The sequence below is a fragment of the Rhododendron vialii genome, chromosome 9a, assembly GCF_030253575.1.
Source record: "Rhododendron vialii isolate Sample 1 chromosome 9a, ASM3025357v1".
NCBI lineage: Eukaryota > Viridiplantae > Streptophyta > Magnoliopsida > Ericales > Ericaceae > Rhododendron > Rhododendron vialii.
The window spans coordinates 37,462,854-37,601,563 of NC_080565.1; the positions used below are offsets into that span (position 1 = coordinate 37,462,854).

The 138,710-nt window shown below is 38.1% G+C and overlaps 17 protein-coding genes across 41 annotated transcripts in view; 6 read left to right on the plus strand and 11 right to left on the minus strand.

The window, feature by feature from the left end:
• Positions 1-827: 827 nt before the first annotated feature.
• Positions 828-10,531, minus strand: LOC131300933 (alpha-soluble NSF attachment protein-like). Of its 2 annotated transcripts, none has more exons than XM_058326992.1 (13): positions 10,120-10,531; positions 8,149-8,198; positions 7,961-8,033; positions 6,909-6,988; positions 6,563-6,737; positions 4,902-4,951; positions 4,724-4,796; positions 3,681-3,760; positions 3,356-3,507; positions 2,399-2,558; positions 2,236-2,283; positions 1,875-1,964; positions 828-1,223 (listed from the first exon to the last, which is right to left on the minus strand). In XM_058326992.1, exons 1-13 carry the CDS (start codon positions 10,520-10,522, stop codon positions 1,143-1,145), a joined length of 1,515 nt encoding a protein of 504 aa, XP_058182975.1. In that variant the 5' UTR covers positions 10,523-10,531; the 3' UTR covers positions 828-1,142. The 2 variants fall into 2 exon arrangements, with proteins under 2 accessions (XP_058182975.1, XP_058182976.1); XM_058326993.1 differs by having other exon boundaries at positions 1,015-1,223; positions 1,804-1,964.
• A 17,007-nt stretch (positions 10,532-27,538) lies between these two features.
• LOC131300949 (alpha-soluble NSF attachment protein-like) lies at positions 27,539-30,740 on the minus strand. Of its 2 annotated transcripts, XR_009191113.1 has the most exons (4): positions 30,411-30,740; positions 29,270-29,319; positions 29,104-29,162; positions 27,539-28,015 (listed from the first exon to the last, which is right to left on the minus strand). XR_009191113.1 is itself a non-coding variant. In XM_058327015.1 (3 exons), the coding sequence occupies exons 1-3, from the start codon at positions 30,640-30,642 to the stop codon at positions 29,151-29,153; spliced, it is 294 nt and encodes a 97-aa protein (XP_058182998.1). In that variant the 5' UTR covers positions 30,643-30,697; the 3' UTR covers positions 28,509-29,150. The 2 variants fall into 2 exon arrangements, 1 of the variants encoding a protein (XP_058182998.1); XM_058327015.1 differs by lacking the exon at positions 27,539-28,015 and having other exon boundaries at positions 28,509-29,162; positions 30,411-30,697.
• Positions 30,741-31,687: 947 nt separating this feature from the next.
• Positions 31,688-35,774, plus strand: LOC131300936 (amino acid transporter AVT6C-like). Of its 2 annotated transcripts, none has more exons than XM_058326997.1 (5): positions 31,688-32,155; positions 34,051-34,203; positions 34,437-34,640; positions 34,776-35,274; positions 35,369-35,774. In XM_058326997.1, the coding sequence occupies exons 1-5, from the start codon at positions 31,771-31,773 to the stop codon at positions 35,490-35,492; spliced, it is 1,365 nt and encodes a 454-aa protein (XP_058182980.1). In that variant the 5' UTR covers positions 31,688-31,770; the 3' UTR covers positions 35,493-35,774. The 2 variants fall into 2 exon arrangements, with proteins under 2 accessions (XP_058182980.1, XP_058182981.1); XM_058326998.1 differs by having other exon boundaries at positions 31,692-32,155; positions 34,809-35,274.
• Positions 35,775-35,924: 150 nt separating this feature from the next.
• Positions 35,925-39,586, minus strand: LOC131300944 (uncharacterized). Its single transcript, XM_058327011.1, has 6 exons — positions 39,447-39,586; positions 39,252-39,318; positions 38,129-38,236; positions 37,953-38,051; positions 36,803-36,928; positions 35,925-36,181 (listed from the first exon to the last, which is right to left on the minus strand). The coding sequence occupies exons 1-6, from the start codon at positions 39,474-39,476 to the stop codon at positions 36,045-36,047; spliced, it is 567 nt and encodes a 188-aa protein (XP_058182994.1). The 5' UTR covers positions 39,477-39,586; the 3' UTR covers positions 35,925-36,044.
• A 1,248-nt stretch (positions 39,587-40,834) lies between these two features.
• LOC131300938 (amino acid transporter AVT6C-like) lies at positions 40,835-44,409 on the minus strand. The gene is made up of 5 exons (XM_058327001.1): positions 43,961-44,409; positions 43,040-43,192; positions 42,251-42,451; positions 41,365-41,830; positions 40,835-41,093 (listed from the first exon to the last, which is right to left on the minus strand). The coding sequence occupies exons 1-5, from the start codon at positions 44,346-44,348 to the stop codon at positions 40,970-40,972; spliced, it is 1,332 nt and encodes a 443-aa protein (XP_058182984.1). The 5' UTR covers positions 44,349-44,409; the 3' UTR covers positions 40,835-40,969.
• A 599-nt stretch (positions 44,410-45,008) lies between these two features.
• On the minus strand, positions 45,009-45,866 carry LOC131299867 (uncharacterized). The gene has a single exon (XM_058325440.1). The coding sequence runs from the start codon at positions 45,864-45,866 to the stop codon at positions 45,009-45,011; it is 858 nt and encodes a 285-aa protein (XP_058181423.1).
• A 670-nt stretch (positions 45,867-46,536) lies between these two features.
• On the minus strand, positions 46,537-52,316 carry LOC131300941 (ribosome biogenesis protein NOP53). Of its 2 annotated transcripts, XM_058327004.1 has the most exons (13): positions 52,246-52,316; positions 52,019-52,202; positions 50,279-50,451; positions 50,136-50,184; positions 50,018-50,043; positions 49,719-49,799; positions 49,521-49,631; positions 49,290-49,381; positions 48,611-48,730; positions 48,409-48,531; positions 47,999-48,065; positions 47,819-47,898; positions 46,537-46,987 (listed from the first exon to the last, which is right to left on the minus strand). In XM_058327004.1, exons 2-13 carry the CDS (start codon positions 52,185-52,187, stop codon positions 46,981-46,983), a joined length of 1,098 nt encoding a protein of 365 aa, XP_058182987.1. In that variant the 5' UTR covers positions 52,188-52,202; positions 52,246-52,316; the 3' UTR covers positions 46,537-46,980. The 2 variants fall into 2 exon arrangements, with proteins under 2 accessions (XP_058182987.1, XP_058182988.1); XM_058327005.1 differs by having other exon boundaries at positions 50,136-50,181; positions 52,019-52,308.
• A 3,545-nt stretch (positions 52,317-55,861) lies between these two features.
• On the plus strand, positions 55,862-59,941 carry LOC131300942 (uncharacterized). 2 transcript variants are annotated; one of them, XM_058327008.1, is made up of 4 exons: positions 55,862-56,400; positions 57,575-57,986; positions 58,880-58,952; positions 59,453-59,941. In XM_058327008.1, the coding sequence occupies exons 1-4, from the start codon at positions 56,076-56,078 to the stop codon at positions 59,639-59,641; spliced, it is 999 nt and encodes a 332-aa protein (XP_058182991.1). In that variant the 5' UTR covers positions 55,862-56,075; the 3' UTR covers positions 59,642-59,941. The 2 variants fall into 2 exon arrangements, with proteins under 2 accessions (XP_058182991.1, XP_058182989.1); XM_058327006.1 differs by having other exon boundaries at positions 55,864-56,400; positions 59,450-59,941.
• An 18,017-nt stretch (positions 59,942-77,958) lies between these two features.
• On the plus strand, positions 77,959-80,613 carry LOC131300943 (high mobility group B protein 7). Of its 2 annotated transcripts, none has more exons than XM_058327010.1 (6): positions 77,959-78,313; positions 78,402-78,557; positions 79,417-79,504; positions 79,623-79,705; positions 79,927-79,971; positions 80,091-80,613. In XM_058327010.1, exons 1-6 carry the CDS (start codon positions 78,237-78,239, stop codon positions 80,143-80,145), a joined length of 504 nt encoding a protein of 167 aa, XP_058182993.1. In that variant the 5' UTR covers positions 77,959-78,236; the 3' UTR covers positions 80,146-80,613. The 2 variants fall into 2 exon arrangements, with proteins under 2 accessions (XP_058182993.1, XP_058182992.1); XM_058327009.1 differs by having other exon boundaries at positions 77,961-78,313; positions 79,623-79,709.
• A 2,556-nt stretch (positions 80,614-83,169) lies between these two features.
• LOC131300940 (5-amino-6-(5-phospho-D-ribitylamino)uracil phosphatase, chloroplastic) lies at positions 83,170-90,705 on the plus strand. The gene is made up of 11 exons (XM_058327003.1): positions 83,170-83,402; positions 83,498-83,629; positions 84,337-84,405; positions 84,965-85,069; positions 85,604-85,658; positions 86,486-86,559; positions 88,279-88,362; positions 88,468-88,608; positions 89,169-89,234; positions 89,536-89,645; positions 90,271-90,705. The coding sequence occupies exons 1-11, from the start codon at positions 83,289-83,291 to the stop codon at positions 90,437-90,439; spliced, it is 1,119 nt and encodes a 372-aa protein (XP_058182986.1). The 5' UTR covers positions 83,170-83,288; the 3' UTR covers positions 90,440-90,705.
• A 1,670-nt stretch (positions 90,706-92,375) lies between these two features.
• Positions 92,376-97,760, plus strand: LOC131300939 (uroporphyrinogen decarboxylase). Its single transcript, XM_058327002.1, has 6 exons — positions 92,376-92,707; positions 94,802-94,923; positions 95,311-95,421; positions 95,668-95,856; positions 96,558-96,683; positions 97,105-97,760. Exons 1-6 carry the CDS (start codon positions 92,593-92,595, stop codon positions 97,618-97,620), a joined length of 1,179 nt encoding a protein of 392 aa, XP_058182985.1. The 5' UTR covers positions 92,376-92,592; the 3' UTR covers positions 97,621-97,760.
• Positions 97,761-100,605: 2,845 nt separating this feature from the next.
• LOC131300937 (CBL-interacting protein kinase 18-like) lies at positions 100,606-104,306 on the plus strand. The gene is made up of 2 exons (XM_058327000.1): positions 100,606-100,861; positions 102,430-104,306. The coding sequence occupies exon 2, from the start codon at positions 102,768-102,770 to the stop codon at positions 104,100-104,102; it is 1,335 nt and encodes a 444-aa protein (XP_058182983.1). The 5' UTR covers positions 100,606-100,861; positions 102,430-102,767; the 3' UTR covers positions 104,103-104,306.
• A 6,232-nt stretch (positions 104,307-110,538) lies between these two features.
• LOC131300931 (adenine/guanine permease AZG1-like) lies at positions 110,539-115,838 on the minus strand. The gene is made up of 2 exons (XM_058326989.1): positions 114,992-115,838; positions 110,539-111,846 (listed from the first exon to the last, which is right to left on the minus strand). The coding sequence occupies exons 1-2, from the start codon at positions 115,685-115,687 to the stop codon at positions 110,776-110,778; spliced, it is 1,767 nt and encodes a 588-aa protein (XP_058182972.1). The 5' UTR covers positions 115,688-115,838; the 3' UTR covers positions 110,539-110,775.
• Positions 115,839-118,054: 2,216 nt separating this feature from the next.
• Positions 118,055-124,487, minus strand: LOC131300934 (uncharacterized). 3 transcript variants are annotated; one of them, XM_058326994.1, is made up of 13 exons: positions 124,231-124,480; positions 123,962-124,126; positions 123,275-123,373; positions 123,040-123,174; positions 122,862-122,930; positions 122,700-122,796; positions 122,451-122,553; positions 122,058-122,268; positions 121,124-121,237; positions 120,008-120,139; positions 119,102-119,182; positions 118,717-118,833; positions 118,055-118,520 (listed from the first exon to the last, which is right to left on the minus strand). In XM_058326994.1, the coding sequence occupies exons 1-13, from the start codon at positions 124,327-124,329 to the stop codon at positions 118,437-118,439; spliced, it is 1,506 nt and encodes a 501-aa protein (XP_058182977.1). In that variant the 5' UTR covers positions 124,330-124,480; the 3' UTR covers positions 118,055-118,436. The 3 variants fall into 3 exon arrangements, with proteins under 3 accessions (XP_058182977.1, XP_058182978.1, XP_058182979.1); XM_058326995.1 differs by lacking the exon at positions 121,124-121,237 and having other exon boundaries at positions 124,231-124,487; XM_058326996.1 differs by lacking the exon at positions 124,231-124,480 and having other exon boundaries at positions 123,032-123,174; positions 123,962-124,102.
• Positions 124,488-124,807: 320 nt separating this feature from the next.
• Positions 124,808-132,199, minus strand: LOC131300930 (mini-chromosome maintenance complex-binding protein). Its single transcript, XM_058326988.1, has 14 exons — positions 131,474-132,199; positions 130,086-130,199; positions 129,854-129,961; positions 129,421-129,552; positions 129,113-129,157; positions 128,348-128,464; positions 128,070-128,231; positions 127,147-127,221; positions 126,893-127,006; positions 126,479-126,681; positions 126,222-126,357; positions 125,743-125,970; positions 125,584-125,651; positions 124,808-125,257 (listed from the first exon to the last, which is right to left on the minus strand). The coding sequence occupies exons 1-14, from the start codon at positions 131,642-131,644 to the stop codon at positions 125,143-125,145; spliced, it is 1,788 nt and encodes a 595-aa protein (XP_058182971.1). The 5' UTR covers positions 131,645-132,199; the 3' UTR covers positions 124,808-125,142.
• Positions 132,200-132,751: 552 nt separating this feature from the next.
• On the minus strand, positions 132,752-134,593 carry LOC131300945 (uncharacterized). The gene is made up of 3 exons (XM_058327012.1): positions 134,087-134,593; positions 133,921-133,984; positions 132,752-133,067 (listed from the first exon to the last, which is right to left on the minus strand). The coding sequence occupies exons 1-3, from the start codon at positions 134,390-134,392 to the stop codon at positions 132,898-132,900; spliced, it is 540 nt and encodes a 179-aa protein (XP_058182995.1). The 5' UTR covers positions 134,393-134,593; the 3' UTR covers positions 132,752-132,897.
• Positions 134,594-136,887: 2,294 nt separating this feature from the next.
• Positions 136,888-138,710, minus strand: part of LOC131300927 (potassium transporter 2) — an 8,389-nt gene continuing 6,566 nt past the window's right edge. For all 17 annotated transcript variants that reach the window (XM_058326987.1, XM_058326982.1, XM_058326980.1 and 14 more), the window contains 2 exons: positions 138,622-138,710; positions 136,888-138,139 (listed from right to left, as the gene is read on the minus strand). The exon at positions 138,622-138,710 is cut by the window's right edge and continues 166 nt beyond it. In XM_058326987.1, the coding sequence (XP_058182970.1) occupies positions 137,025-138,139; positions 138,622-138,710 (1,204 nt within the window). In that variant the 3' untranslated portion in view covers positions 136,888-137,024. The remainder of the gene's footprint in view (positions 138,140-138,621) is intronic.

Here is a 138,710-nt window from a genome sequence, read left to right on the forward strand (position 1 = left end):
TCAACGATTCTCCCCCAACCTATGAAAGTTGCAGGCTCAACTTGGTTAAGGTTTTTATGGTTGTTTTTTTTTAGGTAGCTAAGCTAATACTCCTAGTATTGCCCATCTCAGATTACTCACCCAAAAAACATCTCTCATGACTTGGCCATGTTTCCTTGACAAAGTCCCAAGTCATTGTTTTGACAACGTGTCTTAGCAGCTGTATTCCTGCAACTTGCCAACTCTCTAGCCAAACTAATAATTTGCCAAGTGTCTGGGGAAATTATTCAGTTCATGAGGTGTAAGGTTTATGTTACGGATCCAGCTTTCTCTGTAGTTCAATTGCAAAGAACTCTATGTAGTCTTATCTCGACCATTCATTTCAGTAATTTAATGGCTCAAATTTTGAAAAGACTCTTCTTGGGAAGAGTAGTTTCTTCCCGGAAAGAAACTTTCAACGAAATCTAACCTTTAAAAACATTTTTGGATGGATGAGATGACACCAAACTACTCTCTGCAGACCAATACAGACTTCAGAGAAGCATATTTCTTATACATAGAGTTGTACGCACACAACTTTAGAACACGATTACAGACACAACTTAGTCCGAAACCGTTGGATGCATGTGAACTCATGTGCATCAAACTGTCCCAGACACAATTGTATCCGGAGTTGTATTTTAAAGTTACGAATTCAATTATTTATTATTGCTCTTTCTTATATTATCCAGATTCTGCACTCCATAATCACCCATAATGTCAATAGGGTCAAAGTCATGTTTGCAAGATTCTTAATAAATAGCCGGACTCTTGTAACTTGCCAAATTACAGATTACTTCAAATAGAAGAAACAAGGAGCTAGGCTGCGATTCTCCAAACACCATAAAATCTCACAGATATCCCTAACAAAAAAATACCGTCAGATTAAAACATTGATCCAAGATAACTAGTAGAACCAACAGGTTTTAGGACGGGGACTTCCTTCGACATCTTCCGCATTTAACGTAAAGAAAACCACCACTCGATCACAGTTACACATATCGCTCAGATTAACACCAAGTTTAGTTAGTACACACACGAAACAAACAGTTTGGATAAACTAAGTAGCAGAGTCAGTAGAGAAATGCAAATGAGATAACAAGCTGAAGTTTGCAAATAGAGTTTTAAGATAGATGGCTGTCCCATAGCTCTTTTGCATTCAGTGCTTCTTTCACTCGCGACAGAAGGGTTGTCCTCCAAGCATCCTGTTGTGTAAAACATGTGGAAACAAACTAATAAGTAGTTGCTATGTTTCTGACTACATGATATGTAGTAGTATCTAAACTTAAGCGAAATGAGCAGGCAGTTAATCATGTCAGCTGCCATTTCAATTTGTGAAGGATCAGGTGGCTTAAACCAAACGAAACGAAACTGAGCCTTAAGTGTAATGGAAATGACAACCAAGACCGACCATCTCCAGCCTTCAAACTTTCTCTGAAATTTGAGAAAAAGTTAAAAGTAAAAGCATCATTTCATATGAAGGACTTTAGGGGCCAAACTTAAGTTAAGCTTAATTAAATTAGAGTAAAAGCTTCACTAAAGGCATTGGTGTGTAAGTTTGGAAGACATCAAATGGGCTACAAAATTTTTGAGTGAAGATTTGAGTAAAATCAATTTTGATATGGTATTGATTAGTGGCTGTCCTCCAAAATTGATTTCATTTACTATGAAGTCTACAGCAATAAAATAAAATAAAATGCGACTCCAATTCAATTTGGCAAAGCTAAATCCATGACCAGAAAGTGGTTCAAGAGAGGCAGTATAAACGAAGCAGGCAAAAACTACCCGGAAAATGGCACAAAGCAGGAAGACTCCATTTTTTGATAGTGTTAAATGTAGCGAGAAATGCAATTTACCGGTTGGGTCATGAATCTCGTGCGATCGAATTCCTTTACAGCATCAGTGAACTTTGCGAGATCTTTCTGATCTACTGCATCAGCCAAGTCCTGCAATAGGAGATGCAAAATTTCTCCTGTAAGCTAAACTTCTGTTATCACAACAAGATGGAGTTTGTAAATAGAACTATCAAATACAACCTAAGAAAAGAGGCAGCTTCGGTCTAGGGTGATCATCGGAAGTCGTCAATTATGAAAGAACCAATAAGTCAAGGAGTTCACAAGATTATGTGAAATGCATTTTGTAACTCTACTCTAGGGAGTGGAAGCTATAAGAGAAATCAGAAGCAAAACGAATGATGGTTTTACAAGCTACACATACCGCCAGCAATTTGTACTCTCGTGTTCCAGAAAAAGTTGGATCCAGATCCTGCATGTGCTTGAATGTTCGTACAATAATACAAGCAATAGTGTAGAAACCAAATAAAAAGTAAAAAAATTCACAAGTAAAAATTACAACGGGCTCAACAAGAGCCATATTAAACCTGGTAGCGATCCAATGCTTTGTTAATTGCAAAAACATCCCCTTTGCCCATACAGAGTTGGCAAATGCCAGCGTGAAGAAGAAGTTCTTTAGCTTCATACTTCTGATTATCGCTCAACTGCCGTGCCATATCTTCGTAAATCTCGATTGATTTCTGGTAGCTGTAAAAATGTTGTGACTTGTGATAATATAACATCCCTACCAAGACACGTTACAGTTCTCTCTTGAGAATGTCAACATATTACCTTGTTATAAAGAAATGATAAATACTTAGGAGGTAAATAAGGTTCAAGCTGCTGATATCAGGCTTCATTTCCATTGTCACCCAATCTTAATTTTGGTTTCATAATCATTTACAAACCAATGAGACATGTATACACGGGAGTACACTTTTTTTTTTTGAACGGCAAAAGAGAATCTATCAATCTTTGAAGGAAGTACAAAGATTAAAATGATAAGAAGCAATAGGCATCACGACGATAAGGAAGCATCCCAACAACGTTGGCACCCAACCTATCGACAATCACATGAGTACAAATTTGATAAGAGTAAACTAAGACATTGATGTTGATATTATTTATTGCTCAAAGCAAAATATTTATCCCAGATTGAGCTATTGTTCATTGCAAACCAATTAAAAAAACCAGCATGAGCTATCAAAGTGTATCCAGAAGTATGTAGAATAATGTGCAAAGTTTCTGCAGGTAAATGCGTGCGAATATTTCCTCTAACAAATTGAGTAAATTGTTGCGGGGGGTTGTAAGATCTATATAAGTCAAGTCGACAACGAAATACCCATAACAATGGAATTAGCTAGCTGCAGTTAATTCCTATGCAGAGTTAAGGGAGATCAAAACAGATACAAGAGATGTACCCTGGACCGCAATTCACAAGATGTAGATATGAAAAAGTATGTAGCCTCATAAGATGTACATATTCAGTTTGTGGACAAGCTTACTCTTCAAGTTGAGCAGCAAATTCTGCAATTTTCCCCCTGCACTCTTTCAAAGATCTTGTATTTTCTTCGCTATGGAAAAGATCAGCTGCTCTTTCATAGTAAACAATGGCCTGGTCGAAGTTCTGTTCGGCCTCATATAGTTTAGCAATTTCCTGCACAAGAAGAAAAGGGTTCCAACTCATCGTAATTTATATTTTCACGTCCATCGAATGCCTACTATGAATAAACTTCAGCAACAGGAAAATAGAATAGATGACTATGGTTATATTACTATTTATGGCTCAGGAAACACCATTTCTTACTGACAAATTAAAAGAGCTTGTACCTGGTATTTTACTGCAGATTCATGAAGCCATCCAACCCCCAGAAACCTATTAACAGCTTGCTCTAGACAAGATATGGACTCTGAAAAGCAGACAATATACGAATACCAACAACATTATTGATATTTAATTATGACTGAACAAGCAAGATACATAAACCTTGTTTGAAAAAGTCGAACATCAATTACCGAAACCCTTGATACTGGTTCTCTGGTGCTGAAGTATAGGTTACGTACGAATCAAAATGAAAACTAATTTTCATAGAGTTCATTCAGTGCGTAGCGAGAACTCAAGTTTCTCCGACCTTAAACAGAAGTCCACTTTCAGTAAAATTTTCTTTCTAAACTATTTGGTGATGGTGTGTTGTGAAATGCACTTGATTGTCGGTCCTTGTATATCGAATTATGATGTGATAAAGCAAAGCCTTAAATTTATCTCTTGTTAGCACGGCTGAATGTAAAGAGTGTCCAAATATAATCAGAAATGAAATTTCGTAAAAAAATTCCTCATGAATTGGATTTGTTTCTGTTAAACTCACGCAATGTTAAACTAAGAGCATTCTATAGAAGTCAAAATTTTTAAAAGTCAATAAAACAAGTGAGAGTGCATGCTTATTTCCAGTTTCTTTATAGAGAGAAAAAAAACCTACTATTGCCTACAAAGAGTGAGTTTAAATCCAAGCTGAGTTACGAGAATGGCAGATAAATCGAAAAGGAACCAAAACAATACGTACTCAAACAATAAATAACCTACAATACTGTACAAGAAACCAAAGAAGAAGGTTGCTATTTAGCTTGTCACCCTGATGCACTATCCTTGGCATTTCTATAAACTGGAATCACGGCACTTGCAAACCAACAAATTTGTTTTGAGTTCCACGTATTAAGGGTGAGCCAATCAAGTTTCATTCCTTTTTTAGCTGCATATATAGCTGATATATAAGTGGCAACAGAGCATTGGTTCAACTGTTTTAAGTCAAATTTTCTTGAAAATCAGGGTATTATATCAATTAATCAGCACAGAGAGAAGCCATGGTTCTACAAACCTTTACAATTTATCTTCTTATAGCAATTAGCAGCATCAACATAAGCACTACCAGCTTCGTATTTCATATCCATCTATAACATAGTTAGGAGTGTCCTGTAAGCTTATTGCAAGATAATACCTGCAAAATTAACACTGGAGATAATATGCTCTATAACCTCTAATATGAAGAAACTTACCTTTACGTAAAAGTTTGCTAACTTTACGTACGCTGATCCCGCTTGGTCCCCTGAGAATTCATTACTCATAAGAGATAAATAATTGCATATACTGACATGTAAGGACCATAAGGTCGAATCATATAGAAACCCTAGCTTGATTCTTTAATACTGATCCTTCAAATTAATGAAATAATAGGAAATCGTCGTATCAAATATAAAAGACAAATAGAAAAACAAAGCTTCTCAAGAATTAGTATTCAGGGCTCGTGACGAGTGAATAGTTAAAATCTGCATTTTGTTCATCAAAATGCAAGTGATGACTGATGAGTACACTTTTCACCACCACTAATGGTATACCAGAGTACTCGTCAACTTATTTATTTTTAATAACCCAGATACTTGGGTCACTTTACCACACTTAGACTAATCCTGGGTGAACAATCACACCATTCACTAACGGATCTAATTAAAAGCTAGAGCAAACCCTATATGGACTGCTCCTAAAGGAACTTAAAGGACCCGAGAAGTTTTGAAGCTAAGACCTTAGGAGTGGCCACACCCCAAAGTCCCGGTCCAATTGCAAGCAGGATTTAGATTGGAAGGTGTTTCTGTTTAATTGGGAGTTCAATTGTACTCTTATTTATTTCCGTTAAAATAGGATGACAAAAGTTAAGTTAAGTCAGGCTTTGTCCTGATGCACAGAGCATCAGAACTAGGGATGGCAATTTCTCCATATCCAATGGATACAAGCCCTGCCCCGCCCATATAGAGGCGGGGTTTATCCTCCAATGTATCCAATGGATACAAGCCCTGCCCCGCCCTCATAGAGGCGGGGTTTATCCAAAATTTTCCCCAATAGTAGCGGGTATGGTAAGATTGACAGAAAAACCGCTCCGGTATGGAGCAAATATGATTCTGCAATTCTCACCCCGAATACCCGTCCCGTACCCACCCCGAACCCGATTACACATACTAAATATACTATTCTATATATGTATATATACATAGGGACATTTGTATAAATATTGAGTATAGTCATATATGTGTATAATTACCTCCTTAATTAGCAAATCTTATCGCAATTGGAGTGGAGTGTATTTGGTGCCTCCCTTATACTCCCATGCACGTGGGCAGGGTTCAATTCTTGTAAGCATCTATCCCCCTCCCCAAGTTCCCAAGGATAGAGTAGATTAGGCCTTGAATGACAAAAAATAATTAACAAATCTTATCAATTACTACCTACTACAAACTACTTAGGCCCCGTTCCGCTAAGGTTCTTATTTTTAAGTACTCACTCTATTCTTTTTTAATTGTCCAGCTTCGTACCTCCAACTTATTAAGGAGACGTTGTCATTATACCTTCCACATCAACTTTTACCTCCACTTCTCTAACTTACCCTATATAGAGATATATTTATTACACTTTTACTCACCGACTTTTTAAAATGGAATCTACTTTTAAGGGCAAAATGGAATGGAGTACGTATTTCTCGCTTTACGATACAGGTCATTCTCTCACAATACATCACTATTAATTCAATACATCTCCATTAATTCATAAAATAACCCCCAACAAAAAGCAGGAAAAAAATTCTGCTTTATGCTACCACACGATCGAGAAAACAAGTAGAACGACAGAACCGATAAAGGAAAGGATATGTGTATATAGGAAGAGTTACATGATTTGGCAAGTTTGAAGGCAATTGCAGCTTTATTGAACAGTCCAGCAGTTTCCCCCCTACACTCTTTCAAAGAAATAGTCGCTTCTTCGCTATGGAAAAGATCAGCTGCTCTTTCATAGTAAACAATGGCCTGGTCGAAGTTCTGTTCAGCCTCATATAATTTAGCAATTTCCTGCACAAGAAGAAAAGGGTTCCAACTCATCGTAATTTATATTTTCACGTCTATAGTATGCCTACTATGAATAAACATCAGCAACAGGAGAATAGAATAGATGACTATGGTTATTACTGTTTATATCTCAGAAAACACCATTTCTTACTGACAAATTAATAGAGATTGTACCTTGTAATTTACTGCAGATATCAGAAGCTGTCCAACCCCCAGAAACATATTAACAGCTTGCTCTAGACACGATATGGACTCTGAAAAGCAGACAATATACGAATACCAACAACATTATTGATATTTAATTATGACTGAACAAGCGAGATACATAAACCATGTTTGAAAAAGTCGAACATCAATTACTGAAACCTTTTGATACTGGCTCTCTGGTGCTGAAGTATAGGTTACTTACGAATCAAAATGAAAACTACTTTTGATAGAGTTCATTCAGTGTGTAGTGAGAACTCAAGTTTCTCCGACCTTAAACAGAAGTCCACTTTCAGTAAATTTTTCTTTCTAGACTGTTTGGTGATTGTGCATTATGAAATGCACTTGATTGTCGGACCTTGTCTATCTAATTATGATGTGATAAAGCAAAGCCTTAAATTTCTCTCTTGTTAGCAAGGCTGAATGTAAAGAGTGTCCAAATATAAATCAGAAATGAAATTTTGTAAACAAATTCCTCATGAATTGGATTTGTTTCTGTTAAACTAACGCAATGTAAACTAAGAGCATTCTATAGAAGTCAAAAGTTTTAAAAGTCAATAAAACAAGTGAGAGTGTATGCTTATTTCCAGTTTCTTTATAGAGAGAAAAAACCTACTATTGCCTATGAAGAGTGAGTTTAAAGCCAATCTGAGTTACAAGAATGGCAGATAAATTGGAAAGGAACCAAAACAATACGTACTCAAAACAATAAATAACCTACAATACTGTACAAGAAACCAAAGAAGAAGGTTGCTATTTAGCTTGTCACCCCGATTCACTATCCTTGGCATGCATTTCTATAAACTGGAATCACAGCACTTGCAAACCAGCAAATTAATCTGTTTCGAAATTTGTTTCGAGTTCCACGTATTAAGGATGCACCAATCAAGTTTCATTCCTTTTTTTAGCTACATAGCTGATATATAAGTGGCAATATAGCATTGGTTTTAGGTCAAATTTTCTTGAAAATTAAGGTATTATATCAATTAATCAACACAGAGAGAAGCAATGATTCTACAAACCTTTACAATTTGTCTTCTTATAGCAATTAGCAGCATCGACATAAGCAAGACCAGCTTCATATTTCATATCCATCTATAACGTTACGTAGTTAGGAGTGTCATATAAGCTTATAGCAAGATAATACCTGCAAAATTAACACTGAAGATCATAAAATGTTCTATAACCTCTATTATATGAAGAAACTTACCTTTAGACGACAGTTTGCTAACTTCATGTACGCTGATCCCGCTTGGTCCCCTGAGAATTCATTACTCGTAAGAGATAAATGATTGCATATACCGACACATAAGGACCATAAAGTTGAATCATATAGAAACCCTAGCTTGATTCTTTATTACTGATCCTTCAAAGTATGGGAATAATAGGAAATCGTCGTATCAAATATAAAAGACAAACAGAAAAACAAAGGTTCTCAAGAATTAGTATTCAGGACTCGGGCGAGTGAATAGTTAAAATCTGAATTTTGATAAACAAAATGTAAGTGATGACTGATCAGTACACTTTTCACCACCACTAATGTTATACCAGATTACTCGTCAAATTATTATTTTTTAATAACCCAGATAATTGGGTCAGTTTACAACACTTAGACTAATCCTGGGTGACCAATCACACCATTCACTAAGGGGTCTATTTAAAAGCAAGAGCAAACCCCATATGGATTGCTCCTAAAGGAACTTAAAGGACAGTTTTGAAGCTAAGACCTTAGGAGTGGCCAAACCCCCAAGTCCCGGCCCAACCTCTGGGATTACTCATCAACTTCATTCACAAAAGCTGAAACCAAATCCACCAATTGCAAGCAGGATTTAGATTGGAAGGTGTCTCTGTTTAATTGGGAGTTCAATTGTACTTATTTATTTCCGTGAAAATAAGATGACAAAAGTTAAGTCTTAAGTCAGGCTTTGTCCTGATGCTCGTAGGGATGGCAATTTCCCCATTTCCAATGGATACCAACTCCGCCCCGCCCCACCCATTTGGAGGCTGGGTTTACCCAAATTTTTTCCCAATAGTAGCAGGTATGGTAAGATTTAAAGAAAAACCGCCTCGGGGTATGGAGCAAGTACGATTCCGTAATTCCCACCCCGAATACCCGTACCCACCCCGAACCTGATTACACATACTATACTATATATGTATATATACATAGGAACATGCGTATAAATATTGAGTATAGTCATATATGTGTATAATTACTCCTTAATTAGCAAATCTTGTCAATTATTACCTCCTACAGAGTCACAGACTACTTAGGCTCCATTCCGCTGAGATTCTAATTTTTTTAAGTACTACTAAGAGCATTTCCAATCCATCTCTATTCCTCCAAAATAGAGAATGAATGTGACACATTGAAGGAAGATTTTGTAATTTATTTCCTTTTTTCTTCACTTTTTGTACTTTTTGGGAGAATTTTTAAGGGACCCATCGTCCTTTTTAGAGTTTTGGAGAAATTTTATACTCCAAATTTGCTTTTGGTTCTCTATTTTTAGAGGACCAAATTTACGGTGGGTCCCTTAAAGATTCTCCCAAAAAATACAAAAAGTGAAGAAAAAATGAAATAAATTACAAAATCTCCCCTCAATGTGTCACATCCATCTTCTATTTTGGAGAAATAGAGATGGATTGGAGATGCTCTAAGTGTGTGTTTCCACTAACAAAAAAAAAATACTAAAAACTTAACGCATTTTACCATTACGTTTACACTAAAAAAATTTTTTTAGCATTTTAGTATCTCGTTTCCACTAATAAAAAAGTTATGAACAAAAACATTTTTTGTTGCGGTAACTCTACTCACAAACTCATCAACAACTATTCACTACCGGAAACAACTTCAATTTCTCCATAACTTATTCATTACCGAAAACACCTAACAATTTCTCTAACACAAATAAAAATCTACAAATTTTTCGCTACCGAAACACCCCCTAATTTCACATTTTACAAAATATGTCGTTCTCTCACAATATATCACCATAAATTCAATACATCACAGATTCACAATTAATTCAGAAAATACTCCAACCCCCAACAAAAAGCGGGAAAAAAAAATCCTCCTTTATACCGCACGATCGAGAAAATAAGTCGACCAACAGAACCGATAAAGGAAAGGAAATCCGAAGGAATAACCGATAAACGAAAGGAAATGTGCAGGAATAGTTACATGATTTGGCAAGTTTGAAGGCAATGGCAGCTTTATAGAACAGACCAGCCGCGACTTCGTACTTGGAGCTGAAGGGGCCCAGGGTGAAGAAATTGTACAGGGCCCAGTGGCTCAGGCTCCCCTCGGCTTTCTTCTCCCAATCTTCTCCCCTCTTCCTATGCTCCGCCATCGTTCCGGCGGGTGCCTCCGTTCGCGGCGGAGACGATGGGAGAAGCATCCGTACCGTTATGTATACTGCGTATATTATGAGAGCGCTAGAGAGTATGGCTAGCAGCATGGTTTCTCTTCGTCTTTGAGTTCTTGGCTTTGAAGGATGAGCACGGATTCGAAGGCCCTGTAAACTGTAAAGTAGTGCCACTTCTTCTATAGTACAGTAGCTCTGCGAGCGAGGGGAGCCTGTCATGTCCAGTTTGATTTATGCATTCTTTGCTTTACTTTTTTAAAAGTATTTTTTAAAAGATTCTTTCTTCTTTTAATTAATTAGGCCGCTGATTTTGTTACTTTTTTTTTTGTTAACGCCAATTTTATGAAAGTATATTTTTGATGCAAAAATACACTTGCAGAGGAATAGCGTTAACAAAAAAATAAGTGGCAAAATTATTTTCCTGTAATTATTTCTTTCTTTATCTTTTTTTCATTTATTATTACACTTACTATTCTGATAATTTTTTTTTCAAAAATCAATCCAAACAAAGCATTAATAACCAGTCTCATCCAATTTTTTTTTTTTTTTGCTCTGTTTGGTTTTTGTTTTGAAATTTTTTTTGAAAAATAGTAGAGGTAATAAGTGGAGAGAGATAAATAGAGAAATATTGAAAGTAAGGAAAATCTAGGAGGAATTTTTTGAAAAATTCTTTTTGAAAAGGGAAAAGAACAAGGCATTTGTTACTTCAGAATATTGTCTGGTCCAGTTTGGCTACCCACGATAAAAATCGAAATCGTTCAATTTGTAAAAATTGTCCAGACTTTCGAGCGGAAAAGACTCGTATTTGTTGGTTAACGATGGATGTTTGATCGGAACACATTTATCTTTGAAAAAATGGGTGCAATAAAGTGTGATAAGTGCACTTATGAAAGGACAAATGTGTTCCGATGAGACGTCGATCGGTAAACATAGGACTCCATTTTTTGCATGGTCAAAGGTCTTGACTATCTCTTTAAAATGAACGATTTCGATTTTTATTGTAAACCTGAAACGAGGCCCACAAAAGCCAAACTGGACGGAACATGCTCCCGTGAGGAAGTGCCTCATTTTCTATCCCAAAAGCCTGTTTATGAACGTACAGGGGTTTTTTTCGAGGGCTGCTATTTCCCCCTGACCCACACCCCCGGCCCCACCTCCCTTTCTCGGAATTACCCCGCCCCCTCCCAAATATTAAAAGTAAAGAGAATCTAAGAGGAATTTTTTGAAAAATTCTTTTTGAAAATGGAAAAGAACAAAGCATTTGTTACTTCAGAATATTGTCTAGTCCAGTTTGGCTACCCACGATAAAAATCGAAATCGTTTGGCTACCCACGATAAAAATCGAAATCGTTCAATTTGTAAAAATTGTCCAGACTTTCGAGCGGAAAAGACTCGTATTTGTTGGTTAACGATGGATGTTTGATCGGAACACATTTATCTTTGAAAAAATGGGTGCAATAAAGTGTGATAAGTGCACCTATGAAAGGACAAATGTGTTCCGATGAGACGTCGATCGGTAAACATAGGATCCCATTTTTTGCATGGTCAAAGGTCTTGACTATCTCTATAAAATGAACGATTTCGATTTTTATTGTAAACCTGAAACAAGGCCCACAAAAGCCAAACTGGACGGAACATGCTCCCATGAGGAAGTGCCTCATTTTCTATCCCAAAAGCCTGTTTATGAACGTACAGGGGTTTTTTTTGAGGGCTGCTATTGCCCCCTGACACGCCCCCGGCCCCACCTCTCTTTCCCGGAATTAACCACACCCCCCCCCCCCCCCCTCCCCCCTTTTCTTTCTTTCTTTCTTTATAGTTTCCTTCTTTCTTTTTTTACCTTTTCTTTTCAGTTTGTTTTTTTTTTCATTTTATTTCTTTTTATTTCTTTCTAGTTTGAATTTTTTTTTTCTTTAATGACAGGTTCAAGTCAAATTTTAGGCTTTGTAAAGTAATTGAGAAAAAAAAAGTGTTTCAATTGATCATGTTTATACGACTGTTTTATTTTTCTTTTTTTGTCCTTTATAGATTAAAAAATATAGTTACGAAAATAAGTGTTTCAATTTTTAATCCGTTTGAACCAGTGCAAAGATGTTATTTTTCTGATCATTTCATCCTAAATGATCGTAATAAATTTTTGGCTCCAAAGCCTTTCAATGAACACCCTAACCCTAAAAGAGTCTTGAAACTAAATAATGAGTTTTAGGGTGCTCGTTGAAAGGCCGTGAAGCAAAAAATTCATTAAGATTACAATTAGTGTTCGGGAACTAATTACGAATGTATTTTGCAAACGACTTACTAATTCAGAATACAAATGCTATATTTAGGATAACTTTTTTTTAACTATAGTACAATTTAATAAATTTATTAACCATTATTTAGCATAGATCATCTTAACTGATTCAGTAGTATGTTGCTTCAAATCACGTTTCTACTCCATAAAATTGCAAATGGCTGGTTTCTATTTTTTTTTAAACTAAAACGGAAACGTTTTAGGGGTTTCGTCGGGGCTACTGTGCCAATAGGGACAGCAGAGCCCTCAGGTCCCCTACTTTTTAATTTATTTTTTTATTTAATTACTTATATCTTATTTATTTAATTTCTATAAATACACCCTTTGTATATTTAAAAATATAATTCAAGAATTAAGTGCTTTAATTTTCAATTCAGTTAAATCAAAGCAAAGATCGTTTTTCTTTTATTATTTTATTTTAAATGGTCATAATGAATTTTTTGGTTTAAGGCCTTTCAACAAACACCGTAAGACTCATTATTTAGTTTCAAGACTCTCTTAGGGTGTCCATTGAAAGGCCTTGAAGCCAAAAATTTATTACAACCATTTAGGATGAAATGATTAGAAAAATAACATCTTTGCACTGGTTCAAACGAATTGAAATTTGAAACACTTATTTTCGTAACTATATTTTTTAATCTATAAAGGACAAAAAAAGAAAAATAAAACAGTCGTATAAATATGATCAATTGAAACATTTTTTTTCTCTTAATTATTTTACAAAGCTAGAATTAGACTTGAACCAATTATTAAAGAGAAAAAAAAATTCAAACCGAAAAAAAAGAAAAGGAAATAAAATGAAAAAAAAAACCAAACTGAAAAGAAAAGGGAAAAAAGAAGAAGAAGGAACCGTAAGGAAAGAAAGAAAGAAAAGGGAAAGAGAGAGAGGCGAGGTAATTTGGGAAAAGAGAGGTGGGGCCGGGGGTGTGTCGGGAGGGGGGGATTAGCAAATTTTTTTTTTTTTTACAGGGGTTTGTTTCTTCCCCACCAAGTTACTCTAGGCCCTGGGGTGGGGGTAGGTAGCTGATAGCTGAGGAAAGCCTTTCCCGCCGGTCATTTGGTTTATTTTTTTATTTTTATTCAAATTTTTTTTACATTTGTTAATTTTTCGTCGATTTTTTGAGAATTATTGATTTATCATGACAAGAGGAATTTAAAAAATAAAAAATTACAATCAAAATCTAAATTTTTTTGAATAAAGATGAAAATAAGCCAATTTTTTATATTTATGTACTCCGTGGAGGATTTCAAATTGTTTTTAGATGGTATTCGATCCGTTGATAAAGCTATAATTTGTTTTGGTGTTTATCATTCAACTTCGTGCTGGATGATTTACGTTTCCCCCTCCCCCGGTTGAGTTTGAGCATTTATGCTCCTCAACCTTCCCCCTTTCGAATTTAATAAAACTTCCTTTTGCCGAGCAAAAAAAATAAAATACAGGCATTATGTATATCGACGTGGAAAAAGTCGGATCAATTAAATAAATATAGGTATTTTCTAATTTTATTAATTATATGTATCAATCAGAGTTCTAAACAAAAAATAATGCCGGAAATTTGTATTTCTTTCACAACTCTTTGCTCAAAACTTCAATTGAGGTAATTTAAATTGGGTTACAACTTTTATGTTTATCAAATTTGCTAATTTTAATATTTAAAGGTTTGAAATATATTTTAGTGTTAAACATATATGTATATTAATCCTATATTTTCAATATGGGATTAATTTTTCCATATGAAAATGTCTTTAGTGACGAAATTTTTCGTCACCGATTTCTTATATTAGCACTGGAAAATTTCGTCACCAATAGGTTGTAACGACCCGGATCCTCAAGCACCACAATATTAAAAAGACCATAATCTGTCTTTTATTCCAAAAACTATATAATTTACAACTATCGATCTCTATAGTACATTAACAACAACCCATTCTCGCAGCAACTCGAACAAGCCCGCACCACCGGCACCTGACCCGCTAACCAACCTGCAAGCTGGAGTCCAAAGGACCCCAAGAGTGTGTGAAACATAATAACGTGTACAATATCAATGCTAAAATATCTGCACAGCACCAACCACCACGTATAACTGATAAGCACCCGAGAATGTAATGCAGGGTGCGCTAGTATTTAGTTTTAGTTAAATTTAGTTACTTATTAGTTATTATTAACGTTGTTTGCTCGTATAGTGTCTAGTCCTATTTTGTAGGTAAATCGCCAAAAAGGGAGCTTTCGTTGCACTAGACAAGGTTTTGCCCGAGCAGAAGTTGACTTGCCAAGGCGGAACCTGTCATCGCCCGAGCCGAAGCAGATTTGCCCGAGCAGAAGCCCGATGGCCAGAGCAGAAGTTGAAGTTGCCAAGGCAGGGGCAGAGTTGCCCGAGCAGAACCCATCATTGCCCGAGCAAGAGGAAGGCGGCCAAGGCAATGACCCACTATTGGCCTCGGCAGCGATGTAAACTTTTACATCCCATCGATGCCGAGCCCCTTAGTGGCAAATACCCCTTAACCACTTCGGCAGCGATGGGACAAATCATCTTCCATCGATGCCGAACCCCATAGTAGAGCATTCTAAGGCCGTTGCCATCGATGCCGAGGGGCTTAAGAGCGGATTTTCTGAGCATCTTGGGAATATTCCAGGCGCGGACCTTCGGAGTATAAAAGCCTTTGTCATTATTTTGTACAAAGAAGTAGACTTAGATTTGCTTACCTAATTTTAGATCTAGAATTAGATTCAATTTGCATTTTGAATTGTTCTTGCTGTTCTTCATTTTTCCAGCACTTATATTTTAATTTTCTGCCCTTAGTTGTTAATTTTTGTTATTGTTGCCTTAATTAAAGTTGTTTATTTTCTCCCGATCTATCTTAGTCTCTAGTTTAATTCAAGTCTTGTTATTTCATTATGGTAGCTAGATTTTTGCTTGCTCCTATCTCTCTAGATATGGGTGAGTAGTTTCAAGGGTTAGGTCATGGGATGATTAGCATCTCATGGCCCGGGCGAAAATTGCATTTTACACCCAATAAAGCTTCAAACTTTGATTTGAAAATTGATGTGGGGTTCGGGTTTGTTTGATAAATCACCGAGGTGTTAACCTCTTTGATCTTGTGTAGGTGGGAGCGTCGACTACCCACCACATAAGATGCTTAGAGCTCTTTCGCACGAGGTATTTGTCAAATGAATTCTAGAGCTAGCTTGGTTCTCAAATCATTCGATTTTCCGACTTGAGAACTTTAATCAAGTATCTTAAATTGTGTAATTGGGTGAAGAGTGTAGTTTAGCTCGAGTCTTGGGTGTTAATAATTCCTAGACCTAGCCTATCTTTTCCCTAGTTAATTCGCTTTAATTTAGCCCTTTTATTTCCACCTTTCAAAGTAAAACAAAGTTGGCCGTCTAAAGGCCGAAAGCCCTTACTTGCATCTACAAATCCGACCAAGCCATATAATATTTCCCTTGGGTACGATCCCGGATTTCCGGTTTATTATGCTTCAACCGACGTGTTAAGCCCTACGCTTGGGGTATTATTCCGCATTATTATTATCATCGGAGCGAACGAAGCAATAACACCAACCACAAATATAACACAATCCACATAAATGAAACCACATATCCGGTCCTCCTCAGTATATGACGGGTGACGTACCACCTCACTAGCCTCACCACAGCCCATTGGCCAACATGTCTTTTGGCATAGCTTATTAGCCTAGTCACCCCGCCACATACCAAACAGTTCCACGACATACAGTCACCGCACATAACACAACCAACAAGAACCCAACATTAATATTGTACAAGAAACATGTATCTCACACTCATCCAAATTGTCTTGCCATTAGATATAATCCCACCATGAAACTCATAAAAATAGAGTACCCACTGCCTCACGACTCTTTCTCCAGCCCTTTAGTTTATTTTCTTTCAGTAACCATTCTAATCTATATGAAGCCAAAGACTAGGGGTACCAACTCATGACTCATCACTGCCTAAACTTGACAGTTGACACATCCTCAACACATGCACACATGCACGTGTACTACATCTAGAAAGTATATAAATATATAGTAAAAGTTAATTTAATTGTACGACATAAACAATAATACTTGAAAAGAATCAATTTTCTTTTTTTTATATATACGGGGTATTACATAGGTCATCTTTGGTGATGAAATTTAATTTTGTCCCCAATGGATTACTTTTGGTGAGAAATTTTTGTTGTCACCTATCTCCTGCTTACCTTGATTAATTACATCACTATTAATGACGAAATCGAAAATGGTGATGAGTAATTATCAAAATGGTGATGAAATATTTCATTGTCAAAAAACGAAGAAAATCGTCACAAGGTGATTTTTCCGCGACAAAATATTTCGTTGTCAAAAAACACTATAGGAGAGAAAAAATAGATTTCGTCACCAGGTGAAAAATCCTCGACAACATTAGTCAACAATTTTTTTTTGTCACCCATATTTTTTGTGACAAAAAATAAATACAATTTGTGATGATTTTCATTCATCTCCAAAGACCTAATTGGTGAGAGACTCCCTCCGTGTCAATTCTGTGTCTTCTCCTCCACATCTCTTTTGTCTATCTTTCGTTTCCGATTGTATTTCTGTTTCCACTCTGTAGCCCTTTGGGCAGTTTTGGACGATTAAAAAAAAAAAAAAATATATATATATATATATATATATATATATATATATATATATATTCGCAAAATACATCAGCCTAAAGAAAAAAGGGCGCCCGAAAAAAAAAAGAGAGGTGAAAACCATTGTGGAGCTGCCAATTGAAGTGATGCACTTTATTCCTTGGAGTTTCTAGAACCACTCATCTCTCTCGGTTATCAATAAGTTTTATCTCTATGTTCTTTTGAACTTAACTTACATCTGGAAAGTTTTGTTTTTATTTGAATTTTTTTTTTCGCATTTGTTAGTTTTATGCCAATTTTTTGTGAGTTATTGATTCGTCTCAACAAGAATAATCGGAAAAATAATTTTTTTTTTACTTTTACCCAAGTATTTTCAGAAATAACCTCTCTTTTTTTGAAGTAGAATGACATTTTTTTTTCCTAAAAAATTATTATTTCTCTATGCATCTTTCTTCACTTATTAACTAAAAAATCTCCTCAAAATCTTTACCAAAAAACCTCCTCTTGTTTGCCCGTTTTGGATTGAAGTGTCCCCTTGCAACATTTACCAAAAACCCTCGTGTTTTGGTCCATTTGGTTTGAAGTTTTCACTTGAAAACTTTGATTTATCATATCACTAGTGCTTGTCCGTACCTACGGCACTACCTACCCTGATTGGATTACCCTTTGAATATTGATAGTGGCTCAAATTGCTAAAAATTAACTTGGTACAAAGAAATCTGTTATCAAAATTGTATTTTTCAATTTCCATGGATAAGGCGTTAACACAGTACAAAACCACCAAATACAACCAAAGAACTCAGCTTCAATATTCCATATTCGTGACTTCCCCCTTCATACTACTACTCTATTTGCTACAAAGCTAACCCGGCATTAAACACAACTACACTATTTGCTCCAGCACTCTTTAAAACGTTCAAAAGAAAATACTAATCTCCAGGTGAACACAAAAATGGACACCAAAACAAACAACAACAAAGCAATCCTGAGAAGAGGATCGAAATAGATACCGGCAATATGTCGCTCGACCTCTTATTTGATTGGGTATTCTTCTAAGAGATGAACGCAAAGCGACAGTTAGGATAAAAGAATTTTCACTGAAACACAAAAGCCTAGAAATTCGGAAAAAACAAACTCATAGAGATGGAAACCTACAAAAACTAAAGCCAACAGAATCTCTGTTCTCTAACTCTCTTTTTTCCCACTTTCTCTAACTATGAATTGGGACAGAGTATGAAAGTGGTGGCTAGGCCGTAGGCACGGACAATCGAAGTGGGTAATGCCGTAGACCATACAAAGACACACCATTGGATGAAACTAAAATGAATATGCATTGTTTCAACAAAGCACTAATCAAATCTCTCTATTGCATAATAAAAGCATCCGTATCAGACTTTCTACATTTTGGACCAATTTATATCTTAAAAAGTCACTTTATTACTTTAGTTACCTATTTTTAAAATGTCTATTGCATCAGTCTCTCTATATTAAAAGTATCTCATTAAAAATATTATTTTTTTATTTTTTAAAAAAAGGCACGAAACAAACCCACCGAAAGAAAGAACTTTAGAAGTGCAGGAAAAATATTTAAAAAGGTGAGAGAGAGCTTTCGAAGTGCAAGAAAAACATTAGAAAAGTGAATAGCAAGTGATCAGTGCCTCTTTACTTTTAAAGAGTTACTGTAGCTTTTTACATTATTGAGTGCACCAAGTGAGAGAGAGCTTTCGAAGTGCAGGAGGTTTTCCAAGTTTTTTCTCTCCACTTTAGCCTAAAGGGGTCTTTTGAGGAGCTTGATAAGAGCTTGATACGGATGCTCTAAGTTGCAGGTCGCAATAAAAACATGATCCAAAAGAATGTAATGAACGAATTAACTTCTTGTACACCCAAGAATAATTGGTTCTTTTGTTTATCTTCTCCAAAGAAGAATGGATTGTTCTTTTGCACTTCGCTCCCAGTTGAATTGCAGTTGCATTTATTTTTCTTAGAGGTTACAGTTGTCAATGCATAGCACTCCTAACAATTCAAGTCATCATAGTGATGCTCAAGAGCTGTACATACATATGAAAATGAGCTGTTTTCAGCTGTTTATGCAAAGGTCTCTCTTAACACGACACATAAGACTTCTCAGGTCATACATACCACCGTCCGAAAGGATAACTTTGAAGAGTGGATCTTTTCAGCTGTTTATGCAAGCCCAAACCCTAGAACTAGAGAAATCCTTTGGGAAGAGCTGGGCCAACATGCAGTCAATAACCACCAACCCTGGCTCTTAGCAGGGGATTTCAATGATACTACTACTCTTGGGGAAAGCAAAAGCTCTGCCGTTGATACGAGCTCTAGCCAAAGAAGAAAATTTGCTGAGAATATCAACAGATGCAAGCTAGTCGACATGGGGTTTGAGGGTGCAAAGTACACATGGACAAATGGCCGACTAGGACTGGCGAATGTTCAAAAAAGGCTGGACAGGGCCCTCACCAATGAAGAATGGAGAGACATCTTTCCAGAAGGTATGGTCCAAGTCTTACCTCGAACTTATTCTGATCACGCCCCCCTTTTAATTCATGTACTAGGGAAAAATCCTAGGAATCAAATTAGGAGACCTTTCCGTTTTGAAGCTGCTTGGATTATGGATAGCTCCTTTGAAAATATTGTTAATGCCAACTGGAGAGGTTCGAACCTCGTAGATCACATTGATAACTTCACTAATGCTGCGAAAGATTGGAATAAGAATGTGTTTGGTAATATCTTTAGGAAAAAACGTTGGATTCAAGGGAGACTCAAGGGGGTCCTTAAAGCCCAAGAGACTAACTTTGCGCATAACCTCCAATTATTAGAAGTAGACCTTAGGAAGGATTTCAATGATATTCTCCTCCAAGAGGAAGTCCTGTGGTTCCAAAAGTCCAGGAGCAAATGGATTACTCTGGGAGAAAAAAACACCAGATATTTCCATCTCTCAACTATCATTAAAAGGAGAAGGTCTAAAATAACCATGCTCAAGGATGATTCTAATAACTGGATTGATAGTCCAGATGTCATTAAAGCTCATGTCCAACAGTTCTTTATTAATCTGTTCCAAAACCAAAGTCAAACCCAAGGCTGTAGTCAAGTTTATCATACTCACCCCATTTTCTCTAGGGAAGATAATGATAATCTCTGCCTGCCTTTATCTGATGCTGAGATCTGGAATAGTGTTAAGAGTATTAATGCCTATAAATCTCCTGGACCTGATGGCATTCAAGCCATTTTTTATCACAAATTTTGGCACATTGTTGGACCAGAAGTCAGAAAGTTTGTTCGTAATTGTTTCCTATCTAGCTCCATTCCTGAGGATATGAATAAAACTTTTATAGCTTTGATTCCTAAAAATGAAAATCCTGATAGTATAAAAATGTTTAGACCTATCAGTCTTTGCAATGTTGCCTACAAAGTTGTCACAAAAATTATTGTAGCTAGATTGAGACCTCTTTTGACCAAAATCATCAGCCCTTTCCAGAGTAGCTTCATACCTAGAAGAACTACCAATGATAACATTATAATCACCCAGGAGGTTTTGCACACCCTCCGTGGAAAGAAAGGAAAAAAAGGTGGCATGATTTTCAAAATTGACTTGGAGAAAGCTTATGACAAAGTCTCTTGGAAATTTCTGTTTGATACATTAAATTACTTTCAGTTAAATGCGAGCTGGATTACCCTGATAATGAACTGTGTTTCCAGTGTTAAGACCTCTGTTCTCTGGAATGGGGAACCTTTATCAGAATTCAAACCCAGTCGTGGCCTAAGGCAAGGAGATCCTCTATCTCCCTACCTCTTTGTTATGTGCATGGAACGTTTATCTATTCTCATAAATAACAAAAAAGAGGAAGGAAATTGGAAAGGAATCAAGGTGTCTAGAAATTCTACACCCTTAACTCACTTATTTTTTGTTGATGATTTAATTCTTTTTGGTCAAGACAACATGAATACTGTGAAAGCCATGATGGAAGTCTTAAATGAATTTTGTATGATGTCTGGTCAGACTATTAGCTTGGAGAAATCTAAAATCTTTGTTTCCCCTAATGTCCAAAGGAACAAGGCTAGGAGAATAAGTGACTTTTGTGGCATTAAACTCACAAATGATCTGGGAAAATATCTTGGAGTTCCTCTACTGCATAAGAGAGTGTCTAAACAGGATTTTAATCATATCATTGATAAGGTTCAGAATAGGTTGGCTGGATGGGTGTCTAACACACTTATGATAGCTGGACGAAGTACTCTTATTCGACATGTTTCTTCTACTATCCCCAGTTACACTATGCAAACCATGCATTTACCTTCCTCTGTTTGTGATAGACTGGACAGGATAAACAGGAACTTTTTATGGGGAGACACCCCTGGTGGTAAAAAAATGCACCTTATCAAATGGGATAAAGTGTGTAAGAGTAAAGAAGGTGGTGGTCTGGGGCTTAAAAAAGCCAAAGATCAAAACTTGGCCTTTCTTACCAAGCTGCCCTGGAAAGTTTCCAATGAGGAGGAGGCGGGACTTTGGGTCTCTATACTTAGAGATAAGTACTTGAGTAACCAATCCATTTCCTCTTGGCCCAGGAGGAGGCCTGCTTCTCATCTCTGGAAAAGCATATTGGATACTAAACAGGTCATTGATAAGGGAGTGAAATGGATCATTGGCGATGGCAAAACTGTGAACATCTGGCATGATTGGTGGTGCGGGGATAAACCTCTGGCCTTGTCCCACCCTGGTACCCATACCAACTCTTCTCAGAAGGTTGAATGTCTGATTATGGATGGGCATTGGGACTTGGGTGAGATAGCTCAGTTTCTGGATACCAATACCATGGAGACCATTAATACTATTCCCCTCCCTATTTACACCCAAGGGCCTGACCATCCCAGTTGGGTGGGATCTGGAAATGGAAAATTTTCTATATCAGCTGCTTATGAACTTATTAACAACAGTGAATCAGATTTGAAGGGTTGGAAATGGTTCTGGAAGCTCAAAATGCCTGAAAAACTTAAGACCTTTATCTGGCTTATTCTTCATAACAGCCTTCCAACCAATCACCTACGGGCTAGAAGAGGGATTGAAACCTCTGAATTATGTCCTAGATGTATTACATGCTCTGAAAACATTTCTCACTTGTTCAGGGAATGCGTCAAAGCAAAAGAGCTTTGGAGTAACATTCCCTCGAGCCACCTAATGAGAGGGAACTTGGAGACTCCCATCCACGAATGGATATCTCTTAATCTGAGATGCAACATGATTCTTGAGAATGGTTATGATATTCCATGGCACATTGTGTTTATTACTGCTCTATGGCAAATTTGGAAGGACAGAAACAAAAAGAGTTTTGATAACATTGAGATACCAATCTGCATTAGCGCCAGGAATATCATGGTTTATTCTCGGGAAATTGTGGAAGCATTCAAGTCCCCCCTCATTATGGGCTCTCAGCAAGCATGTCTAATATCTTGGGTGAATCCAATTGCAGGTAACATCAAACTCAACACGGACGGCTGCTGGTACGAAATGAATGGACGAGGAGGCTTTGGTGGATTGTTCAGAGATCACAAGGGCGACTGGATTATGGGATTTTACGGAAGGAGGAACTTTTCATCAAGCCTGGAAGCCGAGATTTGGAGCATCTACAAAGGACTAAAGATCATTCTGGAAAGGAAACTCAAGAACGTGGCAATTGAATCTGATTCTCTCACGGCCGTCAATCTGATTAAGGAAGGGAACCCAAGCAATCACCCGCAAAGTGTGCTCATCAACGAAGCCCACTTCATCATGGCCAAGACCAACACGCCAATCGAGCACACTTATCGATCAGCAAATCAATGTGCAGACCATCTCGCAAGAATGGGGGTCGAACAGACAGACGAACTCGTTTTAGTTATGGACATGCCCATCTCCATGAGAGAATTTTTTCTTAGAGATAGCCTGAATATCAGGCAGGTGTTAGATTAACAATAGGTACTTTGTTTAGGTTATCGTCCTTATGACTTTGTATGTATCCCTAATGTGGTACTCTCTTTCGTAGTCTATTTTGATATTCCGCTTGACCTAAAAAAAAAAAAAAAAAGAAAATGAGCTTTCTTTTTCCAGAAAGTTAACAACTCATATTATGGGGAACTAATTGACAAATTACAATGTCTAAAATTAGGGAACCGAAAATGGGACAATTTTTAGTCAGACAAAATACAATGCAACATAGTAACAATTAATTTTAGGTGCTAATCTACCCTCTAGCCATTTAGATAGCGTTTTCTACGGGATTCGCCTCAAATATATGTAGCTTCCGTCTCTGGAATAGATAAAAACCCAATAACTAACACGAAAATTTACTCTATGAATCCCCTAAAACTAAAAAGTCCCCCCTCTTCCTTTTCACGGGCATGCCGAAGTCGACAGAAGGAATTGCTGTGTTGAAGCTCTCAAAGTAAAAAGAAATAGACACCAAAAAAAACTCCCAAAAAATCCCAATAGACATAGCTTAAAAAAATAGACACCAAAAACTCCCAAAAATTTCCAATAGACCTAGCTTCCACACGGCTTTAAAAAATCCCAAATGGTTTCTTCGTTAGACCCAATACCTTTTCTTTCACGGAGGTTTTTTGGCCCAGCTTTGATTCGATCAGCTTCGGACGGGACTTGATTTCGTCGCTGGAACTCGAAAGATTCGAAAGATTTCGCCGGAATTCTTGGCTTCCGACGGGATTTGTTGACTCGGTGGGGACTTGATTTTGTCGCTGGAACTCGAAAGATTTCGCCGGAATTCTTGGCGCAGCTTCCGACGGGATTTGTAGACTCGGTGGGGACTCGAAAGATGACACCAATGAGAGCGGGAGAGAGAGATTAGGGGGGGGTGGGGTGGTTGTGAGAAACCCAAACGACAGGAGCTGGGTTTTCTTGAGAGAGTTGGAGACGACAGAAGCTGATACCAATGGGTAAAAAGCTGTTATGGCATTTTCGTAAAATATTTAGAAAATTGTGGGCACTTTGTTAAGAGAGTTGGAGAGAGCGCAAATAAGCCCTTGGATCAAATCAATCTCAGCCATTGTGACAACTTATCCCCATACTGTTGTGTTTTATTATATAGGTAGATTAGCATGTCACTCCATGGTTAGATTTTGAGGGAGGTTTTGGGGATAATAAGTCTGAGAGTAATAATTGGGAAGAAAATTTATTAGAACCATAATGAGAGAGCGGGTGGTTCTGGAAAACCAAATCGAACAAAGCAAAGTCCGAATTGAACATTCTGATTCTACCAACTTGAAAATTTATCTCTAACCAACAAACACCCTTATTTTTTTAATCTTTGTAATTTTCGGATTTGGAGATTAATAAAATTCTTTTACTTTAAAAAAAAAACAAAAAACAAACAAGTACTGTAAGATTAAAACGTTGATCCAACCAAAGTAATAGAAGCAAGAGATTTTACTTGTGGGAATTTCCTTCAACATCTTGAGCTGTGCTATGTGCATGCTGCGCACAGCTTGCTGTGCAAGAATCATTTCTGCAACATCTTCCACATTGTAGATTATTTATGAACCTCGGGTTAGCAAAAGAAAATCTCGCAACTCTTCAAATACATTCACACAAATTCATTAACACCCGAGTTAAGTACACACGAATTAAAACAGTCTGGATAAACCATGGAAAACAATCATTTTCACGGAAAAACGCTAACTTAAAAAAATAGATTCCGAAAAATAAATAAATAAATAAATAATTCTAATTTTTCTACAAATTCTTCATCTAAAAACACACGCAAAAAAAAATCCCACGCGTCAACGGAGCATACTGTTCTTCTTAGGACGCCTCAAACTCTTTCAACGGATCAAGCCGGAAATTGTAGCCCAACTTGAGGGCCACCAGTCCTGGACTTGAAAACTGTTGCTTCATAAACCCGGCCCAGTCCATCCGTCCCCCGTTTGCAACCTGATTTAAGCGGCGGTCGTGCCGTCACACACGCCGTTGAGACCGGTAGAAGCAGCGCAACGTGAGGTCACCGGCCCTGGACTTGGAAACCGTTGCTCTGTAAACGGGATTCAAGGAGCCATGGTCGACAGAGCCCTCCTCCGACGCGGACAATGCGATGTCGAATTCGGTTACGCCCCACTCAAATCGAAGCTCGGCTTCACGGACCAGGACCGCGTCCAACCGGAGATTATTCCCCTTTTCGACTCCTTCGGCATTGCTTTTAGTATTATGTTCGTTCACGGCAAACTTAGCCATGTCCAGGATTTCGCTGTGTCCGTTGGGATCCTTGATGGTGGCCGAAAGAGATTCAAAGGTATATAAGGATTGTGAATTTGAGAAACAGATACCTTTGTCGTCCATATCATCAGTGATTCGTATAGCGAAATCCCGCTTCTGATGGATTTGGTTGTTGGTTTTGTTGCTGATTGAGGTTAAAACTAACCCGGTTTTCCGGTGATGTCTTGCAGCGGCAGCGGCGATACCTCTGTTGAGAAGAATCCGGAGGACCATTTAGAAGGGATTTGGTTCCTTAGAAATCCAAAACAGTAGAAGCAAAACCCTAGTTGTTTATTCTTCCGAATGCGTCCATTTGTTTACTCTTGTTTATATACCCCTCTCTTTGGGACTTGGAAGTTTCGGTGGCCCCTAAACCCGAAAAAATCTTTAAAAAAAATTGTGGTGTCTGGCCATCGCACACCGTGAGGGGCCCATTCTAGGTCCCGCGCGGATAATGTGAGCCGTTCAATAATTTAAAAAAAGAAAACCAAGTGGACACTGCTGAACATCAGCTCAATTCAATATGTGTAGGTGCTCGGATCAAGCTTCTCATCTTTGAAAAATCGAAAAAAATGGAAATATTGGTTTTCTGGTGTACAGAAAGATGAGAAGTTTGATCCGAGCACCTATACATATCGGACCAATCTGATGCTCCGCGATGCCCACTCAGTTTTTTTTTATATTAATGAATGGCTCGGATCATCCGTGCGGGCCCGAAGTAGACCCCACATAGCATGCGGTGGCTGTAGACTTTCTGAAATCTTTAATACGACTGTCATTTGTAACATCTCACATAATGTGGGCCCTATATATGTGTAGGTCTCATACCATACGAGAGAGACGTTACATATAACCGTTGCTTTGAAAATTTTCTCAACCCTAAACCCCGCCCACTAGGCACTACTTCAGAATTGAATTTTAATTCCCTATGGTTATAACCTCAATCACATAATACGCGTGTGAGTGCAGGTGTAAAAGTGCGAGCGTAAAAGCGTCTTTCATAATTTCACTAAATAACTAGAATCCGAAAGTGCAATAATTTAAAGCATGAAAATAGAGCGAGAATTGAGTGCCGAAGCGATGGCCATTACGAAGGATTATTAAGGTTGTAACTACTTACCGAGTTTGGTTTTGTTTTCGATCCTCTGTCTGTTTTTTCAAAATCTCGTCAAATTTCTTATAATCATTTTTGTCCTTTTTTAGATTGCAACAATGCTTTCCAGTTTGTGCATAAGAATTTATCCGAGTTTCAGCAATACTAGGGATACATTTAATTTTGCACCCATTTCATACTCTCTTAGAGCATCAGCGCCTTCCTCGTTAAACACCTTTTTTTGTTACGGTCTTGCTATTGTCAGCCCACTGGACTAACAATAAACACATTAGAAGACAAGAAAAACACGTATTTCTGTGTACTTTTTATACCTTTTAATACACATTCACACACTCACTATTGTCGGCTCATTGGGCTGATTTTAGAATTTTCCTTTTAGTTAAAGTAACGAGCAAATGTCCGAAATCGGTGCGGCATCAGACTCGATTGAGGCTTGCTACTAATTACAATTGCTATAGTCACTCTTTGTTTGAAACGAGCTCCTGTTCACTTGCTACCTATTTCTTTAATGTTTTACTTTTTTATTTGAAATTTCTCTGCGTATCATGAGCTGCCACAATACCGATGCCTAGAGCTTACAAAGTCAGTTGGAATGATTTTCAGATAAAAATACAATATTATTTTATTGAGATAATTTTTGGATAAATAGTTTGATGTAGTTGACATTCTAAAAGTGGCTAGCTAAAGTAATAAAGTGAAGTTTTTAAAGTGTAATTTGGTCCAAAATTTGAAAAAACCTGTGCAGATGCTCTAATACAGATTAAGGTGGAATCCAAACACCTACGGAGTACAATTAATAAAAGTTTTCTCCATGACTACGTGTAGAGATGTAAGAATGGACGTACATTTGAATGTGTCCCTACCTAAAAGTTTTAAGAGATTACCCAAAGTGATTTGTTTTGAACGGCAAAGAAAGATAAAATTAATCAAATTATAATGATTAAAAGGACAAAAAGGATAAAATATCATAACGAACGAAATACATCACAAGTGACATCAAATCTGTCCGCTAATCGCATGTTGTTAAATGCCCTAATGGCACACACATTAAATGAAAAGAAAACAGCAGCACACAACCATAAAAGCCCCTCAATGAGAAACCATGTCTTGTCAAGATAGTTGTCTTATCTGCCTCCCCAGTGGAGGCGTGAGTTCGAGCCCCACGGGAGCGCGACTGGTGTCCAGGACTATGAATAGCCTCTGGACCTCTTATGTGCTAACTTACTAATTAACTACTAACTCCCTAGATCCCATTGAGGTATAAAAATGACCAAAAAAAAAAAATTAAAAGCCCTTCAATATCAGTCTTGACCACCACATCCCGCCGCCCCAAAGCCGCCGAGCAATCCAACCACCACAAAACGACACCACCCAGCGGATAGATTAACCGCTTGCTCTAGACAAGATATGGACTCTGAAAAGCATTAACGTCCAAAACAATAGTAAGTAACCACATCAAGTTATATTATGCTATAAAAGAACCGTATAGCTAATTATGACTGAACAAGCAAGATGCACAGTTTGTTCAATAAAATTGAAAATCAATAACCGCAAATTTACATACTGTTTCTCTAGTACTGAAATGAATCTTGGTTAAAATGAAAACTCCTTTTCAAAAGAGTGCATTCAGTGTTAGTGATAAGTCAAGCTTCTCTAATAAAATACAAGCGCACTTTCTGTTAATTTTCATGATGAAGTGATCGCTCATGGTGCAATCATCAGATGCACTTGATATGTGATAAAGCAAGCCTAACTTTTATCTCTTTCCAAATTCCAGCATGAGTCAATGTATTAAAGCACCGACTTATAAATTACCACTGAAGTCTTGCCAAAAATCCAATTTAAACAACTAATTATGGGCCACCTATTTGAAGTCACAAATTTGAAAAAGACAATAAATCGGTCAATTTGGCTGGGCTAGTGCTCAATAAGAGTGATTTCTTTATAAATTCAGCACGAGTCGTGACAAATAGTAGAACAATTGTACAGGAATACAAAGAAGATGCACTTGGAATATAAATAACCTATGATGTTCCCGTCTCCGAGATGGTTTTTCCATTTAGCTTGTTCCCGTACAGTACTACCTTTGGCAGTTCTATAAACTAGAATCAAGCCACTCTGATAAGAAACTCATTAAGTTCCAAGTTATAAAGGTACACAAATCAAGTGGCCATAGATGGACAGTCCTTTTAAAAATGTTGTGGACTTGGCTAAATACAAAGCATGTGCAGACCACTCCTACTTCAAAGGAATATGAGCACATGCATGCGCTCAATTTATAAACACTTTTCCCTGAAATTGAACCTCGAACGCTTCATTTGCTCGTATACTATTGTCAAGAAGTTCATTCTTAATACCAATGCTGTTGCAGTTCTAGAACTCCAGTTTTATTATGCTTTCATCCCTTTTTAGCTGCACAACACACATATATGTGGCAAATGGAGATTTGCGTTAAAAAGAGCGGGATTAATCATCGAAGAGAGAAGTCAACACAATGTATACCTTTAGAATTTGTCTTCTTGTAACAATTGGCAGCATTAGCATAAGCACTAGCAGTCCATCTATAAATGTAAGTGACAGGGTCATGTAAGCTTATAGCAAGAAAGTATCTGCAAAATTAACCGTACAAACATAACAATCTATATCCTCTACAAGAGGAAGCACTTACCTTTAAATGACAGTTTGCTAACTTGATATAGGTTGATCCTGCTTGGTCCCCTGAGAATTCATTATTCATGAGAGAGTATTAATTGCATATACTGACATGGAATATTGACTGAACTCCTTAACCCTAGCCTACTTCTTTTCCTTCAAGTATCAAAATGATTGGATATCTTTCTATTCAATAAACAAAAAACAAAAAAAACAAACAAAAAAACAAACATATGGCTCCCGAAGCACTAGTGTTTATGGTGACTCATGGCACAAGGGTAAGAATCAAAGTCAAGATATTTCATTACATTACAATCCTCACCTTGTAACTGATTTTATACAACTCTGGTTGCCTTATCATTTGAAATTCAGTCACAATAAGCTCCTTCAAATCTATTTTCCTGATGACTAAATAAAAGACAGAATGCATGTATGATCGTAGAATCCAGTGCATGTACCAAAATACAGGTGAATGAACAAATTATTTATTTCCCCCAATAATGTTATTCCAAATTTTAGTTCCAATTTTACTCCTTAACCTCCTCGATAAAAGTTTGAAACAAGTCAAACAACAGCCAATACACACACTACCATCTAGCGCTAAATCAGAAAATCATTATAATCAAACTCAATTGATTCCAAGCTTTCCATGAGAAATGAACTGAAAATATGCACCGAGTCCTAACCTTAGTCACATAACCCTTCGCTAGAACCCTCCCCTCGCGCTCTCATTCCTTACTCGCCCTCCCGTGAATTTCCGTAGTTTGGAATGTTTTCAAAAGACGCTTTCACACTCGCATTCGCGCAATGCGCATTATGGGGCTTAGGTCCTAACTCGAATTCGACTCCACAAGCGACACAACATTCTTCTTTATTACAATCGCATCGAGAAAAGGAAACCGAATACGAAAACAAAATCAGAATTGAATAGAACTCTAAAATCGCAATCGACCTATCTAAACCCTCCGATTGTTACTTTTAATGCCAATTCTACCTTTTGATATGTAAATTCTTACACGACCGTTCCGATCTAAACCTAATCGCCTGATTTTAAAAAAAAAAAAAAAAAACCTCCGACTCAATTCAAACTACGCAGATTCTGCATACGAAATGTGGATCGAGGAAATGATTATTAAAAGAATAAGATCGATGGTTACATGATTTGGCGAGCTTGAAGGAATTGGCGGCTTTATCGAACAAATCGGCGGCGTCTTCGTATTTGGAGCTGAAGAGGCCCCAACCGCTGAGCTTCTTCTCGGCTTTCTTCTCGCAATCTTCTGCTCTCGCAATCTGATCCGACATCGTTTCGGCGTGTGGCTCTGTTTGCTGTGGAGATGGTGGTTGAGGATTTGTATGTATATATATATATATATATATATATATATACATATATATATATATAGAGAGAGAGAGAGAGAGAGAGAGAGAGAGAGAGAGAGAGATTTGGTGCAAAAAGAAATGCAAAAAGTTGAAAGTGGTGATGACGCGGATCCAAGAGAGTCTCCAGATTTCGAGAAAAATGATGGCCAGGTACATATTTTGATAATTAATACACTCTAACGATATTTTCAGTATTAATAAATATTTGTAATTTGTTTTTGGAAGCAGATATTAATTATCAAACTATCATGGGCTTTTGTTTTCCCCCAGATTTCTACGAAGTAAATTGGATCTGGGTTTACTTTTCATGGGTTGAAATCCAGTTTCTTTGACTTATCAAAACCCAGCCCATTAAGGAAGCCTAGTCTACTAGTCTTATGGGGGGGATTTCACATTTTGCCCCTTGAAGTTAAAGCCTCCCGAGGATTGGGCCTTATTTGAGAGCCTAATTATTTTTACATTTTGGATTATAAGTTATTAATTGTGGATTGTGGCCATAATAGATTATGAATTTGGTAAAGTGTTTGAAACATATGTGCCGAATAGATTTTGCAACGGGGTAGTGTATGAAAAAATAATACTCAAAATAGATTATGTATTTGAAAAGATAATCCAAAATAAGAATGGAAAAGCTCCTACGGAGCCGATTTTCAATCTGTCTTTAAAGTTTAGTTTTGAGAATTATATCACAATATTATCCCATATGTCAAAATACTCTTTTCGAATGTCGTACATTTTTTACGCATTATCCTCACAAAAATGGGTTGGGGGCGACCTAACTACTTTTAGTGGACCGTCCTAGATATTCCAGCTAGAGGTCAGGATCCTATGTGCCGAAAAGTTTTTGACCGCTGTATTGTGCGAATCTCTTTTTTTTTTTATTTAAATTCAACGGTCGAAAAACTGATCAGCACATAAACTTTCGAGACAAAAAGATTAGACCCACTAGATTTGCAATCATACATAAATGAATTTAATTGGTGTACTTCATCGTCCAATCCCATCATGTGATGTGGCATAGTACAATGAAACGAATCCTTACACATTCACACACAAGAAACAGACAATAAAACGTTCCCCGCAAAACATGCACGACAAATCTGAAACGAAAATCACTCAACTTCTAAATAAAACAGGATGAAGTCCGAAAACCCAGATGCCCAATCGGCCGCTCCGCTCCTGCCCGAGCTCCTGTCGCCGGAAACCCAATGTCCCCGTGGCGGCGCGTCGGTTTCAGGCGCGGTGTTCAACGTCTCCACCAGCATGATAGGCGCCGGAATCATGTCGATCCCGGCGACCTTCAAGGTGCTGGGCGTAATCCCGGGCTTCATTCTGATACTGATCGTGGCTTTATCGGTGGAGATAACGGTGGAGTTCCTTTTGCGGTACACGAATTCCGGTAAAGCGGTTACTTACGGCGGTCTCATGGCGGAGTCGTTTGGGAAAATCGGGTCGGTTGCGCTTCAAGTTTGCGTGATGGTAACGAACCTTGGGGCGATGATTATTTACTTGATTATAATCGGTAAGGTCTACATGCAACTGGGTTTTTTTTCTAGTTTCGGTGTTTGGTTTATTGATTTTTCACTTTCTAATTGTTGTTTCTTTGAACCAAGTCACTTGATGCGCTCAGTGCACTTGCGCAATTGTGTTATTTGTCTTTTCAAAACATCATCAACTACCGAAGTAGTAATTCGCAAGGATTGAGAGAGTGAGCGCAAAATGAAGATTGAGAGCACGAGCGTTGAGTCGTGTTGAATGAGTATGTGACTGACTAAGGTTGGAACTGTGAACTTGAAACATCGGACCATTTTTGGGTTGTCGCGAAAACAAAGAGAAGTGCAGCACTGTGTGAATTTTTTGGTTTCCATTTGAGACTTGTTGAGTTAGTTGGATAAGTGAAATTACTACCTTCATCAAAAAAATAAAAAATAAAAATTGAGACTTGTTGGCCCACGTTCTTGAACTTTAATTAGTTTTCCTTTCAAATTAGTCCAAAAATGTATGGACATATTTGCAGAAATATTGTTTTCAACCTGTTTAATTCATAATTAAACAACTATACCATAACTATCTTATTAAATTCTTTTGGCAAATGAACAAATGGAAACTTTATTATGAGCTTTGTGAAGTCTGATTCAAGTCTTGGTTTACCACTTTGCTGACTATGTCAGTATTGGATTTCTCGGTCTGGTCCCAAGGGCAATGTCTCGGAACTCTAGACAGGGGCATTTTGTTAATTAGTAATGTAACGATCATAAATTCGATGTAGGCAACAACCAGTTTAAATTGTGCTCTCTGTTCATTTGATTAAATTCGTGTGAGCCATAGATGTACACAGTTATTTCATTCGATTAAATTCGTGTGAGCTGTAGATGTACACAGTTAAAGAAAAATCTGTCGCTTTTTGTGTTCTTTCTTGATACTGTGCATGTTTTGGGTCAAATCCGCAATGTTTTGGGTCAAATCCGCAACAAAATTTACTTCATTTCCAATATAATTCTTCTGATTCACTTTTGCCTGCGATTTACTTCAAAAAAAGAAAAAAAAACTCTTATACCACTCGTTGGAGCCTAGCTGGTTCTGTTTTGTGTTTGGTATGATAATTGGCCATTTGACTTGCCAGTTGCCAGGTTGGAATTTGTGGTTGGTTTGTGATGGGGTCCTATCAGGAATTTGTTGTCCCTCATCCCCATTTACTTAGATAGAACGGTGCACAATCTTGTCCACATGTAGTGTCGGTTTGCAATGGAAATAACTTGTCTGGATTAGCTGTCCTGATCCCCCATTTGCTTAGATTCTGGGGTACACCTCCTTGGCAATATCTGAATTGAGATGACAAGTGAAAATCCAGATAGGCCTATTCTGTTTTTTGTCAAAACACTATAATGGACTGGGGGTATATGGTTAGTGCCTTTGTGGGTGTATTGGTAGAGATGATTCCAAGAGTTTTAAAGCCATCATACTCCTACATTCTTAGATTCGAATCCTCCCAAGTGCTATCTTTAACTGGTCCCCTGCTAGTCGACAGTGGGACTAGAGCCCCAGGATTAATCAGGATGGGCGTAAGCTATCATGAACTCCTGAGTTATATTAAAAAAAAGGCAGGCCATAATACTTGCGTAGTCCAATGTATTCTACATGTTTGCAACAAGGCCATGTTTGGTTGATCTGATTACGGCGATAAGATATGTACCTGGAGTTGCATAGCAAGACCAAATTCTAGGCCCATAAAATTTCAGCAGTTGAACTCACTAATTGTTTATTACACGTGCATTTGATCAATGAGGCAACTTGTCACCCCTTGCTCCATTTGGTTTGTTCATGATTGAATAAAGACAGAAGGAAATGATTATGACCTAATTAATGACCTGGTGCATGAATCCTAACAACTTTATTTCTGTTCATGTATTTTGCTAGGGGATGTCCTCTCTGGAAATCAATCTGAAGGAACATTGCATTTGGGGGTTCTACAAGAATGGTTTGGCATCCACTGGTGGAACTCCCGCGCTTGCGCACTCCTTTTCGTCATGCTCTTCATTCTGCTTCCATTCCTCTTATTACGCAGCATAGGTTAGTAGAGTCAATTAGTAACCTCACGCGTGGTTGTTATAACAATTGCATCAGCTTAGTTAAGCTGTCAATATCGCCTATGTTACTTGTTTAGTCAGCATGAAAAGAACTGAAAGAAAATGTCAATTTTTGATGAGGTTATCTTCTGATCCTCAAGGCAGAAATCATGCTCTCTTAAAAAAAAGTTGTACTTTTCGCATTATGACCACTCCATTACTGGGTGCTTACTGCAGAATCCCTCAAGCATGCTTCAGCTTTGTCCATCCTCCTAGCAGTGTTGTTTGTTGCCATATGTTCCGCAATGGCAATTCATGCGATGTGGGAGGGCAAAACGGAAAGATTAAGACTAGTGCCAGACTTTGCCAATGGAGTATCCTTCTTTGATCTTTTCACTACCATCCCAGTATTTGCCACTAGCTTCGGATGCCATGTAAATAGTAAGACTCTACCTTTTGGTTGATACCGTCTTACACTCTAAATCTATCTACTATTTGTTGAAGTAATTGTGCTTCTAGTTTCAATCTGATCACTAAATTTGAAAAGGTGCATAAAGTCCGTTGGTGATTGTACAGTAATTGGCATCGGGTGCTTTTTAAATGCTGCAGTTCATCCAGTGAGAGCAGAACTTAATAGACCTTCTGAAATGAGCTCAGCCGTCCGGATTTCTCTGGTACTCTGCGTGGTCATCTACTTTGCTGTTGGTTTCTTCGGATACCTTCTATTTGGCGACTCAATCATGGCCGATATGCTAGTCAACTTCGATCAAAGTTCTGATTCAGTAATCGGTTCATTACTCAATGACACTGTTCGGTTGAGCTATGCAATCCACCTGATGATGGTTTTCCCTGTCATGAACTTCTCCCTCAGAGCCAATGTGGATGAACTGTTCTTCCCAAGGAAACCTATTTTGGCCACAGACACCTTCAGATTTATATCTATTACAAGCATTCTCCTGGCATTCATATACGTGGTGGCAGTAGCTATCCCCAACATATGGTATTTCTTTCAGTTTATGGGAACCACCACAGTCATGTGCCTCATGTTTATTTTCCCAAGCGCAATTATTTTAAGGTACTAGCTCAAATTTCTCTCTTTGATTCAGTATTACAGTACTTCGATTACCTAAATTACACCTTTTTTAACGGCTTCGTGAAATTTCCGACAGAGATGTTCATGGTATATCTAGAAGGAGGGATAAGATTGTGGCTGTTTCGGTTATCATATTAGCTGTCGGGACAAGCTTGACTGCAATTTCCTCCAATGTGTACAGTTATATGAGCAAGAAGTGAGTGGTTTTTTTTCCCTTTCCCTCCTGTTCCTTGGCAAGCAACCTCAAGCCAGCATCTGACCAAAACAGTGATGATATTTTACATTGTAGCCTCTTCTTGTAAATTTGTAAGATGTATTTTCTTCTTTTTGAGCTGTTATTACATGCGTTCTGTATTGAAGGTATCAATTTACCTCATCAACACTGCCTCTTTAATTTGGAGGTACCCATTGAACTGGAGTTTGGCCTATTTAACTTTTTCTCAAAGCCAATTGGTATAAATGTTTCGTGAACATTTTTTAAATGTGTGTCATTGTTATGAGATCACACGAGGAGAATCAAAAAAATATTGAAATATATAGACTGATGTTGAAAAAATTCAGTTGAGACAATCCTAAACTTCATTTTTTAAAAACTTCAGATCGAAATTTCAGATTAGATCAACTCCGTAGACTATCCGTAAATTTAATTTCACATTGAAACAAAAAGTTACAATACACCTTCCATCCACACAACAGGGGGGCTTTGGATTTGACCAAAGTTAGATCAAGTCTACTTCTATGACATCTCAAAATTAATCAAATCTCAAATTCTGGAATCTCTTCAGCAAGCTCAACTTATATTTCTCAATTTCTGCATCCTCGGTGGAATCTGGGGTATCCCTAATAACTGAGATCGCTCCAGCACGCTGTAGGAATCCAGCTGCTTCATCTGAAAAAAGAGAGGACCAATATCAGTATATCACCCTATCTTCCCAGCAAAAAAATAAGCTCCAGAGAGACTCCTCCAGCACAAGTTTGCTAGTGTGATGGATTTTCATAAGATGAAATGGAACGAAAGGAACAAATTGTCCAGTTTGGGACCGTATTCGATAGTTATTCACTCTGGGGAGACATGTGAGGGTGTTGTTTGTCAAAACTTAGATTATGGTGAAGCAGGTTATTAAAAAAGCAGAATCCAAAAGCATCAAAATGGTAACTTCTCAAAAATCGGCTTTTTAAGCAAGGTTTAAAGCTGTTTTTGGTGTAGAAGCAGAAGTTGTAACAAACACATTGACACAACTTTCCATACAGGTAAAAGCAGAAGATTCCCCCCAAAAAGCTTTGAAAAACACCCTCCATAGCTTCCATCACTCCTCCAAGAGTTGGCTTGTTTCGGAAATTCAACACCGTGCATAGGACCTCCAAAAGAAGCTATACTCACGAAGCACTAACTGTTCCATATTTCGCACATGAAAGGGGAGGACTCAATTTAAAGCGTTGAAACTATGTTCCAGAACTGGTTTGAACTTCATCAAAATAGAGAAACCAGCAACCAAGAGCAAAGGCTCACCTGAAGGCGAGAGGGCGACAAGAGCCTTCAAAGCTTCTTTCCGTGTTTGGTCATCTTTAGCAGCCCCTAGCATATTCAGAAGCTCTTCAGCCCCACCCATCTCCACTATCTTCTTTCTTCTTTCATCTGTGAATCAGAACAATACAAACTGCATATTAAGATCTAGAGAGAAAACAGTCCATAAACTTCACTCTTTTGCAATGCCCCCAATTTACTTGGCTACGGCTCCATAGGTTAAGTTTGAAAACCAGGAGAGAGAGAGAGAGAGAGAGAGAGAGAGAGAGAGAGATCCAAAAGTTGGAGAAAAGACAACAGCAGAGACAGTTACATAGACAAAAAATAACTTCTTAAAACATTTCTGGGTCATCTGCAAAGCACTTTGTTAACCACAGTGAGAGAGATCCAAAAGTTGGAGAAAAGACAACAGCAGAGACAGTTACATAGACAAAAAATAACTTCTTAAAACATTTCTGGGTCATCTGCAAAGCACTTTGTTTACCACAGTGAGAGAGATCCAAAAGTTGGAGAAAAGACAACAGCAGAGACAGTTACATAGACAAAAAATAACTTCTTAAAACATTTCTGGGTCATCTGCAAAGCACTTTGTTTACCACAGTGAGAGAGATCCAAAAGTTGGAGAAAAGACAACAGCAGAGACAGTTACATAGACAAAAAATAACTTCTTAAAACATTTCTGGGTCATCTGCAAAGCACTTTGTTTACCACAGTGTGAGAATTCATTTTATTTAACATTGTTCAAACAACTATCAAAAACTCGCATTCAGAGTAGTGAGAAAAGTGAATGCAAGGAATCTCATGGACCAACAACCTAGCTGGGTCTCTTTAGTCTTCAAATCTCCTTTTTTTGGGTAGGTTCTCCAAACCACTAGTTTATCTAAGTGCATAACATCCTTTCAACAACAACATAATGAACGGAAAGGAAATAGACAAAAACATATACAGTTTCCACAAGGGAGGAAAAATAGCTCAAGGTGTGCCTGGCTTTATTTTCCTGTCATGAACTTGAAGTAGAGGTGAAGATAATGGCATTACCAAGTGCTTTGTTACAAAACCATATAGATGAAGTTAACCACAATGTGCAATAATCATAAGTATTACTCACTTGAGGAGAAACAAAAGGGAGACTTACCATCTATTGCAAAACGGGACAATCTAGATGCTCCCATTCTTTTAAACAAGGGATCCTTGACATGCAAAAGTGAGACAGATTGTTGTAACAAAGTATCTCCTGTAAAGTCAGTTTTACAGAGCTATTATCAAGTGATGTAAGCAGTGATACCAACGACATAAAACCAGGAGGCATACCCATGTACGGAAAGAAATTGTAAGCCACAGCTGTTGCAGTTCCAACAAATATCAGTTTCAAGAACCATCCTATTTTCCTATCAGCCTCCTCTTCAAGGGTGCGTTCATCTAAAAACCATTTAGCAAACAGAAAAGTTGTTATTAGGCATTTGTATTAAAGAATGAGTACCTTATTTTTGAGGAGTGATGTAGCCACGAAACGTAGGACGTGAAAATCATTTATTTGAAAAATAAAACTACTTTGTATCGGATATTTTCACCATCTAAAGTATTTTCCTGGAGCAATCCTTGTCCGCCGGTTGGTGCCAATGACAACCTTAAACCGCTTGGCTATTTTGAATGAGGTACTTCTTGTAGGAAAGAGTCAGAGCCATGGGCTAAAACTTAGACATGTTTGGTATTTTGTTCATAGTTTCAGCTACTTTGTCTAGGGAAAGAGTTTGACATTTAGCTCAAAACTTAAAGCACGCTGATATTGATTTCTCATACATGGATGTCTGGGTCTTGTAACTGGTGAATTAAGCATGAGAATGAGAGAGTCTTATACTAGGTAAAGGTATTGCTTAACCAACTGTCCCTCTCCCTTTTAACATTGAACTGACGATTTCACTACCCATTTTGCTTTGAACTATCTCCTCTCTCTTTTTCCTCACCTTAATGCCCTTTCACTGGTTTATGTTCATATTTGTGCCATTCCCATTCCCTGATCTCTTCATAGTTTCTTCAAACATATATGCCTCCGCGTTTACTAAACAGATGTTCAAACAATCTGCTCTTTTCTCAAGTCTACAATTTGTTTCCAGTGGACTATAACTTTGTAATGTAAAGTAAAAGAAAACAGAGAAAATGCAACAAATTTAGCTCCCGCAGAGGGGAGCCCAAACAAGCCCTTAAGATGAAATACCACCCTACGTCACAGAATCTTCAATAGGGCGTCTCGCTCCAGCTCTCAATCCTGATCTCCCAAACTTCAGTACTACAATATTTTAAAAAAAAAACGCTTTCACGTTCACGCTTGCGCATTGTAGGACTCGGGTACCGCCGCAACATTACCAACTGTGAATTACAAAACGGACAAAAGGGTAGATAAATACAGTAATTATCAAAAGAGTAAATCACTAACCTTTCCCAAGGGGTGTTGAAGAGAAATTGCGAGATTGCACATTCCCAATTTTTCTTCTGCACAAATACTGGACATTGCCAACAATTAAGAATAATAATCAGACGAATCTAATCACACAAGCCGTTAACAGAGGAGATTAGGGGTAAAACGAAATCGGGCAGAAGAAAATGATAAGAAGCGAAGAACTCTCCATACGGAGCTCAACCGGGCGGCTAACGTGCGCATGGTGCGATGAGAGGAAGAGTTTCGAGCTCTGGCCAGCGCCCAGTAGGATTTGCTATGGTTTGCTGCTGTTCTGCAAAGGTTTGTTCTTTCCTTCTCCGTCGGAGGAGACAAATACAGAGTTGGGCCTGGGCCTGGGCCTGGGCCTGGGCCTGTGCATGGGCTAGGCCCGCTACGAGGCCTGGTTTTTCTGGAGATCGTGAGGCCCCATTCCGCTAAGAGAAATGAGTACTTATTTTTTGAATTAAATATAATATATTGTAAGAGAATGACCTGTCTCGTAAAGCGGTTCCGTTAAGAGAAATAAGTACTTATTTTCTTAATTAAAGGCGATGTATAGTGAGAGAATAACCTTTCTTACTATAGTTAAAACTAAGAACTTTAGTGGAACGGAGCTCTTGTACAGACTTAGTTCACATGTGCACGCATGTGAGCGGGAGCAAAATTGTAAAAGTATTTTTTAAAAATATCTCAAATTACTAAAACTTCGAGCGAAGGGGTGAAAGTGGAAAGTCTTATGGGAGGATTATGTGACTTGAGTACGAGAGAGTGATTATTTAGTGCTCCAAAACACCTCTACGTGGTAGAGGCTTCTACCATCACACATTCAAATGAGATTTCACAAGTGACTTAGTCATAGCGGCACCGTGATAAACTTGTGGCGATGGAAGCTTGATGTGATGCCCCAAAAGTACTGAATAATTTTTCTTTTTTAAGTACGGACTACTAACTATTATTCCATTCTGTTTCTTGTTCTTTTCCTTTCGAGTTTTTGTGTCACAGTCCAACAATTTTTTTCCCTAATTTTTTATCAAATTATTTTGTTTTTCGATTTTTTTTTAAAAAGAGATAAATTAGATAAACATAAAAATATATACTGAACCTGAAAAAGTTCATGATAGACAAAATTACGCAAGACAATTCTTTTTATGTTACATATATATTTGTGTTTTGTCATGGACATTCTTTTTTATTATTATTTCAGCTTCTCAAATGCACAACATTCACGACAACTGAAATATGGCCAAACCGAATCCGGTCTGATTTGTTGAACAGGAATTTGATTCTTAGTAGTCCTAAATGTGTGGATTAAGAACTAGCTTGGGCTGTCAAGCATTGCAAGATTAAGGGCTTCAGTTCTGTTGTGCGCAAGTTGTCTCTTGCTGCAGCTCTCTATCACATTTGGCTCGAGAGGAATGCTCGGATCTTCTTTCAGAAATGCAGCAGTCCGGAGCTGGTTGTGAAATCCATTGTTTCTACGGTTAGAGATAGGGTTTCATCTTGAGGTTTTTGTTGTTGTTGTGTTTTGTGAACTTCGTTTAATTTTTTAAAACTTTCTTTTGTCACGTATTAAAAGAATCTTGACGATCATAATCCCGAGCAAACCCATCAAGAAAGGTAGCAATGTTACAAGTTACAGTGTCTTGGCCAGACGCAGGTTTAGGGAGACTACTACCCCTAGATGTAAAATGAACTGACCAAGAAAAAAGAAACAATCACTTCTTGCTAACTGAACTGTACACATTATAGGAAATAGCGATCAAGCTCGTCCCGACGGCCAATATGATTACCAAAACCGCCAAGATCTTGTCCATCCTTGTCGATATACCATGAACGTCTCTGTCAAAATTTCAGTAAGGCGTTACAAGGGATAATCAAGAGTGTGTTTGGAACTTGAGGAAAGAGAAGAGAATAGAAAGGAAAGAAAGGAAATTTAGGGCATCTTTATATCTGGTTCCTAATATGGGAAGGTAAAGAAGATAATGGTACCCAACAGAAATCAGATAGAAAGTCGTTTCCCTCCTATTCTCTTTCCTTTCTTTCCCTTCTACGAGTTCTGAACAAAGCCTTAGCTTACACAGAACCAAAGTGAGAGAAGTTTAAGCTGTACCTTAGAATTATCGCGCTTGGGAATATGAACATGAGGCACATTACTGTGGTGGTTCCCATAAACTGAAAGAAATACCATATGTTGGGAATAACTATCGCCACTAAGTATACGAATGCAAGAAGAACACAGGTAAGAGATACAAATCTGAAGGTGTCTGTGGCCAAAACAGGTTTCCTTGGGAAGAAAAGTTCGTCTACGTTGACTCTGAGGGAGAAGTTCACGACAGGGAAAACCATCATCAGGTGGATTGCATAGCTCAACCGAACAGTGTCATTGAGTAACGAACCGATTGCTGAATCGGAATTTTGATCGAAGTTGACTAGCATATCCGCCATGATTGAGTCGCCAAACAGAAGGTATCCGAAGAAGCCAACAGCAAAGTAGATGACCACGCACAGTACTAGAGAAATCCTGACTGCTGAACTCATATCAGAAGGCCTAGCAAGCTCTGCTCTCACCGGATGAACTGCACACATGTGTAAATTACTCACAATGTGTAAGAAACTCTACACACACACACACACACACACATATTATAGCTCATTGAATAAAACAACCACAATAAGAAAGCACGAGATAGTACATACAGATGTATGTATCTGGCAAAATGACTGCATCCAATTCTCTAGTTCTTAACAGTTTTAACTGTATCTTTGAATGAAGAAGAGTACAATACTGGCTGCTAGGTTAGCCAGATTATAATTTATACGTGCTTGGGTTTATGTCAACCATTTTCCATAATACTGATCAGGTGAACATGTCGGCCTTAAGTTCAGTATTATTCAGGGCTAACAAAACCAAACACTGTTTACGTACAAAAGGAAACTGTAGAAATCAATGCGGCTTTCCCCTTTTTTTTTGGCAGCCGAAACCATATGATGCTTACCACTTATATGGCATGCAAAGCCAGTGGCAAATACTGGAAGAGTAGTGAAAAGATCAAATAAGGACACTCTGGCAAAGTCTGGTACCAATCTTAATCTTTGTGTTTTCCCCTCCCACATTGCATGAATTGCCATGGCCGAGCATATGGCGACAAACATAACAGCTAAGAGAATGGAAACTCCTGAAGCATGTTTTAGGGATTCTGCAATAACCAAGCAGTAAAAGAGTTATCAAAATGGGGGAAAGCAACACATTTTTTAAATGGAAACAAACAGGCTTCAAAATAGTAATAAAAAAAGATACAAAATAAAAACCAAAACTTGTTTGGTGAACAAGATTCACAAGATTTTCTTGGAGAATTTTATTAGAAAAACAAAACCAACTTTTCTATAGGGAAAAAAAAAAAAAAAGATTACTTAAAACTTTTCAAAACTATATCGCTCAAGAAAGATTGTTGTATGAAAAACTGGAAATTCAAATGATAACCGAACAGGACTGTAGTTTTTGAGGGAGCAGACTCCCCATTGCCATATCCTTTCTTCATATTAACCACTTAACAAATCACAAACTTTTCGTTAACTTGCATAAACGGGCTGCCATGAGGTTATAAGAACAAAACGTCAATAAATTCACATTTCAATATTGTTATACACACAAATCACAACTAAAAATGTAGCTTTTCATTGGTTCAAGATGTCAAAGGTTTACAAAAGCATAAAAGATATTGACATCACAACGTAGAAGAAGTAATTAATTTGGAACCATGTACACACTTATTGACTCAACTAACCTATGCTACGTAATAAGAGGAATGGAAGCATAATGAAGAGCACGACGAAAAGGAGTGCACATGCGCGTGAGTTCCACCATTGGATGCCAAACCATCCTTGTAGAACCCCCAAATGCAATGTTCCTTCAGATTGATTTCCAGAAAGGACATCCCCTAGCAAACAATATCAAAGAAAATGACTGTCAGTATGTCATACACCACATTCCAATTAGATTATTATCATTTGCTGCCCTGGAAAACCTGTCTTCACTCAACCAAACATATCTAATGGGGCAGGGGTGGCAAGTTGAATGATTCATCACATGAAAAGGTATGTCAAATCAGTGAGTTCAACTACTGAAATCTATGGATGTTCAAACTGTGGATTGGAGCAGGGTACTCTTCAAGCAAATGCCTAGATTTTGGTCTTGCTAGGCAACTCAAGTTATGTATCTAATGATGCAAATCACGTCATTCAGCAGCATGAAGAACAGGAAAATCTCAAACTCGTGACTATAAAACAGATAGCAAAATCAAAGAAGCAATTATCACTTCATTAAAAGTTACTTTCTCATTTGCCACTACAATTCCGTCTCACGTACATGATCCAAACACAGCCTCAGTGTCTAACATGACATATCAGTAGTGGTAACAGGTATTATTGTCAGTCTTAGCCCTTAGGTGACTTTAACTCATAAAACAAAAGTTACTGATTAACACATTTTGGGTTCCGTGTGAGGTCTCACCACTGTATTGATAGAATGTCCTCATTTGTCACGTAGTTGAGCATATTCTACCAATACAATAGTGACACATCAAATGGTACGGGTACCCAAAATATGGTACTCATACATTGTAAGGGTACTATAGTATTGCTCAAAACCCATAATTGGAAAGCGAAAAATCCAATACCCAAGAAACCAAGTTGCATTTACACCTTACCAATTATAATCAAGTAAATGATGAGCGCACCAAGGTTGGTTACCATCACACAAACTTGAAGCGCAACCGACCCAAATTTCCCAAACGACTCCGCCATGAGACCGCCGTAAGTAACCGATTTACCGGAATTCGTGTAACGCAAGAGGAACTCCACCGTCACCTCCACCGATAAAGCCACAATCAGTATCAGGATGAAGCCAGGGATTACGCCCAGCACCTTAAACGTGGCCGGAATCGACATGATTCCGGCGCCGACCATGCTTGTGGAGACGTTGAATACGGCGCCGGAAATTGAGGTGAGGCATCGTGGAGATGGGCTTTCCGGTGAGTGGAATTTGGGTAGAAGCGGTGCGGTGGCTCCGGCGGAGTCTGGGTTTTCAGGTCTCATCCTTTTCTGTTGGAGATTTCTGTGTTTGTTTTTGTTTTGTTGGTTTTGTCCACCGATTTTTCCGGCAAAAATTTTATACTCTGTCGGTGGGGTCCAACTTCCAAGACTCTATAGCGAGTATAGAAAAGCAAAAATCTCTCGAAGCAATTTTATAGGATATACAGGGAAAAAAAAAATCGTAGATGTCCTGAAAAGATAAACAAATGGTTCAAATTCACTTCGATGTATGAATTTTATATATCAGAGTGAATCTCAATCGTTAATTTAATTTTTTTAGATATTTTTGAGTAAATTTTTTTTGGATCGCTACATTTTCGAGATCTCTTTGATCCAAATCTCATGTCGTAACAAAAATTTGAGGTCAATATTAGCAAAATCAAATTCAACGACAAATTTTGATAATGTCATTTTTGGTGTCAGACTTGCATCGAACTTGGCAATTGCTAATCTTGTTTAATTCAACGGTTTGAATTTCAGATTGTGCAGAAATTATATACCAAACCAGCCCAACGATATTGCTATTTTGCAGATTCATAACACTTTTACAAGCCAAGAAATGAATTTTTTTTTTTTTTTTTGTGATCCGCAAAACACGCCTTAAGGGCTTTCAATAACATCCTTTTCCAAAACTGGTACAAGAGAAGTGAGAGGATTAACAATCTAATTACATGGAAGAGAGTTTCTTGAAGCTAAAAAAGCAACTTTATGTGCCATTCTGTTTGCGACCCTTCGAACCCACTTGAAAAGAAGATTTCCTTCCTTTGCAAAATGTCTAATGTCCATCACCAAAGTTTTGACATCCCAAGGAGGCACTAATTCCGACACACTTAGATGGATTGCCTGCTGGCTATCGGACTCCACCTCCACTTCCTTTAGGTCCAAACTGATCAGCATCTCGCAGGCAGCTCTAATGGCATGGAGCTCCCCTCCGAGACTGGTCCTAACATGAACCGACTTTGCAAGGCCATCCACAATCTTTCCTTTCCAATTTCGAAGCACAACAGCAGCGATACTCCTAAGCCCGGAGGCAGGAATGGCTGCGTCACAATTTGCTTTAAATCTGCCCTTGTCCGGAGCCCTCCAGGTGGATAAATCCTCCTGATTAGGTGGGTTATCCATCTGGACTTTAGGAATCTCAAAAGCTTTTAAAAACTCCATCTCAGCATGGAGAAATGATGTTATTGTATGCTGTGGGTTAACCTTCGTTTTGTTAAAGACAAAATCATTCCTTGACTTCCATATGTTCCACGCTATTAGAGCCACTCTGCCCATGAGATTAATTACCTCCTTTACTGTCAAGTTTTCCATCATATCAGCTACCCATTTGATCACAGAGCCATTACCACCCAAATCCCCCAGCGGTTTAATGTTGCACCCAAACCATACCATTTTGGCCCATGGACACAAAAAAAACAAATGTTCCGTAGTTTCTACTTCCTTCTCGCAGATGGGACACAGATTGTCTACTGAACATCTCCTCTTGAACAGATTGCCAAGAAATGACTTTGGTGATGCCATTTTTGGCACCAATAAATGGACTTACTTCAATACGGTAATACCTATAGCACACAATATAAGCACAATTTAATGGGGTACAAAAATTGAAAAAAAATAGTCCATGATATTGGAAACTACTTGTAATTAGGATGAAATTCTGTGACTTTTACTACTGGAATTTTAATTCATTGTTTGCATCGAGACTTATCTCTATATATAGATTTAAGGACTTCAGAACATATTCAAATTTTTTTTGGCAATCATTCGTGTAGCTATAATAATTTAGTCAATTTTATTCAGCTCTAACAGGAGGCAAGGTCCTCTGTTCCAAAAACCCATGTGTCTATGTGCCGAGAGATTTCTGGCCGTTGAATTTATTACATAAAAACATTACACAATCTAACAACCGAAAAACCGCTCAACACACAGGCACAAAGTTTTTGGAATAGCAGAGATCGGACCCTATAACTGCAATGTGCAACAAAATACAAATCGCCTTATCACAAGTGTGGTATTGATTGGTGTAGGGCCATATGGGAAGCAGTTGGAGGTGTCAAGCCGATCCATTATGTGGACATGCGGGGTTATGTTAAGACAGTGAGACAAAATAAGTTATTAATCGCCTTATCACAACTTGGGACTTGGACCCCATTATTACTTTACAACCATACTCGTCTACACAGTGGCGTAGTTTTTCTGTCCCAAAGAAGCAATAATGTCATTCCCATTCATCTTCGGGCCATAAAAAATGTCAAGTTTCCTCGAGATTTTACACACAGCAGAAAATAAGATAGAAAGATCAGAGTAATAAGTGTAGAGTAAAACTATAGGAAACCGTGCCGGGAAAGAGGGGGTGGTTATGGAAACCCGAGTGAGCAAAGCCACATTACAAGCTAAAATATGTGGATTATCCGTTACCCACCTCTCAGATTTGGCAAAATTGCAATATCAAGACGACTGAAAATAATTAACCAAAAAGAAATACAACTCTTCAGCATCAGGAGCAAGCTCATGTTTAAACTGAGCAGCTATTCAGGTCTCAAACTTCTACTACTGTTGTGCTTGAAGCAAAACCCTGAATCAGGTCACCGACGGGTAAGGAAGTCCAGGCGATTTCTGGATCTGGATCCACGTCCTACTTCCTGGCAAAGTATACACCCATGATAAGCCACTACTGACCCAGGTAAATCCACACAACTTTGCGCTTGCATGCAAGTGACATAGTAGTAAATTGTTCAGTCGTATTTGCTTTTGTTTTTACTTTGTCGGCGTGACAGGGATTTTAATGACTCTTAAACAAGGACATACAAACCATTGCAACCATATAGCAAGTAGCAACTGAAACAAACGTTAATCTTACACAATAATACATACCGTGACTTACACAAAAATAATACATACTGACACTTACACAAACACACAAATGTGTGGGGCTCACACTCACTACGCCGTCAGTGTGTTTGGTCCCGCACATTTATGTAAGTGCTTGTGCTAAATAATGCATAGAACGGATAATGAAATATTGGAAAGTGCTGACTAGGAACTCTGAGTAGGTGAGTGCCAACAGTGCTCTCTATTAAAAAAATGGCAAAGAACTATATTTTTGAAGGGTGGAGGAGAATTCTTGTTACAGGGTGGAAGGAAATCTACCAAGAGAATCAAGAGGATAGTATTGGTCATCCGCGCATAGATGAATCAGAATCCCTTAGGACAATCTTTCATAACCGATAATAAACTATTTGTTTTATTTATTTTGGGAAAAACACATCCTATCAAAATGATTCTTTTGAAGTATATGGTAGTGTTTGGGTGCTTCTAGCTGTCCAAAATGCAACGACAGCCCCGCAGTAATAAGATGCACAACTTGATGACTCAAATTTCATACTCAATCAACTCACCCCCAAACAACTTTCTATATGATAGACAAACATCCAAATAGTAGCTTTTTTCTTATATAGGAAAACTCAACAAACCTGCCACTCTTAGCGGATGGAACGACCAATCCTCTTTTCTCCAAGCTCTTAAAACGATCCCTAGCGAGGGTAGAACAACCCTTCATGCAAAAAATAACCATATCAGTAATGAAATTTAGACTAAAAACCAAACTTGGTTGTTGCTCAGAGAATAAATCAGGAATGAACGAAAAGGAAAACCTTCAGCTTCCGGAGGGAACCCGTAATTTCTTCAGATAGTAGGACCTGAACAGGAGCAGGCTCGAATCTGAAAAGTATGGACACTAGTCAACCGTCGATCCAATTATGTATCCTAGTAGAAACTGGCAAATCCATACTGAAACAAAAACTAAAGACGGTTCTTGTCCTTCCCAAATACTTTCATCCACTCCACTCAAACATGGTCTTTACCAAAAGTTTTGGTTCAGTATGTGGAATTAAAATGTGAAGTTAAAAGTTAATGTCATTCAAAAGAAGGGACTAGACCACCATATAAAAACAGAAAACAAAATGAGTAAGTAACACGTGTAATTAGTTTTCTAGCATTCATAAATCATTCACACAACGGCTTTTGGTGAGTTAATGTATCTTAGTTTAGAAAAGTGCCATACTTGTGTCTTCCCAAGCGTGGTGGACGGGATTTCAATCTTTCTTGTTTGGCAACTATGCGACGGAGATGTCTTCTCTGCTTCTCTTCATCATCTTTGGCAATTTCTTGGATTATATCTGGCAAACTGTAGTCACATGAATAAACATCAGTAGAAACATTACTTGTGCGCGAAAGTAATTGTAGAGACAATGAAGACGGCCTACGAGTCAATTTCCTTGGAGAATTGCTCCACTTTCTTTGCTTCTGCTTCTGTTCTCAGTTTTTCCTTGCGTCTGGCTCTTTTGTTCAGCTCAACTCGTGTAACCTTCTTGGTTATCGAGGGCCTGCAGATTGTACCGTTCAATAACTATTAATCTGAAATCTCCCATGCAAAGAATTCAAGAAAATTGAAACACCATAGCAGCCTGCCTTAGGAAAGAGAATTAAGCCAATATCCTGGTCTGGCACAGGTAAACCTTTGCAACTTATACATGGCTGATTGCCTTGGGCAATTGTTTGAGTAGTCAAACTCAATATTTTTATTTTTTATTTTTGATAACTCAAGTGTCCAGGCCAGTCAAACTCAATATCATTGATCACAATTGTACATCAATGTAACTAAAACATCCGGGTCCTTCTATATGTGTCTGACGTCATTAAACATAACTACGAAGCAGAGCTTCTCATTCCACTAAAAAAATATCTTTCACCATGTAAAAATACAAATAAAAGTGCGAAAAAGGCACACCCAATTGATTTTCGGACTCCATAATCACACTAAAAGGTTCCCAATAACCCATGAGAGAATCAAATCTCAAGATGCAAGTTCAATATGATAAATAATCAAGTGGAAGATTAATAAGAAACTTATTGAATGGCAGTAAAACATGAAAAGTTGCAGACCTTTTCTCATGTACATTATCTCCGTTTTCATCTTTGTTTTCAATGTTTTGCTGATCATCATCACTCCCATTGTCCGCCTCAAGAAAATATGCCTGACATAGTTTTTCTCAAAACTTATGTACTTTGGATCGAATTATACACCACAGTACTAAGTTATGCTTATATATAATCTGGATAGAATGGTATACCAAAGTAAATCCAAGCTGAACTTTATGTAAATGAGATACTCACATCTTCCTCGTCAACAACTTCACCAGGAACCATAAATGGAATTGGCTGAGGACCCAACTCATGCCGATAAATTTTCTGCATTTCATCTGCAACAGCACAAGCTAACGAATCCTGGATAGACCAAAGAATGAATATAATGTACAGTTGAATCACACCAAAAAAAAAAAAAAACAAGTTATCATGTCTCCAAGTGGTAACCTGATGACTCTCAAATGCAGGATTGAATGAGCATCCAGGAGGCTCAACTTCTACAGCAGGGATGATTGAAGGCTTGGATTTCTGTCATAAATGGTCAATATCATAAGTTACACCGTAGCAACCAGAGGGGGAAAAAGCCAAAAGAAGCACAACCCGCAAAACAAAATGCCATATTAAAAACCATGGAGCGTTGCCTCAGTATCTATTTGGAAAAGAACCTGGGGAAAACTATAAATAAAATAAAGAGACAGTTCCTTGACTACTACCGCCACATAATAACTTAAGTACTATGGCTTTACCTTTTTAAATTTTCCAGTGTGTTCACCTGCAAAAATGACAAGGACACAGTATTCAACGAGTGACATCTCATTATGAAAGCTGGATTGAACATAATAACTGCAACAAATGAGGAGAAACCTTCATCACCCCATATGTCAACCATGCCAGAATCTGAGACACCATCCTCCTGAGAGATTCCAAAACAAAATATAACATCAGCACAATACTATTGGATCCATATCTATGTTCGCTTGCAAACAAGTCCTCAAACCTTTTCTCACCTTGAGAAGACCTTGAACTGCATCTTTTGCTGCCGGAGCTTCTTTACGACTTTTCTTAGATTTCTTCTGTGTTGAAGATGGTACTGGTTTAACAAAGGAGTTCCTTTGTAACAAACTGTCACAGCGGAGTACTTTTTCTCTGTGCTTTTCAATCTTCCGCTTGACCGAAAGATCTGAATCACAATAAAAAGAAAAGTTAAGAGTCTACCATTTCTCAAGAGAATAATTGACTCAGACAGAGTGGGACAAAATCTTAAAGGGAACCCAATGTGCACTTCTATTTCCTAAAATAATTTTATAAATAGGCTTGGTCAGCTCGCAGCTGCCAAAGCCATGTTGTCATCAGCACATTGTGGGCCAAAGCCTGTCCACAACGAATGACTGACATTTGGAAGATGATCCAGTTGAGTGTATGTTTATCACATAGGGAAGCCAATTCAACTGTCGCTGAACATGGCCAAATGAGCGCTTGGGAATGACAATCTGTAGTCAAAATTAAAAAGTTCATCTGGCAATGAAGAATGCATACCCACACTAAATTTTCCAAAAACTCATCCTATCTTCCAATTGTTTTCAAACCTAAACAAGAGTTTTCCTTCACAGTAGAACCTTAACTTGCTTGGCAGCCACATTCTCCCATCTCACACCTAAACTTTCATCAAATGACTACCTTATCGAGAAGTCTGCATGAGTCAACATATATGCTCATAAGGGTTTCGATGGAATCTTTAGACTCGTTGGTTATTTTGGCGCTCAGTATTCTTTTTGGGTTCCAGACCTTATTTCATAGACACCAACTTTCGTTAAAATCCATCGACAATACATTTGATCACCAAAGCGGCAGCTTCTCACCAATATAATAAACTTCTATAACAAATAAGCTACTTTCATCAAACTAGTTGGAGTGTAGATAAACCCACTTAATGAGAAAGATAAGGGCATCAAAGGATATGTGACACCCGGTGTCTTCAGTGATAGTTTTTAGGATTTTACATCAAAGAAAACAATTCATAGTCGTTTATCAGCTCACAGCCTCATACCCAAGTGCATTAACCTAAAGAATGAATCAACAATGCAACTCTCTTCAAGCAAGTACATTACCATTCAAGCAACACACTACTGGGCTACTTCAACTATGCATAAAACCGAACTCGAATTTGCAACCGACTACCAAAATTCCAACCCAAATCAAGAAAATCATGATCACGCTTAGAGGTGTCAAACAGGCCGAGCTGACACGGGCACAGCGCGACACGATTAAATGTGGCAAGGCATGGCATGGGCACGGTTTTAGGAGGGGTGGACCGGGCACGGCACGGTTTTAGACCGGCATGGCATGGGAGTGGGCAGGGCGGGAGTGGGCAGGGCGGGAGTGGGCCGGGCACGGTTCTAGACCAGCATGACAGGGCAAGGGCACGGGCACGGGCACGACTTAACAAATACTACTTAAGTTGTTAGTTGTCCACAATTTTTTCATTTTTTTTTGTTCCTGCGAAACTCGGTGGGAGAGGGGCGCAAGTCACAGAAGCACAGTTGGCACGATCGCATGGCCCGTTTGACACCTCTATTCACGCTTAAAACACCTTCCGTCGATTAACAAGGAATACACGATAACAACATCTTCAGTTGAGCTTAGTGCCCCCAAATTGGCAGCTCAGTTTTTTTGAATTATTTGCATTTTCTAACCAACCAATGGGGGAATAATAGAGCTTGAGAAATGAGAAAGAGGAATAGCAGTACCACTCGATTTGTCGACGTAGAAAAGGGATTCGCTGGGGAGTTCGGTGAGGGGGCCACCGGAGAGGGCGTCTTTGGTGGACTTCTCGAAGTAGTCGTCTATGTCCTCTGTGCTTATGTTAGCCCTCCACGCCTTCTTCCCTTTCCTCGAGCCCTTAGCCTTCTTCCCCATCTCTCTCTCTCTCTCTCTCTCTCTCTCTCTCTCTCTCTCTCTCTCTCTCTCTCTCTCTCTCCGCCCAGTTATTTGTTCGTTTGTTTGAGGCTACTGCCGCCAAAGAAGAGGCGCAAAGAGAACCCTAACGAAGGACGTTCGTTCGGTTTTTCCGTGTCTCTTTGCTTGTTGTTCAAATTACGGTAAGCACCTCAACTATGAATATTTTCCACTTCGTCCCCTCTCTTTTTGACAACTTTTTGGCAATTTGGGTCTTTTTCGTTGTTTCATTATTTTCATATTAATTTTTAAAAACTTTGATCTATATTTTTTTATATATTTTCAATTCCTCTTACCCTGAACGATGTGATTTAAAAATCATAGCACAATCTATAAAAATTAAGTGAAAACAACAAAAGAAGACAGTATCATAAAGTCTCCAAAAAATTAGGCTGAAAAGAGCCTTAAGCCAAGACTAGATGATCCCATATTTGGTAGTCACACAAACCCGAATTACTAAATTTCAAGGACTAAATAGTAGTACCTTTGTAGCCGTACTATATTTTATCGGCATCCCCAAGCCTTCTCCATAATTATTTCCCCTCCCCAATTACTCCATTGTTCCTCCCCACCTTCAAAGCAGGGTATTAAAATGGATTTTCAAGGGCAAACAAAGTAGTTAATTGTTACTACGTTTTGAATGATGCTATGGCGTCCTCGGTCATTTTGAAAACATCGTAATTTTTTACATAACTTCACCATTATGAGCATAACTAAAATCCATTACACCTCGGTCATTTTGAAAACATCGTAATTTTTGACAAAACTTCACCATTATGAGCATAACTAAAATCCATTACAAGCATAACAAAATCCAGATAAGGAATATCCAAAAAATCAACCAAGACATAACCAAACCTAACTAAGGCATAACAAATAAGTTATGCCTTGTTATGGTTTCGTTATGCTTGTAATGGGTTTTGATTATACTAATAATGATTTTGTTATGTCAAAAGTTACGGTGTCCCCAAAATGGCCGAAAACACCGAAGTCATTCCTGTTTTATTATCAATTCACCTAGTTTTATTCACCCCTTGTACAAACTACCAACTGAACAATTATAAAATACTACTGATATTCTCTACATAATTAATCTTCCCTTTTACAATATGCTCCTCCTATCTGCGTTTCTCATTTAATCCCAACAAAAAGCTAATCCGGCTTTGCAAATGGGACTAATGTGCAATGACTTGTCTCGTTCAGATTCCTCGTTTACTCTATTGCTTAATAAAACTCAAAATAAGCAAACTTGTTTTTTTTTAGTCCGTGGCGTATTTGTTTCTTACTGATTGTGTTAGCTAGCTTGGAGTAATTAATAAGCAGACACGCAATCTCTTTACATTGAAACTCAGTAGGATAGTACCATTTACAAACATGAACAGTACTACTGCACTGACTGCTACAAAAAATGCAAAAGTAGAGTATTTATAAGGACTGGGAAAACATAGGTTAATTTTTGCTCTGCTCCATGGTGAAACGTAATGGTAATTATCCCCCAAAGCTCATCATCGAAACTCAAATGAGTCCGTGCGGGTTAATTACGTTTTTCTCCCTGTTTGCCACCGTGCTTCTTCTCATAGTAATGGAAAACCGCCGCGCCGGACAACACCGCCAGTGTCAATGCCTGTGCATGCATCCTGTGGGGAAGGAAACCAATCTGCTATTTGTTAAATAAACAAATATGCTAAGTTAGTAATTAAAGAAAGAGAAAATGCAAGTTTATGTACGTACCTTGCATGAATGAGCCTAAGACTTGGTTTAAGGGGAGCATTTCCTCTTGAATAGGCCAGCGATGCTCCGATACCCGATGCCCAGAGTGTTCCTACATAAAAGACCCAATAATGTCATCGTAATATATTGAAATCATTACAGTATCATTTTATTCATCTGGTACTCGTTACATAAGAGACTTTCACGTTATTAACAGCTTAGAGAAGATTAGCACTGACCAATGCTAGTAAGCTTATGCTCTGAAACCCAAGATTGCAAGGACTCCATTTTTTTCTGTACTACTTGGGAAGAAGAAGATTGAAAAGAGTGCTGCAAGTGGAAGGCAATTGGAGGAGAGGTGAATATATAGGAGGAGGAGAGTTGAATGGTGGTATTTGGACGTTGGGGACATGCTTTTCGTTTTGTTTGGTGAGCTAAGCCCATTGGTTTTGATCTCTTTTTATTTTTCTCGGACCACTGAAAGTCTGATTGAAACTGATGTATTGGAGGTGAAAGTGAAAACCAGTGGCTTCTCTTTGCCTGTTTTTATGCACACTCCTGTCAGCCTCTCCTCTTTACTCCTATTTTGTTTGTTTTTTTTTTTTGAAAAGAAATGCCACTTCAGGTGCTTTATACCTAAAATATTGAAAGTGAGGAGATTTGGGTGTTCACCTAATTCAAGTGCTTTCAATATATCTTTCACTTTCTCACATCTCGAATTCAATATATACTATCTTATTTTACTTTCGGTACATTGGAAGGTACATCCGCAGCGGATGGTACTTGACCACTTGGAAGATGCAAACACATTTATTATTGTCCATGATCATACTTGACTAAGGGATCGTTCGGGTAAGTAAGTCACTTCGCTTATTTTTTAGGTAGTGATAATGCCAAAATTGTTTTTGCTAATGCCAAAACTCCCGTGCATAAAAGTCTTGTACATTGCAAATGGTACAAGTCTTTTGTTCACTAGAGTTTTGGTACTAACAAAAACGATTTTGGCATTATCATTTCCCTATTTTTTTGTCCTTATTCAAAAAAATTTCGTATTTGTTAGTTTTTTGGGGATTATTGTTTTTTCATGACAAGAGGAATCTAAAAAGTAAAAAATTACGATCGAAATTCATTTTTTTTAATAAAGACGAAAAAATTGGCTTATTGGCTTATTTTTGTCTTTATTCAAAAAAATTAGGTTTCGATTGTAATTTTTTACTTTTTAAATTTCTTTCGTTATGATGATGCAATAATTTCTAAAAAAATTGACGAAAAACTAACAAATGGGAAAAAAATTTGTATAAGGACAAAAAAATAAGTCACTTGACTTATTTAGCAAAGCGACGGCCCCTAAGGGTGAGTTCAGACTCAATTCTTACGAAATTGAGGTATAATTTTTACATTACATTTTTCATTTTCAAAGAAATAAATAAAAAAGTATAAAAAATATAGGAAAATTTTGAAAAATTCAAATAAATAATGGGAAAAAAAAAGTTTCTAAAAAGCTTCTCTAAACTCACCTTTAATCCTAGAAATTTGCTAAAACATGGTTCGCGACCACGTTTAGGGAGAGCAATTGTCCAGTAGACTAGTTTCAACTTTATTACTACTCCTCCCGTCCCGTAAAATTATTCAATCCCCTACGAAATTATGTGTAATTTTCAAGCTTAAAAATAAAGTGTTTTGTCGGAATAATTTTTTGTGTAATATGGATCTTATTTGATAGATTTTAATGAGATTTTTTAAACGGTGCAAGAAAATCAAAAAATTATTTTAGTAAATACATTATTTTTAAATTAAATTTTTTTACATAATTTCGTAGGAGACTAATTTTATGAGACGGATGGAGTACTTTTCAGGCCAGTGGGCCAAACCAGGTATTGAATGGGCTTATCGGAGTACATCGATTGGGCTTTTTCATTGTTTTCCCCCCGAGTCCAGACCTCTCTCGAGCAAGAACCGATCTCGAATTTTCTCTCGATCTCGCGTCTCTCTCTCTCTCTCTCTCTCTCTCTCTCTCTAGCTTTTCAATTGCTGCAAATTTTGCCGCCATAGAAACTAAATTCTTCCACAGCACACCTCTCTCCCTCCCCATTGGGTATATATATACGGCTTGAAAAGAGTGTTCTGACATGGGAAGCAATGGAAGCTGAATCAGAGAGAAGCGGCCAACTGACCTCATCAAACAGAAGAAGAAAACCCTTGTCCGACAGTACCAACGTCGTGATTCCCACCTCCTCCGTCCTTCGCAAGCTCTCTTCCTCCCTCGCCGCCCCACCCCCGTTCCCGAACCCAGTTCAGAAACCAAAACCCAATCCAAATGCCAATTCGAAACCCTACAGTTCCTCCAAAACCAAACCGGACACTAACCCCTCCAAATCTGACACCAGCATCGGATCATCCAGTTACAACCCCAATTCTGCCCAAATTGCCAAAACCCCCACTCGCGCTTCCGTTGCCGATTCCGGTAATCTCTCTCTCTCTCTCTAAACATATACTGTACAATTTTAACGGTTACCTGCTAGTTGTCTGAAACGTTATATAATTAGTTAGAATTGGAGATTCACGAGTGTTGCTTTGGCTTGAATTCGTTTCACGCTTTGGAGTAGTGGAGGGTTTTGGAGCAACCATTGGTACCCATTATCACTACACGGGTGTTACTTGAAATGAAATTCGTGTTGCTTATTTTGAAATAGGGAAGAATTGTCGAGAAATCTATGGTACACACTGCTGTAGCCTGTACCATGAGAAAGTCATGAGGTTGGGTGGGGAATGGTCCAGACGTAACTCATATAATGCGAGGGCGGGTGTGGGTGTGCGAGTGCAAAAATGTCTTTCAAAACCTCCTGAAGCGTCTTGCAAAAAAAAAAGAGTTCGTGAGCGCGAGGATTGAGAGCGCGAGCGCAAACCATTTTAAAGGATTATGTGGCTAAGGTCCAGACCATTTTAGTGGAATTTTGATGGGTGTACATTAGTAAAAATCTTAGTTACTGGAGTCTGTGGTTATGCGATGATTATTACGAATTTTGGATTGGTGAGAGAAGTTATGGGGGTTTTGTGGAGGATGTGGTATGATCTTTTGTTGAATTATCTGCGAACCGTTGTGGTGGGGGCATTTGTTGTGTACTTTTCACAGCGGGTTTTGTAGCTGAAAATGGTGTGCACTTAGTGATTTTGTGCTGATTATCAACGTATATCTTACTGCAATGTAGCCGTTGGTAACAGAGCGATTGACAAGTTTGGTTAAATGCTGTAAAAGTGCAAATTGCTAAAGTAGAGGAGTAGAATACAATGTCTGCCAGTTGATATATGATGTTAATCTTTTTGTTTCTGACACATTGAAGATGTTTCAGTTGTTAATCATGGTGGTTAGTGAGCTAGGTTATGACTTATAACCTCACAAGTAGTTTGACTTTGATTCAGTAGTTAAAAGTTAGGTATCCCACATGTACAGTCAGTTAGATAGGGATGATTGTGTATAAGATAGAGATTAGTCTTTGAAATCAGCAGCAAGAGAATGAAATACGTATCCTTAGCTCCTTCCTCTCTCATTGTTGAGTTTCCCTCGCTGTTACAAATTGTAGTTTTCAACAAAAAAAGGGCAAGGGACTGATGTTAGTGGTATGTTTTGTTTTCCGAAGGCAACAAAAGTGAAGAGGTATTTGAGTCCATCAAAGTTTACAAACGAAGAGAGACTGCGGATAAAACGAAGGACAAGGGAAAGGCAGTGGATGGGCCTCTTACTTACTCCTCTGTCAGGAAAACAAAGGATAGTGAGAATTCAGATGCCATGCCTTTTTCCCCTCTACTGCAGAAAACAAAGGATAAAAGGAAGGAAGTTGCTGTGCCTTTCGATTGTTCTTTGGTGGATAAAAGAAGGGATAAAGGGAAAGCAATTGCTGTGTCTTTCTCCCATCTTGGAAAATCGAAGGATAATGGGAAGGCTGTTTCTGTGCCTATTGCTTTCCCTTCTTTGGTGAATACAAGGAATAAAAGCAAGGCTTTTGACATGCCTTTTAGTTGTCCTCCCCTGCCGAGGACCAAGAAGATATGGTAACTCTCTCTCTCTCTCTCTCTCTCTCTCTCTCTCTCCACGTGTGGAACTCTGGCCCTAGTATGATATTCTTATTGTTTGGCTTATTGTTTGGCTTATTGTTATGGGTTATATTTGTGAATTTTTGTTTCATACGAGGATAAGGGACGACGTAATATGACATGTTGTAGAGTTGTTCTCCACTCTTGGATTTCTCATTCTACATTTTGATAAAATAGGGTTGTTTGATTTCATGATGCTTTGTGATGTAAAAATAAGGTTGTTTGATTTGATGATGCTTTGTGATGTTTACCTTTCGGATTCAGCTAAACTTTCCAAGTTGAGCTAGCTATCTTATCAGGTTGAATGCAATCTTCAGATCTTCACAAATGAACCAGCAATGGTACTGGATTTTATTAGGAGGTTTGCAAAACAGTTACATGGTTTTATTGACGAGTAGTCCCTTTTGCTGCAATGCCTGAGCACATTATCGGTTTCTGCTACAGTTTATCAGTTGAAGGCTTAAGACCTTGTTACTTTTTAATGTTTTGAAGTGCTGTGGTCAAAAGACCGCTGCGTTGTTTCTTCATTTCAGTTTCTTTTAAGAACCTTCACTCTTACTTTCATCAAGTCTAATGTTGTGTAATCACTTCCAGAAGGCCGAAAGATTGTATGATTGTTTGTATTCTAAACTGTTGGAAACAGAGAATAAAGATCTTTAAGCTTGAAGTCTTATTCCCTCTGCCCACACTAGTTTGAAGTGGTCAAATGATGCATGAATGTTGATTTTTTTTGTTTTGTTTTGTTCTGGTTTATATGTGGCTTGCTTTTTCTGGGTTGTGTGTAAATAATTAAGATCTTACCGTGTAAATGCATCTGATGCTCTCTTGTATGTTCCTCCTCTTCCAAATAGGACTGAATTCAATGGAGTTGGAGATGTTGGTCTATCCAAATCGCGCACAGTTCCTCCTCCAAATAATAAGAAGGTTTGCTAAATTGTCTAGTCGCATTATATTTTTTTCTATTTTGATCTGTTCTGCGTTTATTTGTTCGGTTTGATTTATTCCTCGCTCATTCTCTCTTTTCTTCCCCCGTTCCTTTGCTTTCTAATCTTCATTTCTCTATTCTAAAAGTGTTGTGTGTGATATATAATTCTGTGTTCTGACCCATGATATTCAGTCTATATCAGAGGACTGCACTGGCACTTTTTTTTTTTAAAGTATCTGGATTGTTTTGTGTCACAATGGCATGCTTCCTAGACGGCAGGCTTAGCATTTTAACTGGTTAGAAAGCTCAAGCGTCAAGAAACTTTAAAATTGAGTAATTTGTCTGTTGAGAAACTGATTTTGGAATGCTGGAAATGGCCAATGTGATACTACTTATAATTTCTGCTGTTGTTTGTGGTTCCTTTGCCCAATCCTGCCTCGGTAGTTTTCTGTTTGGGTTTCTCTTATTGTCCTGCAATGTGTTTTTTTCCCCTCAGAAGAGGCGCTGCTTATTGGAAGAGCGAGATGTTTCAACACATGACTTGCCGCAAGAATTCGTTGAGCTACAGAGAGCTTACTTTAAAGACGTCGATGATTTTGAACTGGCAGAAGAGGAGGTATCAGAGAGTGAGTTGGATCACGAAAGCGAGAAAAAGTGTTACAATCACGATGAAGTCGGGGCGCCCTAACCGATTACTGAAAGACTTTCTCTGTATAGCTTCAAGCTTACGTTTACATATTCTCCACCTGCCACCAGCCATAGCAATGTACGTTGTCTGTCATTCTTTTCCCAAGTTTCTGTTTTGAGCCTCAGGTAACGTAATAAATTGATCTTTCTTAGATAACAGTGTCGCCACGTGCCAGCCGTAGGATCTAACTTTACTTGCTAGTTTTTTTACGGACCGAACTACTACAAATGCAAATATGAATGATGTATTACAGTTCTTTGTATTGACACTGGAAGTTGCAGATTGCCATGTGCTTTGTCATGAGTTTGTTGTAATTAGGTTTCTAAACAAGTACTCCGCAGTACTTCTATTAATTCCAGATGACTCACAAGAATATGGTACCTTCAATAGAGATTTACTATCAGAGACTTTTTTCCCCTGCCCAATAAATTTGAAATAAGGTTGTGGTCCGAAATAGTAATGAGACACATGTTCTTTAACTAATTCCCGTGGTACTGGTTTGGTGGTCAATGCTTGGGGGTTTTGCTTCCATTGTAGGTTTGAATCTCTGAAGTGCTATCAATTCTTATGAGACCAATACATACGGAGCTCTATCTTGGCTTTAATCTGGCCTTTCACTGGGGAACCGTGAAATTGGTCCCCGGAGATTAGTCGGTGCACGTATATTGATCCCGACACACTAATCCGTGATTGATCACTAGATAGATCCAGTCAACTTAATGAATGCTTGCGGATCAAAAAATAAAAATTTGAATGTTTCTTCTCCAATATAGGAGCCAAGAGCTCAATCCCAAGTACTCGAATTGGGTTTATAAATTCGTGATCCATCGTGTGGGCACGAGTAGAGTGAAATCTAAGTATGATTAGCAAATGATTTGGACCGATCGAGGAGCTCTAATCTTCATGTGCATTGATAAGCACACCTTCCTCTTGAACTTAATTACTGTTGAATAAGACCTACCTTGCATAATTGTGTGCTTAAGTTAGATTTAGGCTCCGTTCTGCTAAGAAAATAAGTACTTAAAAAATAAAAACCTTAGCAGAATAAGACCTTAGTTGACCATTTATGGCCAATTTAAAGTGCCAATGAAATCTTCCAAAAAAAAAGAAGTCCCAATGAAATGTTGTATTTTTGACCTACCTAGAATTGATTTCTAGGTAGAGGATACGAACTCGATTTGGAGCATGTAGAATTGAGTTGTTCATGCATACCCACAAAAATTAAAGAACAGGATATGGTCTAGAAATTTAAGTGGACAAGACTCACTTATGATAAATGGCCTATGCTCCATATCTATTACTCTATGTTGCGCCGATGCGGATATAAACACGGCGGGAATATGGACATAGATACGGAACACAACAATTTTAAAATAATGAGGATAGCGACCAGCAAGGGGCACGCTAATTATTTTGTAGAATAAGTCTTTAAGTTATGAAAAACTTACGTTATAACAATTACATTATTTAAATAAGATGGCTCATATCAATAGCATTATCAACCGATGATGTATGCCTATACGTACCCATACACATAAAATTCATATTAAACTTTAATTTTGGTCTAACACTCTAGAGGTTATGAATATTTTACAACGAAAATCTTTCAAAATTTATAAAAATTATCCTGCCGTTTCCCCATAGGTGTATTGTGTTTGTGTCCCCGGCGTGTTCCACCATGCAAAATATCGTAATGTAATAGACACGTCACGTGACTTGTCCAATATGTGTTCGTAGAGTGTTCAACACGAATATGATAGTGTCTAGGACTGTCAGTACTTCATAGCTATTAGTACTAAATATTTTCTGTACACAAAATTACACACTGAAGGGGTGTCAAGTCATACATTATAGGTGTGTATTGTATGATTTTGTTTAAGAATATCACGGAGAAGTTTGAGGGAGACAAGTAAGATGCCAAAACATTAAGCAACGTTGACCTTAGACCAAATTCAATCCCTTATCAAAGTGACATATATACAGATCATATAAAATTATAAACTGACTGTGAGAGAGAGAGAGAGAGAGAGAGAGAGAGAGAGAGAGAGAGAGAGAGAGAGAGAGAGAGAAGTTCATGGTAATGTAGCTGCTGCTGCTGCTTTTTTTTCTTTTTATTAGGTTACAAGTAGTTAGCTTCTTTTTTCTGCGTTCTTATAAATTTATAAGTTTGAAATTTATTTTGATATTTGTTATTTTTTGTAGCTTTTTGTTTAGTTTTTCATTGTAATTTTTGGAGTTAATCTCGTCTCAATGAGACAGAATCGGAAGAGTATAAACATATGGATGTTGAAAAAAAAATTCATATAAGACGGCACTTTAGATAAATAAGATAGTTGTTTGATACTTTTTCGTGTTTAGTAAACTTTTTTTTGCCTACGGTCACAATTTTGTATGTTTTAGATTTCTCTCGTCGAGACGGATGATTAATCCAGAAAATTTCACCCGAATCTAACAAAAATTTAGAAAAGACGAACAAAACGAAGAATATAAGTTTACAAGAATGAGAATTGTCGACTATGCACTAGATTCCTCTGGCCTCCCGCTCAGGTTGCAATAGTAATTTGGGATCAAAGCTGACGCAGTAAATATTCAAAATAATTTCAATCACTGGATTATAACTTCTGGAGAAACATAAGTGAAATTATTCTCAGAATCCCCAATTCTATTAATTTATGCCACTTCCACAGCCAATTAAAGTTCAAAAACTCTAGGAGCACACTTTCAAAACATAACTCCGAAACATATATGTAAATCCACGTGCATCTAACGGTTCTGGATACAGTTGTGTTCGGAGTTCTGTTTTAGGGTATGTTTGTAACATTGCTCGTTATAGTTCTTGACTTATGGGTATTTCCTACTCAGTTCATCTCCTAATTGAGGACAAGAAATTAAATCAAACAAAAAGAATATATGATTTGAATGTAAAAAGAAGTATACATGCTAACCAACAATATCTAGATAGATATAGGGTTTCTGTCTAAACTAAAGACAGTTATTACAGTACTATTTAACAACCTCCCAATAATTCCAAATAATCTAGCAGTGACCTTATTTCACTTGATATATTCATCCTCTATAAGAGTAAATTGATGACATTTATGCTAAAAACAGGCCTAGACTTTTAACCAAAGTAGGGTATATTTTCATTTGAGATGGTGCTATAGTCGTCACTGGCAGTCGATACCGGGGTGTAAAAAAAAGAAGATGAAGTGAGTAGAAGAGGAGGATGGGGAGGCAGTGGCGGCGATGACGGTTGAAGTACCGTTGGTGGTGCAGAAACTGAAACATTAACACCAGATTTGGAAGAAAGTAAATTAGCTACTAAATAAGAATGGGGAGGAACTAATATACTAGGAGTATGATGATGGCTTTCCCTGCAGTACTTGGAATATTTGATTATCTCAGCCCTGACTGAATCAAGTTCAGCTTGTAAAGAGCGAACTTGTTGTTGCAAGGCTGAAATTGCTCCCATGCACCCGTACACTGGGTCTCTAAGCCTCACATTGGCTTCATAAACAAGACTATTTGCAGCATCGGCTCTTCGGCTCTCCGGTACCTTCTGGTTTAAGAAAAAAAAAGCAATGAACAAATTATTTACATGCAATGATTTAGCAGTACTACTGTCAGTTTTTGAAAGGCTAACGATACGATCGACTAACGGGAAAGTAACTAGCCATAAAAGGCTCCGTAAGATCTAGTCGAATAAATGAAACAGATAGATAAAGGTTAAATATAAGGAATTAGTTAGGGTCTTTTTACCATCAACAACTTGGAAACATTGCTTGCACCAAAGACTTTGTGAACAGAAGCAAACTTGTGAGGTTCATGAGGGGAGAAATATGGAGAAAATGGGCATTCTTGGGCACACCTTCTCCTCAGGAGCTTACATGCTGCACAAGGGGTGACAGTATTTAGGGTTCCTGCTGGGGTCTCCACCATATAATTGTTATAGTATCTTCTTCCTACCATTTGTTGATGATGACGATGACAAAAAGAAGAAGAGGATGCATCTGAATAATCTCTCCTGATGATATTCTTCTTCCCTATCTCAGCATATTTCTCCCTGCAGCCAAGAACCACATGAGCATGGAAAATCTCTTTCTCTTATAATCGTAATATGGAATCTCTCAGGGAAATAATCACCGAAAATAAGTTTCTGAAGAACCGAGTCTGAATGATCAAGACTTCATGAGAGAGAGAGAGAGAGAGAGAGAGAGAGAGAGAGAGAGAGAGAGAGAGATCTGTGACTTACCTTTCTTTGGACATTCATGCTATCAGTGTGTGGAGCTGGAGGTTGCGAGAGAGAGAGAGAGAGAGAGAGAGAGAGAGAGAGAGAGAGAGGAGTATGGGGGGTTAGTGAGCACTGAGCAGTGCTTAAAAGGCAAGGGTTATACAGAACAGAAAGAGGTGGTCCGGTGTTAATAAAAAGAAAACAGAGACAAAAGGATATAATTATGAGTAGTGAAAGCGAAATGAGAGAAAGGGTACTTAATTTGTTTATGTTTTATTTGTTCGAGAAAGAATTGTGTGTATTGTTTTTTTCTTTTTATAAATCAGGTATCCTAATCAGTCTATGCGCACATTACTTAATTCAAATGATTAATTTCATCGTTCATTAACAAGGGCTCAATTAAAACCGTAGGATGTTTGATCCCTACTGTCTTCCCACCGGCACTCTCCCACCACACCACAAACACCGCATGAAATTAACTATCATCCCAACCATAAAATGACAGTGCGTAATCGTTCCACCGAAAAAAACTATTTTGTGCTTCTCTCTCTTACATGATCGTACTTCAAAATTCTGTTCTAAAAGTCGATAGGCGCTAATCGAGCGGAATAGAGCCACCTAATACCTAGGCAGGGAGTAGTCGGCCTAGGCGGCCGGCCTGCTTCAAAGTGTACAGACCTCGCAAACACTTTCGTGAGAGACAGGGACATTGCTCCAACAGAACGGAACAATCTCTTTTGTTTTTTTTGCTGATGCTATATTTGGGGCTGTGGCTGGTCACAACTGCCTCACTGGTGTAAGAGAATTGACTTCAAAAAGTGAGTAGTAGTATTTACAGTTTGCCTTTGCAGAGCGAAGCCCCCAGTACTACGTACACTACTACTGTGCGGAAGGGAACAGGGGTGGAGGAGAGGGCGAAACACTAGAAATAGAGAGAGAGCCTGCAGCCATAAATATGCCCAGCCATAAATATGCCCGCAACGGAAGCGTAACAATAGAATGAACACACATACAAGAGAACACATAATATTACGTGGTTCGGCCCCAATTAATGTCTACTTGACGGAGCCAGAATTAATTTAGATCGAGAGTGGCCGACAATTAAGAAAGTATTTTTATTCAGAAAATATGCAAAGCATATATATCGTGTAGCTTTTGCAATACATTATTATATTGTATATGACATTGTTTTGTTTTTCGGCCGACAATTGCAACGCTCATGCATGTGTGATTCATCCATGAAGAAAATTGAGAAAATTTTACATGACAATGTAGCATAATTTTAATTTTTTTGACAAGATCAAATCAAAACTATTATATTTTCAGGGATATTCATATACTAAGTATGTAAATACTAATCATATTATATATACTATTAATAAAATTCTAAAATTGGGGGTGCCCGGGCCCCTACACACCTCTGCCACTGACTCTATGGGAGAGAGAAATTCCCTAAAAAATACGTAGAAGATTACAATGTGAGATGAAAAATCACCCTCGAGCTCCTAACACATGGCTCACACTCGCACAATATTTTCACTTTACTCCCACATCTCTATTTTTTCCTCACATGTACTATCCTCTCCTCTCCTCCCACCTCACATCCGGTGTACCCCGTACGTAGCCCCAAAGAGACTGCCCTCTCCTTTTAACTCACACGGCACACAACAGAAACCCACTGCAACATATATAGAGAGGAGTTGCCGGCCACAGCTTGGACTCAAAATCCCTGTGCACGATCTTCAATAAATTTTCTCTATCTACTTATTACACTTTAAAACCTCTCTCAAAATTCAAACCGAACAAGCCGACTTCCTCCGAAGAAGATTCTGGAGAGCAATAAAATTAATGCTTTTGGACTTTGGGAATACACAACCCAAAGCCATTTACATTCGCCCAACCATTCACATCTCCAGCCAACTAATTCCATTAAATTCTCTCTCTTTTCTTCACGAGCATTATTATCGCATGGGCAAAACCGACCTAAACAGAACTTTTGGAAACGGAGAAAGAGTACTCCATCAGCTTTAATTTCTCTCTGTTGCACGCCACCAATGCTTTTGTCACCCTTTTGGTATCACAACTTACAGTACCCGAACTTAATTATGCAGAGTAAAAAGAAGGAAAAGCCTGAAACGATATCAAAATGTAATTAGTACTTGTGGGTCGCACGTAAGTGCATTGACAATCGCGTAAGCTCGTTCGAACACTTGAGTTATCAAAAAAGTAAGTGCGTGCATTGATAAATAATCAGCGTCTCTAGTATACGTTCGAACTATCGTTGGAGTCAAATGAAGAATGAGGTGGCTAATATAGCTGCACAAATGCTTACGGTGTCTGTTCGTGAAATATTGTCAAAATCCTCTACAACAAAAGGGAATTATCCTCTCCTTTTGTTGATAACGGCGGTTCGGGTCAGCTACCACCTCTACTAGTTTCGGGGCCTAAAGTTAATAACCGGACAAAATTATCCATGTAATAACATTGTAATCCTCTTTATCGATCCTTTATCTAGAAACTTTCATTTGCTAAAACCAGGTTAGTTTCTTGTCAATATCAGGAACCCATCCTCACTAAAATGCCAGTATCTACGACCGAGTTCCAGATGTCTTTTTCAGAATTAATATCACCGTCACATTTTAATAAACTGTTAATTATAACTTTAATTATGTGAGCAATTGGAAGTGTGGTTAATTAGCCTTTGATTAGCAAAGTGTTTGCTAAACTTGATGTGTTAACAAAATGCTTCTGCCACATGATTAATTAATCTTGATTCATCATCACATTGTCACCGGAACTGATCAATGAAAAAGATAGGGCACCCTCCCCCACAAGTTCAACAACTTTTGATAGATTATATGTCTAAGCAAGTGACAAGTGCTAGCATAAGCTGAATTTAAAGACATCTCACCCACAATGCATATATATATATATATATATATATATATATATATATATATATATATATATATATATATATATATCCCCCACAATGTTTCCCTCATTTGGAAACATTGTACTGCAAGAATGTTGTAAAACAATTATTATTGATGTGATCGAGATTATACAACTATTAATTGATATGAGATTAAATTACTACTACACGATGGGTCCTACAAGATAAACAATTCATATTATAACAATAAACGCATGGTGGGGTACACAATGGGCGGTAGCGGAAAACTCATTGTTTCCTCCGCCGGCGGAAAGAATTTAACACCTCTCTGCTGCATCATCAGAATGAGAGAGATTGGTCATATAATAGAGAAGTGAGAAAGTAGCGTCTCTACAAACAAACAAAATGAGACTATAGGTAAAAAGCTGTCGCTAAAAATTTTTAGCGACACACTTTTAGTGACAACTTTTTTATCACTATCGCTCATTTTTTTTTAGTGCGTATAAGAAAGGAAGCATGAGAATAAATAGCAAAGGGATTCTTGTGTAATTAATACTCTATTTTAACACACTTCCATATAAAAAAAAAAATCCGTACTATTTTACATGAATTAAAAAAACTCATCGATATCTAGCAACTTATGGGGAAAAAATTCAAATTTTCTTGACAAAAGTCATAATCTACAAGTTCTCGTTTTGTAGACCAAACGTTCTTTTGAGACAGATGATAGTACAATTTAAAGAATACATCATAGCTTTTTATTTCGGACCGGGTATCATGGATCCCACTCCTAAAATGCTTAAAATAATTTGATCTTTGTAAGGTATGATCTACCCAGCAAGATTTTATGAAACAAACGGATTGCCTCTAAAGTGGGAAAAGTGTTGGGCCAACAAAGCAGGATTCAACGTCTGTAAAGGTGGAAGTCCACTAAATTTTTCTGTCTTTAAACTAATGACAATAGTCAAGTTGTTTTCGCTAAATGATATTTTAACCGATGTATGTGAGAATAATGACCTGTATAGAAATCCGTAAAAATAGGAATTTAGTCTATTTAGTTTAGTGAAAACACTCCCAATTTTTCCATATTACAGTCAAAACAAAAATGTTCCCTAACATTTGGATAGCATCTAAATGGATTGAAACCACCAGTACCCAATCATGGGCTCGGCGTATACGTTATTGGAGCCTCACATTCTCGCCTAGGCCTAATATTGGGCCCAGTGGGCGCCTATAGCCCAAATGCTGATGAGACCGCCTAGGCCTAATATTTGGTCTAAGTGGGAGCCTATAGCCCAAATGCTAATGAGACTCAAACATGTGGGTCTTGTTCGGTTTGGGGTCTTAAAATCCCTGGATGTGGTCGTCCAATATTTGGATTATATACCTTACCCTTCACATCTATAACTGCATTCCCATCGCATGGAAAATATGAAAAAGCAATGCGACCAAGGCCGGCTGAACCCCAAGGCCTAAGAGGCCTGGGCCTTGGGCATCCAAAAAATTCCAATTTTTAAGGGCACTCTAATATTTTTACTATTTGAATTTAAGTAGAACTCTTTTTAAGCCTAATAGAATGAAGAAAAAAAAGCCCAATTATAGATAATGAGTTAGCCCAATTCACCATCTCATAAGCCCAAGTGCCCAATCCACTAAATCCCCAAAATTATTTCTCCCAAACCACCGAATAACACCTCTCAAAAATCATTTCCCCCCAAACCCACCCCAAAAACTTGATGATCTTGTATTTTGTGTTCATATGTAATGATTAGTAGAATTTTATATTGGTTTGGTTTTCTCGTATTGTGATTGTTACTGTAAAAATTATTAAGTATTAACTCTTTAAGGGCACTTTTTTTTTTATTAGGTCTTGAGCACTAAAAACTCTTGGACCGGCCTTGAATGCGATATACACAATTCACCAACCGCACCTCGCTCATGTATGTGTGTGGATCCATGCTTACATGAGAGAGAGGAGGGGTGTAGTTTTTTTTTTTGCTCGGCAAGGAGGGAGGGTTGTAGTTGGAGTACTGTACCTATCATTTTCCAATATGCAAGAATTGTGGATCTGCATTTAAAGATGCACGTTAAGGAAATTTTCCACCTTCCAAGCCAAAAAACTACCACCATATCTGAGAACCTCGAGCAAAAATTAACAGAGAAGTTATTCTCAATGCCCCTGGATATTTTTTCGACATAATAGTCTCGAAAAACGCACATTTGTGCGCAAGAAATCTAGCGCGACACAAGATGTCGGAATTTTGTGTCATATCTTGAAATTTTGTAGACGAGATTGGTAGAAATTTTGTACCCTGGTATGATAAGTCTCGGATCTTTGCCAAGCAATCGACGGCTTAGATTTGTCGACACCTCGCTTGGCACGGGATGCTCGGCAACATCCCGGATCCATCTTAGATGGGCATTTTCTGTTCCTTGCAAGTTCGATAATGAGACCGTGCAATTAATTGCTAGTGAATGATTTGCATTCCCAACAACCAATGAAAGAACCTCCACGCTACGGCAATTTAATTTCCAACTTCCAAAGTATATTCTAGACAAAAGCGGGCCCTAAACAATTAATGAATACCAAAATAATGAACACAATGAATGAAGTAGTAGGGTTTTGATGCAGCTCAATTGAGAGGATTGTGCTGCATGACCAAATATAGAACGTATACCACACCGCTTCCTCCATCGTTCTCAATTTCACCGTCCAAAAGTGTATTGAACCGTCCGGAAAGAATGCCGAGACGGACGGTAAGATTAACCGCTGTGGTAAAGTAGAGCGGTGGGCGTAGCACCACTGGACCAAGTAATGGATCCCATTAACTTTTTTAAAAACTCAAGTGTACTAATGAATCCTACCATTTGATACACGAAATTGACTAAATCATTTATTTTGGTCATCTTATCTATATAACAAGAATCTTGATTACCGTATAAACAACGGTACGAATTTTCTCTTAAGAGTTGGGAGTAATTCACCCCGACATATCGATTCGAAAGAGTACAATGTGGTCCGCTAGGACTAGTTCTGGGATCGCCACTCGGTACCAGCAACCAAGAAGCCAATTATAAACTCTAAGTTTGGGAGCTATTGGTATGAAACACGAATGTGTTATGTAAATCTGTATTGTACGTACTCACATGAAAGCATTCATAAGAAAATTATCCAATAAACAAGATTGGATCGCATTCGCATAAAATCATCAAAACTCTAACACCACATTTTGTAATTCCCATAGTCAATTTTGCAGCCAAAGCCAAACACAAATCAACTTCACACCCCTAAACTGGATCCAAGATGCCCACATGATGTACAAAAAAAACCCAACATCATAGAGATAATAGGGGAACTATTTTTTTTGAAACGGAATAGGAGAACTTTTAAGCCACACCATGATTTACATCACCCGGAATCCTCTGTTCCTAAAATTCCGTTCCTCCTTCAATAATGTATTCCGAGTCACAATATGGTGACTCGGGATTACAGGGACAGGGAACAGAGATTCCGGAACAAAGGATTATGACAGGTTTTAAAAAGGGTACTTCACGTTTACTTTCGACCGCCTACTCGAAAATTGTCTAAAAAACCCATGCCCACCACCAAGGCAAGAAGTAGAGGTTGGAGATCCAGCACCAGCAGCCGCCTCATGATCATCATGGCCGTCAATCCCGAAACGGTCAGTCGATCTCGACCGGGACAACCAGCCGCGCCGATGAATAAAAGAATTCATCGGAGCGGATGCCGACGAGAAAGAGCGCGACGATGACGATATCGAAGGCGACGGATAGGACGGCGACACATGGCTCTTCTTGGAGGACTTCCTGTGGAAAATGGTGAGGAGGAAATTTGGCTTTGAACCCTTTTGAGTTGGTTTGGTTTTGGGAGTACTGTTGAAAGATGGTGGAGGAGTGAGAGGAGGGAGAGAGGAGTGAGACAATGGGTGTTTAGGGGTACCTGGTTTTGTTTCCCATGTGAAGGGCACTGAACCGCAGGACTTTCCATAGTAGAGGACCCTGAAGGAGGATTCAGCCTTGGAGTTCTTTTCCTTTGACAATAGCCTAGAAGAAGAGAACTTGTCATCTTGGTTGATTTGGAGCATTTTTTTCTTCTGGGTCTCTAGCCCAAGTGGGTGTTTTGGAATGTTGGTATACATTGTTTAAGGTTATATATACACTATACAAAAACATGAAATTATTCAATAGTCCTGAAGCACTGCCACGGAGTGCTTCGGATGGTTTCACGACTTGATATTCTCGTGGGGTCCACGACTAATTTTATATGCCCCAAGTAAATATGTGGTTCTGAGATGGTTCAGAACACCAAGTGGCGGTGATCCCGGACTACTAAATAATCACTCAACAATCCGTATATGTATATATATATATATAGTTACATAGAACATGTAGGTGGGCATGATTATTCATATAATTAGTCAAAAGTTGCTATAGAGGTAATTAATATAAGATTAGGATCTACAGAATTATGGGATGTGTTCAGAGAATGAGATTAGGTTATGCCCATTTGATTAAACTTTCACATTGATAACTTGGTTTCAGGTTTGTTGTATAGAGTAATACTGTAAAGATATATTTTTTGGAATTGACTTCATGTAATGAGACGAACATTTATTATAGGTCAATAATACCCATTTGTTTGACTTGATCATATCTTTTGGGAGAGGAACATGACAACGTGAATCGCACTCGGGCATCACGTTTGGTAAAAATGAAATTTGTATTATTTTTATTTTTTTCCACGGATGAAATTTGTATTTATAGGATCTGATTTCGCCCTCAATCGTAAAATAGATTATTCATCACTAAAAGTGAAGTGAAATCCTAGCAATAAACATTCTAAGGTGAAAGTGAAATCCTAACCATACATTCTTATGCCAAGTAGTATCTTTTTATTTCTTCTTATTTGTGAATTTTTACTAGAAATCGCGTCTATTACATCGAATTAGTTATTTGTCTCGATGAGAGAAGTCTACCACTAAAAGAAGACAATTTTTCTTTTTTGGAAAAGATAGTTTTCATTTGTCTTTTATTTTTATTTTTTGAAATTCGTCTCTGTTTTGATATCTCATATGACAAAAGATTTAAACAAATTCACCAAGAACCAAGAATACTCACTACTTTTTAAGAATAAATAATTTAATCTAAATCGTATTTTATAAAATTACAATGTGCAAAAATAGATTTCACGCATCATGTAAAATGATGCTTTATTAATCAAGTCAATCTCCTTGCTCATTTTATTTAATGCCCAAAGTTATCAATGACTCCCCAATCCCCACTGAAAAAATGTTGTCGCAAAAAAAAAAAGAAATAAATAAATTTAAGATAAATGCTACTAGTAGGATTGTAGCTATCTCTATAGCAGGATTGTAGTTATCTCTACTGTCTTTTTTTCTTTTTTTTCAAGGTAGGCCATTTGGTGATTCGATTGGATTTGGATTGCATAAATCCGAACGATCTAGATTATTTATACCGACTATCAGAGTGGGTGTTGTAAATTGTAATGCACCCCTGCACTATACGTGTAGTGCGGCCAATCCGGTCATTCATCTCGGCAATGGACGATTTGGATTTTCATCCGAATAATGGACGGCTAGGATTTGTAGGAGTTCGGATCAAATCTAAGCCGTCCGTGCCGAGATGGACGGTCAGATTTTCCACACAACACGGTGTAGTGCGGCGAGTGCACTACAGCCCCTCCAGTTCCGCTAACTTAAATCACTATGCCCTTTCTCGTTCGGTTGTTGACAGACCATCCACGCCGGAACTTGGGATTTACAAAAAATTACCACTGCGTCTCCTAACCTAAAAAATCGAACCCTGATCAATTATGTGAGAAACAAACCTACCAACTAGGCGTCAGCTATCTAGATTTATTTCTCGAGGAAAGAAAACAGTTGAGAAGAGAGGGATTTTTGGTTAGGATATGAGCATGTTCAATAAATGAGGACTGTCGTCGTGTGGTCCATGACTCCATGATGCTAATTGACACTAAAAAATCAGGCTAATTAATTGGAGGAGCTGTGAGAGAGATCTCCAAGACCCAAGTTGAATGAGACCAATGGCTTAAAATTCCTAAACAACGGTCTTGTTAAATGAGTGTCTTCACATTTTTTAACAAAGCACAAGCATCTTATGTTATAGTAGTACGTACTTCCGCGCAGAATGTAAAATCTTGACAAATTTGGTTGGCGTGCAGACGGAATTAAAAGGGCTACGGTCAAGTAATCCAAATTTTGGGATCACTGGAGATCGAGTTTGTCCGGTCGTTAATTTTAAAGTCCCGGAATTAGCAGAGGTGCGCACAAGCTGGCCTGGACATTCAGTTATTAAAAAAAAAATATAGGGATAGGGTCCTTAATTAGTTGATATAGACGTGGGAGGAACGTGTGTCGCAAGAGGAAATAAAGATTATACTAAAGTAGGGAATGTTAAGTGGTTCTGCCTAAAGTTAAATCTTTTATGTGGTTTTCGTTCTTTCTATCATATCATGGGCTCCTCCTATGATTGACTTTTATAACGACTTTGCACTTCGATTATTTATTCTTAAGAGATTAACTTCACCGTCGCATAATTGACTCAACTCACCTAACAGAAAGAGATAATGCCCTATCTCACATTAATACACTACTAGGAGCAAATCCGTGCTATGCACGGGAATTGTAACACAGAAAAACAATCAAATTTTAATTATAATATGGGAAGGAGAGGATTACACTCGAAGAAAAAATAATTTATGATATTCTTACACTACCTTGTCGTTAGATTGCGTAAATGGACGGTAAACTATCCATCCAATCCCATCTCATTTATTAGGCACACCGTTGATTGACCGGTTTAATTATAAATGAGATTGGATAAATATTGATCGCGTGGGAGGTCATTCCCCGTTATCAATACAATACTTGAATTACAAACACTAAATATAATACATGTGCTCACGTAACATGGTATTTCTGATCCCTAGATATTAATCCAATGAGATTAAAATTACTCGCCCAGAATAGATATCGATCTCAGGTTTCTATTATAATGACAAGGAGAGATAAGAAGGAACCCTAAATTAGGGGAGGGGAACTCGGGGCAAATATACTCCTATTAAATTGAGATAAGAAGCAGCAAGTTAGCAACTGCCCGTCCAACTACCCCTGAATTGGGGGTTAAGGTCCGGTCCAGTATTTATAACCTCCAGTCCGGTTCAGTTTTGGGCCTTTGTGGGCCCCTCCCGGGTCCACAACAATGATCGGAATCGTTCATTATGTAGAGCTCGTCGAGAATGGTATCCACGCAAAAAATTAGCTTGATTTAACATCGATAGATACATGAACAAAACATATTTGTACAGGAAAAATGCGATGACAAAAATTAAATTGAAACTCATAATTTCCCATTTTTTCTTGTACAAATATAATTTGTTCATGTATCTATCGATGTTAAATCAAGCTAATTTTTTACGTGGATACCATTCTCGACGAGCTCTACATAATGAACGATTCCGATCATTGTTGTGGACCCGGAAGGGGCCCACAAAAGCCCAAAACTGGACCGGGCTGGAGGTTATAAATACTGGACTGGACCTTAACCCCTGAATTGGAATGCCTGTGGGGATGGTGCTGTGTGCAGCACCATGCTGTGAACTTCCGAGCCGTCGAATTATGTTTCTGACAGCTCAGATCTTATTTCGGCAATGAATGACTCTCGATAGTTGGTTGCCGATATGAGATCCGAACAGTCGGATACACGATCCGATGACTCAAAGGTACGCAACACGATATTATACACCTCACTGCACGGCACCAACCCGAAGTCCGCTTTAAATTGGGTAAGCTTTGTTTTTTGTTTGATGTTATAAACTGGGGTAAGCTTGTTGGCCCACAAATTTATGGTCACCCACTCCACTCCACTCACCCTCTCTCAATCCTTTGAACGTCACACGTAGACAGAGAAATGAATACGGATACTGGTACTGTACATGTGCGATGCAACCGTCCTTAAATAGAGGCGTGCAGGCCGCACCAAGTCTGAATTTTTGTGATGAAATTTGTTACAAAATGCCCATCACATTTTTTTTCGCCCCCGTAACGGAGGAATAGTCCTACAACAAAACTACTATATGGATTTGATTGCGCAATTCAAACTTATGGGGAAGCTAGCGTGGCCACACCAGTCGCAGCCCTCAACTTACTGCAGGGTACTCACTCGGTGGAAAATCGAACCCCAAATCTTGAGAAGTACTTCCAAAACTTGGGTCTAGGAGATATAAACTGTTTTTACAAGTCCCATAAGTCCGTCCGAGGTGGACCCTGACATCACCATGTGCTCCCAATTAATCAGTCATACTAAACAATTAATTCAAGGGTATTGTTATTATAATTTCTCTCTAAGATTTTCTTCTTAATTAAGTGTGACAAGGAATATTATAACCCTTGAAGTACTACGTACGTGATATTCTCGTCTACGTACGTTTTCAGTTCCAGTGATTGATGATCGATGCTTCTAATTCGATGATTCCATCCTCCCCTCCATGTTAAAAGATGCGAATAAAAATCTACTTTACCAAAAAATGGTTTATAGCTAGCAAATTTTTAACATGACCAAAATACTAATCAACAAGGAATGTTGAGTACTGCATTCGGATTTCCCCCCAAAACAACCGGTTTTGGGACGATTCTCCATAAACCCACACAAAAATGGTTCTGGTCCATAGCTTTATGTATTTTTGTCCAAATCATTTCCCTCCCTCCCTTTCTCTCCAAAAAAAATATATATATATGAAAAGCCGGTTTCAAAGTTTTTGAATGAACAAACCCACTTCTAAGTAAAATGTTCAAAGAGAATATAAATTCATGATATTTAAAAGCCATAAAATAAAAATAAAAAATAAAAAAAGGGTCGGATATGTTCCTCAAAAAGATCTCTTAAATCATTGTGGTGCACAAAGTTTATTCGGCAGTGAATAATGCATATACATAAAACCAAAAACCTTAAAAAGCCAATAATTTTATTTATTTTTATCTCAATGAACTTTTATAGGTATTTATATCCATATTTTGAGAAATATAAATATTCTATTTGCACATTAATCACTATTAACCGGGTTGTAGTTAATATTTTCCATAGCGGATTATAGATTCTTCTGCATTTCTGGTCATTTTCTTTCTCTTTCTATGGGCTTTTGATTGACCAGTTCTATTTTGTCACTGCCTACCCGTCCAAGCCCACCGTATGTCAAGTCCATTTTCACATAAGCCCCGTTTTAAATAAACTACCAAAAATAACCCCGTCATTGTTCCACCTTCTTTAGGACCGGCCAGTCATCGTTCCGCTTTCTTCAGGACCGGCTAGTAATTTTCCGCTCTTTCTTTCATTGTTTTCTGGTCTGGTCCTTGTTTCCTTTACAAATGCATAATACATTTTGAAACTGGGCCAACTAAAATAGTAAAGCTCTTTGAGGTTCGACTAAATGGGCCCTGTAAAATGCTTTGGCACGCTCAACTGGGTCACGGTATTGCCATTTTCCCCAATTAATTTGGAAAAAATGACGGTCAATGACGTGTTTTGATAATTAATATCCACCAAGAATATTTTCAGTATTAACAAATATTTTCAGTATGTTCTTGACATATATTAATTATCAAAACACATTATGGGCCGTCATTTTCCCATTAGTTTTCGACCTTTTTAAGGTAAAAGGAAGCCATAAATTATTCCCTCGTCCCTATGTAAGAAGGAGAGGGTTGAGAAAGATAATTAATGTTGGTTATTGAACATGCATGATTTTTTCCTCTGAGTGTGGCCAATTTCTCATATTATATACGCCACTACAGTCGATAGGGGTGCAAACGAGCCGAGTCGGGCTGACCTTTGTAGTGTTTGAGTTAGACTTGTTTATTAACCGAGCTTAAAGCTCGAGCTCAGCTCGATTGTAAACGAGCCGAACCTGGTTAATTTACTTAACAAGCTTTTTTAAAAGAACAGAGCCTATACATACAAGCCGAGTTTTTGCAGTGTTGAGCTCGACTCATTTACTAGACGAGCCTTCCTAAACGAATCGGGCCAAAGCTTTAACAAACCGAGCCACGAGTTGGTCCTCACAAGCAACTCGATCCGTTTATAGGCCACAGTCACCACCCATAATTTGGCATTTGTCCGTAAGGAAGTTTCCCAGCACTAATTAGAAAAGACTTCTTGAGAGCGTTGACAACATCCACAGTGCAGCCCTCAGATTAGAAAAAGGGCAGTGTTGATCTGAGTCACAAGTCATGGGAATTAAAAGCTAGACCCAACCCTTAAAAACCTACCTGCCCAACGAGGAAACTCCAGCAACAAGCTTTTCAGGAAATTTGCTTTGTTTGGGCAAAACCCATGTAATGTTACCTCAACTCAACATGTATCATCTCAATCCAGCCCACATCCACAGCTTTACTTGTCACTTCCATATCTCTTAATACCTAAAAGGTCCTCATACAGAAACACAGGTTCCTCATTTCAGGAAGGATACTGTAGTCATTCCCCATGTATCATCACATCCTCCGTATTCTCCGGGGAACGATTCGACGGCAGAGCAGCCACCGCTTATTAATCGCCAATGGTACTGCAGTTAACTTTTTTTTTTGTCTTTTTATTGGTCCGAAAGTCCGGAGTCATTGCCTGTTAACTTACGCATGTGTCAACTGATCTTTTTTCTGGTCCGGTAAAAGGCAAGACATCTATGCCAGGATTAGATATTTCAATTCACAAGAAATTGTTTTCTTGCTGTCTGACTCCACAAATTGAATTATGATTAATTGTGTGGGCGGCAAACTCACCAACCAACCGTTTTAACTCTCGGGGCTTCGTGCTATGACTTTCAACAGTCGTTGCTTTCTCAATCTCACCGTTCATCTCAGCAATTAATGGTTTGAATTTTAAAATCTAGACCGTACAAAACACTTTTGTACAGTGAGATGGGAGCAATGGGAGAGCGGTAAAAAGTGAGCAGTGGACATAGACTTTTTGGATTGTCAATACATCTCCAAAGATGTTAACCAAACCGATCGTGACACGTGTCCCACTATTGTACACAAACTGCTACGTGTCATCCTACCATTTGGCAAGACAAATTTTCATTTACCGCGGGAAGGAATTCATATTTCCCTCTCTCCTGCCTCGTCCCGCCTTTAGAAAAATGCCATGGCGCAAATTAGCATGTAGTAGTAGTGGGGTAGAAACAGCAACTTGGTAACGTGTACCATTGTGTATTTTGGGTGGAAACGTGAGAGCCTCCACAAAACTAGCTGGTGGCTACCCTACGCCAGAAAGCGTAGCTTAGCATTGGCCCCTTTACTTGATAGTTGAGGGAACAAAAGAAAAGACATTCTATTTGCCTTCGTAAAAATTAATATAGTATCCGTAAGGACCGTAAGTAGTTTAGTATATAAACACTCTGTTTAAGGTTGCTTTCAATGGCGAATCAGCCCCGAACCCGCAGGAGGGTCCACGCAATTCGCCGGGCCTCCGACGGAAGCGCCTTCCAGAAGTGGTATGCCTCTCTCTCTCTCTCTCTCTCTCTCTCTCTCTCTCATGGGTTTCTAGATACATTTACGTTTGGGTGTACTCACATTTTGCAGTAATTTATGTGGGGTTTCGGTGGCGGTTGCTCTGGCTGATATGCACGACTGTGAATCCAAGAAGAATGCGAAGAGATTCAAAGGCGAATGTATGAATCGAAACAACGTAAAGCAGAGGTTTCAAGACCAACCCAGATCGCCTTTTCGCCTTTTTATGTACACACTTCCTTCCTTCCATTACTGTCACTGTTTTTTCAATTTATCAAAATCTTGCTTTACTCTTTCATTCCTTTACTATTATTCACTAGAAAAAGGTTAATAAGGGTTGGGTTGAAGATTAGGCGCTCTGTCTCCAAACTTTGTATCTATATATATATGTTACATGTAGAGACAATAGACGGACACATAATGAAATGATGTTGGGCGGACGAACTTTTGAAAAGATCCATACTATTTTCACAAAATAGTAATACCAAAAAGATCATCGTTGAACTTGTCAGTCAACTTGGATGGCTGAACCTATATAATTTTCTATGATTTCGTCAAAAATCTACTAGCGTAAAAAAAAAAAAAAAAATTTTGAAACTTGAGTAGGACGGTTGCCCTTGTCTATTCGTCTCTTAGTCCGTTGACTTCAATTAATGGAGTTTTAATCGGTCACAATTCTCTTCGTTTATGTAGTAGGTTAGAAAAAGAAGCGGAAATGACTGTTTTGTACCAATCATGTCTGGATGGAATTACGGATATTCGCAAATTTATCACTTTTTTATCGATAATTTGGGTATATTTTCACATTATAAAACCAAGCAATTTGTTTCTCAATCTTTGGTAAGGAACAAAAACATGATAAGTAAAAGAATTCTAATTGTCACAATTTCTCACCTTTTCTCCCCCACATTTGCAATCCAACGATTCCAAACATGACAAACTAGTTCTTTTTCTTGCAATTTCCCAATAAATCACTCACTGGTTAGGTTGGTGAACAAATTTCTGGAAATCTGGTCCTAATTATTACTCCAGTATTTTTGAATACTCAAGTCAGTAAGTTGTCTCTCATTTGATGTGATTTTAATAGGGAAAGCTTTTTGAAGTCTTGTAAGGCTAGACATCGGATTGAAGTTGATCGTAAGGGGTTTGAGACCTGGAGGAACATGTCAAAGAAGGTGATTACCGATTACTTTCATTAAAAATTCATTAATGAATTGGCTAGTTGCGTGCTACATTTGTACTTTCATTTGCTCATTTATAGATGACTTCCAATTTATCTGCATATGGTTTTAGGAGAGGCTGCCTTATGTTCTTCGAGCTGAAAAAGTGAACTCAGTTTACACCAAAGGTTTACTTCAAGAGGTTGAAGACATGGCGTGGGTAATCTCTATTCAGAATCTAATAACATCGATCTTCTGTATTAAATTCTTGAGCTTGAATCTGCTCTAACATCTTTTCTTCTAAAAAGTGGCGGTTAACTTGGCAAAGGGATGCGATTATAGTGATAATTTTCTTTCTGTAATGTTCATGTTGGCTGGGGAGCTTTTGCCTAGTCTTCCAAATTTGAGGTTCCTAAAATGCTGATGACCATTTGCAGGCAGATGATGAGGCAGATTCAGCTGAGGTTGGGAAGTATGATAAGGTTTGTCCATTAGCTTTCTAATCTGCTGGCTAGTTTACATACTTCGCCATTGTTGCCCATCATTTTCCTACCATTTTTGCCGTAAATGATTTTCTATTCTCTCTTTGAATTGAACATAGTATTATGAAGATGACTCTGAAAACTCTGATGGGTACGAAAGCTTCTGGTCGGTAAGCAGTGAGACCGACGTCTTGTATTGCGACCCCTTCCCCTTCATGAAGTTTAAATCACGTGCCCGTGCATCCAACTGGGAGTGGTGAAAATCCAGATTCGAATCGATTTTGGTGCCAATAATCAGAAGGCAAGTCATTTTGGCTATTGTAAAGCAACAGGGTTATAGGATTCTAACCAGTAGTTTTCTGTTTTCGCCTTTGGTGTAGTTTTGAGATGGGGGGGAAGTTTTTTTGTTCAAAATGGTGAGTTTTTTGCTAGTAGCTGATTTTGGGTAGTTCTCTTCTCTGCTGGGGGTGTATTTGTGTTCATGGGAGTACTTGATGTCTCCATTTACTTACTGAAAGACAAGGGAAGCACCAATATTTGCTAGTACAGACATATCTATGTCTGTAGACAATATTGTGGATTTTGACAAGGCTAATTGTCTTTGCTGGATTGGGAAAATACTTAACTGAACTGTGCACACAATTGAACTTCCAGTGTGTGAAAATTTTATACTCCTACTCAAATTATACCATAAGCATGAATTTGGGGTCTCAATTTTTATTTGTTTGACTTGATTTATATAGAGAATAAGAGAAGTGAGAAGTAGTTCAACTTTATTTTGTACAAAAGAATAAAAAATACTGAGTTAGTTTGCTCTCCATCACCAACTTTAAAGATTTTGTATACTTGAAACAAACACATTTAGCAACTTCTTCGCAACTGAAAATGAAAACTGAACCTGAATACCGGATGAAAACAAAACCTAAAATTCTCAACAATCGCAAAGGGCTCTCTCACCAATTTGAAGCATTGTTGAGTATAGATGAAGTCAATATAGATTATTTTCGTTTCTTGTTAGGCAATAAGCGAGAAGGAACCAAAAGCCAAGAGCTAGAAAACCATGACCGAGATGAGAGTGCACGAGCACTATTGAGATTCAGGCCGAAATTCGGATGAGTGAGTTGTAACTTTGAGGGATCTTGAGGTGGAAGAAACCTGGATGGGAAAGCCCACAGAGGCATGGTGGGTGACGATATAGAGAAGGTTGGGGTAGAAAGGGTTAACAGTGAGGCAAACGAGGCAACAAAATCGAGGAGGAGTTCAACAAAGTGTACGAGTGCCAAGTGGACGCGTCGAGGTTTAGGCCACCCCCGTAGAGCGAAAGTCCCAAAGGGCCGAAATTTTATGACTCTCTAGCATGGATGTAAATTGACGCTTGCATTGATGTGTACAAAACCATAGTCCTAGAATGCCTTTATATAGGCTACAAAACTTGAAAACTAAAAAATTTAAACAAATTATAAAGCGGTTCTGCTAACAAGTGCCCCCGGGGCACAAGTTAAGGTGCATTATAAATAGAAGATTCTTCAACCATAAGATTTCATTACTATTAATGCAATTTTCTAAAAGGAAAATCAAAGAACAATGTAAATGCATATCGGAAATGATACTTACACGACTATTTTAGGATGTAATAAATATCTTACCATAATGATATATTTGATACTTTTTGCAAATAATATATATCCATTGAACAATAGCACGTCTCTCTACAAGTATTAATTAAAGAACATAACACGTTAAAATTAAAGAACTAGGTTTCAAAACTGAAAGCAAAAGGGTTATAAAAGCCAAAACAAAATCTTAGAAAGCTACAATACTATTATTGACAAAAAAAAATAAACAAAGAAAAAAAGAAAGCTACAATACATGAAAGAAATTTCATACCAGAAATATCGGTGGAAGGAGTCAAGAGGAGGTGGAAAGTAATGTGTCAATTGTCAAAGTATTTTGGACCTTTTTTTTGTATTCTTTGCCATTTATTTTTTGAAAAGCTTCAGAAATGGAAAATGGCGAAAGGGAGCAGATTCTTTCTAGAGATAATATTAAATGTTGAGAAATATTTCATGTATATTACACCTTAGCTTGTGTTATGGAGGCATTGGTTAACACTTGCCCTCATGAAAATATGAATAACAAGAAAATCAAGACTAACTAGGAAACATGAAGAATAATCTAGAAAAGGAAGGGAAAGTATATTAACACAATTGTTTACCATAGAAACATGCATATGTGGCATTATTTCATTGGCGAATGAGTTTAAACATAAGACCTGCAAATCAGGGCATGTGGCATTATTTCATTGGTGAATAAGCTTAAACAAAAGAATTGCGTATCATTAGTCACCAATAATAGAATGCCACATATACATATTGTATAAATGGTTCTCTTAGTAGCCTTCCCCAAACAAGAAACATAATATTAAAACTTCGAAAACATGCTAACACAGGAGTATTTTTCCTAATATTTTTCTAACATGATCACACAAATGAGACCGCGCGGGCCTCACATCAAGTCCCGCGCTCTACCCGACCCGATCGAAACTGTTTTTCATCAAATTTTGGATTACCGAAGCGGATTTGGAAGAAAATTACTACTCGTAATAAAATTCAATTAAGATCAGTGTACGACAAAAACCGCCCCTCACCCATCCCCACTCGCATGTGTTCAAGTAGAGATCGATCACAGATCGAAATCACATTAGAGGATTATAACCTCTTATTTGTGGGTGGTTTCTACCTTCGGCAACCCCTCACTTCTTCGAAAGAAGTTCTGGAAAACCCAAATTAGAGTTAAACCACCATTTAGTTTTCTGGTGGAAGTTACAAGTACAACTATTGGCTCGTGGGCCTTTGACACTCAGAGCCCGTTTCAGAAACTTTCTTATTTTATAAGTATTTATTTTGGAGCTTTGTTCCATAAAATCCAAATAAGCAGCTTATTTTCACATTTTCAAACTCAAAAATAATGTAAATGAAAAATAATTTTTCAATTTTTTTTGCACCGTATTAAAGGTCTCAATGAGATCTATCAAACAAGATCCATAGTGATAGAAAAATTATTTGCGTAAACACATTATTTTTAAGCTTGAAATTACCTTTTTAAAAAATAAGTACTTATTCACCAATTTGTGAAACACACCTTATTATTAGACAAAAAATAAATTCTTATTCCGGTTCTAGAACGGGCCCTTAATCACATACTAACCTTTTTACCCAGATATTTTGCCATTAAGCCGCCCAAGATAAACAAAGCCCACACCCAACCAGCTCTTCATCATTATCTACATGATTCAATTACAGCTTCTGTCCTAAACAATGGAACGCACCATTTTCACCACCACCTCCTCCTCCTCCTCTCCACTCCCTCTCAGAACGCCGTCGTCTAACCCGATTCGCGGCTCACAATTCCCACCAAAGCTCAAATTAACGGTACTCTCTATACCCATCTTGTCCAAGCCCCTCTCTTGCATGTTTTCCTCTTCTATATTTGTTTAATTGCAAAGCTGAATTTTGATTGGAAACAGAGATTAAAGCGTTCGAGCTCTCTGGGTTATGATCGGAATCGTCGTTTAGTTGTAACCAACGCTTCTGGGTCCGACGGAAACGGGTCGGTTAATGGGTTCTCTACCAACCCACACAAGATTTTCACGGAAGAGGTACTTTGTCCTTCCGAGGCCTTCAAGTTCTAGACTTTTAGTTCCTGGGTATTCATACGTTCTTAGCATGTTGTATGCTTAATTTGTGTTGTTTTTGAATTTTGTTAACGGGTCCAGCTTTGACCTTGATTATTTTGGTACTAGATGGCCGGGCACATGCGACGTGTTTGCAAATCATGTTATGCAAAGAAGGAAAAGAGGAAAATGTTCAATTGGGCTTAATTTCTAATGAAATCTGAATTGTGGAAGTAGAAAAGAGGGGAGAAGAAAGCAGTTTTTTTAGGAAGGAAAAGAGGGGAAATGTAGTCTCCAACCCTCAACTCAAATTTCATGTCAAAGTGAGTGGCAATCTGAATATAAGTGTATAACCTTCATTGTGCTATGAACTTCAATCAGCATCCACATGTTTTAGCATAAAATGAGTAAAAGTTTTATTATTGAGTCAATGACATACTGGTAATTTGGAAGCCACAAAATGGCATTGATATTTGAGTTGGGAACGAGTCTCCCTTTATTTTGATAAAACTCATTCTAAATTTGGAGTCATGAGATGCTTTGGGTGTTATTTACTAGATTTAATTTTGGGTCACCTTTTGAGTAAGGAATGGAAGATGATCTTAGTCTTCTTTTTTAAATTGTTGGAGGTTCTGCCGAGGGATATTGATCAAGTTGAGAGCATACCGCTGATATGAATTTGTACCTTTCAGGCAATTGGTGCTGAATATGGAGAAGGCTTCGAGACTTTCAGATCAGATGGGCCTCTTAAAGTTGATGTGGTTAGCAAAATTCTGTGTCCTTTAATGCATATTCCTACTCTCAGCACGTATGCATCTAGCCATCTACAAATTCAAATTGATAAACTTGATTTTACTCAACAATGATCGTCCCAACTACTTGGAATTGGCTTCATGAACCCTGCTTTTCCATTCTGTTGCATCAACAGCTTAGTTTGAGTTAACATGAACAAATAACTCTCTCTCTCTCTTTTTCTTTTTCTTTTTTTTTTTGTGTGTTATTTAGATTTCTTAGTATTTGTGGCCTGGAATTCATATACTTTAATGTAGTTCCTCGTGCTGCAATGGCCTTTTTTTAATGCTAATCGCCCAATGGGTGGTAAATATAAACATCATTCCAAAAGATTATTCCTACTACTTGGGCTTGCATTTGTGAATCCCAATTTTCCATTTTGCTTGATCAAGGGGCATACTTTGAGCTAAACCATGAGCATATATCTTTGTGGGTTAGTTCTCTGTCCTGGGAATTATGCTTTGTAATGGGTCATGCTGCAATAGAATTTTCATTTTGCTTATGGGTTTGTAACATTATCCCGTATAGGATTTTCTGAATGAAAAACTCCAAGAGGGATTTCTTAAACGAATCCGCTATGCCATGAAGCCTGATGAAGCATATGGTCTTGTTTTCTCTTGGGACAATGTGGTGGTAAATTTTCTAACTTTGGGCTCATCTTACTCAATTATGTTCGGAAGCCATGATGATTCTATTCAAAGATTGCAACGCATTCAGAAGAAAAGTTGGGATAACATGGATTGGAAACAACTGTATATTTGTTAAGCTATCTATAATGAAATTGACATGGGAAAAGCAGTGCCTTGCTAACACTGGTAGTGCCAAGATTTTCTAGAAGTTATTCCTCTATGTTTGTCAAAGAAGGATAAAATTGGAAGAATAAGGAGTTAAAAAAATAGTTTTGCATTAGAAGAATCACTTTGTGAAAGACCCTACTTTTCTTTCTTTGTTGCTATTTGGTTGTAGAAGACGTTCTTTATTCTATTTACCTTAGCTACCAATGTGATTCCAACTGCACAAATCCTATTTCTCTGTCTAGGAATGCACATTACGAAAATGTTTTAGATTTGCACCTCGAGTATTGTATTATCATTATGTCTATAATGCTTTCAAGATTTCAATGGTCTGTTCTATTTAACCTTGGGATTGGTTGGTAATTTGTTCCAGTCAGATACTCAAACATTGAAGTTGAAAGCTTGGGAACAACTGGCTTCTGAGGAGGGTACGTGATGTTCATTTCCCCTTGTGAAATGTCATCATTTTCTGGCAGTTTCTATACGTATGTACAAGTTTCTTCTATCAGCAACAAAAAGGAATTTTTATTGAAAAGAAGGGAAAGGAGCCTGGCAGGATAAATTTTTAATGTCTATCTGATGTTCTAACTTAAGGTTATACTTGACAAATTAAGCATTTTTGGATCAATTTTCATTTTGCGTGGTATTTTTTTTTTTGTTCTTGATTGATGTTTGAGGTTGTCATCAAACTAATTACTCAGCTGAGCAGCCAGCTGAGTTGGTCCTCCATCCATCAAAAGAGGGAGCAGGGGTTGCATCCTGGACCTTAGTAATTGAGGTTTTTCTAGGGCCTAGGTTAACCCTTTGCTAGCAACTGTCGCATCAGTCATTGGTATGCGGAAGTAGAGGCTATTTTACAAGGATTCTTCTAGATGTGTAATTGTATGGAGTATGCTTGGTACTATATTAGAGGGCATAGAACTTTGCTGTTATTGCTATATTAAACTCCAAACAACAGTTTATCCTAAAGAAAAAAGGAGAATACTGAATATATGCACTAATGCATGTCTAGTCATGTGCTACAAAGGCATAGGATGAATTCATCAGTTGGACATATTCACCCCTGGGTAATGTAACTTGGCCATTACGTCATTGTTGAAGATATGAGTTCAGCAGTGGAACAGTTATTTCTTATGCAGTTTAAATTCATTTTTACTAAAAATGATTGTCTATGCTAGTATCATTAGTATTTAAGCATAATGATTGTATTTTATGGGTATTGCTGATTGGCTAGCCGTTGCTGATTCTCCTGCAGGAAAGGAAATTCCTGGTGATGGTGATGCCCAAAGACTCTTGCTTTATGCAGGTGCCGATCATGTTCTGCATAAGGTTTGGGAACTCAATATCATTGTAGTCTTGTTCTTGCCCTATATCTGCGTGTGATAATCCTTCAGAGAGCGAATCTATTTATTTTTTACATTGTAATTTCTGCTCGTTGTATTGGGTAGTATCCGCGTGTGTCTGGAATGCATTTGGAACCTTGTGCTGTGTTTAGTTAGTGCATAACCAGATCCTTTTTTGAGGTCTGAGACAAGAGCAATAGTCTATTCTGTTGAATAACCAGTTGAGCTATCGGGAACCACCACCACCAGCAGTAGTAGATCCCACAGGACTCACTCTTCTTTGTGGATAGCTCGAATCGCTCTTTTTTGAAGTCTTCAAGAAATGGAAACAGAAACACATAATTTATACCATATTGGCTTGGAGGGCCTACCATTTATTTTTATTCCGTCTCTGCAACTTTAAAGGATTAAGACCGAGGCATCAGTCTTCTTTGTAAAGCTGAGAAGTGATTTAAAGGATTAAGACTGAGCATCAGTTTTCTTTGCAAAGCTGACAAGTTACTCTAACAAAGAATATTTCTTTGTCACTTGAGGCCGGCAAGCCTGGCATAGTGTTTTGTAACCTTTGATCATGTTCACACCCTTGATTAGTATAAACATAATAGTTTGGAATATTTTTGTTTTGCATTCTAGTAATGCTAATGGAAAAATAGGATTCATGTAGCCGACCCCAATTGATTGGGACACAAGGCTCAATTTTGTTTGTTTTGGTGTATTCTAGTAATGCTAATGTCTCTAAGGTCTGCATTAAAGAGCTTTGAAAGATCTCTGATGACATCTTGTGGGTGCACTTCATTTCTTACTTCGTGTCTGCATGACTTACTCAAACAATCATCTTAGTCTCAGAAAAAGGTTGTTAGCTGAAAAGTCTGCATGATTACTCTAATCTTGAAAGGACATTTGTAATGAGATTATTAGTAAGATGGAGAAGAATTCTGCTATCATTAGTTTCAGAAAGTGGAAACACCATATCTATTTTCACATGTCCAGAGGCATAGTCTTCTCGTTCTGTAAATCAGTAATTGTAGTTCTTGTGATCTTTATTATCATATATGTATGTCTATATCTTCTCACATTGCTTTATGGGTTGCAACTTTTTTATAACCAAATTGAGCCTTATGTCCCAATCAATTGGGTTTGGCTCCAAGAATCGTCTAGGGCTACCTCTTCACTTAGATTTAGTAAGCCCAAGTCCTTCCGCATCCAAAGTCAGTTTAGGTCTTCCTCTTCCTCTTCCCCGAGCCCAACTATCCACTACTATCATGTCACTCTTTTTGACTATTGCGTCTGTAGGTCTATGGTAAATATGTCGAAACCGCCTTAATCTATTTTCTCTCAACTTATCCTGTATAGGTACAACTCTTACCATCTCACGAATAGTTTTGTTTCTAATTCTATCACTCCTAGTCTTACCACACATCTACCTCAACATCCTCATTTCAACTACACTCATCTTACTCACTTGTTGCAACTTCTCTTTTTATCAATACTATAATTTAATTGCCATGCTGGGTAGTCGTTAGCATTTGTTTAGGGATGGAAATATTGCAGAACTGAAATATGGGCAATCTTCATTGACTCTTATTTAATTTCTTGTGGAGAGGATCTTCTGTGCTGCTACTTCATTTCCTCAATAATTCTGATATTGTTTGTGATGCTTCCTGTCCCTTCTCCAATGCATTTTATAAGGGTTCAAAACTTGCAGATTTTGCTTTGGGAGAAAGAGGAAAGCGAATTGGATAGATTGACGTCAAGGCTATCACAATTGTATTACGAAAATCTTCTGAAAGTGAGATATTGTCACAAATTTCTATGTGTCGGTTGTGTTTATTATGTTATGCTACTCAAATGCACAAAAATTAATGCTGATTTGCCTCCTTGTTTTCTTCTTCAGCTTTCAGAACCTATGGATGGACTGCACCAATGGCTAGATGCAGTATATAGGTCTCACATCCCTTGTGCAGTTGTTTCAAGTCTTGACCGTATAAATATGGTTGAGGCCTTGGAGCGAATGGGGCTCAGGAAGTATTTCCAGGTTGGCATTTTGTTAGCCTTAAAACTGACTTCTATCCACCTTGAATCACAGGCACACACTGTTCTCTAGGGAAGTAGCACACTGAGGAAATAGCTAATTGTTCCTTGTTTTTCTTGTTCCTGCCTTTCACAACAATTTGATTGCAGGGGTTAGTTAGAATTGCACTATAATATTCAATTGATCATATGAGTTCAAAGTGTCATACTTCTTATTCAAACGTGTAAGGACACTGGTCCATGGCTGAATATCCATATTTTTTGGTATTGTGGTTTCATTGTTGAGGTAAATGGTGCTGTACAAGTTAAATGAATAATAGTTTTTGTGTTACATATAGAGTCAATTACTAGTCATACTTATTATCCAAAGAAAATCTGTATACGTGCTTATTGAGTGCATAATCAGAAGACATGCCTGCAGACTTACCCGATGTGCTGAATGTCTACTATGGTCATCTCACACATGTAGAATCCTTGTGGTGAAGGCCGAGATCATGTTTTGTACTGTCAGTGAGTTTACTTGAGGATTATTGTACCCAGCTGACCACCTCTTTTGATTTGCAGGCAATTGTGTCTGAGGAAGATGGCATGGAATCCATAGCTCATAAGTTTCTTTCGGCAGCAGTGAAGGTATAGAGGTTTATGACACGTCATTTTATTACTGTATAAAATATCACACGTCTATAAAATAGTGCAAAAAAACACCAGTCACGTGCGTGTAATACTTTTAAGCTTGATTTCTCTTGTTGGGACATGAATCAGCTTTCATCTTTGTGAGGACAAAATATTTTTTTTTCATTCATGGTGATGCCTAAACTTATTGAAACGAACGTTATACAAATTAAAGACCAGACCACAAAACGAAGTAACATTTGGGCGTTATGAAGTTTGCTTAGTTTTCTGTCTCTTTTGACCCATTTTAAGAATGCAGTTGGACAGGAAACCATCCAAGTGTGTTGTGTTTGAGGATGACCCTAGGGGCGTAACTGCTGCTCACAACTGTACAATGATGGCTGTAGGATTGATCGGTGCTCACCCAGCGTATGTATTTAAACATTTGCTTTGCTCCTCTCTCTCTCTCTCTCTCTCTCTCTCTCTCTCTCTCTGTGGAGTTTTGGGCCTGGTCGATAGCCATGTGAATGGCGTTGGACGTTCTATTTGATTTGAAATTTGGGGTAGATGGATTTCCTTCCATTATATTGGAATCAGTCTCTATCTGACTTCCTATTTGGTTGAAGGTTCCAGAATCAGTAACATGGTAACACTTTGAGAGATACTCATATTTTGACGTCGTATTCAGACTGCTACTTTGGTGTCATATCCAATTCTAGCGGATGGATTTTCGAAAATATGGAAATACCTCTCCCAATCTGTCAATACTTTTCCGACATACTATCATAAAACGACTCACAAAAACCTTCAACCAAACAAGTTATGGAAAATGTCCAGAAACAGATTCTGAAAAGCAAGTATCAGATCCTAGATTTCATGCAAGGCTATTTTGCGATTTCTTCTTGTTAGTCCTTCCCTCCCCTCTAGTTCCCTTTTCTCACAATGGCTCGCGTCATGAAGAAAAGAACATTCATTGGAAAACTAATTGGGAATTTGGTTGACTACTTTGACAGTTTGAATACATCAACACTGACACTGAATTTGAAAAATGCAGGTATGTTCTTGGGCAAGCTGATCTTGCTGTTGCTAGCTTTAATGAGCTTTCCGTGATCAACCTCCGGCGGTTATTTGCTCACAAGGGTTCCAATTTCATGGACATGCAAAAGCAAATTATAGAGAAAACTCCTCCAAGAAGAAAGCTTACGATTGATACCATTTTCTGATTCAGTTCCCATACTATACACCTAAATACCTTCTTGTAATTAAGCTTCAGATTACCCTCGGCTTTTCTTATCTTTTTTTTTTTTTTAACCTGTATTATTTATAGCTTTCTTAGATTTGCCTGAGATCATATGTACTATTACATTTGTTACTGTATTACGGAGTATTAATTCTGCAGTATCTAACTGACAAACAATTAGATGAATTTAAATGTCTGCAAACAATTAGATGAATTTAAATGTCTGCCCATTGTGCAGTTTAACTGTTCCGTTAAGATTTTTATTTTTTGAGTACTTATTTTCGCTTTACGAGACAGGTCATTCTCTCATAATATATCGTATTTAATTCAAAAAATAATTACTTATTTCCTTAACGGAACTGGTCCGTCAACTTTTGATACTTTTTTTTTGAAAATTGATTTTTGCACTCCAAAAATTGATGAAGGGGCTCCAAAACGTCGTTTTGTATATCAACACAGTTCACTTTTGGAGCCCTTCCATTAATTTTTGAAGTGTCAAAATCACAATCCTTTTTTTTCCCGAATCTCAAGAGTTATTATTATTTTTTTTGGAATTCACAAGTCATTTAAATGATTACAAAATGACATTTTCCTATATTGCTCCGTACTAAAATGTTTTGTTCCTATTTCTCAATTATTTTAATATCCTTACAGCAACCCAAAAGTATATAATATATTTCAGTTTCGAACAGATCTCAAAATCGGCTATTTTGTCTCTATTCGTATTACACCAAAATATAATCATAAACTCTCAACAACCAAAGGGTAATAATAATTGTTTACCAACCCAAATCTCAAATTGGAATCCGGTTCCCACCAAAGTCACATAAGAGCATCCACAATGGGTGTGTTATATTTGTGTATCAAAATGTTTGTTAAAGTATGTGTTAGAATAAAAAATGGGTGCTACAAGTGTGTGTTAACTTAAAAGTGTGTTAGTATATATATGAGTACCTCAATGGGTTAGTTAGGAGTGTGTTAACTCTTTAAAATAATGTATCAAAACAATGGCTATAATAAAAACTTTTACAATGACTATATGTCACCAACGTCATTTTTCTGTAATGAAGGAAAGGCCAACGGTCATGTTCCTGTCACTCCACTTCCCATTTAAAAGAATTATGTTCAGAGCATGAAATTTCATTGCCTATTTTGCCTTTATTCTGACCTTTGGTATTCAACACATATATAGAAAAACAATGAAAAAGGCAACGGTAAATCAAGTTAATGGTAAGTTTTCAAAAAAGAAAGTAGTGTGAGCATTTATGTTTTATGGTTGAAGTTTGAATTTATAGGGATAGGACCCACTTATTGTTTGTTAATTTTTTTGCTAAACTTGATAACCATACTAACACACTACTACATTTAGCATACTTTAGCACACTCTAACACACAAGCATTGTGGCACAAAAAATACAATTTTGTTTGTTAAATCTTAACACACACAATTAACATACTAGTTAACAAACCCAGTGTGGATGCTCTAATACTTCAATAGAACTCATTCGCTCTCAATCATTGCCTTGCGCTTCTATTCTTAATCCTTATTCTTACAAATTTTAATTGCATGAGGTGTTTTCAAAGTCGATGTCATGTTTGAGCACCCGCTCTCTTTCGCCCTCACGGACTCACCTTATGTGATTATTTATTTGGGCTAGTTTTTTGGTAAGAATGTTTTTGGTTATTTTCTCATAATTTTTAGCATTTTAGATTTGGGTATAGTGATTTTTGTCGTTTCACATGAATTTTTTCAAAATTTCATATATATTTTTATATTTTTTCGTTTCTTCTCATCGATTTGGCGTAAAATACATACCCAAACCGAATAAAAATTAAAAGAATAACTAAAATTACCGCACCAAAAAGTCGGAAAAAAAAAAACAGCGTAAAGAAAACTACACATAATTTGGACATATATTCTCAGGAGTCAAACAAGAAACGTTTGCCTTTCCTTATCCTTCTATCAACCTGTCTCTCTCTAGTCTGTAAATCCCATCCTCAATCAAGAACAAGAACACTATTCCTAGTGCATTTACGAGGGTGGGATTCTGTGGGTTCAGTAAATGCAAGCGAATTCCAGACCCGGAGAGCACTAGAATCTTGCTTCTCATCTTCTCCTAAAAAAATAGGCGAAAAATGTCTTGTTTACATAGCTCAATCGCTAGTTCCTCTGTTATCTGCGTCTCTCCCAGTTCAAAACTCACTTCTTTCTGCCGGACCTCCAGACCCAGAATCCACTGTGCCATCGGAGGTATTTCTTCTTCGTTTCTCTGTGTGCCCTATTTGAGAACATGTTTGTGATTGGCATCTTGAATTGGGACAATCGCAGTAATTCTCGGAAAATTGGGTTGTTTTTGTTAGGATTGGAAAGTAATTAACTTGGGTTTTCTATTGGAGCTTGACTTGTTTGGTGGTCTGGTGGGTGTGTCTATAAACGAGGTTGACTGAACCCTGTTTCTGGTTTCGACAATTGTAATATAAACACGCATAAATAAGTACAAAACGAAGACATTATCGAAATATTGCCTGCTGCAAATGCCAGCACAATGGGAATTGGGAATTTACGTGCGGGTGTGTGTGTGTTTCCTTACATTGTCAATAACACCATGAAAGTGTGTGCTTTCTTGGACCAAATTTGTTGGAATATCGCTTGTTGTTGTAATATTTCTAAAGGGGGCCGTTGGGAGTTTATTTTTCTTGTTGAATTAGTTCTGGATTATAATTATAGATTTGGATTATGGCTAGTGTTGTGCAGAAGCCAAATAAACGGACGGTGATTATGAATATCGAATCGAAGAATAGAAACAGGTTTGAGAAACAAACCAAAATAACCAAGAGAGAGACACACTGATTTGCGTGGTTCGGCTTACTTTGGGATGTAAACTTACTCCACGGGCAATTGATCAATGGCTTCCACTAAAACAAAGGCAAACAAATGCTCAAAGAGCTACAAAGAAGTTCTGCAGAAATCCTTCTACCCAAATCTCACCTAAGCCAAAACAAAGGCAAAAGTCTCTCAAACCCTAAACCAAAACCCCAATATTTGGTCTCACACCAATAAAGAGGCCACACAATAAGTATTTATAGCCAAGGATAAGTAGTCTTCCAAAAGGAAACCTAATTGGGTTAGGAAAACCCCCCCCCCCCCCCCCCCCCCCCCCCCCCAAAATAAAAAAATAAAAAATAAAAAATAAAAAATAATAAAAATCCTAAAACGGCTTCTTTCCGCACATGGGCTGCTTGGGCGGGTTTAAATCCCACTCAGCACGGGATTTTCAGAGAATCAAAACTGCTGCTTCAGTGTGCACGGAGTGTCTGGGAGGGATTGAAAGACGCCTGGGCGGGAATTTCAGAGATGCCGAAATCGAGCCAAATACTTTAGCTAGAAAAAAATGCATATGTCCCGCTCGCTTCTGCCCTTCCCAATTCTTTGCTAAGAGTGTGGGTGTAATTTTAAGAATATAGTTTTTGGTTATATTATTCAAGTGTACCTATTTCTTTTGTCAATCTTTCTGCTATCCTCATTGGGGGAAAAAGTCTGTCTGATATCCAAAAGATGTGGTGGAGAAAGGTGAAGAAATAGAATCCATTACTTGCGCTCTATGTAGCTCTGACATGGACATTGAGGGGGGCACAACACGGATAATGGACACTTGCAATTCTAAAAGAAATGGAGACACAGACACGACAAGGGACATGACATTTTTTAAATAATAATTGTTTTTAGTTATACAAATCTACGCTATAACCACTAAGTATATAGGTTAGGACTCCTATCCAATGTATTATCGACCGATACCCATATGGTTTATTGGGTTATATTGTATTTTTTGCCCAATTCTGGATTTATTGGAGGTACAAATATTTTACTCTAAAAAAGCTTAAATTTATTATGAGTCACCTTGCCGTGGCCCTATGTGTGTCCCTGGCTTGTCCACCATGTCGCCGGCATGTGCCGCATGTCCACGATAAAACATACTAAAATTTATTTGTCATGCCACGTGACATGTCCCATCCTTGTCCCCGCGTGTCCTCGGAGTGTCCGATATGGTCAATGCTTTATAGAATTTGAGCACTTATGTGAGGAGTATTATAGCCAACTTATTTGAGTTAAAAATGCATTGATATATCCTGGTTGTCTTATTTAAATGCTTGATTTCCCTTGTACTTGTCCTTTCATGTATCAAATAATACTGCATTAGGCGCGTCTTTGCCAGCAATCCGTGTGTGATCTATTTATAGTTCTTGACACGTTATTTTTGTCTCTCAGTTTTCTCTGGGGGTTGTGCAATTTGTATTATAACTCTGTTTATAGTTTACACTCATGCTTGAATATACTATCCAGGGACTGTTGCAGAACCAAAAGTTGTCAGTGCAACTGAGCCCCTGTTGCTTAATGCTGTTCGAGGGCTGGAAGTAGAAAGACCCCCAGTTTGGCTCATGAGACAAGCAGGGAGGTACATGAAGGCAGGTTTAGTTTGTAGCTTTATCACTTAAGGAGACATCTTCAATTTGCCGTTCTTTTCAATCTCTCTTTTTCCCACATTTCTTGTTTGTTTGTCAAATTTAGTTACAGTTATGCCTTCCTTTTAAGTGTTGCACATCATAGTGTATGTAACTTATCACACTTGTTGGCCAGATACTCGCGTGAAGTTGGATTTGTCGAATATTCATTTTCTTTCGCGATTGGATTGAACACATTACAAGATAAATGAAAAGCATCTCGAACTTTTGATTGGACAGTTACCTGGTCCCTAAAATTCTTTCCTGGCCATATTGATCAGCTATTGAGAAGTTTTATACCTTCTTTTTAGTTGTTTTTCTTTTGCGTAACAGAGTTATGTGTTTATGCAGAGTTATCAAATCATCTGCGAGAAGTATCCTTCTTTTCGTGAAAGATCAGAAAATGTTGATCTTGTTGTGGAAATTTCTCTACAGCCTTGGAAAGTTTTTAAGCCTGATGGGGTAAGATCGTTATACCTAGCCTTCTAGTTGACGTTTTTGGAGACTTCATTCTGTAAATGTGCTCGCGATACTTCCTTTGCACCATTGATTGTAATGTATGCCTATCAAAATGCCATTTCCAAAGTATAAGGTGGAAAACTAAGCAAATTCTGAGTTTGCATAAATTTGGCCCCTGTTTCCGGGGACTTTTATGCACTGTTTCTTGTTATACGTTATCTCATACTGGTCAGATTGATCATTCTACAGGTCATATTGTTCTCGGACATTTTAACCCCCCTATCTGGGATGAATATACCTTTTGACATTGTGAAAGGGAAGGGCCCTATTATTTTCAATCCTCCAACCACAATTGCTGATGTTGATCAAGTGAGAGAATTCTTCCCTGAAGAATCCGTTCCTTATGTGGGGGAAGCATTAACAATCTTGAGGAAAGAGGTATAGCATGGCATGACCCCCATTTGATATCCTACATCCAACTACTGTTTTTCCTTTTTCATCCTCTGTAATTGTTTCCTAATTCTTCTTCTATTTCAAATTATGATCGACAATTCAAACTTCCAAGGCCCAAAGATGTGGTACTTAGCATATATTGTGGTTACATGAGGGGAAGGACTTAGGACTTCCATTATATCCTCTCCATACATTCATGGTCCGTGGATCACCACTACCAGACCGAACTTATTGGGTCAACATTCTGGATAAACCATAGAAATTGACCCAGTTGTTTTTCTTAGGGAACTTTGGAGTTTTGACAATATACTGTTCAATCTTTCTCACGATGTTAATGTATGAATAATGACTCATTCAGAGAATTCTCTTGGAATCCCTTGCATATGAACTGACTGTAAACGGTGTAGTTCAACTAGATGTTAACGTAGACGATAGCATATGAAAAAAAGTCCAGTGGATCTTTCAGATTAAAAATTCAAGTTCCTTGCACACAATTTACTCGGAATGTGAGCACTTTGATCCAACTTCTTAGCATTTTCCGGATGTTTTCCTTAACTGCTCTCTTCAAGTCGTTTAGTCTCGTTCGGTAGATCATTTTCGGAGATGGGTATATTCCTATGTTTAGTCTATTCAGTCCTCAGCCAACACTAGACGTCAATATATTCTCTGATCTCTTTCCTTGCCAGGTTAATAATGAAACAGCAGTACTGGGTTTTGTTGGGGCTCCCTTCACTTTGGCTTCTTATGTGGTTGAAGGTGGTTCATCAAAGAACTTCACAAAAATCAAGCAACTAGCTTTCTCTCAGCCCAAGGTAGTCTCATGTTATCTTGCTCTAGATATTTTGAAGTTTTCAATCCGCTAAATCCAACAAAAGTATAGCATACCGGTGAATATGCTACTCCCTCATCACCTTTGATTCAGTAGATATTAGAGACACCATAACACCAGACAGACATGTGATCCAGGTCTTTAACATCAGATGAGTGCTTAGGCATCTTTCTGCACAGTTCATCTTGGAATCCCACTAAGTGATGTTCCAAAGGGATTTAAAGACTAAAGACCAGAAGACAGTGAACCAAGTATTTTATGGAAAGAGAAAATCAGCTTTTTCTACATAAATTCTTATAAGCAAAGGCTTATTGATGTCTTTTGTATCAAGCCGACAAACTCCAGTTTTCCCACCTTTTACTTCTGACACCAAATTCTTTTTTTCCCGTTCATTCCTCCCATAGGTACTTCATGCACTACTTCAGAAATTCGCTACTTCCATGGCCAAATATATTCAGTTCCAAGCTAATAGCGGAGCTCAAGCTGTTCAGATCTTTGACTCATGGGCTACACAATTAAGTCCAGTGGATTTTGAAGAATTCAGCCTTCCTTACTTGAAACAAATAGTGGATACTGTCAAACAAACACATCCAAATCTTCCACTAATCCTCTATGCAAGCGGATCGGGGGGCTTGCTTGAGAGGCTCCCTTTGACGGGTGTTGATGTGGTTAGCTTGGATTGGACGGTTGATATGGCTGAAGGCAGGAGAAGGTTAGGGGCTGATGTGGCAGTTCAGGGCAACGTGGACCCCGGAGTCCTTTTTGGTTCCAAAGAGTTCATTACAAACCGTATAAACGATACTGTGAGGAAAGCAGGTAAAGGTAAACACATACTGAATCTTGGTCACGGCATTAAAGTAGGTACTCCAGAAGAGAATGTTGCTCATTTCTTTGACATTGCTAAAGACATTAGATACTAATGGCGTATTTGAGACTAGTTGGTTTTGCGTTGAATTCAGTATTTGTATCAGTAGTTCCAATTTTATGGCCGTTGTTTCCCTTCTATTCATTACTAGTACTTAATGAAGTCATGTCTGTCTGTTGGTTGATTTCCCCAAAAGTTGGTTCCATGACTAGATTGAACTTTAGGCATTCTGTAATGTAAAGACCTAGTGGGTTAATGTCGTTACTGTGATCAGCTGTAAATCTTGAAGTTTTGTGTTCGACTCCTGCTTGCAATACCTTGTCCCGGTTGGGTAACGGCACACCCTCTGTGAAACGGGTCCAATTTGGTCCTTACTAACTACTTATATTAGTTTAGTCTTTGGATTCTGGAATCCTTGGGAGAACATTGCTTTTTGAGTTAGGAAGTTGTATTAGCTAGTTGGAGTAATAGTTTAGAGCTTTACAATCTGTCAAAGAGCTCTCAACGGTGAGACCTGCCCTTTTGTTGGTGGTTTGAGCTGGTGGGGGCTCCACAAGAAGATTGTTGTTGGCCTACTAACTCTGTCAAGGCCCCTCATGGTTTTTCAAGTGAGCTGGCCCTTTTTAGGTGAGGAGAAATTCTGGGGTGCAAATAGAGTACGGCTGACGTGGTACTTGTGCAGCACATCCGAGCCGTCCAAACATGTAACCGACAGCTCGGATTGAAAGGTGCCGAATGCATTTAAAAAAAAAGGAAAAGGAAAAGAGTGTTTCAATCCGAGCCGTCGATTGCATTGTTTGGACGGCTCGGATGTGCTGCACGGGTACCATGTCAGCCTTACCCTATTTGCACCAAAAAAATTCTCTCCGATGAGAGCCCTGGCCTGTCTACCCATTTGAATTTTGAAGGCCAACTAACTCTGTCAAGGCCCCTCATGCATTTTTTAGTGAGCTAGACAGCTAGGCCTTTTTAGAGTTGATTTTTGTTCACCTTCCACTTAACAGGGTGAATATTACCATTTTTTATTGATTGAAATAATGTGAACCCCGCCACATAGTGATGTCATGCTTACTAAAAAGTGTATTGCATGGTAAGCATGACATCACTTTGTGGTAGGGTCCACACCATTTCAACCAATAAGAGAGAGGGTAATGTTCACCCTCTTTAAATGAGGGTGAGCAAAATTGCACTCGCCTTTTTAGGTGAAAGCCCTTGCCTGTCTAATCCCATTCTTGTTCTCCTCCTCCTTCTAGAGCAAATCCCATTCTTGTTCTCCTCCTCCTTCTAGAGCAAAGGCGAAACATATTTTGCCAAAGAAAGAAGGCAGCAGGAAGATGAAAACATGAGCCCGCATCTTGGGTACTTCACCGCTTGATCAAACCCGCTCTCTCTCCTATACCTTCTGACAATCGGGCCAAATGTGTGTCTAGATTTGAGCACAAGTGTATGGCGTCAATTCAATTTTGATGTGGGTTAGGCCACATTCCCGCTAATTTTTTATAAGGTTCTATGTCCAATCATTTCAATCTTCAAACCCAAAATCGTTTGAGATTCTTCGTATGAAAGTCTTGTTTATTGCCATAACCTCTAAGGAAACCAATGATCGTGCAGAAACCAATGGTGCACTGCTTCCATATGGGGAGGTCTAATGCCTTTGTTTGTATACTTTATTAGGTGGTTTTGGGACACCGCCACGTGATGATGCGTCACGCCTCTCAACACCAAAAAGTGGCTCATCAATAAATATATGAACTCCAAAAAAAATGTGCAGCATTAAGCAGTGTCTGGACACCACTTTGCATTGCCCTATGACCACTATGTAAGAACTCCTTTCATGCACAATATTCCATCGGCATTGCGCCCATGGGATCCCCCAACCCACCTCCCAATAAAGACATTTAAATAGCCCACGGGATCCCCCAACCCACCTCCCAATAAAGACATTTAAATAACGTTCAATTAATGATTACTACTTGATTTTGATATTTTCATCTTTTGTGGTCCCATTATTTCAAAAATAAGTGGTTAAGGTGCACCTGTTTTCGCTTAGAAGCCTCACCACATACTACTAAATCAAATTGTGGTTAAAATACATTGCACTTTGCACTCTCCACTTTCATTCGATAGATAGATCTAACAAGAAAGGTCTATTTCTTTGGCCGTTGAGGTTGGTTTCCAGGAACCATCACTTGGGGCATGATCAAAGAGACCACTTTCATAACCAAGCACCACTCTGATTCCACATTTATACTAATCAAAACTCTGAATTTGTATTTTAATCAAAACGTAAACAAATTCATGAAAAACCTCACCCTCTTTCTATGGTCCAATCCTTACACCCCAACATATATAATATAGAAACGTAATGAGTAAATATCTCAACAACAATTGCGATCAATACCTTCTAGCCTCTAAAACAGCTGGGTGCCACTCTCAATGGGGGGACTTCTTTGACCTCCGAAATCAACAATATAATATTAACTCCATAACAATTCAACTCATTGATATCACTAAATAATCATTAAATAACATTAATCACAAGTATACCACTCGGGTCATAACTAGTCAAGAGTTTTCACCAATCTTGAATTTGACTTAAACCTTGCACACACGAGGATGATGGGAGTTTAAACCTAACTTGTGCTTTTTTGCAAGGGCGGTTAAGCAGTAACAAAAATATATAGATTTTTTTTTTTTTTACAGGGACCTCTATGTAAAGTAAAGATGTAAATTTCAATTGAAAATTTATAGGATCTGGTTTATTTTGTGAACTATATTAATTGGGACTTTAGACTATTTTTGGTGTGGTTTGGTTTATATTACTTATGTGCTTACTCACATATTTCAGATAATCTTCAAATAGTGTCAGTGCAGACAACATTAACAAAAAACACGAATTATATATAGAAAATTACAAAATTTTAGCATATTTTTTAAACACCCCGACCATATCGCCCTGCTTCTTTAACCATTTTCAATGATGTCCTAATTAATGTATGGAATAAAACAACCCTAAAGACAAGGAGCCAATCCTTAGGAATAAACTCAGAATCTTGAAGCATATACTTTCACAGCTCACCTAATGGTGGCTATCGATTTATTTACCACAATCATTATTGGGTTCCTCCTTCCACTAACCACCTTCCTGCTTCGCTCGTCTCGTATATATACGGAGAGACATTAAAAAAAAAACCAATACGCCTCTTCTTCGTCTCGTTTTCTCCGTTTTCATTCCTCTCTCTCTTTCTCTCTCTCCACATATCTTGGGATCTGTCCGGAAGCTCCTCTCGTTCCAGGTGAATCTTTAAATGCATTTCATTTTTTTTTCCTGTAGATATTACCAACACATCCGTGGGTTTTTTTTTTTTTGCTTTTTGGCTGTTTTTTTTCTTTTATTTTCTGTAGATATCACCAACACATTCTGGGGTTTTTTTTTTTGTGCTGTTTTTTCTGTAGATGTTGCCAACAGATTCGTGGGTATGTGTGTATGTAACTTATATAAGGATTGAGTTATTCGATTTGGGTTCGTCGATGATGATACATTCACCCAATCTGTCAAATGGGATCTTTTACTATTTCCAATTTGGGTTTTTTTTTTTTGAATTTTCTTTGCTTTTGCTTCGTCTGATCGTTTTGGGTGTGCAGATTTAACTGCTCGTTATGAAATTTTGCAAGTTTTATCGCTTGGGTATTCAATTGAATTTTTATTTTTGTCCAATGAACGGGAAATTGATCAAAAGTTGCAATTTTTTTTCCAGCTTTTTAAAGATGGGTGAATCTGGTTATTCTCCTCTTGATCTGAAAACAAGTAGTCAATTACTACCTCCGTCCTGAAAATATTGTCCGGTCCTCAAATACGGGAATATAAAAATACTAGAGGACAATGAGTTCTTTCAATCTTTGGAATGAAGTTTGAATTTTCAAAGATTTTGCGGACAAGGCAATCTTTTTTGGGACAGAGGGAGTATGATCACCTCTTTGTTTGCTCTCTTACCGAGTAGATCATGTGTCATTTGGATCCCACTAGAACTAGAATTGATAATCATGTGCCTGTTGTGTTGGGACAATAATCAATTCACATTCTTTTTAACCACATTGGACCTAGCTTGATTTTTTTCACGATGAATAAGCTTGATAGATAAAAAAAATAGACAGATACTGGACCTGGTTTCATGATAATCATCATACACCTAGTTAAAGAGAAAGATGTGCGTATGAACTGCGTAGATAATGGAATTAGATTTGAAATTTGATTCATTGTTGGAAAAATATGTTATACAGGCGTGTCCTGTTGTCTAGAAACGGGGTTTGTCATAGCATTTGATACTTCGCATCTGGGCCTTATCTCTACATGTCCAGATGACTAATCAAAATTCTGCTTTTAATTGTAAGAAGCAAATACAGATGACCGAGAACAATTCTGCTTTAGTCCTTGAGTATCTTTTCTTGTTTGTCTGTGCATTTTTTGTCATTTTGTTTCTGAAGAGTTGATGCACTTGTTTTTTCTGAACTTGCATTGGTTTGTATAATCTACACTTCAAAAGGGACTGCATTTTGCACTCTTTGCATGCTTTAAAATTTTAATTTAGGTTTATCGACTAGAAGTGTATTTCAAGGTTTATATTTTCTTTACTGAATGCTACATTACCTGCCAGTATTTGGATATGCAATTGACATGGTACGGAGCATCCTGTTTATTTTGTGCTATTTTCTTGAACATGCTGTAACATTTATCACTTTTTCAAGCCGAAGTGTCGATTCTTGTATTTGGTTAGAGTTGTGTGTACTTCCTAGATTCTATACTTTTCATGTTGAGTTTCTCAGTTGCACAGAAAATTTTGACATTTCTTTCTGTCACTTTCAGAGTTCTCTTCAATAACATTGAAAGCCTAACACCTGGGAATGTGGAAAGATGGGCTTGAATGTTGATAACTCCATCTCTGAAAACTACGAGATAGTGTGTCTATTTGGCCTGACTGCGTTTGTTCCCAATGAATTCGGATCCACAACTTATACCACATTCAAGCTCCATAACCAAATGTGCAATGAAGCCACCCGTTACAAACGCCCTGTCAAGTTGGAGCATGATCTTGTTGAAGACGGTTGAGGTCTTCAATTAAAGACTCCTGCCCTGGAAATAGTATATATCATAGTAGCCGGAGAATATAAATTTCCGGTCTATAAGTTTTTTTCTGTTTTGAAATGGTAAAAGAAGGGAATGTATTGATGAAAAGGTATGATTTCGGTAGATTATTAGGCCAAGGAAACTTTGCTAAGGTCTACTATGGGAGAAACCTTAAATCTGGCCAGAGTGTGGCCATAAAAGTAATTGACAAAGAGAAGGTTTCGAAGGTTGGGTTAATTGAACAGACCAAGCGAGAAATATCTGGCATGGGTATGGTAAAACACCCGAATGTAGTGCAGCTATATGAGGTCATGGCCACCAAAACAAAGATATACTTTATCATGGAATATGCCAAAGGTGGAGAGCTTTTTCATAAGGTGGCCAAAGGAAGGCTCAAGGAAGATCTTGCGAGGAAGTATTTTCAACAGTTGATCTGTGCCGTCAATTTCTGTCACAGCAGGGGAGTTTATCACCGCGATTTGAAACCAGAGAACCTGCTGATTGACGAGAACGGGGTTCTAAAGGTGTCTGATTTTGGCCTAAGTGCCCTTTCTGAGTCTAAGCGTCAAGATGGATTACTCCACACCACTTGTGGGACCCCTGCCTATGTTGCTCCTGAGGTGATCAGTAGAAAAGGATACGACGGAGTTAAAGCTGACATCTGGTCTTGTGGGGTAATATTGTTTGTTCTTTTAGCCGGTCATCTTCCGTTTCATGACTCAAACCTTATGGAGATGTATCGGAAGATAAGCAAGGGGGACTACAAATGCCCTAACTGGTTTCCACCGGAAGTGCGTAGGCTTCTGAGTAGAATCCTTGACCCTAACCCATGCAGTAGGATTTCCATTGCCAAAATCATGGAAAATCCTTGGTTTAAGAAAGGGTTCAACACTAAATCCGTAAGCGCTGAAGTGGAACGAAAGGAAGCAGTTCCCTTGAATTCTAATGCCAGTTTGACCGCTCACGGGGATAGTAGTGCTGCTGCTGCTGCTGAGGCAAAAGTAGAATCACCCAAGCCAGTAAATTTGAATGCTTTTGATATAATCTCACTTTCGACAGGGTTCGATTTATCTGGTTTGTTTGTGGAAAATGACCAGAAGGAAGAAGTACAATTCACATCTGCAAAGCCTACCGCGGATATCATATCCAGATTGGAAGAGATTGCCATGCATCTGAATTTGAAAGTTTTGAGGAAGGATGGGGGCTTGTTAAAATTTGAGCGATCAAATGAAGGTGTAAGGGGGGCATTCTCCCTTGATATCGAAATATTTGAAATCACTCCATCTTTCCATTTGGTCGAGTTGAAAAAGTCCAAGGGTGATACATTGGAGTATCAGAAGACATTGAAATGGGATATACGACCGGCTCTTAAAGAGATTGTTTGGGCTTGGCAAGGGGAACAACAACAATAGGTACAACTGCAGGTGCAGCCGTCCTCATCATACACAGCCTGTAAGTGGTTTCGTAATCTTCGTTATTGTGGTTTTGTGATTTTTTGGAGGAGTTTGTTCTTTTCCTCTGTCCTTCCAACTGAACTCTGTATTCTCGATTTACACATTTGCAAGATGCCCTAATGTTGTGTATAGATGATTATCAATGTTATCGACATTTCTGTTTGTCTTTGGTTGTTCTGGGGAAACTAATATTTTACCTCTATTAAATGCATGATGCATCAAACAGAGCCTTATCATGGCCAAAAACGTGACAAGAAGAACGATAAAAACATGATAGATGTTACATATTACTCCTGGAGAAAGTGGAACTGGAAATTTGTTAGACTGTGAGAGGTCAAATGACTTGCAAATGACTGTAGGTATGAAGGTGACAATCTAAAGTTTGTCTATAATGGTAATGAAACTGTTGTTCAGTTGGTGTGGAGGGATGGAATTTTCATATTTAGCATGCGCTTAAGGGTATCATATTGGTATATAATGAAACAGTTGACATTCAGTCATGTGGGAATGACCCATTTGCCCATTTCGCATGTTATTTGTTAACTTCTGTGTCTGTTAATATCAAATTGAAGACAGTTGTGGTGAAGTTTGTTTTGCCTTACGGAAGTCTTCATGAAAAAAAAATTGTTTTGAGGGGGATTTCATGGCACGGTTGGCACCCATAAACTAAATCTGTTGAAACTTTGGTTTTGTGGATGTATCAAATGTGTTTGGGACCTTTGACCTTTTCTCACTCAGTCTCTTCTGGTGCAAGGGATCTCTTCTATGATGTTACGACCTCTGTAAGTGACTCTCTGACCAAACATTTCTCCTTCTAATAAGGATCCATCTCGTTGCGCTCGTTTCAGAGTTGGAACAGCAACTCTCATTTCCATCACTGTTGGTATCAATTGCCAACTGTACATATTCAATCCCTTATATTCAACAAGTACTGATATTCAACTCCAGTTGGCTAGACCTCTCAAAAATAGAACTCCTGCAAAATATTTCCTTAATTCAGTTCCTTGTGCTTTTTCCTTCTATAGCTCTCTTCCGTTGATTGGAGTTCGAAATCAAAATTCAAACCATATGGTACCCCAATTTGGCTTCATCTTCCCCGGGCAAAAACTACTACTGTTAAGAAGTGGGGTTTAAAGCTTAAACCCTAAAGTTAGAATGTCTTCACCACTACAAGAATCAAGTAAATTCGTTAGCATTCTATTTGCAGGACAGTGAAATTGGTAGACCATGGACTTTTTGAAATTCTTCCTTGGGGGTAACCTGGGGTCCTTATCAGAAGTCATTTTATTGTGTCCATTGGAGGAATCAATAGAGCAAAAGGCATGGAACACAAATGCTCAAATCATAGTTTTAGTTGTGAGGCCACTGAATTGACACCTTGTGGGCCGCATTGATAACAATGAGTAGAACTCTTGTCCCCCTTCAAGTCTCATTCTCCATTCTGTGGTCATATTGATAAAGGATAGAACGAGATAGAAAGAGCGAGAGAGATTCTACCCCGAGATGGGGTTTTATATATTCATGTTTTTGTTAAGATGCGGTGGAGGTAAGACTCGATGCCTTCGTTTTGATATGGGTTTGGATTATATTGAACAAAAATTCGATGCCTTCGTTTTGATATGGGTTTGGATTATATAGAACAAACCACGGGATAGACTATGGGCTTTTATATGAAGTTTTGCCTGTCGATGCTATTATCGAGCAAAACCACACATGTAGGCTTTATCAACAGTGCTGTGAATCTCGTACCGTTCTATCCTGGCCCTTGGTGTGTGCCTGGTATAATGGTTTTTCCTGTGGTTTTGGCAACATTCGCAACTTACACGGTGTACAAACCGTTAGAATCATTCCCCCACTGGGGCACAGGGCATACTATCCCAGCATATGTTTCCGCAGCTCTTCAAATGATTTGACAATAACCAAACTGCTAACTTGTACCCTCATGCTCAGTTTTCCAGTTGATGACTCTGTTTCAGTCAATCAAATAAAATTCTCTTTTTATGTTGATGAACATTTTTCATGATGTGCATCGAATCTAACTTTAACCTACTAGGCCATTGGATGGATGAAACTCTACTGCGTTTGGTTTGAAGGTCCGAAAACCGGTTTTTGGAGCAAACTCTGAGAAGGGGGCTATGACTGGTGTGGCCGCTTGCTCCCCGGAGGTTTGGGTTGTGCAGTTATGTCTATTTAGTGGTCTGGCTATAAGGTTGTTCCTCCATTACCAAAAAAGTCACAATTTCTTTCGGTGACTTGTTTTCTTCTTACTATTGTATCTTTTTTCACATAAAAGTCACTTCGTGGAAAGAACCTCCCCATGTAGTTGTGTCTTTGGATCCAATAATTTTATAACCACACACAAACACTTACACACACTAACAAAGAGGGTAGGCCTCACACGCATTGCAGGTGGTCGTAGCATTGTTGCTTTGGATCTTTTGATACCAGAAACCACCAATCAAGAGAGAGAGAGAGAGGGAGAGAGAATTGGGAAACTATTTGTACTTACATCTCACATCACCTTTCACTAACTGAAAGAGGACAGGAAAAAAATGAAGAAAAAAAAAAAAAACTTTATAGTGATGTGAAAGCAACCAAGATACACCTCGCAACTTTGTGCACCACTCATTGTTTCTTGACATGAAAATGTAGGCTCCATGCTTCAACTTCTTTCCATTTCCTCCACTTGCATTTCCTTTTCTTTCTTCCTTTCCCCAAAGTCTACATTTTGTGTTCAACAAAGCCATTATGATTAAGAAATTGCTAAGACAACTTATGCATGCCAGTTAATTGCCTGTTAAAGTGGTCAGTTAAAAGCTCAATAACTAATCATGAGAGTTTAAGGATTTTTGAAACAACAATATCTGGCGAGATGTTGAGGAATAGCTCAGTGGTTGAGCTTGTTCCTTTTTTTTTTTTCGACCAACTAGAAAATGTAGATAATATAAGTATATAAGAAAACATTGCTATTTTGAGCTCAAAAAATGCCATAAGTAGACTGAGGCCCGTTTCCATTAACAAAAAATGTTAAAAATTTAATACATTTTACCATCTCGTTTTCACTAATAAAAAAGTTTCAGTATTTTACCATCTTGTTTCCACTAACAAAAAAGTTGGCAATAAAAACTGTTTTTGTTACAGTAACTTTGCTCACAAACCTATCAACAACTTATTCACTACCGGAAATAACTTGACATTTTTTGACAACTTATTTACGATAAAAAACATCAAACAACTTTTCAACCACAAATAAAAATTTACAAATTTTTTATTACCGGAAACACCCCTGAGACTGTCATGTTACTCTATGTTGTGTCCCCATTGGATAGGACCATAATAATGCCACCCAGTTCCGAAAAAAAAAAACCCTTTTAATAATGCCATTGGGATAGGACCGTGATACTCCAATAATGAGACTATTATAGAATTGACTTGTCAGGGGTCCACTCCGTGCCGCTTGTGTGCGTGTTAGGGCAGTAACAGGTGCAGTTCCCGAAAATGCTAAGGAGACGTGATTGTGTCCGAAGGGCACTGAATGATCTATTCTCGTGTCGAGACTTCGCATACTCATGTTTCAGTGCATTTTCAGTGGTATCATAAGTGAGTTTAAGACGTGAAAATTTGGAAATATAATCCTCCTCCAGAAAATGGACTAGAAGATCGGTAGAAATACAGTAATTTTTAATGAGATTATCCTTCGCCTGACATTGTTAACAATGAGGGGCTGTAAGTATAACCCAAGAAGCCGCAAATATATGGATATTAGAAACATGGCCATGCCATGTAGAGTGACGGCTCGGATCTTAACCGACGATAATCGACGGCTTGAATCTTAACCGAGCTAAAATCAAAATGAACAAAGTGTCAAAATACATAAGAAAAAAATGTGTACGAACTCTTAGCAACAAATAAAAAAGGCAGTCTATTTACACTGTAGCTTTAAGAATATATAGAGTCTCTCTCTCTCTCTAAATGTAAATTTTGGAAGCCCAAAAAATGAATGAAAACAAATATAAAACAAAGGGTAGTTCTATGGTACATACCCCTTATTAAGGAGCGTACCGTACACACCATGATTTTAAACCTTTGGATTTCAAAGGGAATAATCCGAACCACTTATTTATTAAATCAATTAATAAAATAAAAAAAGGACTTAGCAGGTAACAAGTTGTTCTCCTCTCCTTGACTTTCTCTCTCTCTCCCTCATATGTAAAATACTACAAATTATATAACATAACCATAATTGTTATGACAACATAAAAAATTGGCACTTTCTTTCCACAATGTGTCGTACCAAAAGAAATCGATCAAAAAATACTAGATACAAGATCAAAATATGTCGTAACACAATCAATAATTATTATACTCAAGTAAGATACATGTCTAAAATATCACAAATTAAATATTGTATAATTTGACATCCTAACAGCCCTAATCGATCATTCTAAAAATACATTCACTAACGACATTTAGATTGTACATTCAATTTATATTTGATATGAAACCTAGTCCTCTGTTGTAGTTGAATGTAAGGTAGTTATGCAACCATGATACAATAATGATAATTAAATCCGTTGAAACTTCAATGACTAACTATGTAATTTATCCTAAAAAATAACAACATTCTTTTTAAAAAAATAGGAATGAAGGGTGCAAGACTTGAACCCCAGATATTTTAGATAAATGTCCAAACTCCAACACCTTATCACTATGGTACACAATTGAGAATTTGTAATACTAAAAGCTATTAATTATATAATACTTTCTTGTTCGTTGGGACCCTATTTCCCAATTGAAATTTGAGAAGACAGTGGCCTCAAATGCCTCTGTCGTAGTGCTGGGCTTGCACTTGTAGATCACATTATAGCCTATGTCATATTGGTGTAAATCAATATGTTGACTATAATAAATTTTTTTGAAAGAAAGTACAATGACAATAAATTTACAAAATTATTTAGATTGTACTTTCACGACCTAGTTTTAGGGACCACCATTAAATTTGGATTGGTATGCATAGAGTGAAGGTTTGGCACCGATCCACGTGTCAAACATATAGTGCCAATTGTTAAGTGCACCGCCCTGAATATTGTTAAGATTGGGTAGTAATATAATTAATTTCACCAATTACAAAAAGGGGAGTAATTTTCACATTCTATTTTTTGATATTCACACATATTTTTTTGTACTCCATTTTAGTGTCGAAATTTGAGACAGTTGGATAATTATTTTTTTTAGTGACATCTCATTTTTCCACGAAGGAATTTTGATTTTTTGAATTAAATTTTGTAGAGAAAGAATCTGATTTAGACTAATATTTTGAGAGAAAATTGTAGTTGTATTTGAAAATTTGGATATAGTACTTATTTTTTGGTGAATTTCTTGGATGAAAATTTTGTGCGAGAACTTCATTTTTAGTTTAAATTATTGAGGTATTGTGTAGGAAAAATTAAAATTTGAAAAAATAGTGTGGAGGGAATTGAAAATTAAGATAATATGGTGGAAATTTTCAAAATTTGAAAAAATTATGTGGTGGGAATTGAAAAAAATTAGGTTAAGTTTCGTACAACACATTGTCTATGGTAACAACAATCTATGGTATTGATATAATATTTGTGATTATTTTATTCAATATTTGGTATTTAATTTACGTATATATTTTGCTTCGGTATAACTATTGTGGATTTTTTACAACATATTTTTATTTTGTTATGGAATATATCATCACAAAAAATATATATACGACAGGTTGTGGTAAGGTAACACCACTTTATGATTTTATTATAATAATTGTGGTTATATTATTTAATTATGGTATGATATTTTGATGATTATAACTATTGTTAACTGAACAAGCTAATTGAATTTTTTTTATACGACACGTTGTGGGTATGAAAACGTTAATTTATAGTGTTGTCATAACAAATTTAGTTATATTACTGAATTTGTGGTATTTTAGACATGTCTTATTATGGAATATTTTAATCAATTTCCTTTGGTATGACACATTGTGATAAAAAAAAAAACATCAATTTATAGTATTGTCATAACAATTGTGATTTGTTACATAATTTGTGGGGTTTACGTATGTTTTCTTTTGATACGACCCGTTGTAGTAAGAAAATGACAGTTTTAGGTGTTGTTATAACAATTGTGGTTATTTTATAAAATTTGTGGTATTTTACAAATATTTTTGGATTGGGTATAACAATTGTTGATTCTGGTACGACAATTTTTGATTTTGTTACGGAATATCATACGAGTCAAAGAATTTTTGGTATGACTCATTGTGGTAAGATAATGCCAATTTATGGGTAGCATTATTTAATTTTTAATATCGTACGCATATATTTGGTTGGGATACAAGTATTATGAATTTTGGTACGAATAATTATAGTTACATAATAACAATATTTTTTTAATTATGAATAACCTGCTAATGACCTGTTGAACAGGTAAATTTTAAAATACAAGTCGTAACTAGCACTATAAATATACATTAGAAAATCAAAAATGGGCATAATAAAAATCACAAATTGTCGTAATTTAAACATACGGTATACCCTGTGTACCATAGCTTTCTCCTGAAATAAAAGAAAGATTCTGAGAAGTTTAAAAGCCATCCACCAGCTTATTAAACCTCAAGAGATTTATTAACACTTCTATTCCCAACACTTTCGCTATTTACCCCATTTACCCCATTATGGGCTCCATCATTATTACTTTCCACCCCCTTAACTATCCCAAATCTCCTCAAACCCCCCTCCCCCCAATCCCACAGATGCAAAACAACATAAGTCCCAATCCCACCAATCAAACCATACGCAATCGAGTAAGTCAACGGCATCAAAATCAACGTCACAAACGCCGGTATCGCCTGCCTCATGTCCTCCCAATCGATCTCCACCACCGATTTCATCATCAACACCCCAACCAATATCAACGGCGGCCCAACCGCCCACGCTGGTATAGACGCCAGCAACGGCGTGAAAAAGAACGCAAGGAAAAAGTACCCCGCCACTGTCAACGCCGTCAGCCCCGTCCGCCCCCCTTCCCTTATCCCCGTTGACGACTCTATGAACGCAGTCACCGGGGAGGTCCCCAATAGGGACCCCACCACGATTGCTGACGCATCAGACATGAAGGCAAAATACTGCCCTTCGAAATCGCCGTTTTCGTCCGCAAATCCAGCAAATTTAGCCATCGAGTATAGAGTACCTGTTGTATCTAAAATATCGACGTATAGAAATGTAATTAAAGCTTCCCAAAAATACCCTTTGCTAATGTTTTTAAAACTTAATGCACCAGCCGTTTGTTTGATGACGTGGATGTCGGCCACGTGTTTGAAGTAATCATAAGCGGAGTCGCCAGCAGCCGTGTCGGGGAAGACGGTGACCTTTGTGTGGCGGAACCAGGAGATGGCGGTGACGAAGACGATGCCGTATATCATGGCGCCCTTGATGTTTTTGATCAGGCAGTAGGCGATGATTACGAAGCCGACGAGGGCGAGCCAGAGGGTGGGGCTTTCCATGCGGTTGTGGAGGCAGAGGATGTTGCCGGAGACTGTGCCGCCGGGGAGGAGGGTGACAGTCCCATTGGCTGCGGTGTAGACAGGGGCTACGGCGGCGGCTGAGGAGGTTGGGCAACCGCCAAGGGTGACTAAGGTTGAGGAGCTGTAGCCGATTAGGCCTAGTCCTTGGTTGCCCTGTCAAAAGAGGAAAAATTCAGAAGAAGTTCTAAAATAGCATCACACGAGCGCGCACAAACGCTAACCAAACCAAATCAAACCAAACCGAACCTCATGTCTCGAGTTCTCTGTATCGATTTTTTGGTGTATCGGTGTTTACATGCAATGTTTTTGCACTTGGATCATGATCTTCATTCAATGTTACGATTCAAATTATCCATTTTGTAGAGAATGTAAAAATAAAAGAACTAGGAAAAGAGAAAAATTGATCCGATCGACGTGGGTGACTAAAGCAATAGCATTAAGGAAAGTTGTGATTTGGAATTTATATACTACAATAATATCTTATCTCTTATCTTATCAAATAAATGTAGCCACGAATGTCTTCATCAACTCTAAGAGCATCTCCAACCCATACTCCATTTCTTCATTTTGGAGGAAAAACATTCTCCAACCTATCCTCTAAAACTCTCCTCCATTTGGGAGGATAAACTTTGATCCTCTAAATATAGAAGATGAAGGAAAAAATAGAGGATCTCCTCCAAATATGTGTTGGAGTTGAGAAATAGAGTGTTGGGTTGGAGTTGAGATAAATAGTACAATTCTCTAAATCTACTTTTCAAATCAAATAGATTAATTTGATCTTCTCAAATAGAGATTTGGAAGGTGTTGGATTGGAGATGCTCTAAGCAGGAATAACATGAGGATAATTTGAATTTTACTGGGAGCTTAAACGTCTTAGAAATCTAAAGCGAACACAGTCAGACTTCGCTTTATATCTCTAGACTTTACTCATCCCTCTGCGCGATATTCCCAATAAGCATTCTTTTCAATTATTACTCTTATTTTTCTGTCTCTCTCCATTTATTATTCAAAAAATCTCATTAAAAACTCAAACCAAACAGGGTAAACTTGGTCCTTAATTTGAATACTACTACTAGGTTAATTCATTGTTTTTTGGCTATTGAATAAACAACAGTAAAGTAACCTCGAGACCTCGTTTGATATCGTTGTTTGTCTGCTCATTCCGCAGTACTTTCGTTACTTAATTTGGCAATCAAAACAAGTGGTGATGAAACAAATTTGCTCATTCCAACTTTTTGTTTATTTATTTTATGATTATTGCTCATTCCAACTTTTTGGGAGTGTGTGTCATTTTTTCAATTGATTATATCTTACAATATATAATCTTTTAGGTGATTTTAAAAACTTAATTTAAAAAAGTTCATTGATATCTATCAAACAAGATCTATATTTGATATAAAAATATTATAAATGAAGAGATATATCTAATTTTTTGAGACTTCCAAAAAAGAAAAAATGATCAAGAATTTAGGACGGAAGAATTAATAGTTAAGGAGTAATATATGTGTGGGTCTACCCACGAGTCATTTAACGAGTCATCTTGGTCGCCAAAATCTATGTAGTTTAATAAGTTTTACGTTCATCTTATTCATAGGGTATTCACATGAACGCCCTCCTCTATGCGGAATGGGGATGCTGTCAAGCACCCCTCTTGCCAAGCAAGTACCGAGCGACTGATCCGGCCGTTCATTTTGGCAATTGACGACTTGAATTTTGACCGAACAATAGACTGTTTAGATCTGTATACGCTCATATTTAATCTGAACCGTCCGTGCCGAGATGGAATGTCGGATGCCGCTCGGCACTGCTTGATAGGGGGTGCTTGGCAGCATCCCGACCCTCTACGGGTACTAGTAATACTAGATTATTTACATTTTCATCATATTACTACTTTGAACACCCTCTTATCCGGTGATCACCAATATAAAGAGTTTTTCACTGAATGATCACAATTCACAAGCGTAAAGAGTGTTTTTGCATAACCAAACGATAAATCAGCAAAAAGGATTTGCATAGTATTAGTCAAAACATTGCTATGAATGTAACAACCTACTTGCCCAAAAAGGATTGATTTCAATGGAATTTGGTAATTGGAATATACACTCCAGTTCTTAATAACTACCCTAAGAGCATCAACATCAGCTTAGCAATACAAGATTTTTTAGGTATTTTACCTAATGAAACCTCAAAAATCACGGTGTAGCAGTTTAGTGACTAAGGTAGTTATTCTACATTTATCTACGGTACTTCTCTATAAGAGCAAGTTTATCAGTTGAAATGAAAAAATGCTAATAAATAATGCACTTTTTTATTTTACCTACTCATATCTCTTTCAATATTACGTCAATACTTTCTACTTTACCTATTATTTATTAGAATACTAATTCTTTTTTGGAGAGAGAGAGAGAGAGATAGAGAGAGGGAGTAATAGGAAGGAGAGAGAAAAGAAACAATAATTTAATAGATGCATTGTGAATAGTGATTCGGTACATTTACTTAACATTTTTCACAAAGGCAAATTAGCTTCTTCTTTGCCGAAGCTGGTGTAGACTAGTTTTGGTGTCTTAATAAGATAAAATGGCTTCAAAAGCTTGTTTTGCTATGCTGATAAACTTGCTCTAAGTACCTAATGACCGTAGCAAATGTAAACATAAAAAAATATTTTCTCTCTCATACATCCATCTCTTCTCTCTCTTCGAGCAAACTAAACCAAGTAAATGCTCTTCTCTCTCCTCCAAGAAACAATGGAACAAATTAATTGTTTAAAGACAAAAAGGGAAAATAACTAGTGTTGCTGCAGTTCCTATTGAAAAATGAATAGCTAAAATGAATTTATTTAGGTTCTCTAGCTAAATTTTTTTCCTAAGCGGGTGTACTTGCTCTAGCAAGCTACTTACCAAAAATAAAAAAAACTACCCTAAACAAGCTAACAAAGTAGTACTCCCTCCGTCTCATAATATTTGTCCGGTCCGCAAAACGGAGATGTAAAAAGAATACTATTTTTGTGAGAAAAGTTGAAAAAAAATTCAACAATTTACTAGATCTCGATGAATTCTTTTAACTTATGAAAAAAATTTAAATTTTTTCTCGAAAGAAATTCATTATTTTGTAGTCCTCGTTTCGCGGACCGGACAAATATTATGGGACGGAAGGAATAGTAACGAATATTTTTGGAGCCGTTACTGTTCTAAGCCAAGCTACAAATGTGAGCCGAACGGCCCTTAGTTTATGTGCGCGTAGCTGGCCCGGACACTTGGCCCGGACAATAAAATTATGAATTTTTTTTACTACTTCGTACCTGTAAACCGATGAAAGCGAGAAACAGTCCGATGCCAGCGGAGGACGAGATCCTGACGGGTTTCGGAACGAGTTTCGCGAGTTTAGCCCGTAACCCAACGGCGGAAATCAGCAAAAAAATCAAACCCTCGATGAATACCGCCGCCAGAGCGCTCTCGTACGAAACGTTCCCCGAACCATGGAACCCAACAACCGTGTACGCAAAATACGCATTGGTCCCCATCCCAGGCGCCAAGGCCAGCGGAAGGTTCGCAAACGTGCCCATAATCAAGCACCCGATTAGCGACGACGCCACGGTGGCGACGATCAGGTCTTTCCGGACCTTCTCCAGGCAGGCAGTGTAGCCCGGGTTGACCGGGTCGAACTTGCAGGTAGAGTCGGGCTGGATGAGGCTGAGGGTGGGGCCGGTGCAGTTGGAGGCGGAGACGGTGGGGTCGGAGCAGAGGGGAAGGCAGTCGGAGACGGAGCAGGGGCCGCCGGAGTCTGTCAGGATGGAGGCGTTCACGGCCAGGATGTAGGCCATGGTCAGGAAGGTGGCCGTGCCGGCGCGCAGCTCGGTCGTGAATGTGGTTTTTCGCTCGACGAGCTTGAAGTGCTTGCCGACCCGGGTCGAGGACACGAACTTGTTGAGGCGGGTCAGCGGAGAACGGTGGGCGGGAGGCTGCGGCGGCGGCGGCCCGCCGTTCTCCATCTCCATAGGAGGCCGGATGTTAGGAGTACGTGTTTTTTTCCCGGTTGTGTTGTGTAGTGTGTGTTTTAGAAAATGAGGAGGTGAAGGGATTTGAAAGTGAGGTTAGGATTATTTTGTGGGATTATCTCTACTATTAACTCTATTTTATTGGTGGATGGATCCTTCCTCCTAATAAGTGTCTTCAAAAGTTATAGGAATTCTTTCGCAAGTATCTTTATGAAAAGACAAACAGTTCGGGATATTTGATATAAAAAAAAAAAAGGCCAATTAGGTTTTTCCATTTTTATTTTTCCGTTTTCAAGGAATATATATAGAAAATTAGGATGACGGGAGAAAATTTTCAGTGCCCGGGTGGGCACGGACAACGTGGTGCTAAGCACGCATCTCAGTCATCCAAACGTGTTTTGGACGGTCCAGACCTGTATAGACTTGAGGATGTGTTTTGGTAATTTCATACTAAAAATTTACCCAAACAGATCTAGGCCGTCCAAAACACGTTTGGACGGTCGAAATCGTGCTCGGCACCACGTGACCCATACCCACCCGCACTGAAAAACTTCTCGGATGACGGACTTTCGACAAGTTTGTGACGTGTTAAAAAGAAAACTAACTTGCTTGGAGGATCATTCTTTAAATAAGCATGTGGGAAAAGACTATTATTGAGACACCTCAAGCGGATTGACCAATTCGGTTTCGTTGGGAGAAAAATTACTATACTACTCATTCCGTTTCATATTGAGAGCCACTATAAAAAATCGTGTTATTTTTCAAATCAAAAAATTAACAATTTTTGTGTATAATTTTTTAAATTTTTTCGCACTAAGTTAAAATACCAATCGAGATCTTTAATACGGTGTGAACAAATTTGAAAAATTATACATAGAAATAATTGATTTTTTTATTTGAAAAATGTCAAAAAAAAAAGTATGGGACGTTTAATATAAAACGGAGGGAGTAGTTATTTAACGCAATATTAAATGCAGTAAGACTGAAAAAACTAACGAATAGTAGACGACGAGGGGATGCTCATGACTTTTTAGCAACCTTTTCAATTGAATCTAGCCCCAAGGAGTGTTAGTCAAATTTGTATCAAATTTGGGCATTTCGTAGATGTATGAATGTGGGTTTTAACCGGGCTTGTTCTGTTGATTATAACTCTTGCATCTCACTAGAAAGTCAAGAGTTTTAGTCTCCCTATCTACGCGTTGATGTTTTTTCCTTACAGGATTTTTCCTTTCTTTCTTAGTTTATACTCTATAATGGGCTTATTTCTTGTATTGGTTGAGTTGTTGGGCTTGTTTATCTTGTGGACTCTCACAATTGATGTAGTGTCCCGGGTTTATAATCCGTACTTCATATCTAATGTAAAATGATCTCTTAATTGACCAAAAAAAAGAAAAAGAAAAAGAATGTGGGTTTAATCTAGGGTTGCAATGAATTGGATCGTTTGCGAGCAACTCAAGTTTAGTTCTGGCAAGAATTCGTTTGAGCTTGACCCATTAAGTTAATAAATTAGTAATCGAGCAAAGCTTAACTTAATCGAAGTTCGACTAGAATAGTCTCACGAACACAAAAAAAAGATTTGCAAAATTCTAGTACTAGTATTTTACGAATACGCTCATTAATTTGGTCTACTTTGTTCAATTTTTCTTAGAGTGTTCGAATTTGAGCTCGAGGCAAGCTCAGACATCAACACCAACAATCTTGAATTCAAGCTCGATTATTTGTACTCGACTCGAGCTCACCTAACCTTTGAAATTTGAACAAGAACCTCCGAAGCTAGCACAAGCAACATCAACCTTGTCATGTTTCAAAGTGTTTGACTTCCACCGAATGACGTGGGATAATTGGCTACTCAAGTTCCTCAATTTCGTTTTTTTCTACCCTTCACCCTAAAGTTTCCAAGCCTCAGAAAAGTTTGGTTTCACACTTTTTGACAAGTGCCTTGCAGCATATTTGGGTCAACTAAGACAACAGCTGTAGATGCTCCCTAAGCAATGAATCTTTTCAAATCCAATACCCTCGTGAAGAAACAAGAGAGTCGGTTCTTTCTCTGTTACATGTACACACACATCCACACCTTTTTTGATAACTTAGGCGTCCGGACCAGCTTACGTGCACCTCGACTAATTTTGAGGGATCAATTCCACCACCCAATTATGGGAGTCCCAATTACATACACATACACATCCACACGTAGATCACATCCATATACGTTTCTGGTATGTTTTACCCCCGTTTCCACTTCTGAGGGATTTTTTTTGTACTTTGAAATACATATGTCGCAAATTTGTCTGCTGATGGATTCTCTTTGGACTTTTCCAATTTGCAAGGATTTTCTCATCAACTCAAGTTAAGGATGAGTTCTTCACGAACGAGGGCGGAAGCAGCATTTCAAGTCTTTAAATGAGTCTTCAGAAACACAATGTTAGCAACATTACAACGAACTCTCATACCTTTCATGGGAGTATAACTGCGACAAAAGTGTTTGTAACATTCACACTCAACACCAAAAAAAAAAAAAAACGAAACTTTCCTTAGTGCAGAGGTGTACGACAGATTTCTCAGCAAAATGATACATCCATGAAAAACGAGACGGAGCTGCAATGAAAATTTGCTCCTCCACCCACTAAAATCAATGAACATGCCATGCCATGCCATGAAATCAGTTCCCTGTTACAATGACACAAAAAATGGAAATCTAGGGCGTATATACTCTACATCAGATGTATACAAAATGACCTCCTAGAACCATTCAGGTGGAGACAGTATGGAGTTTCGCAAGTTCTGTCTGGCGGCGCCCTAAATGGAATGCTGTGAATATCCACAATAAGCAGACCTGGTATGAAACCAAAAGTGAGAGAGAGAGTTTTAAAATTCTTGGTCAGAAGTCAAAACGCACAACCAACCGCTGGCTTCCCCACCCTCACGATGAAAAAGTTAAAAACCATTCAGAGGAGGCATATAGCAACATAATGGTAACCAAAGCTGTTGATTGTAAACAACAAAATAAAACAACGGTAACGTAAACATACAGGTAAGGCATATAGAGAAACAGTTGTTGTCTTCCCATTCAAAGTGCTGAGAAGGAGCTTGTAGAGTCCTGCTGCTGTAGCATCCCCAAGCCTTTGAACAATTACATCTATGCATACCTGCAGTATTTTGTGTTTGGTAAGCCATGCTTGATGCATATGGCATTTCAGTGTGGTGACAATGCTGCGAAATTAACCGGAAAATAAGTGCCGATCACACCATAAAAAATATCTTTTTTCTTCCGTTGGGCTCTGATAAGACCGTGCTACTTCCAAGAAGCGGGAGGAATCGTAGGACAGACCATTTCAGGCAATACTAACAATCCACAACTTCCGAGTTACTTCCAACAGTATAAGTTTAAATCTAGTCAACAAAAACAGTTCATACCTTCGCTTTGTATTTCTCCTCCTGTGTGACAACTGTGAAAAGAAGCTCCCTCCCAGGTCTGGTTACAACGTAAGTAACCACCTGCAAAATTAAGTATAACGTTAACTTTAATAACTTTTTGTAACAAATGACCTTTGATTCAGTCGCATTGCCTTAAACACCCTTGGTTTACTTCTACAAACAAATAAAGAGAAAAAGCACCAAGAAGTGACCTAGTGGATCGCAAGTAGGGGTGATCACCACCACCCTTGAGATTTTAAAAAATCCTTTACCACTTTGATTAACTACTAATTATCATCTAAAGTCTAAGAAGTCTATGTTAATGAATACACAGCCTTATTATCTACTCCTAATTTATAAGAAAATATAAGCTTAAATCTTGATTACAGTTTGATTTTTCGTTGGAAATCCTTGGATACATTGTCACATTGGACTCCATAACAGAATAGAGGATCTGTACATGCTGGAGTTGGAACATGAGACATGTAGTATAACCTAAAGTCAGAAGTTTGAAAGAGTTAAAAAATCTATTCCATCTCATGCAAAATGCAAACCAAATAAGCTTTTAGGGCTCCGCCTATTTACAATCACCATGCCGTAAGTTATTCATCCATATTCGTTGAGAAAGATATTTGTAGGAGTTGTAATGTCTCTTCTATCATAGATGATTTTTTATAACTACAAAGGAGTGACAAGCACAACTTAAGCTAACCCCTTTAGAAGATAGATCGACTTACGGTTCCTACTTTTGTAACCAAGGACACAAGCAAACATGCTTATCCATATATGTTTTGATGTTATTTTTCACCTTTTTTTTGCTCATAGAGACTGGTATTCTGGTTCATACATTGTATTCAAACCTTTGCCTAGTATGTGTTAGTAAGCAAGCTCTTGTACAAAACAAACCTTTCGTAGGGTCTCAGAAACAGCAACTGCAATCCATGTTGGCCTCACAGCTATAGCAACCAAATTTGCAAAAGCGACAAATGGAGCAGCGCATAAGGCTAAAGTAATTCCAGCAACAGTAAGTATGTGCCCCTGTAATCAAAGAAGCAAATGAAACTTAAGAGACTGCTGAAAAAAAGCTAATACCGGATTTTCCCACTAAAGAAAAATGAAGAAACCGAAACACTTGTCCATGAAGAATAGAATGATGCTGGATAAAGCATGGAACCGTTGTCTGGTGAATGATGATCTAGGGTTTCCAAAGAAGATAAAGCTAAATTGACTGAAGATCCATCGGTAAGAGTTTTGTACATCGCAACAGAGCAGTAAATGTAGCATTGCACTATCATTGTGGCAATCCAACAATTTATTCTAGTTTTATCTCCAAGTCAGTTGCAAGTAATCAGAGCAAGTTCAACGTCATTAATGATGGATTTCTACAAGAATTTCCAGCTCAGGACTTGCCTCGCTCTTTCCTCGTGTATAGATGAAACAACTATTTGTTGTGCGATAAGCAAAAGACACAACAATAAGATGAAGAACGCCAGGAAAGCAATAAACCAAGCACACAAGAACACAAGAGATTTGTGTGGTTCGATACACAGGCTGTCCACGGGGGGAAGGGACGAATCAATCCACTATAATCAATAAGGATTATAAGCTCCAATCTCCTCTCTACTGTGTCTCTCTATCTCTCTAGGTTTCTCTCACCAAAACAAGCTTCTTTCTCTAAAACCCTAGAGACTGCTGAACACACATATTTATAGAGCAACGCACAGGTCCAACTGACCCAATGGGCCCCTTCATTAAATTGAAGCCAAGGTGGAGATTTGTTGTGTGTGGCTTCAATAGTGTAGGGTTTCAAAACATGCAACTAACTCAACAATGCACGCCCTAGGAATGAATAAACTAAAACAATGAGAGAGAAGTGTTCATGCTCTTCTGGTAGCAACTAGATATCATATCCCAGCAAAAATTCACACAAAGTGTCCTTTTTTCAGGTAGCGCCTAGATATCACCTCAAAGCAGACAATTTGAAATAATTAGCCACTAACTAAAATCAACAGTAAAGTATACCGTTAAACTAAGTTGTCCAGCAAGGATAAAAATAGCAATAAAACTATTTATCTGGGCGAACAACTTTCTCCGACCAACTGGGCTTGCAACAGTCATAGCAATCACAGTTACTTTCTGCAGTTTAAGGGGTTACAATTAAGTCAGAAGAAAACAGAAAGAACAGTACCAATACAAAATCAGACTTTAAATAGAGGCCAAACAAAAAATTTACTGGTCTCCAATAAGAATGCCTATGAAGCATTGGTCCTCCTAAGACCACGTTCTGTATTGGGTACAATACTCGCTCTGCAAGGTACTTAAATACGTATACCTGGTACACGAAATGCTTACAGAAAGAAGTGGAAAGATGCCAGTAAAGGGCAATAAGTGATTGGTCAAGTGCGTAGAGAGAGGGAGAAGACTGGAGGTGATGGGGATTAAGGTACACATGGTGACAGAGAAGAAGTGCTGGAATGAGTATAATTTCAATTTGATGGAGTGGTAGTTAATCAAAGGTAAAATGAAGCTATCAAAACTTCATAACTTCCAGTCAGCAGATTCCATTAATGATTTTGTAACTTACACTGGGAAAACTAAACCCTGACGGAAGGCCCATTGGGGCAAGGGTATGCATAACTCCCTACTTAACGTTTTTCAGAACCTATCATAGACTATTGTTCCGGATCTCTGTAACTGCCGGCAATAGCAAGTCAATAGATTACATTAGAATCCTGAGCATGTTCTTTAAGATCAAACTTAAAAAGGAAACAACAATTGCAAATGAATTTTAAATGATTACTAACAATTTTTTTTTTCCGTTTAATGAAATTAAAGACAAGAAGTGATCTTTCTGTGACCCAGTCAAGTTAAACAATATAAATCGAGAAGCTGCTTCATAAACTTTAACAAATTTCATCACAAGGGGAATTTATTTTGAAAACAAACCTATTCTTACCTGAAAATAAAAGAATGAAGAGACAACGGCACTCAGCCACAGAAATAATGACACGTATAGCAAATACGTGGAGGACAAAATAAGCCGAATTCCATCTAACATAGCCCAAAGCTGAGGCTTCGCCACAGAAGTGGATAGTTTATGGGAAGATCCTCTAGGAGCGGGTTCAACTTGTTTGTCAGCCTCATTACATTGATCAAGATCAGATTTCCTAAGAGCCATAAGAGAAATGTCAATAAATAAAGGAAGCCAAAAAAATATAAATTGGTACGAAATAAATCAACCCAATTTTGAGCTTCCAGTTTTCCCTAACGAGACAGGCACGGCTACTAAATGGAATCCAAAAGTCAGCAACGGAAGGAAAACATTAGGGAAATAACAAATGAACTTTACAGGATGGGAGACAGTTTCACAGAGAGATGGGAAGTATCCTTATTAATCCGTTTTGATGACTGTGCAGCAAGTTCCATCAACAAAGCAGCGACTAGGAGTAAATCTGACAAAATGAATCCAACCCAAAGTTGGAGGTAGTTTTAAAGCAAAACACATATATTAAATTAAATGTACTCATAATAGAAATAAGGAAACAAAAGAATGTTTATGGACTTCCGAGTACGAAAAGATGAAAGAAAGCATGCATACATGGTCCCATCCAAGCCATTCCTGTTGCAAACAGTGAACCAAAGAGCTGGCCAAGTGTAGCACCAGCACCAACAAACCCAAACAATCTTGAACCTGACTGGATAGAAAACACAGGTAAATTATACACAAAAAGTAACTCAAAATAGACGGTTGCTTACAGACCTCACTGTCCATCACATCAATTACTCTAGCCCAAGTTGAAGAGATAGTAATAAGATTCAGTAAAGCCACCTGAAAAGGCAAGAATTTTCTACAGTGGCTAAACTTCAAAATATAAAACAGTAAATGAAAGCAAAACTAATCACAAGTAGGTCAGCACAAAGGATAAATACCAGCATACCCAGAGAAACAAGCCAATCCTGACGGAGACATAAAACCATCCATTGTCCATCCAATCTACGGAAGACAGTGGACTGGCTTGAGTAACCTCCACCTTTAGCTCTTCTTCTATAGTAGAGGACGTGGAAATCAAACCCTAGAAGTGGTAAAATGATTAGTGACAAATACCAGGAGAAGCAGAATAAATTGCTAGTGATACATACTAACACATCCTTGTCATGGAATTCTTGCCGTACCTTCAAATTGGGAAGTGAATATCCAGGTGAAGAAGAATACCATAGCGCGAAAAATACAACGAGAGACACGCTAAAAAACCTGTGTATCAAGACCAAGGCCTGAAATTCCAAAAAAAAAAAAACGGTTACAAGATGCCACAAAAAGCAAGACAAACTGCACCGCGACACTTTATGGAGTATCTAATTTTAGTCTTAGAATTCCTATGTTTTGCACATCTAATATTCATGGGGGCAAAGTGTTCCGTTGGAAGGTTTACATCATATCGACCATTACATAACCTATACGGTTCTTGAGCATTCCGATACTGTAATACCCCGAGATAACAGTCGCAGTGAGATAAAAAATCGCATGCATTGCCGGTTCTTGTTATGCGTTGGTATATTTCTGATTCACAGACTGCATCAGGGCTGTTGCAGCTGATTCTCGACAGTTAAGGGTGATTTAGGCACTTTATATATCTTTTAGATTTTTTTCCAATTTTTTTTTTAACTTATCATTCGATTCTCCCAATTCCGTTACACGGCGACCTTTGCGTGTTTATTTAAAACCTTGATACAAATCTTTTTTTTAAAGCACTTGCTACAAAGCTATCCCTGCACTTTAAATAGCGAAATTCTGTGATCTCAATTCAATGAGAGAAATTAGCTCTACAATGCTATTATAGGATGAGTGTTGATGATCCTCACCTTCCCTTTGGAAAGATTAGGCAACGAAAAGATGAGTGTGGAGACAGGCGCAGCAACCAGTGTGAGGGCCAAGGATCCAACGAAAAGTTCCGGAAGGTTACCTAATCCCAAAGATATCGCGCCTTCATCGCGTAAAGGAAGCACTACAAAATAAGCACTTAAAATCTGCAAATCCAAAATTGAAGATTACTATTCGTAATTACAAGTCGAAAAAACAAATATTATTAAGAATCGGAAAAAATGGAGCGAATTGAGCTTAGAGAGCTTACGAAGAAGAAACAGGAGGAGGAGTAGATCAATGCGGAGGTCTCGTGAGGATGAACGGTTACGAACATCGATAGGATCGATCCTATGCGCGAATTGCTCATCGTTTCTTCTTCTTCTTCTTCTTCTTCTTCTTCTTCTCTCTCTCTCTCTCTGAGAAATGAGCCGATCAGAGAGGAGAAGGGACTTGGAGGTCAACGACTTTACCAGACAAGAAGAGCGTTTTCCTTCTTCTTCTTCTTCTTCTTCAGAGAACTCCTTTTGCCATATTTATTTCGTAGTACCCCTTGTACTTTTCTGAAGTTCTAAGAAAGCCCCTAGTTTTCACCGTTATTATTATTTCTAACCAAGTGTTATTGGTACGATGGGTGGGTACCGATCGCCTTTGCCGGGCCCATGTTGCGTTCCAAATGATCTGAGACGTTTATTTTGTTTGGAATAACTTTTTTAATGTATTGTTTAGGAAGTCAGTTTATGCGGAATTTGTAGAAAAGGAATTAGCCATGCACAAGTTTGTTTAGCTATCCGTAATATTTCCTGCCCAGTGCTCTCTCAGGTAAAGTGCCAATCTGAGCATCATTCTATAACAATAGAATTGCATTGAAATAAGAAGATAGACATTGGACAGATGATGATCTTGTACTCATTCCCAATCCTATGATGTGAAGATCATGGAAAACTGGAATTTAGAAACACATTCAACAACCGCTACGGTATCATTTTTCAGGGCCACTCACATTTCTCAGCAAAGACCAATAACATCCAATAAAAACAAAATGGCACCCTCGAATGACCCAGCGGTCGGTTAAAAGTCCGCAACCTAAATTCTCGTTGAAAGGCGTTATAGAGGCACAAAAACTACAGTACACTTAATATACAACTCCTTTTGTTCTTCCATGCCATGTGATGACATGCTTTCACTGGAGCCTCTCCATTCTTAGCCTCTCAAGTTCCTTGACCATTTGCCAGTGTTCCAATGACAGACAAGTTTCACCAAAGCTCACAGACATCAAACGGCCCATCGTCAACCACCTGCAACAAGGCTGAACAGGTTAGAAGTACAGAGTGGGGGGTGGGGGGAGTCCTATATTGGTTTTGGTTTCTGCTACCTGTTTTTCTTTATGAAGACAAGTTTACTTGGTGTAATGGCATTCGAAACTTTCTTAGAATTTTACAAAGCAAAACCCAATTTTCTAACTTTCAAAGACTATGCATGAAAATAAATTTGTTCCCCAGTATTAATAATAAGTGCCAGAAAAAAGTTCTGAAAAAACTGAGTTTCAATACCACCACCAAATAAGGTGTATTTTGTAAAAGGCATTGTATGATGCAGCATTTAAGAAAAAAAGTTCTGAAACCTGCTAAAATCTTGGCTGCCTAAGGTGCGATTTGCTTGCCTAGCTGCAACCATATCATCTTCTACCACCTGCAACACATCATCCCATAATCAACAAGGTATTGTATGGTGCAGCATATAACAAAACTCGTGTGATCTACGGAGCTGGTCAAATCATAACCTTCTGCATTTGTGGCTCAATTGTATGTGGCAATGATCTTAGACTAGCCAAGTACCATCTCCAAGCTTTCAGTGCTTCTGAATCCAACATTTCAGTGGAACCCACAGAAGATGGGCGTAAAGGAAGGACTATATCAGCTGGAAATATATTAGACTTCCCCTCTGAAAGAACTAGCAATTGGACGTCTGTTGTCATCTCCATTTTATAGTACTTAAAATCATACTCCACCTGGCAAACACAAAAGCAGAAAGCATATATTAGTCCCAGCAGGTAGCTCCAAAGTCAATCATGTAGCCATTTCACAAAGAACAAAAACTGGATACTCTCATAAGGTATTGATCCTGTAGTGGATCAAACCACATAGACGGGAGACTGTTCGCCTGAAATTAACTAGATAATACTACTTCTTATAGAGCTTGTATCACAGGATTTAACTGCATCATGCAGATACATTAGTTCAGTGTCGAATTGGAAATTACTTTTTGCAATTCCATTAGGTTCTTTAACAATCTAGCGTTCTCAACCCCAACAGAGGTAAGAGTCCCTGCTTGTATGTGGGTCTCATCAATTGTAAGGTGTGAGCCCTCAGCTAGCTGCAGTACTCCGGACATCAATCTGGAGAATTAAGCATATGAAGATGTAAGAAAATGACAAATAATAAAACATTGTAGGCTGATAATGAATCCAAGATAATGTACATCCACATGTTGTTCAGCACACAGAATATATTGAGTACCTGTTTGTTTCGTAATCTTTTCTTGGGGCAAGTGTAGAAGTATTAAGATAGTCAACAGAAAGAGGAATAGAATGTGTGATGGGTAGAAGATTCTTGACTGCTAGGTTAAGACTATTGCCAAAAACGGATGTATTTTCCTTGTTAAAGCAAGTAAGATTTAGTGAAAGCTTCCCCACAGCTAGTGTGTCCACCCTTGCATGCACCTGCCATAAAGATACTAGCCATTTATTTCTGTAAAAGAAGGCCAAAGGCTAAGGAAATAAGGCTGCCAAAGGTTTTGATATACACATACATACATATACTTTTTTTTGCAATAAAAAACAGTAGGATGGAACTAGAAAAGGTAAGGATATTTGATTTCGCATAACACGTGACATAAACACTTAGGACACTAACAGTGAAGGAAGCATATACCTTGGACAAAAGATGTAGCAACATAAACTCAGCTGCCAACCCATCATTTCCAAGAATAGCTGTAAGATGACCCAGCAGAGTTTCCCTTAACTCTTTCACTTGATTTGGTTTTGGCTGTAGAAACAAAATTTATGACTTTAGTTGAACAATGTGGTGAAATAAGGCAAAAAAGCACACAAAAAAAGAGAGATAAGAATACTTGGTAGATTTACAAACATTTTTTTTTATGAAGAGAGTGGTTTAACTTCAACTACCTCCACCACGGGGGAAATGGAAAGAAAGTCATGAACTCCGAGCTTCCGATGTTCAAGACAATGGAGGCGTGGTACCTGCAAAGAGAACAGGTAACAAAGTACTTCATACAGCTCATGAAATAAATAAATAAATAAAAGCATTCTATATCAGCCCAAACGCAATGTTTTAGTATTGAATGGCAAATACATAAACAATTTAGTCCCAGTAGGACATGAATCTACGACTAAAATTCCCATTATGCAAATGATGAAGGTGCATGGGAGAAGATAAATATGCAAAGTATATGTAGAAGGATTCATACCAAAGATTCCAATCTTACAAACATTAGTAATCTTAAATGATAAATCATAGGCACATGAACCTGACGAGAGAAATTTCATTATCTTCTTGGCACGTGGTCCCTTACCACAATCCTTAACCAACGTTTATTATATTTTAGTTTAAATCACTAATGCATAGTTCAGCTAGTCTAGATACTATTTTTGTGAAGTGGTAATAGAGATCGGCCACAAAATGTAGATCTTAATGGTGGAAGTTTGAAGCCAACTTTAAGAGATAGAGATTGAAGACCTATTGGCTGGTTTAGATGAAATGCAACAACAATTCAATACTCAGTTTTAACTTAAAACCATTTCTTTTACAAGTTATGGTTTGACAAACATACAATTCTAAGACCAGGATCATCAGACATGAACAAAAGCAGGTTTAAAGTTGAGTGCTATTCTCCGGCGGGTACACAATCGGAAGCTACAGTCACATTTCTATGAGTTTATGTTGATCATTAAATCGATTAGCATAACCTTTCATGATCACATAAACAAACCGTGTAATGAACTCGCATATAGATTTCTGGTGGGTTCAACCAAATAGAAATTATGTTTGAGGTAACAAAGCAAAGAATATATCTGTGAACAGCCAAAACCTTGCTAGGAGGCAAATGAACCGATTCTTCTTCGCAAAATCTATTTTCTAATTCATCAGAATCTCCCTTGTCTGCTGCTGTAGCCTCAGGATCAAAAGTGAGGACTCCAATGAACTCAAAAATATCATTGAGCTTTAAGTCATCTTCGGCAGAGTCATATATCTGCATGGATGAATGGACATAGGAGGAGGAGGCAATGTTAGTAAAGCATGCTCAAGCCAAGCATGCTTCGTATGGATGGTATTTGTGCAACTTAACAAGGAATAGATCACATTCACCTTCACAAGACAAGGAAGTGAACTACTTTCAAAATCAGGCACCATACTCGTGCTAGAACAAGTTCCCTCAGCCATACACTCATGTGAATAAGAAGAAAGGGAAGGATGTCCACCTCGCTGGTAAAGAAAGAAAAACAAATAAAGTTACTGAAGGGCAAATTAGTTTTTAAGTGAACTTAAAACTGTAAGCTACTTGGACTTGTGAAGGAAACAGGGACAGAGAAGGACTCAGAGCAATAAAACTGCAAGTCTGCAACTATAATCATTTTCATGTACACCAATAATTGCAAAACCCGATAGCAGACGCTCAAAGAATTTAGCTAAATGACCAGATTATCTTCTTAAAACTCATTTTATTTGACCCATGCCTCGGTCGCTACTCCCGCTCAAATTTGATTTTCCATGCATGGTTTTTTTAAAAGTATATGGCAAGCTAACTAGGTGACGCCTTTTTCATCTGAGGTTATTAGCCATAAGGATAACAGGAGCTCATCCATTTGGAAAAAAGTTGGAACTTGCAAGGTACAGCCACATGAATTTCTTTGTTCTCATCCAGTTTGAAAAGTGGATTAGAACCTTCTGTAATCTTACTAAGCTACGCCAGAAAATAAAAACTAACTCGAGTTATAACCACAAAATCTTACATTTTTCTCCGGAACTGAAATAAAATAAGAATAAAATAGGTCATTCTTGTCAAGCCCAGAAAAGCAAATGTAGAAACTCAAATACAACAACTAAGGACACTACGAAATCATTTCTGCTTACCATCTTTTTTGCAGGCGGAGAACCCTGGAACGCATGATCCAACACCTGTCATTAGAAAAAAAAATGTCAAATATTTAACTTAAGAATATGGCATTAGACATGCAATCTAAACATGCTAGACTTCAGAGAAAAAAACATCAATAGCAAAAAATGAGGTTTGCACACAAGACACTCAATAAACCTACCTGAATTATTTACCCTCCAAAGATAACGACTTCACATGGATGCGATGCCATGTTTTTAAGACAGATTGTACTGAGGCTTCTTTGAAAATCGCCATAAAATAAATAAGGGGCAAAGGAAAGTACCTCCATATCCATGTGGTCGATGGTTTCGTCATCATCCCTTTGGCGCTTCTCCGTTTGTGGGGATGTCGAACTTGCACATCTATTTAGCAGAACTTCTGAAGAAGGTTCAGTCCACGAATTCAACCATGGGACCTGAATATAAGAGAAGTTAGCAAACCTAATGATCTGATCATGAAGATAATTTAAGGACACAGTATGAAAATATTTCCTATTCAACGGCAACAGAGAGTTCGGGAAACTTCAAAGTATAATAAACCAACTAACAGGGTAAACCCTGCAGAATTTTACTCATCAAGTCCTGGCATGCCCTAGCATTTACTATTGACACTTAAATATTGATACCCATACACTTGAAAAAAAAAAGGGAGTGCCTGTGCTAGATTCATAGACCAAAAAGGGCAAGCCCAGAAATTTGAAGCATACGAAAACTCACAGGAACACAATACAGCAGGCGGCGTTCCCAGACCCGCTTGTCACTTGACAAATCCATAGGAACCTGAGAAACATCCGTGAATTTGTTGGTTCTCCACCGTCCTCCATCCTTTGAATGACATGAGAGAAAATTTAGAGACTCGAAGTATATGGATGAATAGAAAGGGGTGATTCACTTGGATAAAAAGAGGATGTTCAAAAAAAAAAAACTTGGATAAAAATAGGTCAAATACCTTATAGGCACCAACATAGAATTCATTACCCAGCATGTCCTGTATCATTCCCCTGAACCGAACTAGAGAGTTGGGCGGAATTGTCCTGACACTTGCAGCATTAAGTATTGGCACCTACATTATTGCATATTTATTCAGCAAGAACCAACGCATCAACTCAGTTCAAAACGAGCAAAAACAGTTATAAACATTCTAGAGCACTACATAAGGAAGCAATCCGTCAGAAAAATAGTATCAACGAATCAGAAACTACTAATGCTCCAGAATCCAGATGCATCCAAGCTCCCAAGGTAATCACAGCAGTATGATTCTCCTAGTTTTGAAAAGGACGAGAATAAGAAATCAATTGTTGATGACCTATCCAAACCTGGTATCACATTCGCAAACTACTAACGAATCTCATACCCCACTTACCTCTGATAGTCTTACATTCCAGGATTAACCCAAGCAATACTTACACACACACAAAAATATCGAACTCTACAAAATTTCCTAGTAAAACTCCCGAACAAGATTCTTGAACAAGTTCAAACCTGGGTCGCATATCTCCGGTCCAACTCTCTCGCTCTACATCTTCATCCTCAAGAATTTAGTAGTTTGAAATATTTTTGAAAGGTGCTTTCATGATCTTGCTCCTGCTTTGCTCATGCTCATGCAGTCGTTATGTGATTTGGGTTCAACCAACAGATGGGATCAGTGGCGGAGCCATGCGTGGGCAAGTGGGGCCACTTGATCCCACTCGATTATCGAGTTCTCATTTTCGCTATAACTTTGAAATTAATTTCACAAATACAACTCCACAAAATTTATAATATTGTCCCAAACTTCTTCAAACTGCAAAATTTTATGTCTCATTACACTCAAAATCGTAACTTTTCTCCACACCTTTACAAAAAATTGCTTGTATTTATAGGACCCGTGTTTATATATTGGTAAAAACGTTTATACTATCATTTCAAAGTATATGCATCAATTTAGTGAAGTTAAAAGAATCTCTTCTGTAAGTCAAATTCATCTTTTATTGCAAATATTCAAGATTAACTATGTAAAACAAATATTTCTCCTTTTCTACTAAAATTTTTGACCCCATTGAATCCCAATCTTGACTCCGCCCCTGGATGGGATACAACCTAAAGGCAACAGATTAGCAGGTACTTGATTCCTAGCCTTCATCTTAACAGCTTCACTCAAGATCACAGCCATCCTCTTCAAAAAAAGACAAAAAGAAAAAAGAAAAACTCAAGATCACAGCTATCCATGCCAATATCCCAACATTATGTATATCAACATAAAACCCTAGGATTCTACAAAAACAGTATAATTCGTTTCATGCCAATCGAAATCTACAAGCACATGAGGCATAAAGTGGGAGAAAGTAGCTATCGGACCTGAGAGAGGCCGCCGTCGTTGAAAAGGAACTGGCGGAAGAGATCGGCGGCGCCCCAGTCTCTGCCGTCGAGAGTGGCCTCGCCGGAGTGGCCGGAGTCCACCGCCTTCTGGAATGTCAATCGCACGGCTCCGAGTGGGTTAGCCAGTAAATCGTACGGCATACCTACCATCGTTCTCTCGACTCGATTTCTCCGGCACTGTGCCTCGCTTCGCTGCGAGAAGAAGAGGAATGGTTATGCCGTTGGGATTTTCCCCGCGGAAATGGGCGAGTAGGGTTATATTAGGGTTTAGGTGTCCTTTCCCGCCAAGAGGGAGGGTGTTTTTCCCGCCAGATTAGGGCGGTGATACTCTAGATCCGGTTACACGATGACGACTAGATCTTATGTTTTGTTTGGAGTTTGGAAATGTGAAGGGAAAGGAAATTAAAAAAATAATAATAATAGTCTCTCCCTCATTTGATAGTATGTATAATTTGAAGAGGAGAAAGGGAAACCACAGTGAAAATTATTTCTTTTCCTCTTATTTTGTTCTTATGATTTCCTCTGCTTCCAATGAGTGAAATTTTGGATTCAAATCGGTCGCTACATGTAACCATGGTTTTTTGATGTGAGTGAATTCGAGAAAAGAGGCGTGAAATAGTTAGCTTCTAATTAGAAGGTATCTCTCTCCCCCGTACTCTTTTCTTAGTTATTTTTTGATGTACGAAGGTATCTAATACAGTAAAAATTATATTAGTTATGTAGTTATCCGAAGTAATGAAATTATTTTTTTTGTGAAAGCGATTTTATAAAAAGCCTCATCATGTTCCATAAACATTTTGTTCTCGAAAATCAATCTCATAAATCAGGCTCATCAGTAGTTTAAGCAATTTAGATGGTTTGAAGAAATAGAATGTTGACAACATAACTCATCTCAGGTCAATTTAGCAATGAACGGTTCAAATTTGTATATGCTCATATTCGATTCGAGCCATCCGTGCCGAGATGAACGGCCAGATCGGCCGCTTGGCAGGAAGCTTCTGAGAGGAGCATCCTAGGTCCAGATTGAGTCAAAGGTGGATATGCCCTCCCAAAACTAATGTATTCAGTGATCTCAAAACACCAATTCCATTGGCATGGTGCTCCACCCATAAGAATGTTCATCATAGAACGGGTGGAAATGGCTCAACTTATCTATCTGATAAGAATCTCATTCGCACCTGCTTGAGTTACAGCAGTGGGTTGAAGTAACTTGATTTAACTCGCGTAAGCAAACCATTTGGTATTGAGATTGCGACGTAAAAAATGATTACTGTCATCAATTCCAAACGACCACAGGTCCACAACATCGTGTATTAATTCAAAACAGAAAATCTGTGATCTCTTTGTAGAAATCTGGAGTCATACAAGCTGCAATGTTCTTCAGTCGAGCGAGCTCTCCTCTTTCATCTGGAGAAGAGTCTGGTAAAGAAGTTGCCGGAATCAGGCTTTTCCAAACAAGCCACATGAGCATACCTGCCCATCTTGTCCACTTGCCTTGGTTCACCCCTGGTATCTTTCTTGCAAATTTTGCATGTTTTGTCCACCCAACCTTCTTCAACATATTGTCCATCCACTGATTAGACGAGAAAGAAGGAAACCGATTGATGATTAGGCGGGAGCAAAAGGTTGTCAATGGAACACTTTAATTTGTGAATTGTCAACAAACAACAATAAAGAGTACTTGCGTAATCCTCAATCGATGGAGTAATAAAAAGATGTTTTCAACTTGTGAATTGTAATCGTGTTTTAAAAAAAACCATGCTACAATTACAGCTCTCGTAGACCATTTCACAATTCTCAAAAAGAGAAAACGAGTTTTCGATCACGGATTTGTAGAGCGATAAAACCAAGTGATAAGTTTGGGCCGTTTGGCATAATTAGTTTCATTTGTTCCGTAAATTTCTCCAGAAATGAAATGATCCAAACACAACCCTTAATGGAGGTACTGCAAGATTCTACTTCCTACTACTAAATTTCCTAGTAATTCATGGAAAGAAAACAAAAGGTAATGGAAATTCCTAGGACAAATGACCAGCAAAGTGAGTCGCAGCAACCTTGTATTTTGGGTTTAGATTTCAACAAGGTAAAACTAAAATTCTCAACTTCAGTAGCTGGAAAATCTCTAGAACTTTTCTGGTCCACTGACCACTCCTCTTATCCATTCTACCCCACGAAAATGAATGGGAAACTGGGTAACGAAATGTAACGTTCGGATCCTCTCCGGTCCAAGTTTTGGACAAGACGGGATAATCCAAATCTGGACCATACATTGGTATAATTAATAGTTTGGATTTGTCGCTAACCGTTAAGAGACGCTGAGCAAATCCGAACCATTCCAGATTTGCACCGTCTCATCCAGTTAAAATTAAGGGACCGGAGAGGATCCGATTCTTATAATAAATCTGCTCAAGTGAATATGAATTTACCTTCAATATAAGATTTAAAGAAATCCTTGTATGTCCCACCAATCTTCCTCCTAAGAGCTCCATACTGCAAATTGAGAGTACCCAGTTTAGAAATTTGAATCAAATATGCAGAAAGGAGAATACTGGCGCCCATGTTTACAAATCCATGTGTAATGGGTATTTTTACCTGTTCCTTGCTCATTTTCTCTCCAGACTTGGTGGCTTCTCTAGCCTCCTCTAGAAGCTGGGCATCCTCCTCTGACCTTGCTTGGGCAAAATCAAGGGCATCTGTCACCATCCCAAACAAGGATTGCTTATCCTTCTTGGGTTCTTCTTCTTCATTCTCCAATTTGGCTGAAACCCTTCTGAATTTGGGTCTTCTTTGAATTGCACCATGTTTGGTCAGGTTCTGGTTTACTCCTAATTGGGTTATTCCAGAATTAGGAAAGAACCCATTTTGTGAGGGTGACAAAGGGAGAGCCCTAAGCCCCATTCTTGTTTTCTTGTTATATGTTGTGTATTACTCTAACAAGATTCTCAGGATCTACTGCACATTTTGAAATAGAGAGAGAGAAAGGAAGAGATTGCATGATTTTTATTTTTTATTTTTTTTGATCCGCGAGATTGCATGATTTTGCCACTCAGAAAAGCTGGTGGTTTGTAGGAGAAGACGTGGTCAGTTGCTTGACTATTGAAATCGAGAGGAGCATTTGACCATACGCTGTTTTTAAGCCTTGGGAGCGATTTTTTTTTTTTTTAACCGCTTGGGAGCGATTTTGATATCCAGTTTTGTGTGGGTAGAGTTGAACTAACCATTCTGTGGAGAAAAATAGCGTTCTGATATATATAGTAGTACTAGTGTTTGTCCGTGCCTACGGCACTACTCATCCCAATTGGAATTGAAATACCTTTTGAATTTTGATAATGACTCAAAACATTATTTCAATTTTTAGGTAGCTACAAATTGCTGGAATTAACCTCTTTTTTTTGAACGGCAAAGATTTTTTTTTTATTGATATGAAATAAGTGAATACACAAATAGTGTAGTGAAGAAATTAGCAATTCACAAAATTATGCAGAACGTCGTTCAAAAAGGGAAAAAAAAAAACCCACAAAGTCACTACAGCTCTACAAAACAGAAAAGAGTATTTAACAAACACATGGTAGGCAATAGAAAATACCTCTCCAGATTTTGGAAGAAGTGTATACAAAATAGAAGAGAGCATTTTAACAAAACACATGATGGGCAACAAAAAATACCTCTCCCGATTTGATTTCTCTTGAGGGGTTTGGCTGTCGAGGAGGAGTGGACAGTGGACGATCCCAGTGCTCGACAGTCCAAGGGGGGAACCCCTTCCTCGAAGACAATCAACAAGTAAGAGAGGAAAGGTCTCGTAGAAAGGAAGTAAGGAGAATTGCTTTCCCCCCTTCTTTTGTATCAGAGAGAGAGAGAGAGAGGGAGAGAGCGAGAGCTGTGAAATCTGAATTTCGATTCTTTTTTCCTCTTAGATAACAAATGGCATTTATGTAAATGATGAGCAAATGTGGATACTTGTATAAAATGTGAAAAAATGCATCTCAATCCTTAGATCAAACAAATCTAAGCCGTTGCAACAATTTGTCCCAATACTCTTCTGTTTTATAATAGAGATTTAATTTTTTGCACGAGGGGAAGGAGTGATTATTCAGTTCTCCTACCGCCGTGATGTGGTGTTCCTAAGGCCTTTGTCACCGTACATTGGTGTGGAGATCATTTGGTGGTGAAGCACATACAAATGTGTAATGGAGAAGACTATCGGAATCCGATAATAAAAAAGAAAAAAGAGAAGGCTACCGAAACACCACACGAGCAAGTAATAATTTTCCAAGGGAAGGCAACATATTAGCCCTTCCTGCACCGAAATACCTTCGCTTTTGAACTTGTGGGAAGTGAGGGAAAGGAAAGAAAAATAACGAAGAAGGGTAATGTGAGGAAATTGTACTACTATTCTAATATTCATTTTTTTTTTTTTTGATCTGCTGTTTCTAATATTCTATTTGGTCTTTTTCTCTTCTTTTTTCTCTCAAACCAAACAAGAGCGAGTAAAATTTGTGAACTTTAGGCTCCGTTTGTTTCGATGTAAAATGTTTTACAAGTAAAATATTTTCCATGTAAAATATTTTTTCAAAAAATAAACTTCAAACTTTTATTTTTCGGTGTTTGGTTGGCACTTGAAAAATATTTTCAGAAATCGACAAAATAGTGTAAAGAGAGGGGGCTTAAAGGATGAAGAGATATGAAAATATTGAAAATGAACGTGAATCAGGACTGACGATTAAGGAAATTGAGCAGGAGAATCGCAGTAGAAGGCAACGGGTTCATTTCGGAAAATAACTTATGGAAGATTTAAGGGTAAGTCATTTTCATCCAATTAATGGAAAATGTTTTACATGTAAAATATTTTTCTTATTTTTTACACAACCAAACACCGGAAAAATAGATAAAATTTACGCCCAAACAAACGAAGCCTTACTTTCTTGTTTTCCTTTCACCGGACTAAACAAACAATCTTAGCTGATTGTTGTTTCTCTTGGAGGGTGACCTGATTTGACGCCCAACGCTTAGCTTTTACTCAATAGTTTCCAAACTGCATTGCAATTTAAAAAGCAAAGAACAAAAAAATACTCCAAATTTTGCCTAGGGCGACGACAATGCAGCGACTCAACTCTTCGGATCCAAACTCAGAGATTGTGCAAAATCAAAGACAGAAACATTTATGGAAGAGGAAATAAGCGAGGAACCAATTAATACTGTTGAGATAATTGTAGCCGCACTTTGCCAACATGCTATAACAGAGGTACTACATCACCTGCTGCTATATTTTAGGTTCTGAGACACCAGATGGGAGCCATAAGAACAAGAGCAGGATTTCTATGCGGTAGTCGATATTATGTTAGTTTGGTATATTTATGTTTCCGACTCTACGAATCATCTAAAGAGACGAACCGCGACAAAACTACCATATCTATTAAACAAGAAAAACATGAACTATACATACCACAAATGGCATGTGGGAACCCACTTGAGATTGGAGATTCTTCCTCAATATAAAATGAAAACAGAACTCCAAGTAACATTTTGCAAACTATACAATATAAACCATTCCAACCTCAAGAAGTGACACCGGAGGCACCTTGAGTGCCACATCTGCCCCCCGGCAATTCCTCCGTAGGAAATTGTACCCGTAATTGATTGCCAGTCTCTTCAGAATCGACGATCCTTGTTTTGCCTTAACATGCGAGTGCCCGAGTATAAATGCAGTCCCAGCTTGTTGTGCCTCAAACAACTCTTGCAACTCCTCTTGCAACAGTGCATCAGCTGCAAATGTTGCACTAAACTCGGACTCAGAATCAGAATTGGACTCATCAATCGCAAACCTCACTCTTTTGTCCACGACACCAACATTCTCCATCTCAATAACATCGGACACACTATTCACAGTTGGAAAACTAACGGACACGCTTTCAGGTCGCACACTTTCCTCTAGATCAAAATCTGACGCCAGCATCCCAATGACCGCCAATCTACCCTCGCTGGATCGGGACCCTCCATCCTCGTTAACAGAATCGAAATTCACAGGACTCTGAGACCAGTTGTAACGGATAAAATTCGCCAGCTTGTCAACAAGTTCAGATTCAAAGGAATCAACATCCTGATGAACGTCACGGTATCCGTAACGGACGATACACCTGTATGACCGGTGGGCCGGGGGCCCTACGCGGCCCACAAGGTACCGTTCAGCCGGAGGAACATAAGGGACTGGAACTGATTTTATACATACGAATACAAGGGTACGGTGGAAGGCAGGTAGATTGGTGACAAAGCGGGAGAAATTGGCAGGAATTCCAGAGGTGAGATTGGTGAACACAATGCCAATACCGGGTACCCGTGAAATGCCTAAGCTGGGACCCAGGGCTAATAGCCATTCTAATGAGACCTTGTTGTGGAGGTCATATTCGTATTTTTTGATGGTGGCATAGTGCCAAACAAACATGATGGTGACAAGAAAGAGTGCTAGGAGGATGGGGAGCCAAGCACCCTCGCGGAATTTAATGAGCGAAGCTGAGAAGTAGAGTAATTCGATTGAGCCGAAGAAGAGGAGGAAGGAAAGAGCTAATATAGGCGGTTTGTGCCAACATAGGATGATGACCAAGGACGTGAGGCATGTTGTTACGAGCATCACTGCCATAACTGCAAGTCCTGAAATAAATAACATTATGACTCTATTAGTTGAAGCATAAAGGTCCCTGAAGTTGTAACAAGCTAAAGAAGAGCAATATAGATTTCCAATAGAATGCAAGTTGGCCGGTCTTCGTTACATGGTAAATTACTAAGTCCTTCATTCCAATGGACCAAATACTCTATAGAATGTCAGGGACTCAGGAAACAATTGTAACGTTAGATTTTGTAGCCAATTCTGAAGATCTAAGAATGAACAGATCATTGTTTTAGCATGTTTACAGTACAAGTCAACAATTCTATTTGGAGGAAAATGAAGGCCTATTGGTAGTCTTTCTTCCTTTCTTTTCCTTAATTTTCATTGTGTATGAGTGTGTCACATGCGAGCCGGTGAGTGCATGCATCTGGCATGTGTTTTGCTGATTTATTGAAGGCTAGAAGGCTTGAAGTTTAAACAGACTGCAAAGTGATCCAGCTGAGAACAGATTTAAAGCATAAACTACCTGATGCATTTCCCATGTGTTTAATATCTCTGAATCCAATGGTCACAGCAATGCAGAGGATCATCAGCAACCAGTTGATTTCAGGGATG

Excerpts from the sequence above, each read along its gene's own strand:
- LOC131300933 (XM_058326992.1), bottom strand. The coding sequence starts at position 10,522 with ATGACAGGCTCCCCTCGCTCGCAGAGCTACTGTACTATAGAAGAAGTG. Across the intron at positions 6,989-7,960 it reads TAAGAAGACAAATTGTAAAG|AGTCCATATCGTGTCTAGAG; the intron begins GTTTGTAGAATC and ends TCTGCTTTTCAG. Across the intron at positions 1,224-1,874 it reads CGAGATTCATGACCCAACCG|GATGCTTGGAGGACAACCCT; the intron begins GTAAATTGCATT and ends TTTACACAACAG.
- LOC131300949 (XM_058327015.1), bottom strand. The coding sequence starts at position 30,642 with ATGTATATATATATATATATATATATATATATACATACAAATCCTCAA. Across the intron at positions 29,320-30,410 it reads CTTCAAGCTCGCCAAATCAT|GGGACCAAGCAGGATCAACC; the intron begins GTAACCATCGAT and ends ATGAATTCTCAG.
- LOC131300936 (XM_058326997.1), top strand. The coding sequence starts at position 31,771 with ATGAAGTCCGAAAACCCAGATGCCCAATCGGCCGCTCCGCTCCTGCCC. Across the intron at positions 34,204-34,436 it reads CCTCTTATTACGCAGCATAG|AATCCCTCAAGCATGCTTCA; the intron begins GTTAGTAGAGTC and ends TGCTTACTGCAG. Across the intron at positions 35,275-35,368 it reads CCAAGCGCAATTATTTTAAG|AGATGTTCATGGTATATCTA; the intron begins GTACTAGCTCAA and ends AATTTCCGACAG.
- LOC131300944 (XM_058327011.1), bottom strand. The coding sequence starts at position 39,476 with ATGCGCACGTTAGCCGCCCGGTTGAGCTCC. Across the intron at positions 38,052-38,128 it reads CAATTTCTTTCCGTACATGG|GAGATACTTTGTTACAACAA; the intron begins GTATGCCTCCTG and ends CTGACTTTACAG. Across the intron at positions 36,929-37,952 it reads GTCCCGTTTTGCAATAGATG|ATGAAAGAAGAAAGAAGATA; the intron begins GTAAGTCTCCCT and ends TCTGATTCACAG.
- LOC131300938 (XM_058327001.1), bottom strand. The coding sequence starts at position 44,348 with ATGAGACCTGAAAACCCAGACTCCGCCGGAGCCACCGCACCGCTTCTA. Across the intron at positions 43,193-43,960 it reads CATTTACTTGATTATAATTG|GGGATGTCCTTTCTGGAAAT; the intron begins GTAAGGTGTAAA and ends ATTGTTTGCTAG. Across the intron at positions 42,452-43,039 it reads CCTCTTATTACGTAGCATAG|AATCCCTAAAACATGCTTCA; the intron begins GTTAGTTGAGTC and ends TGGTTATTGCAG.
- LOC131299867 (XM_058325440.1), bottom strand. The coding sequence starts at position 45,866 with ATGGCATCACCAAAGTCATTTCTTGGCAATCTGTTCAAGAGGAGATGT.
- LOC131300941 (XM_058327004.1), bottom strand. The coding sequence starts at position 52,187 with ATGGGGAAGAAGGCTAAGGGCTCGAGGAAAGGGAAGAAGGCGTGGAGG. Across the intron at positions 49,800-50,017 it reads ACACTGGAAAATTTAAAAAG|AAATCCAAGCCTTCAATCAT; the intron begins GTAAAGCCATAG and ends CATTTATGACAG. Across the intron at positions 49,632-49,718 it reads CTGCATTTGAGAGTCATCAG|GATTCGTTAGCTTGTGCTGT; the intron begins GTTACCACTTGG and ends TGGTCTATCCAG.
- LOC131300942 (XM_058327006.1), top strand. The coding sequence starts at position 56,076 with ATGGAAGCTGAATCAGAGAGAAGCGGCCAACTGACCTCATCAAACAGA. Across the intron at positions 56,401-57,574 it reads CGCTTCCGTTGCCGATTCCG|GCAACAAAAGTGAAGAGGTA; the intron begins GTAATCTCTCTC and ends TGTTTTCCGAAG. Across the intron at positions 57,987-58,879 it reads CCGAGGACCAAGAAGATATG|GACTGAATTCAATGGAGTTG; the intron begins GTAACTCTCTCT and ends TCTTCCAAATAG.
- LOC131300943 (XM_058327009.1), top strand. The coding sequence starts at position 78,237 with ATGGCGAATCAGCCCCGAACCCGCAGGAGGGTCCACGCAATTCGCCGG. Across the intron at positions 78,314-78,401 it reads GGAAGCGCCTTCCAGAAGTG|TAATTTATGTGGGGTTTCGG; the intron begins GTATGCCTCTCT and ends CACATTTTGCAG. Across the intron at positions 79,972-80,090 it reads AGGTTGGGAAGTATGATAAG|TATTATGAAGATGACTCTGA; the intron begins GTTTGTCCATTA and ends AATTGAACATAG.
- LOC131300940 (XM_058327003.1), top strand. The coding sequence starts at position 83,289 with ATGGAACGCACCATTTTCACCACCACCTCCTCCTCCTCCTCTCCACTC. Across the intron at positions 83,630-84,336 it reads ACAAGATTTTCACGGAAGAG|GCAATTGGTGCTGAATATGG; the intron begins GTACTTTGTCCT and ends TGTACCTTTCAG. Across the intron at positions 84,406-84,964 it reads GGCCTCTTAAAGTTGATGTG|GATTTTCTGAATGAAAAACT; the intron begins GTTAGCAAAATT and ends TATCCCGTATAG.
- LOC131300939 (XM_058327002.1), top strand. The coding sequence starts at position 92,593 with ATGTCTTGTTTACATAGCTCAATCGCTAGTTCCTCTGTTATCTGCGTC. Across the intron at positions 95,422-95,667 it reads AAGTTTTTAAGCCTGATGGG|GTCATATTGTTCTCGGACAT; the intron begins GTAAGATCGTTA and ends ATCATTCTACAG. Across the intron at positions 95,857-96,557 it reads TAACAATCTTGAGGAAAGAG|GTTAATAATGAAACAGCAGT; the intron begins GTATAGCATGGC and ends TTTCCTTGCCAG.
- LOC131300937 (XM_058327000.1), top strand. The coding sequence starts at position 102,768 with ATGGTAAAAGAAGGGAATGTATTGATGAAAAGGTATGATTTCGGTAGA.
- LOC131300931 (XM_058326989.1), bottom strand. The coding sequence starts at position 115,687 with ATGGAGATGGAGAACGGCGGGCCGCCGCCGCCGCAGCCTCCCGCCCAC. Across the intron at positions 111,847-114,991 it reads TCGCTTTCATCGGTTTACAG|GGCAACCAAGGACTAGGCCT; the intron begins GTACGAAGTAGT and ends CTCTTTTGACAG.
- LOC131300934 (XM_058326994.1), bottom strand. The coding sequence starts at position 124,329 with ATGAGCAATTCGCGCATAGGATCGATCCTATCGATGTTCGTAACCGTT. Across the intron at positions 124,127-124,230 it reads CCTCCTCCTGTTTCTTCTTC|ATTTTAAGTGCTTATTTTGT; the intron begins GTAAGCTCTCTA and ends TTGGATTTGCAG. Across the intron at positions 121,238-122,057 it reads CTTCATTCTTTTATTTTCAG|AAAGTAACTGTGATTGCTAT; the intron begins GTAAGAATAGGT and ends CTTAAACTGCAG.
- LOC131300930 (XM_058326988.1), bottom strand. The coding sequence starts at position 131,644 with ATGGTAGGTATGCCGTACGATTTACTGGCTAACCCACTCGGAGCCGTG. Across the intron at positions 129,962-130,085 it reads TCTATGTTGGTGCCTATAAG|GATGGAGGACGGTGGAGAAC; the intron begins GTATTTGACCTA and ends TGTCATTCAAAG. Across the intron at positions 128,465-129,112 it reads CTCCGCCTGCAAAAAAGATG|CGAGGTGGACATCCTTCCCT; the intron begins GTAAGCAGAAAT and ends TTTCTTTACCAG.
- LOC131300945 (XM_058327012.1), bottom strand. The coding sequence starts at position 134,392 with ATGGGGCTTAGGGCTCTCCCTTTGTCACCCTCACAAAATGGGTTCTTT. Across the intron at positions 133,985-134,086 it reads AGAAAATGAGCAAGGAACAG|TATGGAGCTCTTAGGAGGAA; the intron begins GTAAAAATACCC and ends CTCAATTTGCAG. Across the intron at positions 133,068-133,920 it reads CTTTAAATCTTATATTGAAG|TGGATGGACAATATGTTGAA; the intron begins GTAAATTCATAT and ends TCGTCTAATCAG.